The sequence below is a fragment of the Mauremys mutica genome, chromosome 6 (assembly GCF_020497125.1).
Source record: "Mauremys mutica isolate MM-2020 ecotype Southern chromosome 6, ASM2049712v1, whole genome shotgun sequence".
Taxonomy (NCBI): domain Eukaryota; kingdom Metazoa; phylum Chordata; order Testudines; family Geoemydidae; genus Mauremys; species Mauremys mutica.
The window spans coordinates 21,987,415-22,131,593 of NC_059077.1; the positions used below are offsets into that span (position 1 = coordinate 21,987,415).

The 144,179-nt window shown below is 42.4% G+C and overlaps 2 protein-coding genes, 1 long non-coding RNA gene and 1 other non-coding gene across 6 annotated transcripts; 2 read left to right on the forward strand and 2 right to left on the reverse strand.

Moving 5' to 3' along the window:
- Window positions 1-17,638: 17,638 nt before the first annotated feature.
- ZFR (zinc finger RNA binding protein) lies at window positions 17,639-71,622 on the reverse strand. Of its 3 annotated transcripts, none has more exons than XM_045020876.1 (20): window positions 71,496-71,622; window positions 71,236-71,320; window positions 52,123-52,405; window positions 50,689-50,833; window positions 46,747-46,965; window positions 45,121-45,368; window positions 43,905-44,096; window positions 42,423-42,711; window positions 41,238-41,434; window positions 40,560-40,679; window positions 39,787-39,932; window positions 38,507-38,669; window positions 37,068-37,273; window positions 34,608-34,758; window positions 31,836-31,977; window positions 26,718-26,815; window positions 25,808-25,903; window positions 21,115-21,226; window positions 20,880-20,977; window positions 17,639-20,161 (listed from the first exon to the last, which is right to left on the reverse strand). In XM_045020876.1, the coding sequence occupies exons 1-20, from the start codon at window positions 71,530-71,532 to the stop codon at window positions 19,982-19,984; spliced, it is 3,207 nt and encodes a 1,068-aa protein (XP_044876811.1). In that variant the 5' UTR covers window positions 71,533-71,622; the 3' UTR covers window positions 17,639-19,981. The 3 variants fall into 3 exon arrangements, 2 of the variants coding, with proteins under 2 accessions (XP_044876811.1, XP_044876810.1); XM_045020875.1 differs by having other exon boundaries at window positions 42,411-42,711; XR_006580374.1 differs by lacking the exons at window positions 17,639-20,161; window positions 20,880-20,977; window positions 26,718-26,815 and having other exon boundaries at window positions 21,181-21,226; window positions 42,411-42,711.
- LOC123373462 lies at window positions 55,868-56,004 on the reverse strand. Its single transcript, XR_006580743.1, has one exon. It is a non-coding gene; the product is annotated as a small nucleolar RNA SNORA66 (small nucleolar RNA).
- A 7,750-nt stretch (window positions 71,623-79,372) lies between the features above and the next one.
- On the forward strand, window positions 79,373-81,741 carry LOC123372608. The gene is made up of 4 exons (XR_006580369.1): window positions 79,373-79,476; window positions 80,239-80,389; window positions 80,588-80,661; window positions 81,596-81,741. It is a non-coding gene; the product is annotated as an uncharacterized LOC123372608 (long non-coding RNA).
- A 6,209-nt stretch (window positions 81,742-87,950) lies between these two features.
- Window positions 87,951-98,764, forward strand: SUB1 (SUB1 regulator of transcription). The gene is made up of 5 exons (XM_045020820.1): window positions 87,951-88,047; window positions 91,034-91,106; window positions 92,068-92,187; window positions 93,276-93,384; window positions 98,515-98,764. Exons 2-5 carry the CDS (start codon window positions 91,035-91,037, stop codon window positions 98,592-98,594), a joined length of 381 nt encoding a protein of 126 aa, XP_044876755.1. The 5' UTR covers window positions 87,951-88,047; window position 91,034; the 3' UTR covers window positions 98,595-98,764.
- The last annotated feature ends 45,415 nt before the right edge of the window (window positions 98,765-144,179 follow it).

Genomic DNA, 144,179 nt, shown 5'->3' on the forward strand with positions numbered 1-144,179 from the left:
ATGGCAGGACCAAATACTATCTAGACCATCCCTGATAGACATTTATCTAACCTACTCTTAAATATCTCCAGAGATGGAGATTCCACAACCTCCCTAGGCAATTTATTCCAGTGTTAAACCACCCTGACAGTCAGGAAGTTTTTCCTAATGTCCAACCTAAACCTCCCTTGCTGCAGTTTAAGCCCATTGCTTCTTGTTCTATCCTTAGAGGCTAAGGTGAACAAGTTTTCTCCCTCCTCCTGATGACATCCTTTTAGATACCTGAAAACTGCTATCATGTCCCCTCTCAGTCTTCTCTTTTCCAAACTAAACAAACCCAATTCTTTCAGCCTTTCTTCATAGGTCATGTTCTCAAGACCTTTAATCATTCTTCTTGCTCTTCTCTGGACCCTCTCCAATTTCTCCACATCTTTCTTGAAATGCAGTGCCCAGAACTGGACACAATACTCCAGTTGAGGCCTAACCAGTGCAGAGTAGAGTGGAAGAATGACTTCTCGTGTCTTGCTCACAACACACATGTTAATGCATCCCAGAATCACGTTTGCTTTTTTTGCAACAGCATCACACTGTTGACTCATATTTAGCTTGTGGTCCACTATAACCCCTAGATCCCTTTCTGCCATACTCCTTCCTAGACAGTCTCTTCCCATTTTGTATGTGTGAAACTGATTTTTCCTTCCTAAGTGGAGCACTTTGCATTTGTCTTTGTTAAACTTCATCCTGTTTACCTCAGACCATTTCTCCAATTTGTCCAGATCATTTTGAATTATGACCCTGTCCTCCAAAGCAGCTGCAATCCCTCCCAGTTTGGTATCATCTGCAAACTTAATAAGCATACTTTCTATGCCAACATCTAAGTCATTGATGAAGATATTTGAACAGAGCCGGTCCCAAAACAGACCCCTGCAGAATCCCACTTTGTTATACCTTTCCAGCAGGATTGGGAACCATTAATAACTACTCTCTGAGTACGGTTATCCAGCCAGTTATGCACTCACCTTATAGTAGCCCCATCTAAATTGTATTTGCCTAGTTTATCAATAAGAATATCATGCGAGACCGTATCAAATGCCTTACTAAAGTCTAGGTCAGGGGTCGGCAACCTTTCAGAAGTTGTGTGCCGAGTCTTCATTTATTCACTCTAATTTAAGGTTTCGTGTGCCAGTAATACTTTTTAACGTTTTTAAAAGGTCTCTTTCTATAAGTCTATAATATATATATCTAAACTATTGTTGTATGTAAAGTAAATAAGGTTTCAAAATGTTTTAAGAAGCTTCATTTAAAATTAAATTAAAATGCAGAGCCTCCCAGACCGGTGGCCAGGACCTGGGCAGTGTGAGTGCCAGTGAAAATCAGCTCGTATGCCGCCTTCGGCACCTGTGCCATAGCTTGCCCACCCCTGGTCTAGGTATACCACATCCACCGCTTCACCCTTATCCACAAGACTCGTTAGCCTATCAAAGAAAGCTATCAGATTGGTTTGACACGATTTGTTCTTTACAAATCCATGCTGGCTATTCCCTATCACCTTACCACCTTCCAAGTGTTTGCAGATGATTTCCTTAATTACTTGCTCCATTATCTTCCCTGGCACAGAAGTTAAACTAACTGGTCTGTAGTTTCCTGGGTTGTTTTTATTTCCCTTTTTATAGATGAGCACTATATTTGCCCTTTTCCAGTCTTCTGGAATCTCTCCCGTCTCCCATGATTTTCCAAAAATAATAACTAAAAGCTCAGATACCTCCTCTATTAGCTCCTTGAGTATTCTAGGATGTATTTCATCAGGACCTGGTGACTTGCAGGCATCTAACTTTTCTAAGTGATTTTTAACTTGTTCTTTTTTTATTTTATTTTCTAAACCTACCCCCTTCCCATTAGCATTCACTATGTTAGGCATTCCTTCAGACTTCTCAGTGAAGTCCGAAACAAAGTCGTCATTAAGCATCTCTGCCATTTCCAAGTTTCCTGTTACTCTTTCTCCCTCCTCACTGAGCAGTGGGCCAGAAGGATAAAGTTTCAAGAAAGGTAATGAAAGTGAGAGAGGCTGCACAGCATGAGGATAAACTGGCAGCACAGTTTTTGGAGCATGACTGCGGGTACAGGAAGACAGAGTGCAGCAGAAGTAGCCGTTTGAGTGGTTGCTTGCGCTCATGGCCACCAGCCTGCAGGCTCCAGTGCCAGCTCCACTGCTGCCTTCAATTCCTGCTCCAGCCTCACAGCTGAGTTCCCTCCACATTATCACATCCTGCAGACTGTGCAGATTGTACAATTCAGGGGGTGCCTGGACCATGTCACAGGCAATAAACACTAGCACATGGAATGGTCAAATGTGCCCTGTGCAACCACTGACTCCAGTCCAGTTGCAACCCACATGTGCAGATCACCCTAGAAAGACCAGGGAGAACAGGAATGGGGGACACCTAGCAACAGCTGTCCATTTCATTTGCTAACATGCACTGTTCACTGGTTTTGTGCTGTTTGATTATTGTGTCGTATGTTTGGATGGCAGCTGGTCCGCCACTGTGGTTTTTACATTGCCATTTTGTATTTAAATACATTTAAGTGTTGAATTTGCACCTAGGGCTTCCTTAGTTTTATTTTATGTAATGAAGTTGAACTTCATCACAATAAACTTCATACATTAATTCAATGAATGTCATCACAGTAATCCATAAGCTGTGGGTCAAAGTACATGGCCAATTTCTATGAATTGCATAAAAAAATCTCCATGCATGTCAGCATAGTGATCAGTACCCTGTGTCTAGAGGTACATTAAATGTATTTACAAAGTTCATAATACATAAATGTCCCAGAGCTGCCTCACACCCAGAAACAGCACAATTACAAATACCATTGCATTCCCTCATGCTTGGGACTGTGCAAAACACCCATGTGGGTGCACAGAGCATCCCTGATTTCTGTTGTGTATGTGGCTCCTGACCCAGTAATGACAGGTGTATTTTCTAGCTGTGTGTAACAGCTCTGCAATGTTTTGAGTCATTCATAGCAAAAGGGTTCTTCAAAACACTGCAAGCCACAATAATGCAGACGACACAGACATCCAAATGGTTCTGAAGACAGCACCAATACGATTTCAATCTGCCAAAAGCACATTCCATCATCACCCTACAGCTACTGAGCGTACAGTTGAACCATCTTTGGTCAGGGCCTCTGAAATCAGCATTCAGTTTCTTAAGTCCTGGCACAAGGGGGTAAGCAGGGCCTTCTAGAATTACAGTGGAGATAGTAACTACATTTATAACAATATCATTCATTGGGAATAATGTCCCAGCTTGTCCATGAAGGTAAAGTGCCAATCTCTGGCATCAGGTACCTTGCCAGTGCATCCCATTAGTACGTATGGACTATGAAAAGAGTGGCAAAGAACCCCATCCAACTGATCTTTCACCTAAGCTGACAAATGACGTGAGCACTTTGGACATTGCAGGAAATCCTGACCAGAGAGGTTGGTGAGCCATGTTGCTGGAAGGTGGATTGATAAGGAAACTACCTTGAGCAAAGGTCATAGCTTGTTTTGTTAAGTCTTCACTTCTATCTCTTGATAACCATCTCTCTCACTATCCTTTATACTTCACTTGAAATCTTATCTGCTTTTGTTAATAACCTTGTTTTACTTTTAATGTAAACCAGCTCAGTACTATGTTTGATTTAAAGTGAATGTTAATTCCAGTTAATGTAGCAAACTGCTGTGTATTGTACCTTTAAAGGAACAAATGCACCTTAATATCTTTCTGAATGGTCCAGAAGAGGGCTAGACATTGCAGAGTACACAGTTTTGGGAAAATCTGGGACTGAGGGGCAGTGGAGTCATCTTGGCAGGAGTAACCACATGGGAAGTATGTTGCAGGCAGGCTGCTGGGGTCAGAGCATTGAACCAGGGATTAAGCACAGACATTCAGCGCATGCCTATATGCGCCTGGAAGCATCCAGTTGAGAACTACAGCAGCAGAGCATGTTGAGGCTCACATCAGGCAGTGACAACCCCCCACTGGTCTGGACTGCATCCTAGAACGTGACATCACTTCACAAACCTCCACCGAAACCCTCCTCCCCGCCAGTTGACTTGCCAATGCCAAAGTGGTCAGCTACACAGCTGTAGGAGCCAGGTATAGCCAGCTTCCAGATGGCTACTGTGACCTGCTTCATGACTGGCCTGTGTCCTTGTACTAGGGGGCCAGGGCAAGCTGATCACTAACTTCTAGGAACATCTACTGCTTCATGTGAAAATTCTGGCACCACTGCAGGTCCACATGAAGATGTGATCCCACCACTTGATGCTTATGGCTTGCTCCAGAAGCACTGCTCTATATCTGGGGATGGGCATTCATGACATCAGGTGTGGTTGTGGCTGCCATGTCAGTACCCTCCTCCAAAAGGTGCCATTGGCAAGTCCTAGCCTGATGCTGAAATGTCCACCAGCATGACACAGATGCTCTACCTGATTCCTAAAAGAGGAGTGAAAGCATGAGCTGGAGTTCTGCTACTGGCTTGGGATCCACGTTGACAACTTCAGCTGCTGGGAGTGTTTGGACCCAAAAAATGGCTTGGGGGTAGATGTGCTGGGCTCTAACCAATTCTGGTTAAGTGCTGGGGCTGGTTAAGTCCCCCCCTCCCCATCCTCTATGAACCAGGCCCGAGAGTGACTACAGCTGGCAACAGCATTACGAACCCAGGGAACCCTCCCGAAGCAGGAGGTCTGACTCAGGTCTGTGTAGTGCAGCGTGGACTACACTGCATTAGTCAGCATAGTTGCAAGGCCTGGCTTTAAAATGCAGTGTGGATATGTAAGTGCAGGCTTGGAAAAACAGGCTACAGGCATGGGTGCCACAGACCCAGGTTTACTATGCAGTGTAGACATAGCCAGAGAAGGGCTAGTTGGAGCCAGCACTAGCTGAGGTCAGAAGCAGGTGCCTAGATGGCTGATAAGGCAGCACTGCATCAAAGGAAAAAAAAAAAACAGGCAATATTTACTGTATACAACCAAATTATTAACAGTCTATGGAAATCACAGGCCAAATTTAACAAAATTAACACTAATCTTAAACACTCACCAAAGCCAGGTCACCAGCTAATGAAAATCACTGTAGCTGCTTTGAAGTTGATTTACATCAACTGAGGATCTGGCCCCAATTCACAAACACATACACTCTTATGTAGCAAAAGTCTCAGTGGCCAACACCCACCAAATTTTAATACTTCTGAACAAATATGGAAACTAGAGCAGGAACATTTAAAAAGTTGATTCCAACTGTAGTTATTACTGGATACAATGGTATTCTCCATTTTAAGTATAGGAAACACTCTCTGAACCCTGTAACACACTTCTGCAACTGGAGCGAGCTTTTTGAATGCACCCACTGTATTTTTTCTATAGGATCAAGTTTGATGGTTTGTTATAACATTAACAGTTCTTGTTTTCTTATATAATGACTATATTTACAATCTGATATAAGAGTTGCTTGATCTGTTTGTGTCAAGTACACCTTCATTTCTAGTGATAGGGATATAGTAGGGATACATGCAATTATTTTGCTTAGTAAGAGATTACAATTTAGAGATGCTTACACAGAGGTGATCTTGAATTGTTAAAGATTTTTGTTTGTGGAGCTTGTACATGCTTGTGTGGAAGGTCAAACTTTTTACAAGTTTTGGATGATTAAGTTAAAGTATTAAAATTTGTATACACAATTCTGAGAAAAAGATACGAGTTGGTTCATTTAGGATAGGTCTACACTTATGGGAGCACATAGAGTACATATTCTGCATGCTCAGGTATAAATAGCAGTGTAGAGTGAGACCTTCCTTAGGTGAGTAGAGTGCCTGACACACCTGAATCATAAGGTATATACACCTTACATGTCTCTCTATACACCCAAGCAGTGCCTCTCATGTCATCTATACTGCTATTTTAGTATTTAGCAGTATAGTGTCCTGCTGCCTCCTTGCGGCTAGAACCTTTCCCTGCTGCAGTGAAAGACTAGCAGGGAGAGGCTCCAGCAGCTCCCCAGAGACTTTCTCTGCTGCCTCCCCATTGCCAGAGCCTTTCATTGCTGTGTATAGCTACACACTGCAGCGAGCATGGTAACAGTCTGTCTTTCATGGGAGGGTGTAGTTACACATACCCTACGCATTGCTGCAAGCATAGGCAAGGGTGCAGACATCGTAATTAGAGTATTTTGTTACAGAGGCGGAGTTAAGGGTGCTTGAATTCAGCACAAAATTTAGAAATGTTGTTTAATGGAGTAAGTGCACAAACTGTGTTAAAGTTGAATTGTTTATGTAACCATAGCTTGTGATTTCCAGTTTAACGTTTAGGGTTTTTTGGGGGTGGGGTGCAGGGGGCATATAAATGAGTTCAATAGAATATAGTCTCATGTGCTTAAGTGAAATTTACATTTTTTGTTCTGAATTACACTAATTCTATTCAAAGATATGCAGTCCAATTATATCATTGTTTCAGTTAAATTCCTAATGCGTAAGTGTCCACATCACATCACTGTAAACCACAACTGGCACCTTGGATATCAGTGATGAAACAGATCACAGACTGAATACTAAGTCTTGAGACTGAACCACTCAGTTTTAGGAACAGTTCTTCTAGGAGTAAGGAACATTCATGGAAAAGTTAGCGTTGCAGTCTGACAAGTCTTCTGCTGACAGAGCAGGCCTAAGTGCTAACAGCTTTCACAAATATAACATTATTAAATAAAAATGAAAAGGAGAGTTAACCCTGTGCAGTAACTGGAGTTCGAGATGTGTCCCCCTATGGGTGTCCCACTTCAGGTGCTCATGTGCCCCCGTGCCTTTGATGGGACATTTTTAATAGCCGTGCTTGTTCAACCAGGCATGCACCTTTACATCCTCATGCCATACACTAAGGATACTGCACAGATGAACTCCAGTTACTCCCAGAGCAAGTAACTTTTCCTTCTTTGAGTAGCTGTCCCCACACACCCAGACCTCTCCCCCACTGAGCCCGAACCCCCTTCACCTGGACCCAAGCTGCAGCATCCTATTATTGTTGTACCCAGAACCTCCCCCACCCCCCCAAGCCCCTATGCATCCAGAGCTGCCCTCAACCAGACTGCCCCACACAGAACCCCCTCAACCCACACCTAGACCCCCCCCATTAAGCTCCTCCACACATGCATCTTGCCTTGTTGAGCCTGCCTGCCCACACCTGGTGCACCTGGCACAGAGGGGCAGGTCTCTGGAGTGTTTCTAGGACAGGTCCGATCTTTGCGCTGTATCTGGGTTGGGTGCAACCTCACCACTGAGTGTCCTGGGGGGAGCTGTACAGAGATCTCCCACCTCTGGCTTGTGCTCCCCCAATGCCATGCTGGAACCTCCACAATTATTTGACAAATAAAATTAAAGTATTGTGAGCAGAGTTTTTTTTTTTTTTGGGTGCAGAATGCCCTCGGGAGTATGAACAGGAAGTCTCTAGCCATAGAAACATCAGACGGGGGTGAAGTTTCTGACTGGCATACTGAGACAACAGACAGAAGCAGATCGGAAGCAGCCACAGTGGGCAAGAGGCAAATTGGATGAGGTAAGGATACAAAATCTGTCTTGGCCAAGTTAGAGCAATCAAAATCACTCTAGCTCCGTCTTGCTTGATCTTGTTGGAACAGAATTTGCTGCACTTCATAATGGCTGCTCCAGCACCAAGACTGACCTCTTGGAATCCTCAAGCTAAGAATAGTTTGTTGACAACCTAGAAGTCCAGTGCCCATTCATGATTTATGGAGAAGTGGTGGCTGAGGTAGTCTACCAGAGTGGTAAGAACCTGAGATGACTATCTGGTTGTCTAGGCACCAATACCAGACTTTTATTGCTTCAGGGCAGAGAGATAACCAATGTGCATCTCCCTGACAATAGATATAATACATGTAGGCCATGTTGTCTGTCTTTATCATTGACTTGGCTCTGATTAGAGGGAAGAAGTGAAGGCAAGCATTTCTGAACTAAACTCTAGAAGGTTGATGTGAAGGAGCTATTCTTGCAGTGACCATTTGCCTGAACTGTGTGCAGTCCCAGGTGTGCCCTCCATTCCAAGAGTGATGTGTCTGATGTTGTCAAAACACTTGGTGGATTTTGGATAAACGGGACTCCTGAACAGGTATTGGGAGGGTCTTCCTACCAGCTGAGTGACTGCAGAACCTACTGGGGAACAGTTACAAGCTTGTGTTTGTTTAGTCTGTAGACTATATGAAGCCATCCCTAGAGACATTGAAGATGTAGTGTGGTGTGTGCTGAGTTACAAAAATTCAAGCTGCCATGGGCCCCAGCAGTTGAAGACAATCTCTTACTGATGTTTGGGAACGGAACTGAATTCCTGAGATGAGATTCTCTCGGGTAAGAAATCTGTCAGAAGGCAGATAAGCCCCATGTCATAAATAAACAGATCAGGGTTAAGGTCTCTTTTACCTGTAAAGGGTTAACAAGCTCAGTAACCTGAGAAACACCTGACCAGAGGACCAATCAAAGGACAGGATAATTTCAAATCTCTGTGGAGGGAAGCCTTTGTCTGTATTCCTTGTTGGCTCTGGGTGTTCTCTTTTTGGATCTAAGAGAGGCCAGTCATGTCTCCAAGTTCTCCTGGAGTAGTTCCTACTATTCAATAGTGAGTATTAATTAGAAAGGCGGATTAGTCTTATAATTTGATTTCTACATTTGCAATTGTGTGTTTGCTGAAGGAAATTCTTTATTCCTGTTTGCTGTTACTTTGCTTTTACTGAGAAAGAAAGGGGGAGGGGGAATGCTCTCCAGGTTTATAGGTTAGACTCTGTGTATTGTTCCATCTTGGATTACAGAGACAAGTTACTTTCTTTTTATTTTTTAATAAATCTTTTCTGTTAAGAACTTGGTTGATCTTTCTTTGGGTGGATTCTAAGAGAAAGGGGAGGGGGAGGCATCCCTCTGTAGTTAGATCCCGGTATCTCTCCTAGGAAAAGGGAGGAAGCACGGGGGAATGGTTTATTTCTCCTGGGTGTAAGAACTCCATAGATTTGGGGCTCTTGGGATCCCCAAGGATTTTGGGGAAGGACTGTGTCCCAATCCACGTACCTGATTGGGTGGTGGCAGCTTTTACCAGATCTAAACTAGGATTTTTAGTTTAGAGGGAAACCAGTGCAGGTCCCCATTTTGGAACCCAACAACTCTAAGTGGGGGTGAGACCTATGACACCCCATTTGCCACTACAGCCACAAAAATGTCTATAAAATTTAGATGATGAAGTGGTGTGAAAAACAGACTTCTTGAGATGGAGTTGGAGGCCTACCTAGACTGTGGAATAGAGACTGTCACCTGTACTGCCAATAATACTTTCTGATAAGATCTGCCACGATCAACCAGTCGTCTAGATAAGAGAAAATTATGCCTACATAACGAAGATGCTCAGGTATGACTGCCATAATCTTTGAAAATACCCTTGGGGCCAAGGATAGTCTGAAAGTGAGTACCTGCTGCTACTGGTAGTGGTTCATGATTGAATACGAATCAAAGAAACGTTTTATGAGAAGGGTGAACTGCCACATGAAAATATGAGTCTTGAAGGACAAGAGTTGCAAAGCAATCTCTAGAGTCTAGAGAGGGAATTATGGCTACAAGTGTCACCATCTTGAACTTTTGTTGTTTCACATATTTGTTCAGATGTTTGAGGACTAGTGTTGGCCTCCATCCTTTCTGGGAACCAGAAAGTACTTGGGAGTAAAATCCCTTTACCCTGTGCTGCACCTAAATGTAGAATAGAGTAAAATCTCATATCAGGAATTGATCATGACATAGGCCCCTGAAGGTGTAAAAAACAGTTAACCTTTAACTGTTGCTCTTCGAGATGTGTTGCTCATGTCCATTCCACATTAAGTGTGCATATGCCGTGTGCACTATTGCCTGAGATTTTCCCCTCATTAATATCAGTTGTGCCAGCTCTAGTGTCTCTGGTGCCATGTGCTTATGCGCCCATACAAGGGGCACTACTGGCTCCACACACACAGTTCCTTCTTGCCGTCTAACTCCCAACAGAGGAATAGAAGATGGCTTGTGAAATGAACATGAGCAATGCGTCTCAAAGAACAAGTTACAGAAATATTAGTAACCTATTTTTCTTCAAGTGCTTGCTCATGGCCATTCCACATTAGGTGACTCACAAGCAGTACCCAAGGAGATGAGTTCGGAGTTCATGGACATGTGGTCTGCAACACAGCTCTCCTGAACCTGACATCTCAAGTCTGTTGAGTGATGGCATAGTGAGAGAAGTACGTACTTATGACCAGGTTGCAGCCCTGCAGATTGGACTGGGACCTGGGCCAGAAACGCTGCTGAAGCAGCCTGGGCTCTTGTGGAATGAGTGGTCAAGATGGCCAGAGGTGGAACGTTCACCTCTTTGTAGGATGCCCAAATGCAGGGGGTTATCCAGGATGAGATTCTCTAGGCTGAAACCAGGCGGCCTTTCATCCTCACTGCTATTGCCATAAAGAGGTGCATGGATCTACACAACGGTTTAGTTTTCTGATGTAGTAGGTGAGGGCGCACTTAACATCCAACGAGTGAAGCCGCTGCTCTTCCAAATTCTTGTTTGGCTTCGGGAAGAAAACGGTCAGGAAAATGGCTTGGTTGGTATGGAACAGCAAGACCACCTTTGACAGGAAGGCCAGATGAAGGTGTGGCTGAGCCTTGCCGAACACATTGTATGGTGGTTCTGGCGTGCAAGAGCCAGGACAGAAACAGCAGAGGGCACAATGCTAGCAGCTCAAAGGGAGGGCCTGTGAGTTTCAATAGGACAAGGTTTAAATCCCACAGGAGAATTGGTTTGCGAAACCTGAGGGTAAAGCCTCCCTAACCCTTTAAGAAAGCGGATTGTCAGGTCATGAGAGAAAACTGACCTACCGCCCACAGGTGGGTGGAAGGTCGAAATTGCTGCTAGGTGCACCCTGATAGATGCAATGACCAAGCCTTGCTGTTTTAGGTGGAGCAGGTAATCCAGAACAGATTGAAGGGAAGACTGAGTTGGAGAGACCATATCTAGAAATGCTTCCACTTTGCAAGATAAGTAGCCCTTGTAGATGGCTTCCTACTTCCCAGCAAAATCTGGCAGACTTGTTCCCAAATAGGTTTGCTCCTCCGGTTCAGCCATGGAGTTTCCATGCAGTTAGGTAAAAGACGAGGTTCAGGTGGAGAAAATGACTGTGGTCCTGTGAGATCAGGACCAGGCAGAATGGGAATGGTGGCGGGAGTGCTACTGATAAAGTCTAGCAGGGTGCCAAACCAGTGCTGGTGTAGCCACGCTGAGGCTATAACTCTCGCATTGTCCCACTAGATTTTCAGAAGGGCCTTGTAAACCAGAGGTACTGGAGGAAATGCACAGAATAGGAGCTTTGTCCATAAAAGCAGGCAAGTAAAAGGGAGCCTGGGCTGTGCCTGTGCAGCGAGCAAAACTGATGCCATTTCCTGTTATGATTGGTGGCAAAAAGAGAGACAACCCTCCCCCCACAATCTTTCGAAAATGAAATTGGTGACATCTGGGTGAAGGGACCATTCATGGTCAGAGGAGAAAGATCTGCTGAGGTGATCTGCCAGAGTGTTCTGGGTTCCTGGAAGATGGGAAGCCTTGAGGTGGATAGAGTTCTTCATGCAGAAATCTCAGACGGATGGCCTCCTGACACAGGATGGAGAAGTGTGCTCCTCCCTGATTTTTGATGCAACACATGGCCGTGGTGTTGTCCCCATCAGTACTCACACTACTTTGCGTGTAATCTGGGGGAGAAAAACTTGACAAGCTAAGTGGACCACTCTTGAGCTCCCTGATGTTTATGTGGAGGGAGAGCAATCAAGGTGGGTTCCTCAGCCTAAGTCTGAAGTGTCCGACACCAGGAATATTGACTGCTTGGGAGGAACAAAGGGAATGCCTGCCATTGCTGATAGGAAGGTCCTTCCAACCATCAAGGGTGGCAAAGAATAGGGCTGGAACCATAAGCGCTGAATTCAAGTGGTGTCTGTTCAGTGAGTGCACTGAAGCTAACCACATCTGCAGGGGCCTGAGGTGCAGTCTTGCATGAGGTATCACATAAGTGCATGGGGCCATGTGTCCCAGGGGCTTAAGGCAAACCCAGGCTGTTGTGACTGGGTGGGCATGACCCTGGATATCAGGTCCAACGTTGTCTGGAATCGAGCCTCTGGAAAGCAGATTCTGACGTGGGTCAAGTCTAGTACCTCAGTGATGAACTATTCTCTGTACTGGAATGAGAGTCTACTTTTGTTTATCAACAGGCCCAGAGCTCTGAAGGTAGTTTGGACCAGGGTGATGCTGTTTCTTTACTTGAGTGTCTGAGTGGCCCTTGATCAGCCAGTTGTCGAGGTATGGGTAGACTTGGACTCCTCGCCTTCTGGAGGAAGACCACTACCACTGCCATGCATTTTGTAAAGACCCAGGGGGCTGCAGACAGGCCAAAATGGGAGGACAGTGACTTAGTAATGGGTCTGGTTTACTATAAACCTGAGGAATCTTCTGTGGCCTTGAAAGACTGAAATGTGAAAATAAGCGTCCTTCAAGTCAAAAGTGCCGTACCAATCCCGTGGATCCCGGGAGGGAATGATGGAGGCCAGGAAAACTGTGAAACTTATTTCTTGAGATAACTGTTGAGGCGGTGCAGGGCCATGATGGGGCAAAGACCCCCCTCCCCTCCCCATGGCCTTTGAGATTAGGAAATAGAGGGACTAAAACCCCTTCTCTCTCAAGCTTTGAGGCACCTCTTCCACAGCCCCCACCCATAGGAGAGTTTGCACCTCCTGACTTAGGAGTTGCTCATGAGAACAGTCTCTGAAGATGGATGTGGATAGAGGGTGTATGGGAGGGGAAGGCTATAACCATCCACCACTGTATTTAGTACCCAGCAGTCCAATGTAATGAGAAACCATGCTGAGCTGAAGTGGGAAAGTTGGTCCAAAACCAATGGGGATGTGCATCTCAGGATCCGGAACAGGAACTGGTATAGTGCCCTTGGGTGCACCTTCAAAAGACCTGCTTGGGTCCTCCGGAGTACCTATGCGACCCCAGCAGGAAAACTGAGTCTTTAAATTTCAACAGGGAGTCCCACAAGTTTTAAATATATCTCCCCAGAAAGGATTGCTGGTTTGAGATATGCAGCTGTAGTCCACCCGTCGAATAATTTTTTCTCCCAAACAGATCCAGTTTCTTTGCATTGTTTTGTCTGGTCCTATCTATCCCTCTCATGGGCTGCCACTAGAACTAGGGACCCAGGAGGGTGCAAGTACATGTACTCGTACCCTTTGGCTGGTACAAAGGGTTTCTTTTCAGCCCTCTTCCAAGTGGGAAGGAGAGAAGATGGAGTCTGCCACAGGGCGCTGACAGGATGCATTACAGCTTCGTTAATGGGTAGAGCCCACCATAGATGGAGCTGCTGCAGCCAGAATGACCGTGAGGCTGTGGGATGATTGCTGGAGCTCCTCAACCTCTAGACCCACGTTAGTCACAATCTTGTTTAGAAGCTCCTGATGGGCTCTAAAGTCATCTTCCAGCAGCAAGTCACTTGGTCCCGAGACAGCCTCATACGGGAAGGAGGAAGAGCCTGTACTGGAGAATGAGCTTCTTCCTCTTCTTCAGTCTCAATTCTCACCATGGGGCCCAAGGCCTGTGTATTGGTACTGGGTTTGGTATCGGAATCAGGTTCCGGTGCCGAGCAGAGTGGTGTGGGGGCCCACCTCTTGGAAGTAACCAAGTATGATTGGTGGGATGACAGACCCAGTACCTGGGGAACACCCCATGGATTCCAGATCAGCCACTGCATAGGCCACTGACCACCGAGCCAGGTACTGGCAGAGGGGACCCGCACAGGGGTCTGGTGGTATGTAGGATGGGTACTGATGGTGGCCCTTGGGATGAGTGTAGGGCTCCACCTCAGACTCCGATGAAGAGTCCTCCCATGATGACCACATGGGAGCAGTACCCCTCACTTCTGCCATTTGATGCCAAGAGTATGGGGACTGGTGCCATAGATGATCTTGTAGAAGAAAGTAGGGTAGGCTTGTCCCTGGAAGATACCGAGGGACCCAGTGACAGAAAGGAGCTCAGAGCACCGTGCTCTCTCCTGCTCAGGCACACTGGAGCCAGCAGTTGTCCAATCAGAGTCAGTGGTACTGGGAGTGGCAAGTCCCTGGACACTGCAAAGGCCTCCAGGATAGAAGGCACCATGATTCCGCTGGCTTAGCAATGACATCCTGGCATCGGCAGAGGGTCCCACAGAAGACTCAACTACTCTCTGGGTGAAGTCGATGGTGCTGCCAAGGGACCGTGTCTGTGGGGGGTGGGGGAGAAGGGGTGGAGTGGCCCAACACAGGTTGCACTCCACTGCCTTCCCCTTGATTGCCTCTCTTTGGCACTGTAGAGTGCAAAGCGTTGCTTTTTATAGTTCTTCTGGCACTAATGATAGAGAATAGTGCAGGGAAATGCACAGGGTCGGATGGGTGCTTTGCACTGATGCCGAAGTATCTGGTGCTGAATCCAAGTGGCTTGGCTCCGATGCCTGTCTAAGAGCGGCTTCCGTTAGGATAGCTCTCTGTCTAGCCTCTCTCTCTTTCTTCGTACAAGGCTTAAAGTCCCAACAAATCTGACAGCGCCCTCTGACGTGACTCTCCCCCAGACACTTCAGACAACTGGGTGTAGGTCACTCCAAAGGCACAGGCTTGCCACAGGAGGCACAAGGTTTGAAACCTAGGAAATGCCTGGCCTCTCTACAATGAATTAGGGGGACTATCTACCTACACTAATACTATTTACAATATTTACACTACAACTATACTAAGACTAAAACTAAGATACAGAGAAGAAAACCACTGAAAAATGCCTTGCCAAAGCAAGAGGAGAAGTTCCAGCAACTGTCATGGGCGGTAAGAAGAAATTGAGAGGGTGTGGAGCTGGCTGTGCCCCTTACATCGGTGCATAAGCATGCAGCACCAGAGGGTGCTAGAGCCGACCCGACCTACCACTGAGGGAAAAATCTCCAGCAGCAATGCGCGCACACCTAATGTGGAACGGACATGAGCAAGCACTCCAGCAGCTTCTTTGTTGGTTGGTGGCTCGGGTGGCCTACAGAAGTTAGAAAATGGGCTGGACAAAACCTTTGTGCATTCTGAGACCTGCTAAATCTTCTTATGTTAGAGGTATATAGATCCTGAGGTATTTGAGCACGGTCCTCAAGTCTTTAGAGAGTGTGAAGTGAGTCACTGGTAGACTGAGCAAACAGTTTGTTGCCATCAAAAGGTCTTCAACAGTACTTTGTAACTCCCTAGGGAAATCGGAAAGCTGCAGCCAAGATGCTTGTGGCATCACAATTATGGTGGATGTGAATTGTGCTGCAGTACCAACAGCATCTAAGGAGGCCTGTAACATTGTTTTTGCCAAAAACTGACCTTCCTGTAAGATAGCCTTGAATTGCTCCCATGCTTCTCTGAAGGTGTTCATTACAAGAATTAAATTTCTTGTAGTTTAAATAATATTTCAACATAAGTATCTGGTGATTCTTCATTCAAAACTGTAGTGTGGCTGAGTAGAACTTATGATCAAAGAGGTCAAGTTTCTTGCGGTCATTGGAGTAAGGGATAGACTTAAAATTGTGTTGTCTACCACATTCATTGACAGCTCCTACTACCAAAGAGTTCAGTATAGGGTAAGAAAATAAGAACTTGGAATCTCTGCGGGGGGCATAGTACTTTTTATCTGCATGCTTGTAAGTTGAGTCTGTCAGATGGTTTATAGTAGGCTCCAGCAAAGCTTCTTGATGGGGATGGCTACCTGGATAGAGGCCAAGGTGTGTAAAATGTCCAGGAGTTTATGATGGGAATCCTGGACTTCCTGTAATGGAATCTGAAGCATATAGGCAATATGTTTCATCAGCTCTTGAAACATCCTAAGTTGATCTGCCATGGAAGGAGGTTAATGCATAACAGCTTCATCTGGTGATGAAGCACTATTAGTGTCACCTCTCTGTCAGCCCTTGCCTCCTGCACCTCAAAAGTCTCCTTCTCTGGTTGAGAAAAATGTCTCTATCTATGCTCCAAGTGGGTCGATGCCGACCTAAATTGTTGTCAGTAAATGGGCCAAGGATCCCAACAAGGCCACTAGGGCATAGTAGGAGCAGCCTCTACTGATTATACCAAGGGGGTGGAAGCTGAGGTCTGGTATCCTCCACAGTATCAGTACATGTAGGTTAATTATGCCTCCTAGAATATACAGAAGAACCCTATACTAAAATTTGTGAGTCAGAGGCGCTCTCCTCAACATATCCCAGGGGAGGTGATAACTATTTGCCCTGTATGGTTGAAGTCAGTAAGACTGCCTCAATGACAAATGTGGAGCTGGTGACCTAGCACACTGCAATACCACATGAGTGGTACCGGTAAGTAACAGATTTTGGCTCAGTGGAGACCAGGAGGTCTTTAGAGTATCTAAACTCCTGCAATACTGATGGTATATTGGTGGAAATTTGATGTTTTCCTTTGGAGGCCAGTTTCGGTATTGATGGTACAGACAACCCTGATATGAGAAAGATCAGGGCCAAATGCCACTGGTACTGCTGCAATACATGATGATGGTATAGATACTGAAAGGATAACTGAGTCTGACGACACAGCTACTAGCCTAGGTTCGGTTATCTATAGTTGAAGAGGTCCTCAGTACTGAATCCTGTTGCAAGGGACCCTTTGGGACCTGAGGTCTCCAGGACCTTCTTGCAGATGGAGATCAACATTTCATAGTAGAACAGGTGCTCCTACTCTTTTTAGTGGTGGTCAAAGGCTTCGATAATACAGCTCTCTAACCTGAAGGTATGTCACAGAAGCTCCCTCTCCTGAAGCTTTCGGTGAGACATTCCCAGAGGCTGAGGATGACACTTGCATACTTGAATCTCCAGAGATGCTCAGTGAGTGTTGTCTTGAGATAGATGAAGCACTAGTGGTACTGGAAGCTCTGTGTACAGGGAGGTCCTTGTTACATGGGTCAGAAGCTGATCTTAATGCTTGCTCCACCATTAAAAGTCTAAATTTGACCTTTCTGGTCTTTTGAGATCTGGCCTTGAAAGATGAGCAAATCTTGCACTTATTAGGGCTGTGATTATCTCCCAAAGAAAGGCGCACCAAGGATGCCCATCACTTATTGAGATTGGCTCCCAGCCAGAAACATACCTCTTAAAACCCAGGGATGCTGAAATACATCAGAATAATCAATGGTGGAAGGGTGCATGCACCCCTGAAATGGAGCACATATAGGGACACTACTCAAAGAAGGTAAATATTGCTAAGTAGTTAAACTGAATAATATTGATAATATATTGCGTAACAATGATTATTCCACTGGATAGTCAAATGCTGAGTTTATGTATTATTTGTGTGTTTGCAAACCAGATTTAGGTGTTTTTTGTAAATGCATGCATATAAAAAAGGATTTAGTAGATTAAACAGTTTAATGCAAAAGCATTCTACAAGCTTGTTAAAAATAAAAAACTCAAAATTGTCTGATTTTTAACTTCTCTTAATTCTACACAAGCCAGTAATTTTTGTCAAGTTAAAATAATCCATAGATAATGGATAGGAAAAACAAAACTGCAAATCCACTCTTTACTACAAAAATCAAAAATCATGGTCACAGTTTCATGTTTAATGGGGAATCACTTCAAGTATACAATATTTCAAACATCCAGAAACTGGTTAAGAGGTATAAGTCAGTGAAACAAAAATGCAGGAAATCCAAAACTTATCTTTGACCTTTTCATCCTAAAGAATAGGGTCACATGACTAAACTGACAGCATCTCTCATTTGGATAGGAAACTTTTGTAGGGAATTAAAATGGCCAAATGAACAGCAACTGAAATATAAGACATGAAGCAACTTCCAAAATAATAAACGGCAATGACTGATTGGACACCATGGCAGCAAAACTTCTTCCTTTTTAAAGGTAGAGGATCTTGGGCAACTACATACTGCTGAACTGAGTGCCAAGGTAGCAACAAGGACGTTGGTGCAATCCTCTTTTGTTAAAAATAATTTTTGAGCACATGCTAGTTACTCTATTTCCCATATGAAACTATTTTTAAGGAATCTTTTTCTGTACTGGGAAAGCTTTCCATTATTTTGTTTGCTGACCACTAATATCTTTGTATTAATTTTTTTAAGTTGCAGTGTTTGATGCTCACAGGATACTGTATATTTAAACTTACACAAGATCCCACTCCTATATTAATATTGTATTTACATTCCACAGGCCCACTGTGTTAAAATGTTTTTGGAATTTCTCCAGTATATTTTGAAGGACAAGCAAAATAATTAATCACTTAAAAGGTCAAAGATAAGTTCGACCTGATGAATTGGAACAAAAGGCTTTGAAGTAATTTTAAATCAAGAAAACCAGTGTTCTTTGCAATATCTGACATTTTCCTACAGTCATTTGTAAAATAGTTATAGGAATGTTATCATAGTCAATATTAAACCCATGTATTTTTTCAGGTCTTCAGCTAAGCATAGTGCACACCAAACAGAAAGAGCAGAACTTCAGTTTCCAGTGTATAATGAACGTTAAAGTCATTTAATAAACTTTAGTTTTTATTTGCGTATTTCACTGTTGCGTATCCCACTGTAGTGCTGTGACAACAAATCACATCTGGAGCATACATCAACAGTATGATGTAATTTTACTTACACCACTGCTATAATATTTAGCTTTTTGAAGAAGACATAAGCATACACTATGGCCACATCAAATAATTTTCTGGGTTTTTTTCTTTGATAACCTTCACTGTGTCAACAATACTTTATCCACTTTAGTTTTAGTTTTCAAGTTACTGAAAAAAAAATCACAGAAAAATAGCTATACAGGAATAGCTACTAGGAGTTACCTCACAGGCACTGATATGGCAAACATCTATTTTAAGGGCTAATGAAATGGCATTAGTATCACATTGACAAAGCTGTTTGAAAACTGCCGCCAACTTTGTCCCAATGGGAAAATGCCCTCTTTTATTAGCATCTTAAGAAAAAAAAATTCAGAAAGTTATTTTTTTTTGGCCTTGCTATGTCACAAAGTCAGTCATACAAAGACCTATGCATTAAACCTAAAATGATAGTTTTAAAAGCCCTTCTATTAAAACAAAAATGTCATGCATTTTTGATCAATTATGTAGCTGTTTTAAAACTGTTGCAAGACCATACTGTATATATTAGCTTTTATACTGCTAATGCACAACTAACAGCAAACTTGATTAGATTAACACAAATCTGTCTTAATTACACCATTATATCACACTAAAGAGACAAAATGCCACAAGATTGGCAGAAACATTTAATTCTGAGCACTCAAACGGCAGGATAATTGTGTGTTGTAACCCTTCACATTTAGGAAAAAAACCAAAATCCTGCAGTCTCACTTTACAAAAAAAAGTTCTGCTGTAAAATATTAAGTGGGAGGGAAACTATATACCATCTATAACACAGAGTAACTTATACAACTAGTGTCAAAGGCAAACAAAACTTCTAAATAAAATATCAAAATATTCATAGCTACTGAAGCACAAATGCTGCATTAAATACAGTCAGGATTTAAGACAATGCACTAGTGACTAGTTAATAAAAAGGACAAAAAATAGGGAAATTACTACAGTTAGTAACCTATGTCTAAATAAAAAAAATAATGGGGAAAAAAATAAGCTAATATTTTTTTAAATCAGAGCACAATTTCCATTTGTGGTATCTTTACATCCATAATTTGTCTGATACTGCACATCCATTAAAAGTTTACAACTTCACAGAAGAGTTAAGTCCTCTTTCTGCAAAATTGATCTTCCATCTGTTTTTTGGATGTTTTAAAACAGACATTATTATGAATAAAAAAGAGTCAGGCAACAAATGGACTCCTATTATCACTTCCTGTCTTAACACTGATGACAGACATTTTTAAAAGTTATCGTAATCCTTTTTGTCTTTTTTCCCCTCTGCTTCAAACCCATCGACCCCATCACTGCTTCTTCTCCTTTTACGATTGTTATGAATGTTGAAACGTTGGTTCATCTGTGGCAATGGATCCATTCCTAGAACTTTGTGTATTTGACGGAATGCAAGGAGTCTCAGTGCAAACTGGTAACAGAGGGGGGAGGGGGGAAAACAAAACAAAAACCTTTTATCAGAAACAAATGTTAAACCTAAATATGACAGTGGAGGCAGTTAACATTTTTCATAAACCACATTTAAAAAAATAAATCAAAGTTTATGCAAATGTATCTACAGTAATCCTTTTCAATCCAATATAGTTTTAAGTTTAAACAGATACAGTCATTTAGACTGACAAGAGACAGACAAGCGTGAACATCCTTGCAAGTACAAAAGGCTGGAACTGCAGTAATCCTTTTCCTAATCTTGGCAGTAGCAACAGCTAATCTTAAATCCACATCTTAGTTTATGACAAAGTATCCTTTGTGCCATAAAGCTGACTTAAAGCTGCACCAAACGTACAGTTGGAATACTTCCCCCACAAGGGGATCCCTGTCGGGCATAAAGCCATCATAAAGGCTATCCTTATTTAGGAGCTAGTCTGATCCCCAGCGTAAGTGCCCTCAGGATTACGGAACAGCAAGGCATGTTTATTGCCTGTTTCTAATAGGTGCACTGAGCATTATGTGAGAACACTTATATGCTCAGTTTAAGGGCTGAGTACTCATCTGTGCATTTACTCAAACTTTTGTTACATGACTCAATTCCCCCCCCCAAGTTTTACTATTGAAGGAGAAAGATCTTCAATATTTCAGCATACCACCACAACCACCACCCTTGGTTATTTTATTAGAAAGTTCATTACCTGTGCACTCGAAGTAATATCCTCTCGTTGCTGGTCTGTCATTAAAGCAAGTGTATCATAAGGATCTTTTTCACAAGGATCCAAAAGGCCAGGACCACCTATAACAATACGGCTAGTTACCATTACTAGAGTCCACATATACGGATTATATATAGTAACTAAAATATACATTTTAGCTGAACTTATAAATGCCCTTGGCGAAATCTAAAATTTGTATCAAACAAGTGCAACCTGCCTTTAAGGATTATTCCTGAAGATATACACTCAAAAACTCTCCTCAATGCATCCCCAGGGCTTTGTGGTCCAGAAGCACTGCTGATCGCTTTCTCTACTAGTAACTCCATAGCCTAAAATCAAGAATAGAAAAAAAAAGACTATTTTACTAGGCTGCTTTAGAAAAAGAAACCGTCACAATTCAACTCAGATCTTCTGGTATACGCAGCTTAATAAGAAATTACACAAAGAATATTGTGTCCAGTTGAAATGTAAAAAAAAGTTAGACTACCAGATTTTTAGACAGCTGAATAGTGATACAAAATTAGCCTAAGAGTAATAACCCTATATTTAGGTTGTCTAACACTTCCCACTAAAAGATTCTTATGACCTTTTTTGAGATGCTCTAACACCTCCATTGTTTGCAGTTGGCCTTTGAAATTCAGCAGGGAGAACATCCTAGGGTTAGAAAAGTACCTTTTCTTTGACCCATGCAATTCTGTTCAGGCTTAGCTGAGATATAAATGAAACAAGAAAAAAAATCACAATTTCCCTTCTGTCACATCTGTTAGCAGCATGCCAAAACAGTCCCCTGAACACAAACATTCTAATCCAAGTCTGGCCCACATCATTGCCAAAGCAGCATCAGTAATACAGACTTCACTGGGAATCCCAGGAGTGGACACACTCTTCAGAGAAATTCGGTAGGGAATTGGATGGGGGTGGAGAGAGCACAATCTGGGCCTGGTTCCCCCTTCCCTTTACTGTATTGAGACAGGAAGCTGAGAGAAGAGAAACGGAGAACAAGCATGTGCGCACTGGGCCAGACTTCTCTTGATCAACCCCTTCCATCCTGAGGGATAATTTCCTAAGCTCAAATAGTTAGTCCTGTGGCTCAAGCTGTGTGGAACAACTGAAGGTTTAGCAATCAAACCCTACACCAGGTGATGCAGGATAGTGGGGATGATACAGCTGCAGATAAAATAATTTACCTTTTTCTTTTAAAAGACTAGGAAATCCCCCCTCCCCTCCCAAAAAAAGAAACCCATTAAAAGATGATTATTTATTTTACTAAAAAGTGACAAAGAGTCCTGTGGCACCTTATAGACTAACAGACGTATTGGAGCATAAGCTTTCATGGGTGAATATTCCCCTTTGTATTCACCCACGAAAGCTTATGCTCCAATATGTCTGTTAGTCTATAAGGTGCCACAGGACTCTGTCACTTTTTACAGATCCAGACTAACATGGCTACCCTTCTGTTATTTTACTAAGTTGATCATTAGAATATAAGGCATTTGGGTTGCCTGTGCAGCCGTAATTCTGCAGCTTTGCTTACATTCCTTCTGATAGTATGTGATCAGATAATTAAAGACTGTTTTCCAGAGAATCCCAGCTTCATTCAGTGCACAAGATGCACAGCAAGCAGGGAATGAATCATAGTCAAGTAATGAATTAGTCTGTAAGATCCCTGCTTAATTTGTTCTAACAGTTGGATAGTGTATAGAAATCAAGACAGGGGACTGTAAGAAGAGAAAGGATGATCTTGTGGTTAAGGCAGGTGAATGACATACAGGAGAATTCAATTCTATCCCAGCTTCTGCCACAGTCTTTCAATATAATGCTGAACAAATTACTTAAACCAACATTTTGCTGCTAATTGAGTATTCCTCATTCCTGCTCTGCTCAACTTCAGATACCTGGGGCCTGATATGCAGATATGCGGAGCACTCACAGCTACAACAGAAGTCAATGGGAGCTGTGAATATTCAGCAGCTCTAGCAATAAGACAGTATGGTCTGAAAGAATGAGGACAGGGTTGGGAATCAGGAGTGTGTGTTCAAATCCTAGGTTTGCCACTGATTCACTATGTGGCCTCAGGCAAATCTTTGTGTCTCAGTTTCCCTATCTGTAAAATGGATGCTTCCCATCTTGCAGTATAGAAAAATTCATTAATGTTTGTGAGGCACTCACATACTAAGGTGATGAGTGCCCTAGAAAAGACTATGATGAAATAAATAATTCTGAATTCATTGGAGGCTTTGGATGGTACCTGGTAAATAGGGGAGGGAGGGCCACTAACTGAATGGGGAGTACAAAAATATCAAACCGCTGCCTCATTCTCTGAGCACTGTCCATCCTATGAACCAAATCAGGTAGGGATAATGAGGAAAAAAAACAAACAGTGTATGATCATTCAATAAATAATGCATCATAATGCAATGGGGTAGAATTTGCAATACATAAGTAACCTAAATTCTGGCATTTCCTAATTTTTGAAAAAAAAGAATGAGGAGTACTTGTGGCACCTTAGAGACTAATGAATTTATTTGGGCATAAGCTTTTGTGGGCTAAAACCCACTTCATTGGATGCATGCAGTGGAAAATACAGTAGGAAGATATATATATACACACACATACACAGAACATGAAAAAATGGGTGTGGCCATACCAACTCTAACCCAGCAGGAGGGAAAAAAAACTTTTGTAGTGATAATCAGGATGGCCCATTTCAAACAGTTGATAAGAAGGTGTGAGTAACAGTAGGGGGAAAATTAGAATGGGGAAATAGTTTTTACTTTGTGTAATGACCCATCCACTCCCAGTCTTTATTCAAGCCTAATTTAATGGTGTCCAGTTTGCAGATTAATTCAGTTCTGCAGTTTCTCGTTGGAGTCTGTTTTTAAATTTTTTTTGGTTGAAGAATTGCAACTTTTAGGTCTGTAATTGAGTGACCAGAGAGGCTGAAGTGTTCTCCGACTGGTTTTTGAACGTTATAATTATTAACACCTGATTTGTGTCCATTTATTCTGGGCGAGTGTGTGGTTGCTGGTGAGTATTTGCTTCAGGTTGGGGGGCTGTCTGTAAGCGATCCCTCACTCTCACAGATCTTGGGAGACAGGCCAGTCCTTGCTTACAGACAGCCCCCCAACCTGAAGCAAATACTCACCAGCAACCACACACCAAACACACTAACCCAGGAACCTATCCTTGCAACAAAGCCTGTTGCCAACTCTGTCCACATATCTATTCAAGGGACACCATCATAGGACCTAATCACATCAGTCTACCCTCAGAGGCTCGTTCACCTGCACATCTACCAATGTGATATATGCTATCATGTGAAAGCAATGCCCCTCTGCCATGTACATTTGCATAGAGACTGTCTGGTTTGGCCAAAGAATATATATCTCTTCCTACTGTATTTTCCAGTGCATGCATCCGATGAAGTGGGTTTTAGCCCACGAAAGCTTATGCCCAAATAAATTTGTTAGTCTCTAAGGTGCCACAAGTACTCCTCGTTCTTTTTGCTGATACAGACTAACACGGCTACCACTCTGAAACCTAATTTTTGAGTGTTTGATGTTTTGCAACCTAAAATGTTTCGATGTAGTATTTTTTTCCTGTATGCAATGCATTATATAACTTCTTCTGTAGAAAGAGAAGTTTTATCTAAATTCCTCGGGGCCACCAGAAAGTGTGTATTAATGAAGAACGAAGTAGTAAACTTCCTCCTCCCTCTGGCTCTCCACCCCATATTAAATAGTTAAAGCCTCACTTATTTTCCTAGAAGAGGGAGTTCGAACCATAAATAATGAAACTCTAAATACTTTTTCTTTCTGCAGAAATTTGTAACTTTATGTTGAGGACTAAAGAAACTATGAAGCTGATTCTATGCTTGCTCCCACATCACACACAGGGCCAACACAAGTGGCACACGCAAGTTCCAATGTAAGGAGTGGGTTTCTGGAGCACAGTCATAGTACATCACTATGATGACACTTCAGCCCAGAGGGCAGCCCGAGGAAAACAGTCTTAAGTCAGAGCAGCCTCCAAGGCTCTCAACTTCTACTGGGGACTGTATCAGCCTCTCAGCAGTCTGGAATGCTGGTAGTTTACAGAGGGCATCTTTGCCCTCTCTCCCCCTTGAGCTATGCTTTGGGTGCTGGCTCTTTCAAGAGATGCAGCACAGAATCTGGTGCTATGTTTAGTCTGCTCAAATATTATTTTAAAGCCAAATAAGCCTTAATAAAAACATTTAACTCTTATACATTATTTTCAGTTAAGCAGAAGTGACTTGGTAAATTCTTTTATAGCCCTCCTCCTATCTTAGAACTCACTTCTTGTCCAAACAGAAACTAACAATAAAGTGGTTTGGACCATTGCCAACACTCTCCCTGTCAAAGACGGATCATCATATATCAGTACTCTGGTACCATATCTGGCAGCAGCAACAGATATTAAGGAGAATGGTAACAGAAGGGGTCCTTAGCAAGTAACTTTTACTCACAGTTTGCTCTGCAATGGTTATCCAGATACATTTGACAAACTATTTCAAACAAGTCTCAGGAAAGAAAGGCCAAGCAATTCAAAGTAAACTGAGATGAAAAATAATCATTCCTAACTTCTATACAAACTCTTAGAAGAAGAGAAAAAAGAAGTACTGAATTCTTTGGTGATATTTTTGTTCTGTAGGAGAAAATAAATTCTTTGGTAAAGATCTAACTTCAGAAATCATAGGATACCAGAAGTCTGGGTTCTTTTTAAAGATTTAAAAGAAATTGTCTGCTGAGGGAATAAAATAAACCAAAAAACTGATTCTTGATATATGGCTTTATTTAAAAAAAAAAAAAAGGTTGCACCATCATTTTCTGACACTGAACTTGTAGCAACATGCTGCTGTCTTAAAGTGCGTGCAAAAGAGGATTACTCACCCAGCTTGGGAAGTCAGACCAAGTTGGTACTCTCTGACAGAGGTCACGAAGAATACGTATGATAATCACACAGGACTGCAGACCATTAGCTCTAGCCTTGAGAGCAATACAAAATCAAGTTAATAAATCCCAGCACCTACAGAAAACAGGCCACAGGTTGAAAAGCTAAAACACCACTGTTCAATGGAAGCTCAGATATAGAATAGAAACAAGTCACTCTAAAACTGTGTTCATGAGCTGCCATTTACAGCAGTATTTTGTGCCAGGGTTAGTAAACTTAAGGTGGTAGAAGTCAAAGTGCACAGGTTATACAAGAGTAATATTTCTTGATCCCCTGTACACTTTGACCATATTCATCTGTAACAATACATATATCTTTCTATATTAGAAATAAAAAGAATAAAGATCTAAAAAGTATGTACAGAGACTGAAAGGTCAAGGGAATCTGTTTGGTTTCTTTGTTGTGCCTTTGCCAGAGTGCAAAGTCACTAAACCAAACAGTTATTTCTCACCTTTCATTCCCTACACTTAATGCACTTCAAGAAATAGGAAAAAAAGTCTTAAATCTAAACACAAAGCTTTAAACACATATTCCATTATTTAAAGCAAAGTTACTCTGCAGCCTTATGGAATATATTACAAATACACACAGCATATGATCACCCAAAGCGAGTCAAGCTTTCAACATCGCCTTCTCAATGATCAGAAAAAGAGTTTATGTCAGATCAGCAATAACTGCATAAAGCAGTTCTTCCATACTGAGCTTTCTATGATAACATTTTTCTGTTCATTTAATTTAAAGTATTATTACCATGGGCAACCTTGAGTGTTTTCACAGTTAAACATTTATATTGCAACTGAACTAATCTCTCATAAGGCTACAAGAAGAAAGTAAAATGATGTTCCGAACCTGGAACCACTTAGCGTGGCGTAGAGCAGCCAGAGCGTCAAGGCATTTTTGCCTGTCCAAGACGTCCGGTGGGTCTTTCACCATACCCGAGGTTACATCTAAAATGGATTGAATTGGCAAAATGCAGTGAGGAATGGGTGTTTGACCAGGTGAGCAAGACACTTCCTTAAAGTAGCTTCAATGTCACACATGCCATTTAGAGTTTAAACCCCATCCAACATATCAATAAAATCCCTTTAATTGGGATTAGTATATAACCCAGTATAAAGATCAAGAGCATAATACAATTTAGCCCTCAATCTAATTTTAATGGACTGCAGATTATGCAGTAGTCTGCAGTTATTCATACAAACTAACTTGTCAAAACAGATTTCCCCTAAAATTAAATATTGAAGGAAGGATGGTTGGACACAGTGCACCAGCACAGAGAACACAGACAGAAGGAACACAAAAATCCACTTTAATGGAGTAGAATTTACAACAAACTGAGTTTGCTGAACTTAAATGGTCTCATGTTACTCTGGAACTACTCCTAATAAAAAGGGGCAAGTATAACAAATAAGTTCTGGAAGCACACAGAATCTGGTGATATCATCATTAAAATTTAAATTATAGTGCAAATTATTTTGCTTTAATATGACTGAAAGAATGTGAAATACTCTGTAGAATGCCAATCAGTTTAATTACTTTCTACTATAATTTCTCTAATTTCTATAGCTTTTGCATCTCCACGGTGTGCATATGCACACTGTCCAATTTCATCTAAGAAATATTAAACAGCTGAAAAAGGCATATCTTGGTTAAGTCTAAGCAGGAGAAAGAAGAAAGAAGAGTAGTAGAAGCAATATCAGAATGTTTGGAAGATAAACAACAATAGATCTTGTACATTTAAGTGTTCAAGAAACGGGGTTTTGACCAAGTTATGTTGAACATGACTACCTAATAAGTGACCAAAAGGTACAATAAGCTTTTCAAATTGGTTGTCCCAACAAAACAGGCAACACCGAATGATTACAAAAGGTAGCTTCTAACTGGCTAACGGTGTACCAATGGTGTAACTCAATGATTAGTTTTGTAACATCCTTAGCTTATTATATATGAAAATGGCCTTCACAATGAGTAACAAAATATGTTGATATGGCAGAGGATGACTAATTAAACAACATTCCATTTGGCTCATTCAGAAGAGTGGCAATATACTAAAAATAGTCTGGTGTTGGAAAATGTGACATGAGCAAGTTAGAGCACCAAACAAAAAAAGTGATATTCACTATAACACTCATGAAGCATACTGACTTGAAAAAGATTTAAGGGAAAACTGTAAGGCAGCTGCCAACATATAAATGAAGGAAAAAAGTCAACAGGCTATTAGGATGCACCCACAGTTAAAATGCATATAAATCAAAAAGGATACTTTTACTCTCCAATATAATTACTAAAAAATTAATCTAGAATACTGTTTGGATTTGGTCTCCTTTTCATTGGAAAACATATTTTGCTCTGTACCAGGTGAAATATAAGAAGCCACAATGATTCCACATTAAGAATTTTTGTTGGGGAAAATTTAGATACTCAATTTTGAGTATATTTGTGAGACTGTATTTGATAAAGTGAAATGAGGAGCCATTCACACTGATGAAGGGTTCGAAGAGTAAGTGAAGACATTAAAAGTAAAATTATTTCAGTCAAGAATAGTAAACCTACAGACAAAAGTTGTCAAGTAAGGCAATCTAAGAAAGGAGCATAACATGAGTATTAGAGACAATGAATACATTTAGAGAAAAACCCATTGTAGAAAACCAAGGGGAGGTTAAGAAATTAACACAAACTTAGGGGTCAAGTGGCCTACGTGTATCAATTATCTAAATTCTTATAACACGAATGTGCAAATAGGTGACACTGTGCAATCTTTCAGCATAATAATATACTATATAACTTGAAACTGCAATGACTCAGTTTCTAGCACTGAAACACTTTGGAAAATAATTCTATTATGAAATATTTACATTTTAATGCACAGTAGACAATCTTACTTTATGCTGGAAACATGGATCTGAAATATGCCATGTGCCATTAATAATGGAGACTGCATGAATAACCTTGAAACTTAAAGCTATTGTGAAAGTCAGAAGATGCCAAGGCACCTATTGCAACTGAGAATAAATTTTGGCTGAAAATATATTCAAGAAACTCTTGTAAAATGTCATTGTGGATTTTTGCACCTGTTTTACGTTTCAAGTGGATTAACCCCTTAAAGACTGTAGTAATTAGACTTCTAGCCTGCCACCCTGTTAACCTAAAACAAAAGCTATGTTAATTTACAAAAACAAGTACAAATTATTACCCTATGTAACTGTATTCTATAAATAACCTAAACATAAGGGGTTAATCTTTGGTTAGAAGACATGCTGTGTCCACACTATTTCCTCATTAAAAGTTAACAGGTATGTCAATTTCAGTAAATTCCACTATGTGAAATACGTGTTACCCAGTCAACTATTTCAAAACTAGTGTGAACACTGCTTAATTCTAGAAGAGACAAAAGACAAAAAGAAAAAAACACAAAGTAACAGTAAATGCTAGGACTATGCAACCAAAGCCTATCCTTTGTGCAGTATGGCAGGTGTGACACTGAGCTTTAGAAAACCTTGGTCAAAAATCCTTCCGATGTCTTGGCAGCAACCCCTGACAGGATTCAACTCCCTCTGCTAGAAGGCTTTGGACCGGGACTGATAAACTAAGGGTTAAAAACAAACAAACAAAAAAAACAAACCACACACACATATATAATATACTTTGTTTGCTGAGAGAAAGATTCTACAGCCAGGGTTAGAGCATTTTGAACTTATCAGATTCAAAGTCAATTCAGAGAAATGCCGGATAACTGTCAAATGCACAATAATGTATGGCACAATTGCCGTGCGGTTAACAGTTTTATTTTTAAAAATAATTCTTTTTTATCCTTTTGTCATTTAATGGGATTATTATTACACACTAAATATGATTTTACTTCACATGCAAGTCACAGTCTCATCTTTAATCAAACTGTTTCCTCCGGCAAAGCCTTCGTTATCACCTAAACTAGCTCCCACAAAGCCAGCAAAAGACTTAAACCATTTTAAGACACAGAGCATTAGGAGCTGCAGTAAGAGAAAAAACACACACAGTTATTCTGCAGCAAATAAGCAGCAATATTCATAAGACGACCTGGTTTACTGCAATAATCTGTAGTTTAATATTCTGCATTTTCTTCTAGTTGCACATGTGGACTTTTCCGCACATCCATTTTACACTGCTCAGTGTCTTGAAGTGAAATCTATTTACCTCGTTTGATTTTGCTTCTCTAAAGGCAATATCATCAATTCAGCAGGTGACAAACTCAGAATGACAATTCTAGCTCAAGTCTGGGTCAGACAAAAATATAGTTTTGTTTCCTTTGGGGCATAAAGTATCAATGAATTGAAAAACAGCTGGTTTTTTTTTTTTTTTTTTTTTTTTTTTTTAAACACATTTATTACAGTATAAAATTCTAATGGCCACAAACCAATTTTACTGTAGTTTTGAACTGCAGTGTGGACTAATTGTAGTTTTCCACAGTACATTAAGGAATAAGGATAATGGTTAAAATTAATCTAATTTCATAGCATCTATCATCAAACCTATAACGGCAACTGCTTTTTTTTTTTTTTTTAAACCAATTGTTAACAAGGTGAAATGCTTTGCATGATTCAGTCCAGGTGAACCAAGTATCACATTTCCGGCATAATTTCAATTGCCAAAAACGAGACGAAAATGACTGGGCTTGATGTAATAGTATTTGTACAAAGCATGTATAATTGGAGATATACACACAGTTCATTAATTGTGTACAGCACACTACTAAAGATCAAAAATAAAAGTCATCCAATCCAGAGAACACATATTCCAGCTTTGTTTTCTGGCATAGGAAGCAGCTCTGACAACAAAGCTTTATTATAATTCTCTAATTTCAAAAATATCTAACATGATGAGAAGCCTCCAATATTTTAAAGGATTGCTAAAACTACTGAGATGAAATAAAAGAATTCTATGATTTTAAATAACTATATATGTATATACACACGCACACATATACATACATACACACACTTTTTTTTCCCCCCAACCTGCATCATGAAAAAGTGTTAATACAGACAAATTGCCTGCTTGTAGGTTCATATTCAACAACAGACCCTGGTTTGTTATGATCTCTTTGACTACGAAAACACAGGATGAAAGGAAACAAAGTTAATTTTATCTGACCCATAGAACAATAGAACCAACCTATTGCAGACATTAATCATGCTTGTTGGCTAAAAAGCTTTTGGAGCTTTGAAAGTGTTACAGAACAGACCCTAAAGCAACACTGCTGGCATCAGTGGGATTGCACATTCACAAATATAAATCGGTTTTAAGAGCGCCAACCAACTTCTACTTTAACTCAGTGACCAAACCATTTCTTATTATTGTACTACTCTGTGTATGCTATTTGGATAAAATACTCAGATCTTAATACCAGGAGCCTGTATATTTAACAAAAGCACTCCAGTCCAAAGACCAACCTCAGACAGCTGGAAAAATTCACATTCTTCCAGACAAAGCTACAAGCACTATGAACATCAACATAACGTGTGTATATTATACGCAGCAATGCCATGTTAAAGATGTAAGTGGTGGCAAGACAGATCCAGTTTCAAAACCAGAATGTAAAGATATAAAGATTTAGTTTTCTAATATGCTGCAAAATCTCTTAGGGAAGGCTTGTAATCACTTGCTGTAAAACATTTAGTTTTCCAAATAACTGAATTTTGTAAGGGGAGGGAGGAGAAAAGACACAATTTAGTAACTTTTCCAGAAAGCTGAGGCTGGACATTAAGTTAAGGGGAAGAAGATTAATTTTTTGAACTAAATAAATGCATCATATAAGCCTTGAATTTTAATGTTCTCTAGCAAGACTGGTTGTTGAATATGTAGGGTTTCAATCAAATACGTATATTATGCCAGCATGTTGCCTTCCAGGACTTAATGTCATCTTAAACAGACTACATAAATGTACAAAAACTGGTAATATCGAGGTAACATCTTTAACAACTTTCCAACCTCCATCCCTCATGTTCTCCTCCCGAATGATTGGTGATGTCAACGTGATAGTAACTTGCATTTTGGGTTCCACACATGAATTCAAAACTATCGCTGCTTCTGGTACTGCACACTTTATGTCATACTTCTCAGGACTTATTACCTAAATAATGAAAAAAATTGGCAGCAATTGCACGTTTAGCACTTACAAAAAACAGAGGTGGGTGGGGGACACATTCATTCTCAGAGGGTCACAGAACTACAATATAATATTATATTATGCTCAATACATAATTATATGGTTTTAATCATGCACTTTAAAAAAATGGACTGCCATACAGTTTATCAGGGACTGTAACTAAAAACATGTAGCAGTTGCCCCAAAAGCATTTTTAAAAGATGCCACACTGAGGAAATTCGTGCACAAAATATATTAAAATAAGAGGTCAGATTCTCAGTAGTTTTTAAGTTAAAAAAACAGCCTTAAACCTGGTTTAACTAATCAATGGTTTGGAGAAACAATACAGCCCACACAGTAACTTAAAGAGTGGCCATGAGGCTATTCTAAGTCATTCCTTATTATCAGAATTATTGGCTCCTAATGACCCAAGGAAAACCTGTCAACACTGTCCTCCCCTCCTCCACAAGCTGCACAGGCAAATGGCTGGTCTCGAGGACCAGGCCCAAGGTTTGCACATTTTGCTTACAGCAACAAAAGCAAACAAAAAATTCAGTAAAAGCTAGTTTTCGCAATTCATCCATAGTGCCAGCACATTATCTTGCAATATTATCCTCTCCAAGTGACATCAGAACAGAGGACAACATTGCAAACCTATGATTCCATAACATACGTAGGCTTTTGGAGTAGGTGAGAGATAGAACTATGATCTTAAGTATGAATTTTTCATTATTTGGGGATTTATGGCAGATGTTTTACTTCACATTCAGTGCTATGTATGTGTGTGCAATCTTAGAGTGAGTAATGAGGTGGGTGTCTTTTTTTAAAAAGGTATTGGAAAAAGATGCACAAGGTATGTTAAGCTTTAGTAATTTACTGTATATACTCATTCATAAGCTGAATATTTTTGGTAAAAAAAGACGCATCAAAGAGCAGCGGTCGGCTTATAAACGGGTCTACATCAAAATTTGATGATTTTAAACTCTATGGAATCATTGAATTTAATATATAATATACGGTCATTTTGTTTAAAGAGATTAAAGATTAAAGAGGCTAGGACTCTTCAGCTTGGAAAAGAGGCGACTAAGGGGGGATATGATAGAGGTATATAAAATCATGAGTGATGTGGAGAAAGTGGATAAGGAAAAGTTATTTACTTATTCCCATAATACAAGAACTAGAGGTCACCAAATGAAATTAATAGGCAGCAAGTTTAAAACAAATAAAAGGAAGTTCTTCTTCACGCAGCACACAGTCAACTTGTGGAACTCCTTACCTGAGGAGGTTGTGAAGGCTAGGACTATAACAGCATTTAAAAGAGAACTGGATAAATTCATGGTGGTTAAGTCCATAAATGGCTATTAGCCAGGATGGGTAAGGAATGGTGTCCCTAGCCTCTGTTTGTCAGAGGATGGAGATGGATGGCAGGAGAGAGATCACTTGATCATTGCCTGTTAGGTTCACTCCCTCTGGGGCACCTGGCATTGGCCACTGTCGGTAGACAGATACTTGGCTGGATGGACCTTTGGTCTGACCCAGTATGGCCATTCTTATGTTCTTGCATCCTTCATTTTAGCTACTGGTCTCACATTTAGAGTTTGGCGGATTTAGATGTATGGGTACAGCTCTTACATGTAGCATCTTCTCTAGATAAACATACTAGTCTCTTAAGCAATCTAATTATAAGGCAGTAGTTAATTTATTTATATTTAATAAGCTAGTAAACTGTGCTGTATTTGCCACTGTCGGTAGATGGATACTGGGCTAGATGGGACCTTTGGTCTAACCCGGTATGGCCGTTCTTATGTTCACCTGGAGCATCTACACGCATGGAGCCCTTCCCGCAGCTCCCATTGGCTGGGAACAGCAAACCGTGAGCACTGGGAGCTGAGGGGGTCCGTGCCTGTGAGCGCTCCAGGTAAACAAAAATGTCCAGGCCCGCTAGCGGCTCACCCTAACAGGCCAGGAGCCAAAGTTTGCCAACCCCTGAAATAAAGGGTCAGCTTATGAAAGGGTCATACAGTTTTTGCTATTTACCTAACCATCTTGGGGGGTCAGCTTATAAATGAACGGGCTAATGAACGAGTATATGAGATAATTCTGGAACTGTAAATCATTTTCACATACAGATCTTGTTCTGTAACTTAATATAAAAATCTGTAACAAGTGAGGAGTGCATAGTAACTGATAACTGTATTGCTATTTATAATCTCCATTCAAGTAAACCAACCTATAACTGTTACCATGTATTTATATTACTTCTGCCTTTGGCACTGATGGTGGTAGTTTGGGCAAAAGGGGATTCTTACACCAACCTTTGTCTCCACATATAAAGGGACAGAGAGATTACTACATCTATGAACTAGCACTACCTGTGAGGAGCAGAACAAACATTTCCAAGCTCTTGTGAAATGGATCCTGCTTCTTGCTTACCCATACAATGGGTTGGAAAGACACTTTTCATGGGCACTGAATTCAGATACAAATACTGGGAAAATACTACACAACTTTTTAATGTCCCTGCTGTAAAACTGGGGAACAGTCAGCCCTACAAATTATTTGACTCCAGAAAACGTTCTTTATGGCATCTTCTCAAAAATCCAAATCCAACTTACTGCAAGTTGTTTGGGAAGACTTTCTGCAATACGGCTGAGTAATGCCTTTGAAGGCTTCTCAGCACACAGCAAAACAAGGTTGACATTTCGGTCTCCACGGAGAAGTAAGCCTTTAGCCAAAACTCCAACCCGTAAAACTCCTTTCAAAGCTCTGTGGGGAAGTGAAGTTATAGTTACAAGAGGTGCTTCAAATTATATTAATCATTCATAAACAACTTTGAAGATAAAAAAGGATAAAGTAAAACACAGCACTCCACATACTCAGACACCATTGTGATGCATGCTGTCAGAACCTAGGGTATGTCTACGCTACGGGATTATTCCGATTTTACATAAACCGTTTTTTTAAAAAGTCGAGTGCACGCGGCCACACTAAGCACATTATTTCGGCGGTGTGCGTCCATGTACCGAGGCTAGCGTCGATTTCCAGAGCATTGCACTGTGGGTAGCTATCCCGTAGCTATCCCATAGTTCCCGCAGTCTCCCCCGCCCATTGGAATTCTGGGTTGAGATCCCAATGCAAAAACAGTGTCGCGAGTGATTCTGGGTAAATGTCGTCACTCAATCTGTCTGCCATTGCTTTCATGGAGGAAGATCATTTTGCGCCCTTTTTCCCTGGATTGCCCCGGCAGACGCCATAACATGGCAACCATGCAGCCCGTTTAGCCTTTTGTCGCTGTCAACATGTGTGTACTGGATGCTGCTGACAGACGCGGTACTGCAGTGCTACACAGCAGCATTCATTTGCCTTTGTAAGGTAGCAGAGACGGTTACCAGCTATAGCACCGTCTGCAATTGGAAATTGGTGATGATGGTTATCAGTCCTTTTGTACCCTCTGCTGCTGTCATGGGTGCTCCTGGCTGGCCTCACTGAGGTCGGCTGGGGGCTATGGACAAAAATGGGAATGACTTCCCAGGTCATTCCCTTCTTTATGTTTTGTCTAAAAATAGAGTCAGTCCTGCCTAGAACATGGGGCAAGTGTACTAGAGAACCAGAGAGCACAGCCGCTCTGGGTCAGAGCCCCAGAGATCCTGCAGAAATGATGATGCCATTCTAGGAGGTGCCCCTGCAACAACCGCACCCATTGCTTCCCTCCTCCCCCAACCCTCCCGGGCTACCATGGCAGTGTCCCCCCATTTGTGTGATGAAGTAATAAAGAATGCAGGAATGAGAAACACTGACTTTTTAGTGAGATAAAATGAGGGGGAGGCAGCCTCCCGCTGCTATGATAGTCCAGGCAGTACAGAATCTTCATTAGACATGAAAGGGGGGGGGAGCTGATGGAGCTCAGCCTCCAGCTGCTATGATGAGGACGGTTACCAAGCCTTTTGTACCGTCTGCCAGGAATGACCGGGAGTCATTCCCATTTTTGCCCAGGCACCCCCGGCTGACCTCACTGAGGCCAGCCAGGAGCACTCACGGGATGATGATGACGACGACGGATATCAGTCATTTTGCACCGTCTGCCACCAGGGAGGGGAGAGAACGCTGCTGTTCAGCGCTGCAGCACCCCGTCTACCAGCAGCATGCAGTAGACATAGGGTGACAAAAAAGGTGAGCAATTATTTTTTTTTCCCTTTTCTTTCTTTTTTTTGGGGGGGGGGGGAGGGGGCAAATTGACAACATACCATGAACCACCCAGGCAAAATGTTTTTGACCCTTCAGGCACTGGGAGCTCAGCCAAGAATGCAAATGCTTTTCGGAGACTGCAGGGACTGTGGGATAGCTGGAGTCCTCAGTCCCCCCTCCCTCCCTCCACGAGCGCCCATTTGATTCTTTGGCTTTCCGTTACGCTTGTCACGCAGCACTGTGCTGAGTCCCTTCTGTGGCCTCTGTCTATCATAGCCTGGAGATTTTTTCAAATGCTTTGGCATTTTGTCTTCTGTAACGAAGCTCTGATAGAACAGATTTGTCTCCCCATACAGCGATTAGATCTAGTATCTCCCGTATGGTCCATGCTGGAGCTCTTTTTGGGTTTGGGACTGCATCGCCACCCGTGCTGATCAGAGCTCCACGCTGGGCAAACAGGAAATGAAATTCAAAAGTTTGCGGGGCTTTTCCTGTCTACCTGGCCAGTGCATCTGAGTTCAGATTGCTTTCCAGAGCGGTCACAATGGTGCACTGTGGGATACCGCTCGGAGGCCAATACCGTCGAATTGCGGCCACACTAACCCTAACTCGACATGGCAATACCGATTTCAGCACTACTCCCCTCTTCGGGGAGGAGTACAGAAATCAGTTTTAAGAGCCCTTTATATTGATATAAAGGGCTTCGTTGTGTGGACGGGTGCAGGGTTAAATTGGTTTAACGCTGCTAAATTCAGTATAAATGCATAGTGTAGACCAGGTCTTAGAGAGAACAGAATCTGAGATGGCACTAACGATGATGAAGGGGGAGAAACATGGGATGACTCTCTCCACCTCATCACAAAATTTTTTAAAACTGAAGACAGACATACCTATCTTTACTGCCATCTTTCTTATCATCTCCCTCTTTGCCCTTTGTTTTTTCATTGTCAGTCATGTTGTCAGACACAAGTTTCAGAGCACGCTCAGTGATGGAAACTATTTTTTGGACTGCCTGAAGTTCCTCCTCAGTTGGATAAATGGCTGCATGTTTGGTCATTACATAACGGTCATCAGATGAGTCTGGACGACGCAGAGGCTACATTGAGAAAAGTGTTATGGTAACTTTACTTGAATTTTTAAAATACAAGTTCTAGTAAGAATACTTAATTAAAAACAAAAAACACTGAGAGTAGTAAGTGACAGCATCATAATCATATATAAAACCTGACAATTTAAACGTAACAAAAACTAAAAGTTAAGGACATAGTAACTTTAAGACTACTCAAGTAAACACGCATGCAGACGCTCCCCGACTTACGCAAGTGTTCCGTGCTGGAACACCTTCCATAAGTCGAATTTTGCATAAGTCGGGGATGTATACCCGATAATTACGCCGAAAAACCCAAACACACACCACTTACGGAACTTTTTCCGTAAGTGCGGGTTTGCGTAACCCGGGGAGCGTCTGTATAACCAAATATAAGAAAGGTTGGAAGAATTAGATTTTTATTGGTAAATGTAGATAAATGCTGAAAATACACACCCCCCACCCCCCAGGATGAAAAAAAAGCTCCATCCATTCTAAATTTGCAGCTAGGCAAAGAAAGAAAAGTCTGCTTGAGAACTTAGTAGAGTTTTAAGGATATTGACTTTATATATATGGACGTGACAATTTGTGGTTTAACCGCTAAAAAGTTTTAACATTTTGAATTCCAATGCCTACTCTTATTAAATTATTATCGTCTGACTAACCTCGTAATTTCCTGCAACAATTAAAATTTAAATCGATAATTAAAAAATGCTTAAAAATAAACATTGATACTATCCTTCGAAAATATAAAAATCAAATTCTGTCAACTCTGCATATAAGGAAATGCATTCTTTATCAAAATCTAACCTTAACTTTTATCCTTTCTAAATAATGTAATTTTTGTTGTCTTACTCTTAATTGGGAAATAGTTAGATACTTATTAATCAATGAAATTATTTTTTGTAAAGTATTTATTTCTGTTTCTTGAAAATAATATTGCATATGAATATTAACTCATGGTAAATTTATGCAGGTAGACTTGCACGTGAGGCTTTTCAACATGTACCTTTAATGTGCTCTTATATTGACACTTAATCCAGCAGGACTCTCAGACAGATCCTTATACCTGTACAGAGTCCCACTGTGGGTTTTTTTTTTCCCACTTTTCCAAGCACTTTATTAGAGAATAACCTTGAATCAGATTAATGTAGTAATACAGATGACTAAGATCAAATATACTCAAGAACTATGCCTGATTAGAGACTTTAACTTTTAAATTTTCCAATTTAAGAAACTTACAGCTGGTCCCTGGGGCTGAGGAGGCATTCCTGGTCTGACGCCTAGCAAGCCTAGAGGTCCTGGAGGACCATGAGGATATCCTCCATCAGGTATTCGGCGACGGTCATCCCAGTGATGCTGCTCCTCCTCCATCCTCCTCCAGTACATGTCCTCCTCATAGCGTCTGAATTGTATGAATCAAAGTATGTTCTTTACATAGCAAAGAGCAGTTTTCAATTCTTCTAAAAAATTATTTGATACTATTCAATAGCTCATCTTTAGTAGTCATGACCTTGGAGGCTCTAAAGGTTAAGTAAAAAGTGATAGTCGCACTAGAAGCAACCCCTACTCTTAAATACAAACAATTTTAAACAGACCCATATTCCTCAGATGGATCAAATAAAAAATGCTCAGAGTTGTACGATGGCCCGATTGAAGACAAAAGGGTTTAGAGTCCTCAATGTGAGCATTCATCAGGAGGTAATTAAATAGGATGGAACCAGTGTTCCCTCTACTTTTTCCCACCCATGTGCAGAATGAATTTTGCAATGTGCACCAATATGGAAGTGATGCGACACACATTACCTCGCTATTGGTGCACATAACAAAATTCATGTGACGGGGTGGGGCAGAGAGTTTTGGAGTGCGGGAAGGGACTCAGGGCTGGAGCATGGGCTCTGGGGTGGAGCCAGGGATGAGGAGTTTGAAGTGCAGGCTGCCCCGGGGCTATGGCAGGGAGAGAGGACTCCACCAAGCTCTCTCCCCCCCAAGCAGCACCTGGGCTGGGAGGGAGCAGCACCTCTGCCCACTGTGACAGCTCCAGCGGAGTTGGGCCGGGCGAGGGGCTCCTCTCCCCACTGCAGCAGTTCCAGCAGAGCTGGGCTGGTCCGGGGGAGGGGCGCCTGTCCCCAGCCGCGGCAGCTCCAGCGGGGTCAGGGGAGGGGTGCCTGTCCCCAGCCGCGGCAGCTCCAGCGAGTGCATATAACAAAATTCATGTGGTGGGGTGGTGTCGAGGGGTTCAGAGTGCGGAAGGGAACTCAGAGGGTTGGGTTGTGGGGGGATGAGGGCTTTGGCTGGGGGTGGGGCAGAGGGTTGGGTTGAGGGTCTGGGGTAGGCCGGGGCTCCGCTCCCCGGCAGATCCTGAGGGGCTGGGCCAGGCCAGGGGACCTGTGCAGCCCTAAATAAATAGTCTGCTGTGCAGCCATGCAGCTTACAGGGAACCTAGGATGGAACCCTCTTCAGGTGACCTCACTGCAGCTTTTGTTCAACTCATCTGATACTTATAATATTAGACACGTTACCTCATTTCCATCCTCCAACGTTCCTCTTCTTCTCGTCTTCTCCAATATTCTTCTTTCTGCATCTGCTTTCTCATCTTCTCTTCTTGAATTTTTCTTGCTCGGATACTGGGCTTTACTTCTACTTGCAAATCTGGATTTACTTTTTTCTAATGTTTCAGAGATAGAATGAAATGTTGGTTTTACTTTTCATTTCACCCTGGCTTTAGGAAATTTACTCTTTATAGTATTTTTCTACCATGTCGAACATTAGTACTTTAGAACACAAGGTTTTGGTTAAAACATGCCATTTTAATAAATCATGTTTTCAAGACTAGAATAATTGAGCAATGCCCAGAATTAATATAAAATTAAGAAAATACTTCCACAAATAGAAAGTTTCACTCTTCCTATCACCCCAAGTAAATCAATGCAACGAAAAGCGTTCTGTAAAATGTAGCCCAATGCTAATCCTGTACTATTGCTAATTTATAGCAAAAAACATGCAAGGATCTACCGTAGCTTTAATTACTACATACTACATTTTAGTGTTTCCAAACACTCAAATACAGTATTGCTTAACATTTTCATTAAAAAAAAACCAAACCCGCACATATCACTTCTTTAAGCCACCATATATCATCTTAAAATACACACCAAAAAAGATGAATATAATATTTTTCTACCCTTTTACATTCCATTTGGGCATGGTAACCACTAATCTTGAATCTAAGTAACAAGTTACTACAATTAAGGTCTTGTAAACTTTAAATACTGTCAGCAGTATATCAACTAACTTTATATTGAAGCCTGTGCCGCCTTCCTTTTAGATGCATCTCCTTGGCATTAGGATCATTAAAGCTGCACTCACAAAGTTTGCAGTGAAAGCGGATCACCTTCCCTTCATCATTCCGTACCTTGGAAATAAAATAATGTTGTATTAGTTTTTTGGATATTAAAAAACCCCCATAATTTACCTTTTCTACAAATTAACCTAATTTTACAAGAATCTTAATTGTATCCTATTCAAAACATGTTAACATATGTACATACATATATTTTAGTATGCACTTTAAAAGAGGTATTGTCAAGATAAGAACTGTCAATCATGATCAGATCCCCATTGTGTTAGGTACTGCACGAAGAGGAACACATGATTCATACCCAGAAGAGCTTATCGTCTTAAAAATATAGTTGGTTTATTTACTCCTTAGATTCAAACAAATACTTAAAAAAAAAGTGGAAAACCTTTTTTAATATATTCAACTTAAACCCTGGATCCTACAAAACTTATATACATCTGCCTACCAGAACGCATGGTAAACAGTTCCACTGACTTCAAAGGTTCTGCTCACAAAGTGTGAATTTAAGCACATGCATAAGTCTTTTCAGGATCAGGATCTTGCTTTATAATTCTGATTAACACATTTTTTTTTAACCAAACAAGTATATTAAGAGGGCTTTCAGATTAATACCTCCTCCACATAGTCATGGCCCACTGGCTGGACATCACTCTGCAAAGCAGCAAGAGTTGTTGGAGTCACTGGTTCTGATGCCGTATCTGGTTTTACTTCTTGGGTCTGTACAACAGCAACCAAAGGAGTATTCTTAACATTTTCTACTGCTTTCATATCTTCCTGTTTACTTCCTGTTGTCTGTAGCTTATTACCACCTAAAATCAAAAATTTTAAATGAATTGTTAATTTTGGTAGAATAATTATATGCTTACAGAGTATGTACAGATTAAAGAGATTTCATTTGCAAATGGCAAGATTTTGGCCAGAGTACCTTCATTTTTTCAATTATTTTTAATAAATTTAAACACCATAAACATACAATTAAACAGAGAACATTGTAAAAGTTCAGCTATAATCAACATTTTCTAAAATAATTTAATGGCACCCAAACGTTCAAAACTGTTGACCAAAGTTCTCCATTTTTGCAGTAAAGACTTAGTAGGCCTATGCAATTTAGACTTCTATTAAATTCAGCTCAGTGTTCTGCAAGCAGGAGGCAAGATTGAAAGATTGAAACCAAAAACAATGAGGAGAGACCATGGTTTTTGTGGATACAGACTAACACGGCTACCCCTCTGATACTTGCAACCAAAGAAAGGGAGGGGGGGAGGGATAGCTCAGTGATTTGAGCCTTGGCCTGCTAAACCCAGGGTTGTGAACTCAATCTTTGAGGGGGCCATTTAGGGATCTGGGGCAAAAATGGATGGTACTTGGTCCTGCTGTGAAGGCAGGAGACTGGACTTGATGACCTTTCAAGGTCCCTTCCAGTTCTCTGAGATAGGTATATCTCCATATAAAAGGTATTCAGATGAGCAATCTTTTTGCTTTCAGAAGTAACCCATTGTAAAACTGCTTTCGTAAGATACATTTTTTGCTAACAGGATTTAAAAAACCGGAAAGCATACCAGAACTGCATGTTTATATCAAATAAAACACATAACCCTCAATGCTGCCAACACTTATGCACTTGACTTCAAGGGGATTACTTTATGTGGACAAAGTTAACATGGATCACTCACGTGCATAAAGTTATGCATACACAGAAGTGTTTGCAGCATTGAGACCGTAGAGACTAGATACATATAAATTTTAAATCCTTATAATAGGTTAGATTTCAAAATGAAGACTGACTTCTGTACTTGCCAACAAAGTTTATTTTCGGTGTAGATATTTTCTTTACAGGTATATTAGCAGCGACTACGGACACTTTGCTGTTGGATGCTGAGTTAATTGGTGTGCTTGCTGTGGGAGTAAGAATTTTCACTGCAGAAGATGTAATGGAGGAGTTCACAGTGCTGCTGCTAGTTGAAATATTTGAGGCAGAGGCAGTCTGTTTGGAAGCAGATGCAGCTGTTGAGGAAGTAGACTGGGTAACAACGTTTGGTTCAGTTGAAGGAATGGGCTTCCCAAGTTTTGTGTGCAACTTAACCACCTAGAACCAAAAATAAAATAAAATAAATAGGCTCCTCATTAAGAAACATGAACCACTTGGGTTTACATTTTAAAAAAATAATATGGCTAATATCCTTAAAAAGTTGATCTGTACGTGGGGAAAAAAAATCAACTTGTGCCAATTTTTTGTTTCTTTAATGATTTATAAATAAAAGTTTCAGTCCTCTACACTTTTCTCTGCTTGCTTTTTACATTAGAAATATTGGCCTTATCTATCCCAGAAAAACTCCACAATGACTGGACAACTAGTGAAAACATGACATCAGAGTCAAGAGTCAAAAAAAAAAAAAAAGCCAAGAAACCGAGATAGTGGAGGGATTTTTAGTCAAATTGTTTAAGATTTCATGTGCTCTCTCCCGCCTTCCATGGCCCTTGGTGGGGAGCTTACTAAACTATTTTAACTACTATGACTGATGAACACTTTGGAGAACAGAAGTCTTTATTAAAGATTCAATAACTCTGCCCCATCATTTAAAGTGCGAGATTCCACAACACAGACAGAGACTGACATGAGCAATAACAGGTCTTTCAGCAAATGACATTCCTGATATTATGTACAGTAAAAAACAAGCAGGAAAACAAGTATTCAGGTTTCCTTTATATATATCATATAAAGTCCTTTGCAGGACACCGTTAAAATACAATTAAATTTCAGTTCTCTGACAGATAGGATTTAAAAGAAATATTGACAGACTCCAAAAAGAAGAATAATTTAGTGCTCAACAATAAAAAGGTACAATATGGGAAGTGAGGGTGGAGAAGAGGATAAAAACGGTGGATTAATCTTAAAAGTTTGACAACTACAGTAGAACCTCAGAGTTACAAACACCAGAGTTATGAACAGGCTAGTCAACCACACACGTCATTTGGAACAGGAAGTATGCAATCAGTGAGCAGCAAAGCCAAAAAACAAAACAAATGCAGTAAAATACTGTGTTAAACATAAACTAGAAAACGTAAGCTAAAAAAAATAGAGGAAAAGTTTTTTAAAAAATTGACTAGGTAAGAAAACAGTTTCTGTGCTTGTTTCATTTAAATTAAGATGGTTAAAAGCTGCATTTTTCTTCTGCATTGTAAAGTTTCAAAGCTGTGTTAAATCAATGTTCAGTTGTAAACTTATCAAAGAACCATCATAATGGTTTGTTCAGAGTTACGAACAACCTCCATTCCTACCTTCTGATGTTTAGCGCCACGAATATGGGCAGCATATGCATCTGCTCCTGTACAAGACACATCACAGAGCTCACAGCGCAACTGATTCTGAGTTCCACGAGCAGAAGTACTGCTGTTGCTAGTGTTCTGAGATGCTTTTAATGCCGCTTCTTTCTTTTTGTGTTTCTGGCCTTCCAAATGTTCTTTATAAGTCTATTTAAAAATGCAGTGAAAAAGCATACATCCTCAATAAATTATTTTTAGTACATTAATTATGTCAACCATATGATGCTATAAAATATACAATAAGCTATAAGCTAGAAATAATAATCAACACTTAATTTTGCTAGGAAACATATTTCCTATACATAGCACTGCCATTTTATTGTTCACGTGCTTTGAGGCATAAGCCAACTGCTGGCAGGGACCAGGAAATAATTTTCTTTTCATGATATACATAACTCTATAGTTGGCAAAAAGCAGTAAGGACTTTTTTCACCTTCCTACTTCCCAAATCATCAAGTATTGTCAATGCCAAGTGACAGATATTAATAATCAAGTGATCTTATCCAGTAGGCTGTACCCAAGTCCTGAGTGATTTAGAGCACCCCAAAGAACTCAAATAATTCAGAAGGAGAGAGTGCTTAAATACATCCGGGCACAAAGTAAATCGTTTAAAATTGAAAGTGTCCTTGCATGGGAAGGGGCAGTCCAAGTGGGAGAAGTAGTAGAAAACAATGACAGTTTTTTAAACACGACATGCAGAACAACAAATATTCTAACCAAGTGTGTAAAAAACTCATGTTCTTTGCTGTCTCAATCTGAACACCCTGACAAGACAGTACTACACTCAGCCATTTCAAAACTAGACTGGGGTGCTAGAAGGAGAAATAGAATACTACAAAGTAGAATATTTTTCCAAGGAGAAATTTCATAAAAGCTTAAATTCTCAATGGTCTGAGAAGGGAGTTTTCCCCAGGAAGTTTGCTACTGAGCAGAAGAGTGCTTCAAATGGAAAATGTGAACTTTTAGGGTGGGAAGTAGAATTCAGCTGTTCACATAGAGCACAAACATCAGTATTTCCTTTTCATAGTGGTACATATTTTCAAACTGCTTCTAGAGCAAAGTTATTTAAGTAATTTCCTCAATCCACAAAACTGTTCTTAAATAATTCCTGTTCTTAGCTATATGAAATGATGACTAAGAGGTATAGTGGAAAGTCATGTAATACAGGTACCTGTGGTCCAGCACAGCTGATTTTACAAACATCACAATAGTGGATCTGTGGTGGTTTGGGAGGTTGTTTTGGTTTCAGTTGCTTATTTTGGAATGGTGCCTTTTTAGTAAAGGTGGTCCCTGTCCAGGCAGCTGTTGCAGCAGCAGCAGCCGCCGCTGCCGCCGCCTGTTTCTGTTGCTGCTGCTGCTGCTGGTAATAGGACGATGCTGCTGAATATACTGCGGCTTCATAGCCAGAATAAGAGGTACCTCAAAGATCAAAATATGATAATGTTACATTATAATACAATTGTATATCACAGTTACACACAAGCTAGTTCCAGGTATGCTGGATGACATTTAATTTTTTTCCAGAAAGGTACATTTTGTGATCTAAACATTTTGACAAGGTCCTGAGATGCAATGGGTGGGTCAAGTGATCTTATCACTTAATCAGAATTTTACTTGACTTTTTATGATATACAAATTTAAATACCATTTCCCACCTATGTCAGGGGTATGTATTCTCTCAGATGGAGCTCTGTAGCTATACAATTTTAAATATACTGTGGTCCACTATGCTGGCAGCAGTATCAAAGTTGCTATTCAAGAATGTGTCAATACTCCTGGGTACATCTGGGAGGGCTGAGTGTGGCACAGCAAAGATGAGATAAAAGCCACTAGAAATGAATATTTCTTCAAACTCAGGTTTATTAATAAGCAACAATTTATGGTGCAAGATTCAAAATGCAAAGGAAAGGACACACATGGGTGTGAAACAAAAACCAAAACTACAACAGTGCTTAGGAGCCTCTTCTCTTTGGTATTTAACCATCCAGCACCCTCAGAGGCACTTTGGGGCAAACAAACTGTTGGCCTGCTTGGTTCTCTGTAATTTGCCTTATCTATTCACTCCTTAATTTCTAGTACAACAGTTGAATAAATCAAGAAAACTGTGTTTTCATACATTTGAGCCAGTTTTCCCATAAACTCTCCACATCTAGTGGTTCAACTACTTTTAATCCACTGATTAGGCTTTTTCTGTTTCAAGGAACATTTTAAATGTCCCATTTAAAACAGGATACCAAAAGATCCAAGCAGCTGCAATCTTCCAGTTGATTACCATCTGGTTATAAAGCAAAACAGGATTCCTTCCACTTTTAATCAAGCCTTGAATCTCTTACGTTTGGAGCTAAGCTCTTATACCAGCCCCTCCTCCCACATGAGATGAAAATAATCCAAAATCTAAATTTTACTCTGGATTGCCCTGTGTACTCTTCACAATTGTTGTCTGATGGTGGTACACTGCCTCCCAAAATTTTATTTTCTTTGGACAATTATCTCTTGTTTTTTTTCCATTCCATGATCTCTGCTCCCTTCCCATACTTGACCACCACCAAAAACTATCCAAGCAGTGCTGCAATCTCTTTGATTGTGTATAACCAAAGAGGACCACATACAACTATTGTTCTCGTCCAAAATATGTCCAAATATTCTGCCAATATAGTGATCTAACTGGCTGAATATTTCTTGGTGCTTTATAACATAACTAAACACAAACTTAATTACCAAATTTTTGAGCCTACAAAATCTTTTTCCATAACACGACTCTCAAACCTCATAGTAATATAACATGCAAAATTCTTACCAGAGTAAGTAACTGCTGTTGTACTGTATGTAGCACTCTGAGTATAGGATGGAACGACAGTTGCTGCAGCTGCTACTGGCTGCACAGTGGAGGATACTGGATATATGGAGAAAGTAGTTGTAGCTGGACTAGGGGTGGCTGGTTTTATGGCTGTCACTTGTCGAGTTTGCTGGGCTTGAGTATACTGAGTTGCTCCTTGGCTATATCCTGCTTTTGGAGCTTATTAAGACAGAAGAGTAAAGTTGTACAAAGATTTAAAAATTTGAGACTAGGTGAATTTCAAACTACATTAAAATAATTACATTCAATTATATACAAGTAAACTAAGCATATAACAAATGAGGATTTTTGTGTTATAAACATATATGCCAGAGAGGATGACCATGTAATAAAATGAATACAATCCCAAAGTGCATCTGCATAACTCATTTCACTTTTCTTCTCTAAATACAGCCAGGTATTTTTCTTAAGGGTTTTTCAGTAGTATGAAGAGTAGCATGAGCTATGATGATCACTTTTAGTTTGAAGCTCATTAACTGACAAAAATTCAAAGCATATTACACAGACGCTGGTATTATTTGTAGTATTCAAAATACTTTTTGGCTATGCTGAAAATGAAAAACCAAGCCAACACAAGTATATTATGCCTAATCTCTCATCTGCTAGTAGCTGCTCAGCAATTTATAACCTCTCACTGGGGGGGGGGGGGGGGGGGGGGGGGTGGAGGCGGAGGAGATAAAAAAAAAAGCTCTATCATAGAAGAATGGTTTGAAAAAGCATAGAAGGATGCTGTTATGGAAAAATTAGCATACCAATTACATACCCAGCAAAATAGACAGAGGACAAACAGACTCTTAGATATTAGGTTACCTTTTATTCAGTACGCATAAGAATGGCCCTATTGGATCAGACCAAAGGTCCATCCAGTCCAGTATCCTTTCTTCTGACAGTGGCCAGTGCCAGGTGCCCCAGAGTGATTGGACAGAACAAGTAATCATCAAGTGATCCTGTCCCTGTCTCCCATTCCCAGCTTCTGGCAAACAGAAGCTAGGGATACCATTCCTGCCCATCCTGGCTAATAGCCACTGATGGATCTCTCCTCCATGAATTTATCTAGTTTTTTTTTGAACCCTGTTATGGTCTTGGCCTTCACAACATCCTCTGGCAAGGAGTTCCACAGGTTGACTGCACGCTGTGTGAAGAAATACTTCCTTTTGTTTTAAACCTGCTGCAGGTGTCCTTTTTCCCAACTATTAACATTTGATAGACATGCCTGGTCCATTAATTATATATAAATCAGAGATTTCATTCAATTTAATAAAATCACTAGAAATAACGTCATAGGTGTTAACAATGCTCGCTCTTTAATATGGCTAATTCCCTGATGAACAGAGAGAGAGCTGATGACTATATTCATGCATGTCTCTTTAAACAAAAGACTAATTATTATTGTTTTGTTTCTGATATTTGTATGGCAAGGATTTGTAAACATGTTAATACTTCCTTAAAAAAAAAAAAAAAGGATACTATGCCAGGAACATGGTGTTTTCACACAAAGAACACTATTACAGGCTCAGGCCACAAAAAACCCTTCAAGTCCAAACTAGCGACACATAAATATCCTAGAATATTATTTCTTGTCCTTTAGTAACATAGCTGTTCTACTTGTTCCTCAAGAAGGTTACCTTCAAACTAATTAGGAAAAAAAAAACTTTCTAACCTCACTGGAACAGGTTCCCTAGGGAGGCTGTGGAATCGCAGTCACTGGAGGTTTTAAAAACAGGTTAGACAAACATCTGTCAGGGACAGTCTAGATAAACTTAAACCTGCCTCAGCACAGGGGGATAGACTAGATGGCCTCTTGAGGTCCCTCCCAGCCCTACATTTTTATGATTCACTCATTTCTAGCCTGCTGTTCCCATAGCTTTAAGAGTATTTAGTGTCGAGTCCTAGAATTTGTTTCTTGCTTAGACTGCATATCTGCATCTATCTTTACTATTTCCTTTAGAACTCTGAAACCAGAGAATACCAATTTTTCCAGAATGGCATGGAAAATAATCTCCCTTGCTTCTTTTGATCCTTCTAACCTCCTCAGAAACCCTTCTCTAATATGGTACTAACAATTTAGCAAAGCAATCTACAGATGGTCCAACAACTCTCACAGAAGAGTAATTTTTACTTGTGTCCAATTCTCTTTTTGGCTTCTTATTGCTGTATTAGGTTTCTATAACCCATACAGCAGCGATCTGGAATTTCCCAGTTGTACTACTTCCCACTGACTGCATATAGACCTGCCAGGTCATGGGAGCCTCGCAGAATCTTGAAAGCCTTGGCAAGGCATGGTAACAAATATTCAGAGTTAAATCTGAAAGTTTTTCTTTTGTATGTAGATCTCAGGTTACAACTATTTTCTGGACATGAAGACTGAACTGACTCCTTTCAGAGTTCCAGTAAACTAGAGAGATATTGTTAGTGCTCTACCAAATTCACACTCCATTTTGGTCAATTTCAGAGCTAGATGGTTTTTAAATTGGTCAGTTTCACAATTTCAGATGTTTACATCTGAAATTTCTGTGTTGTAACCATAGAGATCCTGACCCAAAGGGGGACTGTGGGGCAGGGGGAGCCCAAAGCTGTTATAAGGTGGTCACAGGATTGCCATACTCGCTTCAGTGCTGCCTTCAGAGAAAAGGGGCGGGGGAGAAAGCCCGGACCCTGGGCAGCCCTGAGCCCGGGCAGGAGCCGCAAGGGGTGGCAGCACAACACCTCGGCTGGAGCTCAGGCACCACCAGCCCCTGTAGGAACTGCGGGGGGGGGGAGAGCAAAAACCTGGAGCCTGGGCACCCCAAACCTCTGCAGGAGCCGAAGGGGGCAGTAGCCCCCTCAACACCAGCCGCAGGGCAGAAACCCGGAGCCCGGCTCTGGGGCTGCTGCAGCACAGAAATAAGGGTATTCCACCCTCACTTCTGCACTGCCTGCGAGGAAGGTCTGATCTCCCCACATAACCACTGTACTGGGGAAGGACAAGTCCTGTCCCTCCCCAGGCCTGCTGAACTAGCAGATTTCAGGGAGATCAGGTTTTACAGGGAAGGTCTTATTTCACTGTCCGTGATACATTTTTCACAGCTGTGAAATTGGTTGGGCCCTAGAGTTAATGACACTTAAGTTCACACTGTATTCCTCTCGAGCAGAGAAGAGTGTCTCCCCTTGCTGGAGAGTGAGAGGCATTAAGTATGAACGCTGAATTTAGGTCTCAAACTGTGCCACCTCTGTTATTAGGGTATAAAGCCCCTCCCAATACCATTTTTTTTTAAACTGCAGCCATATACTGTACAAATGGCATTTTTTAAAAACCACATACACAGTAACTGGTCTCTCTCCCCATAGACTTGTGTCATGTTCTTAAGCAACTTGCTCACCCTACTGCGCTTTCTTTAAGCAAACCTTCTCTCACTCTACAGCTAAAGCTTGCCTTTAATTTCCCATCCACACCAACAATATAAAGCTTTAAAATTTGTTTAAACAGGATTTAAACTTTGTGATGGCCAAAATGGGTTAATACTGACTTATACTATTTAATACAACAAAACTGTGTTCAAAAATCCTTTTCTTGTCCAGGTCTCTTCCTGTTTGCACTGGCCAGCCAAAGTGTATTTGAACTTAGCAGGCACAGCATATTTTAAAACATACTCAAGTATTGTTAAATTCAATTTACATAGAAAAAGGTGTGTGTATTTTTAGGCAAGAAAGCTAGTTGAGGCAATGTCTTCTTATTAAGTGCTGGGTAACAGCATGATTTTTGTCCATATATTTATAAGGTTTACATTATAAAGCTAAGAATAAAAAGCAATTTGTCTGAGGTATCCAAAGAAACATTTTTAAAAAACAAAGCAGCACACTGTTTTGCACTGACCAAAAAGGAATTTCATGCACACCACCCACCTGTCTGGTAGTATGATTCGGCTACAGAAGGCTGAGGCTGGGCAGCAGCAGCCACTGCAGCCGCTGCTGCTGTTGGTTGTTGATAGTACTGCTTGCTGTCATAAGCCACAGCTGGGGCAGTGGATCTAACATATGAGTAGGAGTCCTTAAAAAGCATGCAAAACAGAAAGAAAGGACCTGAGTTTCTGCTTAAATATGTCTGGGGCCTGGGATAATCAAAGGCAGCCAAAGGGAGAGACAGTCTACTGAATTAAGTCAAATACTTCATTTAAAGATATATGATTCTAGAGTTAAATAAGCCTTTTATATTTTAAAATCTTTAATCTTAATTTGAGATTAAGAAAAAGAGACTAAGAACAACAAGTGCTGAACAGTTTTGATGAACATTAACAGACCCAATAAATAACAGCAATTGAACTCTTGCATTTACAAGTATTTTCACATTTTTTCCCTTAGTTATTTCCATTAAGGAACAGAAAGATGCTACTGTCAGACTGTTCCACTATTACATTTATATCAGAGCAGAAATTCTATATAATTTTAAGAAAACTCACAAGCCTGCTCAAAATGTGTATTTTCACAAAATCCAAGTTTTTGTTTTTTTCCTTAAAAAAAAAAGAAAAGCCCACCAACACTTTCTAGGTATTACAAATTTGATTTAACATTTTTCCTGTTTACATATAAATTAACTGTACCTTTTGTAAGCGTTCTGTTTTATATCTCATCAACCATTCTGCAGTTCAGAGAATTTTCTACTTGGATTTACAGCACTTGTTAAGAAGCTTAAAAAGTAACATTTCATTCCCTAGCAATTTTGGCAACCTTGTATTTTTTTTCTCTTTGTTTAAGACTCCTTTTTTCTCTATCTATGCATCAACATCTAGTAGCAGGCATATGCACTGCTCCTGTAATTATTAGGATGTGTTAGCTAATTGCTGCTTCAGACCATTGGAAAGAGCTTGCTTGTTTTTCAGGACTCTAACCAGAAGTGGCTATTAAAAAAAAAAATCTATAGAGGGAAAAATTAAATAATAATTAATATCACGTAGGTCTTCTAAAGTGCTTTTCATCAAAGCAAAGTAAGTATTTTAAAACTAGAAGGCACCCCTAATAGATAATTTTATAACGTGGAAATCCTCTCTCTCTCTACAAAGCAGATGTCGTACTGCCATTCTTGGTGTAACTTTCCTCATAGTCCCTTGGTTATATGCCTCAACCCTGACTTGGAGAAGAGGACATGCCACCTCCCCAATTTTTGGCCTTTGTAGAAGATACCAACAAGCTTGCTAAACTTGACGGTAGTTTTTAATGATCTGGACATTTGCCCAGTGGGAACTAGACAGATTATCAAACTCATTTCACACAGATCACCAAACATCCATCAGATAAATTTTGATCATTACCAACCCAAGATGGATTCAAAGTGGCACTTACCTGGTAGTTTTGTGTAGTGACCGGAGGAGGTGGTGGTGGGGCTTCTTGTTGTCTTTGGGTATAACCATAATCTGTCGCAGTGTGTGCCGTAGGATAACCTCCATAGGCAGCAGCTGTGGCAGCAGCTGCAACAGCTACTGGTGCAGGCCTGGCTACTGCAACTGTAGCTGCCGCTGGGGCATATGCAGCAGTAACCGTGTGTGCAGCTACTGGAGCCTGATGGACAGTGTAGCTAGCAACTGTAGTTGGATGGGAATAGGCTACACCCGAAGCTGGCTGCTGGCTATATTGGGAAAGGACAGTAAGTATTAACCATCGCGTAACAAGTCCATTAGTTCAACAGCTAAACATGTTAGACTGATACCTAAATATTTCATTCAATTTCAAAATACCAGAAAAGTCTTAAAACTAAGCTTTGAATAATCCGGGAGAGGTCTACAGGTTTACATGAAGCACTCATTTATTTTATTTATAGGCTTTTTTATGGCACTCATTATTTAAGTATCACTACACATTGAAGCGCTATGGCTGAAACATTAAACAAAATGGGGACCCATCTGATAAAGGTAAACCTTTTGGCACTGGCAGACAATCTCTTCATTTGAAACAGTAAAGAGATCTCAAATCATCAGATTTTGCATGATATGGAAGTACTGCAATAGTTCTTTGGTTAGCATATTTGACAACCCCCCGCACTGAAAAAAGAACTACTACTTCTGTGAAAGCTATTATTGAACTATGCCATCTTGCATGGTATTTTCAGGGCAAAGTACAGGATTCCTTTTATGCTACTGGAGTTGTAAGACTAATTACTTCACCAAAAAATATACCACCCCATGTAGGCCTGGTGACTGAACAGCTGAATGAAGGAGAGTTACTTTTAAAATGTTTTAATTAAATGTCAGTGCAAAAATCCCTAAACTCAATAGGGAGAGACTTTTGAAACTAATTTCTGATGAGGGAGTCCCCCTCCAAATGTTGAGATTAGATAGATAGTTTTTTCTAGATATAATGGCCTAAGAAAAGATGTACTAACAAAAGGTCTGGCAGCCAAATGAAGTGTACTATACAAATGAGTGTGAAGAGTCTATCCGGATTCTTCCAATCTTCAGAGAATGCTGTAAGACTCATCTGTTTCCCCAACCTTTGCAGCAGGTGCATGCATGAAGCAGTGTACCAGTAAGTATTAACTAACAAGAGGCAGATATTAACAGTCCAGTGAGAGAAGGATGGTCTCAGAAGGTGCAGTGATTATTTGAAGGGTAGAATCTAATAACTGCTATTGCTCTATTTTGATTTGTAATATATGTACAGTGCATTATACAAAATGCCTAAGACTTTAGGTAGGTTAATTTAAAAATATAAATAAATTAGTAAAATAATTATTGCCAAGAAGTCAGTACTTATTAGAACCCGGAAAAGAAATGGGGGTTACAAAACAAAAGCTAGGAACTTTTATTTGATATAAACAGCCCATGCACCAGAATGATTTGTTTCCTGCACTTTCATCCAGTAACACTATTAATTACTCACACCACCTACATAAGGATTCTATTATCTCTATTTTATAAACTGGGAAATCAAAACAGAGACATTAAATGCTTTGGTTAAAACAGCATACTGAGTCAGTGGCCGAGATGATGATTTGTAATTTTGGGTTTGCTTAGATGCCAGAGAGATAACACCTAGCTAAAGTTTCCAAAAATCTGCCAAAAATCATATTACCTCTTGTCTATGGGTATGCTTACTGCTTCTATAACTTGTCAGTATTTATGCTTGGTCAAAATTTATCAGGAGAAAAATGCTGTATGATTCTGTCATTTTAATGTCAAAACTGCATTAAGTCTACATATCAAAATGGCATTCCAATACCAGTGGAAAGATGTAGTGAAATATACTGCCAATTTTGGCAAGTCCAAGTAAATATAGCAGTTATATTTAAAAAAGTCAAGCAGAATGTTTAAAATATTGCTTGTTATGATTATTCAGAAATGTAAAGATGTATTAAGAACTTTAATTTTAATAAAATGTCCTTTAGTTATTCTTTTTTAAAAGCAGTAGTACACATCTTTAAAATTAGTTTGCAATGAACATCCAACTGTATGATCAATTAGTTCAAAATCACACAAATCAAATTAAACTAAGGTAAAAAAAATAAAAAATGCTATCTTTCAAATGAAGGGGATTCTGAACAGGGAAGTGCAGAGTTAACTATGTGGGGATGGTTCTCTACCAGGATAACCTCCTACAGTATTTAGGCACAAGAAAAGTGAGCATTTGGAAAGAACAGAATGAATCTTTTTAGCACAGTGAATAATACCCACACACAAAATTTATAGGAGAAAAAGTGATATGGTAATATAATAAAGGGTGGAATATCACAGAAAAATCCTTTGAAACCACCTGGCTTTGTTCTTGCTGAATACAGCACTAGATTTCTAAGAAGAAATCAATAAATTACAGAAGAAGAAAGCTCCAATTTATCATATTTAATATATTTCTTATTTTGCCAAATGTAATACAGTCCTGAAACTAAAAACACTGAGATAGTATTTTGATGCCAGTAATTGCACAGGACACAAAGGAAGAATTAAATAATTAGATGAAGATCTTTTTTTGTGTTGTAGAAGTTTAAACTTGATGCTCAAAAAAACCTATAATCTTCACTGAAAATCAGATGCTACAGTCCCTTCAGTAACTCCAGCAAGTTTATATTTCTGAAAGACAGTCTAGGTTGGTTGGCACTCCCTACTACTCAAAAATTTAATTTAATCACTAAGAGCCCAATCCTGTTCCATTTAAATCAATGTAGGGATGTGCCACTGACTTAAATGGAAGCATGATCAAGCCCACATTTTCTTTCAAGTCTCCCTCATTGCAATGTTCAGAGTCATGGGGGCAAGAAACAGGTTGGAGACATTGCTACCACTACTTGAGAATGGTTCCTGCTGCTTCTCAGACAAGTCTACGCTACAAAATGAACTCGATTTAAGTTACGTTGACGTACAGCCACCGCAGTAATTAAATCGGTTTTGCACGTCCATGCTAACTCCTTCTGTTGGCAGGGTGTGTCCTCACCAGGAGCACTTGCACTGATTTAACTATCAATGTGGGGCACTGGCAGCCCTGCCGCCTGGAGCTGACAGCCTGAGCTCTATCGTGGCTCCAGGCTGTCAGCACTGGTGTGGCTGGAGTCCAGGCTATCAGATGGAACAGTCTGATGTAAGCAACACAGCATCTACCCTGACACTGTGTTGACCTAACTACATCGAACTAAGCTCTATGCCTCTTGCGGAGCAGGAGCAGATCAGTCTGGGAGTGGTGGCTTTTGGTGGTAAAAGGTGAGAACTGCTACCCAGAGTCATTAGATCAGGCTACAAACAGCTGCCTGTTTATCAGTACAGAATTGTGCATGTAGAAATAACAGAGTTCCTGAATTTGAGAGAAGTTGTTCATGAGATCAGAAGCAGCTACTAAAAATAAGCTAAATCATGAAATGCTCAAAAATGTTGAGAATGGGCAACTCTTGTAGTAAAGCTTCATTATTGTTTAAGTTAAATTACAATACCACTGCTCACATACAAGTTAGCGTCATACCTTTCAAAATACGTTTTTTTTCCAAATGATATCCTTGATTTTTATTAAATCTCATTTGTAACTAGGAACCAATTTTCCAGTCAATAGTGAGAGTTTAGCAAAGTGGATCCTAATCTGAAAAATATTTAGTGTTTGGCAAAAACAGTTGTCTTGTAATGGTAAAGAATTAACAGCCCTAGTCATGTGATTTCTAAGGCTACTAAGGTTCTATTACCATGCTTACTTTAGCAAACCTGTTCCCCTTGCTTCTGCAACATCATGCAGAGCTAGTGATCGAGTTTGCAAGATTATAGGAAAGTATTCTGGATGAAGTGACAGCTTCTTAGTAAGATTCTAAAAATTGCCTGTCAATCATTACCGTTTTAGCATTCTGAAGAACTCACCACACTTCCCTGGAATCTTCAAATCTGGCTCAGTACTCACAAAAATCCCTCTATGGTTCTTTTTTTTGAGTTTCTTTTACTTTATCAAAACTGGCCCCTATCTAACAAGTGTCACACTTCACTGATACTACCTTTCAGAACTCCCTCCCCGTCATAGATTATTTTGTTGTTCATATGGCTATGACCCACAAGATGTGCATTAACAAGGTATGGTGCACACTGTGGGTATATTGTAATCGACCACCCCACAAAACCACCAATAACCTAATGCCACACATCCTGGCATGGGTCATTCATCATTGATATGATTACCCACACTTTCCTGCATGTGAAATACAGATGGACATCTTAAAGTTATTAGAAAGTAAAAAAAAAAAAAAAAAAAAAAAAGGCACTGGGGTAAAGCAAATGGGTAATTCTGCAGAACCTCAAATGGCTTTGATTCTCATCCAATCAGGGGAATCTACAGATGCAATTATCAAAGGAGAACTTCAGTTGTACTCAAAATTGCAGTGTAACTTCTTTTCAACCCACTAATTCCTATCTTTTAATTTCCACCCCACAAATCATTTGATTACTTCTGGATTATCTACCTTCTGCTCTCTTGGTTTGCTTAAACCCTAGAGTCCCGGTCCACAACAATTTGTTTTTCCAAAGGATACTAGATAAATGGATATATTTTGTCTCATTTAATTTTAAAAGGATCTCACTATCTGAGTGTACTTTAGATCAGTGGCTTTCAAACTTTTTTTCTGGGGGCCCAATTTAAGAAAACTGTTGATGCCCGGAACTCAAGGGCGCTGGGGATGAGGGGCTCTGGGGTTTTGGGGGGGCACTGGATTCAGATGCAGGAGAGGGTCAGGGCTCTGGGATGGGGGGTGCAAGAAGGGGTTCCGGGTTTTGGAGGGCTCAGGGCTGGGGCAGGGATTGGGGTGCAGACTTATCTCTGGCAGCTCCCACTTAGTTGTGCAGCTGGGGTACAGAGGCAGGCTTCCCACCTCTCCTGGCACCGCAGACCGCCTCCAGCGGCCAGCAGCAGGTTCGGCTTCTAGGCACGCAGCTCTTGCCCGCAGGCACCGCTCCCTTACCCTCAGCTCCCATTGGCCGCTTTGCGGCCAACGGGATTTTGGAGCCAGTGCTCAGGGTGGGGGCACTGTGCAGAGCTCCGTGGCCCCCAGGCCTAGAAGCCGGACCCACTGCTGACCACTTCCGGAGTATGCTGCGGTGTCAGAACAGGTAGGCACTAGCCTGTCTTAGCTGGCCAGCACTGCTGATGGGACTTTTAAAGTCCCGGTTGGCGATGCTGGCCAGAGAGACCCAGTGCCTTCCATGCCGTGACCCAGTACTGGGTCGCGACCCAAACTTCGAAAAACGCTGCTTTAGATGCTCTCTAGCCATTCCTGTGTCTTGCTCCTTATCCCCAGTGGTCATATAGGCAGAGACCAAGCCTGGGGACATTTTCTTCCTTATGTACATGAGCTATTGCAAAACTTGCCTCCAAAGGCTCTGCAAGCAATGTTTGCATTTGACAGATTATAATGTTCCTCCAGAAAGTCACGTATATGTTTTAGACAATTTTCTTAAGGGCAGGATATCAGGGACTCTCAAAGGGAGACTTTTTTTTCCAGGAACAAAGTACTCAGGAGAAAAGTAGACAGAAGGGTCAAACAAGGATGAAAAAAATCCTTATTTTCAGTGAGCGCTTTTTACATACAAAGACTTATTTCCCATTTAAAAACAAATACTAATTAAAAAACAGCGCCATGTGGAGCCAGATTGGCCCCCGTGTAGGTAATCAGCAGGGTTGGAATCTTTAGACCCACAGCATATACCTCTACTACTTGAGTTAACAAGGTATTTGGTAACAGAAGTAAGTAGGCTGTTATACTCCGTGTTGGACCAGCCGAGAGAGAGAGAGAGAGAGAATATGACATGCACACTGTAATTCTGGGTTCTAGTTCAAGTTTCAGAGGGAAACGTATTCCAGCCATTACAGACCTTTCTGACCCATCTCCTCCAGCCTCCAGGTCCCCCTAGTATGACTATATCTAGCCTCTCTGCTTCTCTCCAAGTCTCCCCACAGAGCTTGTCCCCATCTCCCTCTACTTCCATTGCCCCCACTCAGCCTGCACCCCTTAGCTTGCTTAAGTCCAACCCAGCCAATTCCTAACCCTTCAGCCTATGCTGCCAGCCCGTGCCTGTCCACCTCTATTATCCTCGGCTTCCTCAATCTCCTCCACACTGCCTGCACAATCACACCTGGAGCATTGCAAGCACAGGAGAGATACAACCTCCTTGCTCTCAGTTCTGGTGCTACAGTGACTCCCAGGAGAAACATTAATAGAAAAAGTCATATATAGCAGCGGTTCTCAAACTTTAGCAATCCGAGGACCCCCATTTTGATTTTAAAAAATTTCCGAACCCCCCCATCCCAAGTCCCCTCGCACAGCCCCAGGCCCTGCCCCCATTCCATCCCTTCCCCCAAGGTCCCACCCCACCTCTTCCCAACCCACCCTTCCCCACCTCTTTCCGCCTCATCCCTGCTGTTCCCTGGTGCACAGAAGGCGCTGGGAGGGAGGGGAAGAAGTTGATCAGCAGGGCTCCACAGTCAGCACAAAGAATCTAGGTGGGAATGGAGCATACACAATGCAGATGGAATCTTTGAGGACTAACACTACCAGCCTCTAAAAACCTCTACAATTAGTGTCAGTATGGACAGCGCTATGTTGGCAGGTGACAGTCTCCTGCCAACACAGCTACCACCACTCCTTGGGGGTGGTTTAATTATGCCAGCAGGAACATACAGCAGTGCAGCTGCAAGGTCCATAGTGTAGACATAGCTCAAGTTAATAATTATTTAGAGAAGTTACATGTCTCAAGTCAGCAGGGCCTGATGGGCTATATTCTAAAATACATAAAGAACTGGCTGAAGAGATCTGAGCCATTAGCAATTATCTCCTGAGAACTCATGGAGGACAGGAGAGATCCCAGAGGATGAATAGGGCAAATATAATACCTATCTATAAAAAGGATAAGGAAACCCAGGGAACTGAAGACCAAAGTACCCGGAAAGATAAAGGAGCAAATGATCAATTTGTAAGCACTTACAAAGATAATAAGGTGACAAGCAGCAGTCAACATGGATTTGTCAAGAACAAATCATGTCAAACCAACCCAATATCCTTCACTGACAGGGTAACAAGCCTTGTGGATAGGGGGGAAGCAGTAGATATGATATATCTCAATTTTAGTAAAGCTTTTGATATGGTCTCACATGACTGTCTCATGAATAAACTACAGAAATATAACCTAGAGGAACCTACAATAGGATGGAAAAGCACACTCCGAGTAGTTATCAATGGTTCACAATCAAACTGGAAGGGCATATTGAGTGGGGTCCCACAGAGATCTGTCCTGGATCCAGTTCTATTTAATATCTTCATAAATGATTTGAATAACAGCATAGAGAGTAAGCTTATAAATTTTGCAGACAAAATCAAGCTGGGAGGGTTTACAAGCACTTTGGAGGACAGGATTAGAATTCAAAATGATCTTGACAAACTGGAGAAATGGGTCTGAAATAAACAGGATGAACATCAACAAAGACAAATACAAAGTACTTCATTTGGAAAGAAATAATCAATTGCACAAATGGGAAATGACTGCCTAGGAAGGAGTACTGCAGAAAAGAATCTGGGGGTTATAGTAGATCACAAACCTAATGAGAGTCAATAGTGTAATATTGAAAAAAAAAAGCAAACATTCTCAGATGTATTAGCAGTAGTGTTGTAAGCAAGACACAAGCAGTAATTATTCTTCTCTACTCAGCACTGATTAGGTCTCTACTGTAGTACTGTGTCCAACTCTGGCCACCCCACTTTGGGAAAGATGTGGACAAACTGGAGAAAGTCTAAAGAAAAGCAACAAAAATGATTACAGGTATCAAAAACATGACCCATGAGAAAAGATTAAAAAAACTGGGTAAGTTTAGTCTGGAGAAGAGAAGACCGAGTGGGGCATAACAGTTTTCAAGTATGTAAGAGGTTTTTATAAAGAGGAGGGTGTTAAATTGTTCTCCTTATCCACTGTGGACAGGAAAAGTAGTAATGGGCTTAAATTGAAGCAAGGGAGATTTAGGTTAGACAGTAGGAAAAGCTTCCTAACTGTAAAGTAGTTAAGCACTGGAATTAATTGCCTACAAAGGCCATGGAATCTTAAACTGGAGGAGTTTAAGAACAGGTTAGACAAACATCTGTCAGGGATGGAATAGATAATACTTAATCCTGCCTCAGTGAAGGGGACTGGATTAAATGACCTACTGAGGTCCCTTCTAGTCCTATATTTCTATGATCTCTGACTACTTTGCTGGGTTGGAGCATCTGTGATTTTGCTAACCGTATTAATAAAAATTAGGGCTGTCGATTAATCGCAGTTAACTCACATGATTAACACACACAAAAATAATCATGGTTAATCACACTGTTAAATAATAGAATATCAATTGAAATTTATTAAATATTTTTGGATGTTTTTCTACATTTTCAAATATATCGATTTCAATTACAACATAGAATACAAAGTGTACAGTGCTCACTTGATATCTGTAGTGCTGTAGCGCAATCTCTTTATTATGAAAGTGCAACTTACAAATGTAGGGTTTTTGTTACATAACTGCACTCAAAAACAAAACAATGTAAAAGTTTAGAGCCTACAAATCCACTCAGTCCTATTTCTTGTTCAGCCAACCACTAAAACAAACAAGTTTGTTTACATTTACGGGAGATAATGCTACCCACTTCTTATTTACATCACCAGAAAGTGAGAACAGGCGTTCGTATGGCACTGTTGTAGCTGGCATCGCAAGATATTTACGTGCCACATGGGCTGAAGATTCATAGATCTCTTCATGCGTTGGCCATCCTTAAGAGGACATGCTTCCATGCTGATGATGCTCGTAAAAAAAACAATGTGTTAATTAAATTTGTGACTGAACTCCTTGGGGGAGAATTGTGTCTCCTGCTGTTTTGCCCACATTCTGCCATGTATATGTTATAGCAGTCTCAGATGATGAACCAGCACATGTTGTTCATTTTAAGAACACTTTCACTGCAGATTTGACAAAATGCAGAGAAGATACCAATGTGAAATTTCTAAAGATAGCTACAGCACTCGATCCAAGATTTAAGAATCTGAAGTGCCTTCCAAAATCTGAGAGGGATGAGGTGTGGTGCATGCTTTCAGAAGTCTTAAAAGATCAGCACTCTGATGCCGAAACTAAAGAACCCGAACCATCAAAAAAGAAAATCAACCTTCTGCTGGTGACATCTGACTCAGTGATCCGATTTCAGATGATGAAAATGAACATGCGTTGGTCTGCACTGCTTTGGATTGTTATCGAGCAGAACCCGTCATCAGCATGGATACACATCCTCTGGAATGGTGGCTGAAGCATCAAGGGACATATGAATCTTTAGCACATTTGGCAAGTAAATATCTTGTGACGCCAGCTACAACAATGCCATGTAAACGCCTGTTCTCACTTTCAGGTGACGTTGTAAACAAGAAGCAAGCAGCATTATCTCCTGCAAATGTAAACAAACTTGTTTGTCTGAGCAATAGGCTGAACAAGAAGTAGGACTGAGTGGAGTTGTAGGCGCTAAAGTTTTACATTGTTTTGTTTTTGAATGCAGGTTTGTTTTTTACATAATTCTACATTCGTCAGTTCAACTTTCATGATAAAGAGATTGCACTACATTACTTGTATTAGGTGAATTGAAAAATACTATTTCTTTTGTTTTTTACAGTGCGAATATTTGTAATAAAAATAAATATAAAGTGAGCACTGTACACTTTGTATTCTATGCTGTAATTGAAATTGATATATTTGAAAATGTAGAAAACACCCAAAAATATTTAAATAAATGGTATTCTATTATTGTTTAACAGCGCAATTAATCACAATTATTTTTTTTAATCGCTAATAAAAGCTCTAATAAAAATGTTAGAAAGTCAAGAGGCCTTTCCTAACTAAGAGTGTCTCTGCTGTTGACATCAGAATCCTCATAGTGACTCCAATACTTCTGGCTTTGATCATGAGGCGGGATCCTGCCAAACCACAGAATGGTAAATTGGGGTTTCTGATTAACAACATATAATCAATAGATCAGTCAACAAAATGGGGCTAGAGCAAGGGTTATTTTTATATTTCTATACTGAAATGACTATAGGAAGAATTGTTAGTGGCTTATCAGATAAAGGCCTACTATAACCTTGCCCCGTTTTCTTCCCCGATATTGGCATTACCTGAAAGCAAAAAATGGACTTCCTGCAGCACAAAAGCAGGTCTTTTAGGGTTGGAAAGTACTGTGGTTTATTAACTATTGTTAATGACAATGTTAATGCAACATTTATTGTCTTGCAAAGTCTCTGATCTGATTGGTCAGAAAAACTTTTTGGGAAGCAAGTTCTGAAAAGTCTTTGATGGCTACATTTAAGGCATCTATGAACTAACTGGGCAGAATACACATTAGTAAACTTATTTAAATCTGCAGCAATTTCTGGAAAAGCAGCTCACTTTTCAGAAAGAATATGGTCTATATACTATTTCTGTGAGAGGATACAACAGGAGTCAGCAACCTTTCAGAAGTGGTGTGCCGAGTCTTCATTTAGTCACTCTAATTTAAGGTTTGATGTGCCGGTAATACATTTTAACGTTTTTAGAAGGTCTCTCTCTCTAAATCTATAATATATAACTAAACTATTGTTGTATGTAAAGTAAACAAGGTTTTCAAAATGTTTAAGAAGCTTTATTTAAAATTAAATTAAAATGCAGGGTCCCCCAGACCGGTAGCCAGGACCCAGGCAGTGTGAGTGCCACTGAAAATCAGCTCGAGTGCCACCTTCGGTACGCGTGCCATAGATTGCCTACCCCTGGGATACAATGTGGTAAGAGTTAATCTAATGTGTGCTTGCATGCAATAAACTTTAGTGTTGCTGTTAATCCATTTGTCTACAATTCTGAGCACTGAAAGAGCTCTTATCAAACTAAATGCAATCAAACAATTGAATTATTTTTGCAATTTCAGCCTTATGGAAATATTATTTTGCTTTATAATTAAGGTTGGAACTAAGCAAATTTTGACTCTACCCAAACTCCCTCAGACAACAGGACTTCCAAAATAAGTCTCATATAGGTGTTCTCCTGCCAGGAGGAGGAAATTCCTCTTGGAAACAGTCACTAAATGAGTTATTAATCAACGACTATCAAACGTTAATGTTGATGCATCTTTTTATAAGGATTATAGAAGAAGTGATTGTTTTCTATGCTATAAAAACACCCCCAACATTTGAAAAGGTACTACATTTTGGGAAAAAATGAGAGACCCTTTATTCTACTCTGTGGATGACCAAGTTCAGCTGTATTTCCAAGGGTAGGCCTCAAGAAATATAGGAAGTGTCATACTGGATCAAACCCACCATCCAACTAGTCCAGTAACCTGTCTGCCACACTAACACCAGATGCCTTGGAGGAATGTCCAAGAACTACCTACATAGATGTGGAATAATCTGTCCCCGCATGAAAATATCAACCTAATCCCCAACAGTTAAGAGACCGGTTTAAGCCCCAACATATGAAGTGCTTCTCTCTTCCAAAATGTTATTTATTATAACTACTCCAGATATTCTTATCGTTCATATAAATGCCCAATCCTCCTTTGAATTTTGCTGTATTTTTGGTCTCAATGACATTCTGTAGCAATCAGATCCACAGTCTAATTAGGAATGGAAGGAAAAGGTGTTTCCTTTCATCAGTTTTCCCACCTTTTAACTGAATACCTCGTTCTTGTAGTATGAGAGAGGAAAAATAGAAGCTCCTACTATCTTCTCTTTACCATTCATTATTTTGCATAATTTTATCATGTCCCTTCTTAGTGATCACCTTTCAAATGTAAGCATCCCAATTTTTATGAGCTTTTCCATGCTCTTATTCTTGTTGCCCTTATCTGAATCACATTTAATTCTGTAATTCTTTTTAAGATGGAATGACCACAAATGCACGTTGTACTCCAGATGAAGGCAAACCACTGATTTTAGCACAATATTTTCTCCATCCCATTCTTTATGCATCCCGACAGATTTCCTTTTTGACTGCAGCTGCACACAGTGGAGAACTCAGTGATGATATCTCCTTCCTATACAGTCACTGATTTTATGAAAGAATCTTTTGCCAGTAGTGGTATTTGATACCATACCATAACTGCCCAGGAAAAAGGAAAAACAATGGCTGTGGTACTCTGCCTAGTAGATGCATCACATTTTGTTTTACAATTTTTTTTAAATTAAGAATTTATATGAGCATAATAAAAACATCAACTCTGAAGATACTTCCTGTTTGGCACTGATACTGAAAAATGTAGGCTTACAGTACAGTGCAAGAGGCTCCATCAATATGAAAAATTCCAGTCAATTTGGTAAGACAGTCTATATTTCCCATCCCAAAGTATGGTGTAGTTTTTTTCTGGGCACCATTAAGTTGTTTCACCCTAGAATTTGTTGCATTTAAATACACTGCTACCTTGATATAACGCAACCCGATATAACATGAATTTGGATATAACGTGGTAAAGCAGTGCTCGGGGGGGGGGGGGGCTGCGCAGTCCAGTGGATCAAAGAAAGTTCAATATAAAACGGTTTCACCTATAACGTGGTAAGATTTTTTGGCTCCCAAGGACAGCATTATATCGAGGTACAGGTGTAGCAGGTAAAGTTTTAAACATGGACCACATTGGGGATTGCGGCTGCCAATTCAAAAGTTAAGCTGCGTACAGAAGTCCGTATTAAGCCTTATTTTGACCTTGCCACCTCTAAACTCAAACTTTAATAAGCTGTTTCTATGGAAACAAATTTATTCTAAAGAAAAAAAAGTTTGTGTCCAATCCTCAAAAATAACCCTATTTTTCAAACCTGCAAGTAGCGAGTCATGATTTTTCAATCCCAGTTTGACAAAATGCAAACAAGATATCAATGTGTAATTTCTAAAGATACAGACTATAAACCCACAAACTCACATGCACATAGATGCTTGCAAGCAGCATGGTTTAGAACAAAGCTAGATTTAAATAAAAGTTATACGTAATGATCATTATTAACGGGAACATCATCAGCCAAGACACCATAATGGAGTACACATGGATTTATGCACTGAAAACATGATGCACTAAACTACCTTACTGCCATTACTATTAGACATAGACGTTCTTGCCCCAGAAAAGTACAGAGTAAGAGAGAAGAACTCTTGCACTGAAGTTGCTTGCTCAGCTAAAGTCTAAACTTTGCTAAGCAGGCACTTTCTGTCATGAGACTCCCTCCCTCTAGCTCACTGTCCAGACCCCAACAGAAAACTGACAAAGTTCTCAAATCTCTAGCCCTGAAAGATATCTGTGCATTGATACATGCACCCATGCAAAACTTTAATAGTTAAAGTGCACAAGAAGATTCCAATGAGGTATAACGGTGTGTGTGGATCTGTACGCCAGGGTGATGTAGACTGGAGAGTGGATGACAATGAGCCCTCCAAAAAACACTTCATCTCCTTTATGTCTTCATTGACAAAAAAATTGAGAATTTTTTATTTATTCATTTTTAATTAACCCCAAGGTAACTCATGCAAGATAGCTAACCTCAAGCAAAATCCCAGTAGAGACAAGGCACCTGTAATTTTTAATCACAAGGTAGCTAGGAAAGATCAACACTATAGTTCCTCTGCCCATGTCAAGCCTTCTCCTAGTTCACCTTGCAGTAAATAACTACAGGTGCCTTGTCTCCATAAAGATTTTACAGAAGGACAGCCAATGTGCATTAGTTATTCCACCATAAAAACATACTATTTTTCTTTAGAGCAGTGAAGTCAAAGCCTAAGGGCATTTTTCACTACAGAGCTAACCTAAGTTCTTACTCAAGTGGTGCCCCTAACAATCCCCTCCCGCCTGCCACTTTTGTTCACCCACAAAAACCTCTGACTAACATTTACTGGTACTTTCAACCTGAGCTAGCTGGCCCATTTAGGGCTGTAGGTTAGAGCCCGAAGTGCAGCACTTCACAGCTTTCTCAACGTCTTGTGGCAGAAGCTGAACCCAGACAAGACAGAGGTAATGCTAACGAGAAGAGGGAAATATGGAGGAGACTTCTCCAATACAACAACCCAATCCATCCAAGGCATTTGATGTCAGATTGTTAAATTATTCTATAGCCTTAGGGTCTTGTAGATTCTGCTCTGCACTTGGACACTGAAATAGTCACAGTGTCAAAAGAGCTCTCTTCCATCTGTGGCTCACCAGAAGATCTCACCCAATTCTGGCTACAATTGTTAAGCCCAGCACAGATCACTGCAATTATTTTTTTATCTAAAAATGAGAAAGCTCCAAGAAAGATCAGCTTACCAGTTCACTATTCTCTGCACTGAGAGAATATAGTCCTGTTTAAGGTCACTGAACTAGGTCTAGTTTGAAAAATTGCCTCTCTCTCTGTAGCTATGACCTCTTTTACTGAAACAGTGAAACTGACAACCAACAGTGAGAGATGTAAGATGTTCACAGAAGCCAGGCCAAGACTTTGGAACTTATTGCCACATGAAATAAGGAAGATCACTAACTTCATCATATTTGGAGCCAAATGAAAACCCCACCTCTTTGCCTAAGCTTTCCCTCAATAGTACCCTCTCTCACATACCAACACACACACACACACACACTTCTACAGTCAGTAGTAATTAAAACAAGAATCTAACATTGCCTCTTGTTAGTAGGGAAGTGATTATGCTATTGTCATTTATACTCAAACACACTCAGATACAATGGTGATAGGTGCCAATATAAGAACCTGGGCAAATAGTGGATCAGGGAGCTCAGGGCCACAAAAGGGAAGGATTACTTCACAAGGTACCATATGTACTTATTAACTCCCAACATATCCCATCATAGTTTGTTAATATTTCTTTAAATGTTGAAAGTTTTATGTTGCAAATCAAAGTCTGTAAAGTGAATTTTTGTGTGTGTCAATACCATTAACAGAATGTACAAACTATAAAGGTAATGGAGTATCTATAGCAGTTTACATTATTGAAATGACCAATTAAGGTATGTTTTTCCCTTGTAACATTACAGTTTACAACTATATGGTCTGCGTAAATGGTTTTGAATGAAGCCTATATAGAAGTGACTAATGGGCAGTAGGAAATTATAAGTAGTGGTGTAAGGGCTGGTCTACACTAAGGGGAAAAATCGATATAAGATACACAACTTCAGCTACGTGAATAACGTAGCTGAAGTCGAAGTATCTTATATCGATAACTTACCCGTCCTCACGGCGCGGGATCGATCTCCGGGGCTCTCCATATCGATGCCGCCACCGCCGTTCGCGGTGGTGGAGTTCCGGAATCGATATAAGCGCGTTCGGGGATCGATATATCGCGTCTAGATGAGACGCGATATATCGATCCCTGAAAAATCGATCGCTACCCGCCGATACGGCGGGTAGTGTAGACGTAGCCTAAGAGTGAAGGAAATAAGAACACTTCTACTCCATTATTTGTGTAGAAATGTGGGCACTTTGCCCGTTTCCTTGTCTGCCTTCAGTTTACAAATGTATACTTGCAGCTGGTTTACATATTACATGTTCAAAATATTACCTCATCTCCTACTTATCAACATAAGGGACTTCTATGCTTCTTTAATCACCTAATCAGTTCAGGGAGGTACACTGCGCTTCCATAGTTTTATGTGTAAGTGATGTTATGAACAGATGCACAACACAGTAATCTTGAATTACCTGAACTCAGGCCCTCACTCCTAAAAAGACTTTTACTTCACCTTCTACATTTGTATTTTTTTAAAAATAAGTATGCATTAATTTTAGATTTTTTAAAATACTTTTGATTCACCTGTCATACAAAGAATGTTAATATTTAGTTATGAAATGAAGGTAGATTAGGCAATAAACTAGGTTCACAGCAATACTAATAGCACACAAACAATTTCTATTCCAGTTACATTTTCATCTTCCTCTTTTTGTCATCAATTTTAATAAACTGAGGAATTACCTAGTTTATTTATACTTTGACACAGTAGTTCTTATGTAATATATCCATCATTTTTCTGTTGAAAAACTATATATTTAATCAGTGTACTTGGGGTGCTAACAGGGTTGGTACTTGGTCTCATTTTAAAAATCTGTTCTGAATTAAAGGGAAAGATATCCCCCCCACCCCCCCAGCACCTGACAAATTTAGAACTATTTAGTCTCTCTCGGGATGAAAAATTATTTTGCTTTGGATGTTTTCAGTGAGGGATTTTAAGTTTTAATATGTATTTTGAGATATTCAAAAATATAATTATGGCTCAGATCCAGGAAGGAAATTCATGTAAAGAGACCCTTGTAACTTCATCCATGTCCAGTGAAGTCAATGGGACTAAACATAATCATAAAGTATAGCCCATGTGGATCTTTTTCCAGGATCTAGCCTTAATGTTGTCCCAACTGGCCAGAGTTTTGAGCGTATATTTTTAAAGAGTTGGAAGGGTCTGACTTATGCCTGCATGAAAGATTATGTAATTATGTGTTTGACGTATATTTATTAGTGGGATGGGCATTTTGGTACTTAGTACAAAAATTAGCTATATTAGTGCACCTTTAATATGGGATGGGCCACTTTTTAAATGTCCAAATAGACTAGCAATGATGCAAAGCAGGTAACAAAGCATTTAGTCATAACTGCTACAGGTGCAATCAGTTGAAGTCTTACATTTCAAATCTGCGAGTTAGTCTTCAACAATTCATGATTTTGTCCATCTTTATTTAAGACCTGCTGATATGTCCTCTGCCCGGGTATTAAATCCTGTACCTTCACAGCAACAGATTAACAAATAGTAAGTAGATTTATTCTCTCTGTAATTTCTGTAACCCTAGTTTTTGAAGTATTATCCTCCACTGATGCAAACTTTATTTTTATTCTTTGTGTGTTTCAGAGATATACTTAAGATAAATTGGAACATTTTGAATGAGGGTAATCAGCCATGTAGGGTTATTTTTTATTTTAGTATAAAGGGCATGTTAGTACTTTTGCTGAATTGCCCTTCACCACCTTGTCTTTTTCAAATATTGCACAGTGACATGTACAGTTCTATAAATAAATTACTATGGACCTGCTGAGTCTTACTCACTTGGGAAGTAAAGTCCCTTGTAAGAGATTCATTTTTAGGCAAGTTTTTTTGGAATCTCTTCCTCTTGTGATGGATTTTTGGTTTTGGCTGTTTTTTTCCAACAAAACATTTAAAGTCTTTTTGTCTTAATCTGTCTTGTATACAAAGGGTATGTTGAATACTGCTTACTTTATCTCATTTCACATCCATATTTGTGAAATCTAACTCATTTAGCAGAAGGAGATTCCTGCACTAATGTATCTATGAAACAATATCTTGCATTTGCAAGGGGAACACAATAATCAAATAGGACTGTTCCATCACTAACGCCTACGATTCTATTTAGAATTAATTACAGAATCAATTTTTAAAGTCTCATCCTCTTGCAATGAAGGACTTTTACTGTGTGCTTCAATGGGAAATTCCAAACCTCACTCTTTCGAGTTCTCATCTTGTCAACTCTAAATTCCCTCCAACCCAATATAAAGAGAATATTAATTATTTTGTGTTAGTCTACAGTTCAAAACTGTAGAACTGCAAGATTCAGTAATTTGGGATTCATTTAAAAAAAACAATTTTGTTTTGTGTTAGAACAGTGTTTGTTATTCAGAGTTAAGAGAACTGTTTACAGTTTTTTTTTCCAGGGTGAAGGATTTTTGCTGTTCTCTCAGGAAGTCATTTACAAATATGACTGTAGTTGTTAAATGACATGTATGCTTACTGTGCATATATAACAACTGGCAAATCTATCAAGAGCTGATATCTCACATTTTACTTGTACTTCCAAGAGAGAATGGAAGCAATCATCTCTAATTTCCAATATCCATTATTCTATTTTGAGTTATTTTAGGAGTACTTTTCAGTGTCTCTCCATGTGATAAATTTTGGTAAACAAGCACCATAGATTTTGAATGATCTCAAGGTTCCTTTTAAAAATAAACCTTCCCCAAATCATCGGTTAGGCAAATAGTTATATTATGCATACAGCTAACCTATATGAACACAATTGTATTAGCATCAGATAGCTGAGAGGGGTTGAGATTATTAGTTAGCAACAAGACATAGGTGAATAAAACAGACTCCTAAAGGGAATGCCTGCACAGCTCTTAGTAAAAATTGGTTTTGTCCCCTGATTAGGTCCAGTAGATGCTGCTGTAATACAAACAATCCCAACCCCTCAGATCACATACCAAATTCTGCCACTATCAGCAGACAGTGCTGACAAAGAAGTCTTAGCTAAAAGATCAGTCCACATAATTATAACTATGGACATGTTAATGCTTTATCCAAGTGCTTTCTCCGCCTTATCTGTAAGCGATATGTACAGTTATACACTAAACTCCACTACAGGAACTTCAAGTCTCTCATATTTGAGTAGAGACCTTCAGTGGGAATAGATGTTAATGGCCTTTCCTCTCTACCCCTTCTGCAAAGGAGGATTTTGTTTGTATCTTTGTGGAAAACTAACCCCCCCTCCACCGCATGTTCCTGGTGCTTTAAACTCTCCTTCATTCACCCACTCACTCCGAGGGGCTTCTGCAGCGTAACAAAGACTCTCCCACCATGTGTGGGGCGGGGGGAGGGGAAATAAACCCCCCCTCTATCGAGGAGGGTGTGAAAGGAGGAGGCAGCTCTGTTTCCCTGGCGTCGCAGACTAAGTGGCCATTTTAATTTAAGGGCCTAGAGAGCTGCTGCTCCTCCTCCGCACGGAGCCCCGCTCCGCCCCGCCCACCACCGGATCGGGGAGGCCCCGGCCCTGCCGCACGCGGCGGAGGAATCCCAGGCACATGGGGGCCGCGGGGAGAGGCCCCACACGGGGTGCGGGAGTGGGCGAGGGGCCCCGGCTGGGCGCACGCACGCGAGGGCCGGGCGCCAGGGGCCAAGCACGGACCCGCACGAGCCGGCAGAGGGAGGCGAAGGGCGGGGCGCTCGGTTACCTATACTGGGCAGCAGCCCCGCTATGGGTGAATCCAAAGTAGTTGCCGGTGGCCATTTTGGCATCTTCCCCCAGCCGGCTGGGCACTGCGGCGGCGAAGCGGCAGCGGCGACGGTCGGGGCCATGGCGGGAGGCCCGGCAGGGAGGGGAGGGGGGAGAAAGAGAGAGCGAGCGAGATCAGAGACGGCGCCTCAGGCAGCCCCCGCGCGCGGCCCGCAGCCGCTGTCCCCTCCCCCGCCCCACCCGAGCGGTGTTACTCACCATAGGTGAAGGAAACTACCGGGCATATGGGAATCATGAGTCCGGGCTGGCAGCAGTGGCGGCGGCCGCTGAACTCTCAACTCTCACCCCCTCCCTCCTCACCGCCGCGCGCTGGCTGGCTCGCTCTCTCTCCCTTCCCCCCACCCACCTACGGCCTCAACAACGACGAAGTGTTGTGCGAGCAGGCCTAAGTGCTGCGCATGCGCCGGATGAGCACCAGGGGCTGATGGGAGATGTAGTCCCCGTCCGTCCTGCCATCGCGCGCGATGTCGCAGCTGGCTCGCTGGCGTTGGGGAAGGGTGCCGCAATGAGAATGTGCATGCGCGGGATGGGCAGCGGCTGATGGGAAATGTAGTTTCTCCCCTTGCGCCACTGTCCCAGAGCCGGAAGAGGTAAAGAAGCCAGTCACGTATTGCCTATAATCTTGCACATGCACCTTCTGCCCTTTCTTCTGGGGGAAACACGTTCATTTGTTTTGCACCGAAAGTATTGTATACGTCATTGCATGTATCAGTAGTTCCATTACAACTATCTTTGTACAGGTGCACATTATATACAGTATTAAAATATAGTGAGCGTAGCATGTGACTCGAGGTACAGGTAAAAAGCAACAAAGAGTCCTGTGGCCCTTTAAAGATTAACAGACGTATTGGAGCATAAGCCTTCCTGGGTGAATACCCACTCCGTCAGATGTGTGATACAGGTAGTCAGTCAGTGGCAGTCACTAGATTTTCACTCCTTTCTATACACACCCTCAGCTTTTGCAGGTCCCTCCCTCTGAACAGATTGTATTTCCACATGTGGGAGATCAGAGCAAATGAATAGTCACACCCTGATCCTGCAGTGAGTTTCTTATAGCTGCATAGAGTACCCTTAAAATCAGTGGGGTCCTGTTGGGCACATGCAGGGGTCTGCCCATCAGGCCTTGATCCTGCAAAATCTTAAATGGTAGATCCCTTATTATAATATCCATGTGGGGGCCTACTGCATCTACCAACACAACATGGCATGAAAGAAAGAGCCCACATAGGTGGATCCCTTTGCAAAGTTGAGGCACAAAGTCCACAAACTACCCATTCCACTCACACAAATAGATGTGTAGAGGGTTCCTTTGAAAATACAGTCCTTTAGTGTTGACCCAGTATGAACAGTTTAGAGACAGTGAACATGATCACCTTTGTTAGGAAACCTGTCATCCTAAGATTCCTCAAAAAAACCCTAAAAGAATCTCCAAATATATGGGACCAAGTTCACCATTTGTGTAACTATAGTCAAAGTTATGCTCGGTAGACTAGATGCATTTACTTCTCACCTATTGAGTTCCATTCTGTTCCACCTTTAAGCAATTTCCTTAATTAGGGAGCTGATAGTTGCAAATCCCTTGAAATGGAATGACTAAACACGAGTTGATTTTTCCCCCCTTCAGTGGGCAATATTGACCTTAAGACCCAATATCTGCAGCAGCTTCAATAAACTAAAAAAGGTCTGTCATGTTGCACTCTTTTTAAATTTAATTTTAAATTAATCATTGAGAAGAATTTCACTCCTTGAAGAAGGATTTTGCTCTGTTTCAAAGTGATTTTTTAAAAAAGGTGTTTAAGTCATCTCCTTTTTAAATTATCACAGCTTGAGAGTATCTATTATCATTAAAAAAAACACAGTGACTGCCAAAATGTATTAGCAGACTTCTTAGTGATAATTTTTACCTTTTATTTCAATATGGACATATTTATAAAATAGGCATAACAAAAAGGAGACATCTGATGTCATCTGCATAACAAAAGGGAGGCATCTGTGGTTTTGATTATGCATCTGCAATAGTTTAATCACATAACTTTCCCCACAATTATTAGCATACCAGTAGTACCAAATCACTCCACCTAGCTTCATAAGCCAATGGAGTAACTTCACAAGAGGAAATAAAGATATGTACTCCTCTTGTTATCTTTGTTCCCACTCAGGCAGAGTAAGGAAAGAAACTTGCACTGGTAAGAGAATGAACAAGGTGAACATAGATGTTTTAGTTTACATCTCAGACTACCAAAATTACTAATCTCCTGTAACAGACAGTGTGCCATGGGTGAAAGTGCTCTCTTGGATCCTCTCTCTGAGAAGAAAGCAGCTAGTAATTAGAGCCATTTTAATTGCTTTTGCTTTCATGGCAGCTAAAGATCTTATCCTGCAAGATGTTCTACACAAGCTGACACCTACACAGAAAAATGCACAGAACTGGGAATTAAGTCATTAGAGCCTCGATTGGAGTCAGGACACTTAAAAAAAAAAGAGTAATTTTGCTCCTAAGAAACTGTTGACTTACTTAATTTTCCATAACTGGACTTCAGGTTTACAGTGTTTGTGATTTTCTTTTTCACTTCATCCTTGAAATTTTTCTTCCTCTGACAAATGACCTCTGGGTGTTTAGTTTTGTTTTTAAATGACATTGCTAAACAAGTCGTCTGCAGGAGATGTGCAGACCTTGTGATTCCACCTTATCTCCAAGATTCAACAAATAGATTTGCAACATTTGTCTCTTCTCAGACTTTTGGAGCTAAAAATCTGGGAGGAGCATTCTCTTGTCTTATCTACAGTACTGATTTCTATTTCATATTTTATACTCATTCTGCACAAGCAGAATCTATGTAGATCACAAGGAGTTTGTTATACAAACTGAGTGCAGAATATTTAAGAGTTCAGCACTATCGAGCTGCACTCACTCCAGATGTAGACTTGGGTTTTCCACTTTGCTGCCTGATGTAGCTACACAGAAGTTGCTTTTCCACATAGTTTAATTTTGACTGATTCTTCATGCTTAGCTTGTTTTAAAGAGACAGTAGTATAATCACTTCATTTAGATATGGAACTATAACAACTTGTTGTAAGAGTATTTTTAAAATATCCCTGTGGTGGTGGGGTGAGGAACTACTTTTAGAAAATTCTCTAGAGTTTTCCTCAAAATATCAACACTATTTTACTAAACATTCCTCAGCAATTTCCTACTGATTAGAGTGCTCACAGTTCATATAGTCACCAGAAATCATTACATGAACTATACTTCACTACTCACGTGAGTAGTAGCTTGCAGGATCTAGTGCGCAGGATGAACTGCAGCATTAAGCACAAATAATACCTAGAAGAAAAACATCCCACATCTTAATGATGGGAGTTGTAATCTGAAGCAAATTGGATACACCATTACTTTTGGATAAACTCTCCCCATGGCAGTTTGAGATGCAGCTGTTTCTGCATCCTTAAATGGGAGAAAAGGAAAGTGGTGAAAAAAGTGAAGAAGTAGGTGGGAAAGGGAGTAGGCAAAGAAAAAAATTATTCAAACAGGTTAACATGTATCTGAAAATATTTCTTAAATAAGGAAAGAGTCCTCTCCCATCTCTTCACCCGTTGAGATACCACAAAAATAGTCAAACTATTTTAACAAGTGATGGAAAAATGTTGTTGGGGGGGAAATAATAAACATGATACATTTTAGCCCAAAGGGTGGGTTCCCTCCTTCACCCAAACTTAGATGCACCTAAAAACAGATAGGAACACAAATGGAAAGTGAATCTTTAATCTTGAGCCTGGTCTACACTAGGCGTTTAAATCGGTTTTAGGAGCGTAAAACCGATTTAACGCCACAACCGTCCACACTAGGAGGCACCATATAATCGATTTTAATGGCTCTTTAAACCGGTTTCTGTACTCCTCCCTAACGAGAGGAGTAGCTCTAGTATCGGTATTACCATATCAGATTAGGGTTAGTGTGGCCGCAGATCGACGGTATTGGCCTCCGGGCGGTATCCCACAGTGCACCACTGACCGCTCTGGACAGCAATCTGAACTCGGATGCAGTGGCCAGGTAGACAGGAAAAGCCCCGCGAACTTTTGAATATTTCCTGTTTGCCCAGCATGGAGCTCCGATCAGCACGTGTGGCGATGCAGTTAAAAATCAAAATAAAGAAAGAGCTCCCGCATGGACCATGCGGACGTGATCGCTGTAAGGGCAGGCAAATCTGTTCTATCAGCGCTCCGTTACAGAAGACGAAATTCAAAATCATTTTTTTAAAATCTCCAGACAGACGCCATAGCAGGGGCTCAGCGCACTGCTGCGTGACAAGCGTAACGGAAAGCCAAAGAATCAAATGGACGCTCATGGACTGGAGGACTCAAGCTATCCCACAGTTCCTGCAGTCTCCGAAAAGCATTTGCATTCTTGGCTGAGCTCCAAATGCTTCTAGGGTCAAACACTGTGTCCGCGGTGGGTCAGGGCATAGCTCGGCAATTTACGCACCCCCCCACCCACCCCCAGAAGTGAAAGGGAAAACAATCCTCTCTTGACTCTTTTACATGTCACCCTATCTTTACTGAATGCTGCAGATAGACGCGATGCTGCAGCCGTCAACACTAACATCCTCACTCCCCCCCCCCGCCATGGGTGGCTGATGGTGCAATACGACTGATACCCGTCCTCGTCATCAGTCTATTGGCACATGGGGCAGTGCAAAAGGGTTGGTAACCATGCCGACTAGCATCAGTGAGGTCAATCAAGGGCGCCTGGCCCTAATTTTTCCTTGTAGATGGTGCAGTATGGCTGGTAACCATCCTCATAATAGCAACAGGGGGCTGAGCTCTATCAGCCCCCACCCTTCATGTGTAAAGAAAAGATTCAATTGCCCCTGGACTAGCAGAGGGATGCTGGGCTCCTCTTCTCCACACTCCTTACTGTCCTGTCTGGACTATCATAGCAGCTGGAAGCTGCCTTCCACTCATTTCTCACTAACAAGTCACTGTGTCTTATTCCTGCATTCTTTATTAATTCATCACACAAGTGGGGGTGCAATGCTATGGTAGCCCAGGAAGGCTGGGGGAAGAACGGAATCAACAGGTGGGGCTGTTGCAGGAGCACCCCCTGTGAATAGCATACAGCTCATAATTTCTGTGGGATCTGACACAGAGCAGCTGTGCTCTCTGGCTCTATGATACAGTGGTTCTCTAGTACACTTGCCCATATTCTAGGCAGGACTGATTCTATTTTTAGATACCAAAAAGGAGGGATTGACTCAGGGAGTCATTCCCAATTTTGGCTTTTGCGCCCCTGGCTGATTGGCCAGGGGCACTTATGACAGCAGCAAATGGCACAGTGCAAAAGGACTGGTAACCATGACCATCTTATTACCAATTTATGGTATGGTAGATGGTGCAGTATGGCTAGTAACCATCTCTGCTATCATGCAAAAGCAAAAGCATGCTTCTGTGTAGCGCTGCTGAATCGCCTCTGTGAGCGGCATCTATTACACATACGGTGACAGTCACAAAAGGCAAAACAGGCTCAATGATTGCCATGCTATGGCATCTGCCAGGGCAATCCAGGGAAAAAAAGCCGCGAAATGCTTGTCTGCCGTTGCTTTCCCAGAGGAAGGAGTGACTAATGACATTTACCCAGAACCACCCGTGACAATGATTTTTGCCCCATCAGGCACTGGGATCTCAACCCGGAAGTTCCAAGGGGCGGGGGAGGCTGCGGGAACTATGGGATAGCTACGGAATAGCTACCCACAGTGCAACGCTCCAGAAATCGACACTAGCCTCGAACCGTGGACGCACACCACCGATTTAATGTGTTTAGTGTGGCCGCGCGCACTCGATTTTATAAAATCTGTTTTACAAAACCGGTTTATGCAAATTCGGAATAGTCCCGTAGTGTAGACGTACCCTTGGTTTCTTCAACTTTGGAGTAGGAGGAACAGGAGCAGATCTCCACTTCATGGTGAAATAGAAAAAGAAGCAGTTTAGCATTTTGCCATCCATTCTGACCGTTTAATTTGAGTATCATGATGCCTATACAGGATGCAAATATCTGCTATTGTATCACAGCATTGCATGATGTAGGTTTCCCTTCATCCCTTCTCTCCCCACAAAACTAGCCTCTTTGGAAGCTCTCAATCATAGACAGAGCCAGCCTTGAGTAGTCCTGGAAGTTTTTGTCCAGGAGTGGAAAAGGTTTCTTTAAAAGATATTCCTGCAGGCTATTAAAAACCTCAAATTTAAAATGGCCCCTGTTTGGCCACCAGAGGGCAGGGCAGAATTTTCTACAAAAGAAGATGAATTTACATTTTTTCCACACACAGGATAGGACATCCAGACTAAGTCGGTCTTCACTTCCCCAAAATGTGTCCTTTTACAGAGAGTTAGTTATCTTTTTGTAAAAGAACCCTGCGCCTCTACACACCCCTTTTTAAGCAGTGAAGAAAAAGCCTAAGTTGAGCAGTGCTAACACTCTTGTCACAGAGACTGGTGATTAAAGAAAATGTGTTACCTCTTGGCAACAGGCTTAGGTGGTGGATGTTCCAGGCTAAGATGCAAGTAAATAAAATGAATTAAACCATTCATTAAACCAATGATGATAGGTTACCAACATTTACAAAGCCTCAGTGCAACAAGTATCAGAGGGTAGCTATGTTAGTCTGTATCTCCAACAACAACAGGGAATCCGGTGGCACCTTAAAGACTAATAGATTTATTTGGGTATAAGCTTTTGTGGGTAAAACACCCACTTCTTTAGATAGTTTATGCCCTAAGGTGCCACTGGACTCCCTGTTGTTTCAGTGCAACAAGAGTCATGAAAAAAGAAAAAAAACCCATCCAATAATCTTGAGTTTTATACAATTCATAATAAAATTATAAAGCTAGTTAATTAGAATTCATAATGCATGTGCAACACACAGAGAACCAATCATGGCACACAAGTAACTGCATAGCCTAATTGTATCCTTCACACTTTCTCCCCTCAGCCCAGTTTGTTCTCATCACACATTGCATAGGTCTAGAACCTATTTTGGGGTGTGGTGGGGTAGAAGAATAAAATTAGAGCGTTCATTTGTAACTGACAATTTTTTTTTCACATCCATTAAAATGTATTGAAGCTCAAAATTACTGAAAAATATAAGTGCTATAGACAAAATAATAAAAATATACCTTGTCAAATATTAATTGTACAATTTATAGCATTAGGAGTCAAGAACCATGCAGTTAATTAGTGCTATATGGCTAAAGCAGATTTTATTGGAAAAGTGGCAGTGTCATATTTTTCCTCATTCTCATCCAACTACCTAAGCATGCTGGCTAAAATTTCTCCCTCTGAATGAAGAGCAAAGATCCAGCACTGCAATATTATTTCCAGCCAAACTTGTATGTGAAATTAAATTGAAGTTTTCATGCAATTATTGAATTAGGAGAAGGATTTACATCCTTTTAAGGAAATTCATGAGGAAGAGAGTTTAGACAGAGAATACACCCAATATGGAAGGTATTTTAAGGGTTCTGAAAGTAGAACTGAACCACCTGAGTCAGCATGTGTCAGCAAGTGGAAGAAGGGTTTACCTTGGGAGAGTAAGTCGTCTTAACTTTTTTCCTAAAATGGCCAGAATCTGTTTCTGCCTTTTGAAACAGGCTTAAGTAGCAAAACACTACTCAAAGGAACCCCTCATCATAGGGAAGTTTAACATTAGATCTCTCACTTTAACCAAACATTTCCTTCCTGAGGTTACTCTGCTGCTTGGAACTATGGATATTAGAACAGATTTGGTGCCTTCTTAGGAAAATAGGCCAGATGGGATGGATTAACTAATTAAGAACCATAAGGGAAAATCCTAGTATCCTTTATTTATTTTGATTTCTTTTAGGGCCCAAGTCCTTGATTTAAAATATAAAAATAACTTAGAATGTGTTTGTCATTCTCTATTTTGATTTGTGTTTAATGTCCATAAAAGTTTTTTGTATTAGGACTAAGGAATAAAAGCTGTTAGCCCTTTAAGAGAGCAAAGTGCGTGGGAATACTTGCAAATTATAAAAGACTGTGCAGGTATTTTTATTCTAGTATGAGGGTTTGTTCATTAGATAAGGGTCTGAAAAAAGAACACCTTCTATATTTAAGTATTTAGGAATGTTTTTAATATTCCTAAAGAAACTCTCACCTCTTGAAACCCAGGTCTGTTCTATATGTATGGAGTCTTCCCTATTGTAATTTATAGTAATCAAAAAATGCCTGCTGAATGTATTTGTGGCTATGCTAAACATTACCTTCATTTCTTCCTCTTCCTCCTAATCTAGAGTGTTTTTTTTTCTCCTTCACCATTCTAATTTAGAACCTGATCAGCTGTGTGTGACTCTAATTTCAGGTATATACTGACACAGTATTACTAACTTTAAGCATTCAAATATCATGAGTTAGGCCCTTAAAAGTCATGAGACTGGCTCAAAAATTGTGTGTATGTTTGTTTTAAAATAATGCTGGGCTATTTTCATTTTTCTTCTAGTATCTGAGCCTTGGGATGGATTCACTTTGTTTTCTCTACAACTAGTGTGTGTGTGTGTGTGTATATATATAATACACGTGCAACTGATGGGAAAAGTCTTGAGTTAAATTTGAGAATAGGCTATTTACCTAGCTCTAGTGATAATTGAACTAAAACTTTTTATTCTTTCAAATAAGAGGGGTTTCTTTTCCCTGCATGAGACAGAACAGTGTAATAACCCATTCCATACTTAACAGTTATCTGTAAAAATGAACTAACTTTTTTCTGGGTGGTGGTCTTTTTCTATTTGTTCCTTCTACCATAATTATTCTATGAACATTAAAGAGGTTTTTAAAAGGTTGTGGGAGGGGGCAGGAGGAGTAGAAGAGCGGGTTTACCTCATATTTTGTGACTTTCATTTGTATGGAATGTGTTCTTTATATGTGGTGGATTAGGGATGAACAAAGAAATATGATGACTGACTGCGTTCATGTTAAACAAAATGGAGAAGACTTTCGATGTATTGCTGGCTTTTAGTACAGAATGAGTTTATCTACAGAAAATGCCTGTCTCCCTAAGAAAACCGTTTCCTTTTCATCCCTATAAGTAAGTATTTTTTCCCAAGAATGCTATTAGGGGTTTGTTGATATTTACTCTGATTCTTTGGAGGTTATCCTTGCTTTGACATGTAGTTGATAATACATCTTGCTGGCCTACCTAGCTGATAAGTTTGTGAAATTTTGGGGAGTGGAGACATTTGTAACCCTGCTTTCTAATACATTATTGTATGTGTTTGTCCTTTAGAATAAACTGCTGAGGCTGATGACCCAACATCTCATCAGTTGTATCTCTCCTCAACAAACAACTTTATTTGGATGGTAATATTGAGACTATTCCCACTCCCCTTTCCTATACCTTGTCTGTGCTGAGTGTATTATGGAAAATCTCCTCTTGTTGGTGTAACACTAGTGCAGCTGTGCTAGTAATAACCATGGTGGGAGAACTAGTGTAGAGTGACCCTGGGCATTTTAACCTCTGAGTCACCTAGCCTTGCTTGTGTAAGACTTCCCAGAATAATTCATAGAACATATCTTTTAGAAAAACATCCAATCTTCATGTAAAAATTCTCAGTGATGGGGAATCCACGCTTGGTAAATTGTTCAATGGTTAATTACTCACTGATTTAAAAAAAAAAAAAAAGTTATATCCCGTCTGAATTTAGCTAGCTTCAACTTTGCATTATACCTCTGCTCAATTGAAGAGCCCTGTGATACTGCACCCCATATTCTTCATAGTGATATTATGATTATAGCATCATTATAATGTATTTTATGCAAGATGGGTCATGTAAGAGGTCATTGGAAAAGTTAGGATTTGCTGAATACGATTATCCTATTTATATGCATTTATCACTTTTGTATCTGAAATTATGAATATTGACTGTATCTGTACTTCAAATGTAGTTACACCTGGGTGATGCCCACTAGGCAAGATGCTTTCAGTCTAGATTGTGGGTGGGGAAGGGCTTATTCAGATTAATAATCCATTAGGGAAAACAGTAGGCCTTAGGACAAGCCTGGTGAGCCTTCCTGAGAATGCTCCAGACAGCCTGTAAGTAATGGCTTCTGTGACAAGGTATGCAAGGGCCTGTGACCAGGCCACATGACTCTGGACTCCATCTTGGGATGTAAGTGTTTTTCCCACAAACTGAGTTTGGGACAAAGGGTTTCCACCATATGCTAAAGTTATATAAGGCAGGGAGAGACATCATCAGTGGTTCTCCATTCCCCACACAAGAAGGTTGTTCTTCAGGTGTCCCCAGAAAAGACTGAACTGGGGGAAGTGCTGGATCCAAGCTAAAAGGATTTCTAGCCTTTGTATGAAAGACCTGGGGGATTCCAAGCTGCAAAGCAGGTGCAGCTTGTCCCTTAAGAACCTACAGCTTGCTTGTATCATCAGCCAGGGTGAGAATTTGTTAATTCATATCCTATTTGTTTAGTATCTTAGACTTAGTTTGCATTTTTGTTTATTTACTAGGTAATCTGCTTTGATCTGTTTGCTATCACTTAAAATCTATCTTTTTGTAATGAATAAACTTGTTTATGTTTTAATCTAGACCAACAAGTTGGAATGAAGTGCATGGAAAATCATAGGTCAAGGGACAAAGACTGTTGCATATTTCTTTCCACATTGTGGGGGGCGGGGCACCTGGATAATAAATTCATAGTAGTTGTGGTTTGGAGCAGGGCAGGACGGTACAGCTCTGGGCCATAGGCTGGGAACCTGGTGGTTACATTGGCTGTAGCCTCTCTATTGTTGTTTCATGCAGGGGCTGGTCAGAGAGCCTGCAGGTAACTGCAGCTAGGTGTGTCCCTACCTGTATGAATGCTGGTGGACATTTAGGACTGGGAGTGGGTCTGCAACTTGTCACAGCAGCTCAGTGAGAGAGGGAGCCTAGGCTGTTGGGTCAGAGGGCTCAGTGGTATCCCAGTTCCAAGTGGCATTCTGAGGGAAACCCATTACAAGACCACTGTTCAATATTTGTTCCCTTCATAGGTATTTATAGACCGTAATCAATTCACTCCTTAACCTTCTTTTTGTTGAACTAAATCAAACTCCTTAAATCTGTCACTATAAGCCATATTTTCTAATCCTTTAATAATTCTCATGGCTCTTCTCTGAACCCTCTCCAATGTACCAACAATCTTCTTGAAGTGAGGACACCAGAACTGGACACAGTATTCCAGCAATGGTTGCTCTACTGCCAAATACAGAGGTAAAACAGTCTCTCTCCCTCTCACCCCTACTCAAGATACTTTTGTTTATGCACCAAGGATTGCACTTGCCCTTTTGGCCACAGCATTGCATGTTCAGATGATTATTCACCAAAACCCTCAGTCTTTTTCAGACTCACAATGCAGGACTATCCTGAGAAGCAGTAAGTATGGCCTACGTTCTTGGTGCCTAGATATATACATTTAGCCATAACAAAATGCATACTGTTTGCTTGAGCCCAGGTTTCCAAGTGGTCCAGGTCGCTCTGGATCAGTTACCTGTCCTTTTCATTATTTACTCCTCCCCCACTTTTTGTGTCATTAGCAAACTTGATCAGAGATGATTTTATATTTTCTTCCAGGTCATTAATAAAAAATGTTAAATAGCATAGGGTCAATCCTGCAGGACTCCAGGTACCCATTCCCTGTTTACAGCCTTTAATTCATTTGATGCATTCCATGTTAATTTTAGATCTTTCTAATTTTTTAATCAAAATGTCATGTACCAAGTCAAAAGCCTTACAGAAGTTCAGGTTATTACATCAAGACTATTACCGTAATCAATTAAACTTAGAATCTCCTAAAAATATATCAACTTAGTTTGACAGGCTCTACTTTAATGCCCATCAACATGGGTTTACAGAATTATATTCCTTCTCCTTTAATTATTTAATAACTGGGTCCTGAATCAGCTGTTCCATTTTCTTGCCTGCAATCCATGTCAGACTGACAGGCTTATTATCTGGGTCCTCCCATTTACTTTTTTTTTTTTTTTAAATACTGGTGCAACATTAGCTTTCTTCCAATCTTCTGGAATTTTCCTGGTGTTCCAAGACTTATTGAAAATAAACATTAATGGTCCAGTTAGCCCTTTAACTTTCATCCAAGACTTTAAAAGGGCTGGCTATCTGGATCTCCTGACTTAAGAGTGACTACTTTTAGTAGCTGCTGTTTAACATCCTTCTGAGAGGGTGGAATGGAAAGAGTGTAGACCAGGGATGGGCAAACTATGGCCCGCGGGCCGGATCCGGCCCTTCAGGGCTTTGGATCCGGCCCGCGGGATTACCCCTGGTGGTGCTGCGGGCCTGGCGCTGCTCTCAGAAGCAGCCCCCGGGCCGGGAGGCAAAGGGCTCCATGTGCGCACGCAGAGCCCTCTGCCCTCCCCCCTCCCCCGGGGCCGCAGTACTTCCTGGAGTGGCGTGGGGACAGGGCAGGCATGCAGGGAGCCTGCCCTGGCCCTGGTGTGCGCCACTGCCACCCCGGAGCCACTTTAGGTAAGCGGCACCGGGCTGGAGCTCAAACCCCTCCTGCCCCCCGCCCCCCAACTTCCTGCCCTAAGCCCTCTGCCTGTACCTCGCACCCCTCCTGCACCCAACTCCCTGCCCTGAGCCCCTTTCTGCACTCCTGTGCATTCCAACCACCTGCCCTGAGCTCCCTGCTGCACCCTGCACCCTAACTCCCTGCCCTGAGCCCCATCCTGCACTCCGTACCCCTCCTGTACCCCAACCCCCTTCCCTGAGCCCCCTCTTACACTCTGCACCCCTTCTCTGCCCCAATCCCTTGTCCTGAGCCCCTTCCTCCACATCCCGCACTCCACCCCCCCCCCCGCCCCGGCCCTGCATACAATTTCCTCACCCAGATGTGGCCCTCGCCCCAAAAAGTTTGCCCACCCCTGGTGTAGATGATGTACTCATATCTGATGATTCTTCTCCAAATAAATAACAGAAATATGTAACTTTTCTGCATTATTATTAATTCTATCATTTCCCTCTATTAATGGACAATAACAGTTAGTTAGAATTCTTTTAGTTCCTAATATGCATAAACTCCTTCCTATTGTGTTTAACTCTGCTCGCCATAGATTTCGCCATGTCTTTGTTTCCCCATATCAATTTTCTAGAATTCCTAGCTTCTAATTTAAATTAATGACTATCAACTTCCCACTTCTTCCATATAATAATATTCCTCTCTAAACCAGCTTTTAAAAAAACAACAACAATGCAGCTTTTTTCCTTGATTGTGTCTTTTTGGGCATCTAGTAAAATGTTCTTAAACAATTCCCAATTATCATACATATTTTTCTGAGAAAATTCTTCCTCTGAACTGATTTAGCTCAATTGTTTCCAGCTTTGTGAAATTGGCCCCTTTAAAGCCCCATTTGAAAATGGTAGCCCCCTTCTCCCCACACAGAAAGGTAGGGACACTGGGGCCCTCTATCCCCCTGGGAGAGTTGCCAGGAGCTTTGTTTATCTCAGCAGCTGGAGTGCATCTGCTTGGATGGGTGCTACACAGGGCCGCCCAGAGGGGGGGCAAAGGGGGCAATTTGCCCCAGGCCCCGGGCTCCGCAGGGGCCCCCAAGAGAACAGCGGAGGCTCCCGCCTCCGCCCCTCTACTGGAGCCTCAGCGCATCAAGCGCCGAGTCTCCGCTGGGGCCCCTGAGCCCCGCCCCGCTCAGAGCCGCGTGGTCAGGGGGCGGGGCAGGGAGCTCTGGGCTGAGCTCAGCTCCCTCCGCTCGGCGTGGAGCTCCCAGCCCCGCCCCCTCACCATGCGGCTCTGAGCGGGACGGAGCTCAGGCCCCGCCGGACACATGCTGCGGCTGTTCCAGCGAGGCGCTGAGACTCCGGGTGAGGAGGGAGCCGGGGGTAAGAGGCTGGGGCCGGGGCGGGGGGGAAGCGGGACCCGCCGCCGAAGCGCCGCCCGGTCTTCGGCGGCGGGGGGCCCCTTCCATTCCGGGACCTGCCGCCGAAGTGCCCCGAAGACCCACAGTGGGGGCCCCCCCCGCTGAATTACCGCTGAAGACCGGGCTGCACTTCAGCGGCGGGTCCCGCTTCGGCGGTAATTCGGCAGCGGGGGGGCCCCCGCCGCGGGTCTTCGGGGCACTTCGGCGGCGGGTCCCGGAACGGAAGGGCCTCCCGCTGCTGAAGACCCTGGGCCCCGGAATCCTCTGGGCGGCCCTGGTGCTACATTCTTGCTCTCCTGCTACCGAGAGTTCTTTGCTGGACTGGTGTTGGCATGGCACTCCAAAGCAGTGAATCTTGGTGTTAATACCTCATTGAGATACATGGGGTAGTACATCCATCTTAGAGCTGTTGTCTTAGGCTCTAGACTCTGTAGACCTATTCAGACATCAGTGCATTGGGTACACTCAGGTCATCTTTTCAACCTATTCTTTCCAACTAGAAGGGCTAGAAACTTCTCTTAAAAAATAGATGATGTAATAACATGACTCCTAGGGCTCTAGGCATGGGCTCTAGTGCCTACACCTTAATCTGGCCCCAGCTATTAATGAAGATATGGAACCTTCTAGCTAATACAAATGACAAGGTGCATGTATTCCACACAGAGTCTTGCAGCAAGGAATTAAACTCCTTCACTAGAGTTAAGAGAAGAGAACTAGCTCTTTCAGGTACAGTATCTTGTATGACAGGCATGGGACACCAAATGAAGTGGATTGTCCAGCAGTGCCAAAGACCCTTATGTGCAACATGTACTAAAAACTTGGGAGGCAGGTCAGTGGAAGAACTCAGAATGAGATTCTTCAGGTTTCTGGAAAATGCTTTCTTCATACTGAGCATTCTCTGACATTTAACAAATACATAGCAAAGTCACTGCTGTACTAGCGTTACATCATCTCATTTGCATGGTTACCATCTATTAGCAGGGAGTATGTCTACACTGCAGCTGGAAGCAAATGTCCCAGGCCCAGCTGGGTAAGCCTGCTCACACTAGCTTGGCATGAGCTAGCATGCTTAAAAATAGTAGTGTGGATGTTACCACTTCTGAGGAGATTCAGACCCTTGAGAGCCTGAACTGCAATGACCACACCATACTGCTATTTTTAGTGTGCTAGCTTAAGTGAAGCTCCCCTGAGTCTGTCTGCTGAGGCTGGGTACCTTGCTCCCAGCTGCCATGTAGACATACCCATAATGATGTGCATGCTGTATTATTGTACAGAGGAGGTTCTAAGTTAGTGGTTCTCAATCAGGTGTCTGAGGTCCCCTGGGGGGCTGTGAGCAGGGTTCAGGGGGGCTGCCAAGCAGGGCCAGCAATAAGACTTGCTGGGGCCCAGGGCAGAAAGCCAAAGCCCTGCCACATGGGGTTGAAGCCTGGGCCCTGAGCCCTGCCACCCAAGAATAGGGTGACCAGATTTCCTGATTTTTATAGGGACAGTCCTGATTTTTTGGGCTTTTACTTATATAGGCACCTATACCCCCCCCTCCCGCACCCAATCCCAATTTTTTCACACTTGCTATCTGATCACCCTACCCAAGACTGAGGCTGAAGCTTCATAAAGAAATAGTGTGAATGTAGTGCTTGTGGAAGGTGACAGTCTTGGAACATTGTCTACTATCTGTAGGGCAGTTGGTATAACTCTGCAACTGATAATACTATATGTTCCCCTGAAACTCAGCACAGCTCTATTTCATCACTAAACTAGCACTTAATTCTGAATGCTAGTTACAATTTAACACCCATTGGGATGAATGAGGGAATCTTTTAGAACTACTGCATGTTTAGATGTTGACTGCAGGGTGGGACTGCAGCTGTTCACCTTTGGAAGATTCTATTTGCAACTCTAAGACCTAGAGACTTCTTGGACAAGGACAAAGTCTCAAGGGTAAGTGATAGGGCCCCCAGAACCATGCAGCTGCAAGCTACTGCTCTGTGCAGGGGTGGCTTTAGGTATTTTGTGGCCCTAAGCACGGCAGGCAGGCTGCGTTCGGCGGCTTGCCTGTGGGAGGTCCCCGGTCCCGCGGATTCGGCGGCACGCCTGCGGGAGGTCCGCCGAAGCTGCGGGACCAGCGGACCCTCCGCAGGCAAGCCGCTGAAGGCAGCCTGCCTGCCGCCCTTGCGGTGACTGGCAGAGCGCCCCCTGTGGCTTGCCACCCCAGGCACGCGCTTGGCGTGGTGGTGCCTGGAGCCGCCCCTGGCTCTGTGATAGCTGTGACACAGGTTGGAAAGGCCAGTGCTGAAGGCTGTGAAACTAGTTTACTCCCCAAATCTGTGCTGAGCTTATCAGCAGGGTGGCCTGGTGTTAGTAGTCCTCAAGCTGCCATGGGGGCTGAGATGCACCTGCTGTGCAAGGGGATCGGGCCCCAGTGTCCCTGCTCTTGACCTGTCCCGTCTCCCTTCAATTTAGGGTGCAGGAGAGACCAAGAGACAGGCCCTGCACAAAGGGGCTGTTACGCTTCGCCCCCCCCGCTCAAGGGAGTAAATAGGTGGAGGGCGGGGGGACGATGCCGGTTCTCTGGGCTTGTTCCCTTCTAGGCCGGGGAAGGAAGCACGAGGCCGCCCATGGCGCCTCGTGGCTTGGAGTAAAGAGACGCTTCCTTCCTCTTTAAACACCCCCGCCTCCGGAGCACCCTACGTGACGCGCTGCGGGACGTAATGACGCGGGCAGGTGGGTGGGGCTTGCCGGTTGCGACATTTCCGTTTCTCTTAGTGGTGGTGTGCTTCGGAGAAGAGAGCAGCACGCAGAGCCAGCAGGACGTGAGTATCGTATCGCTCTCGCGCCCCCCATGGGGGGGGGGCCGCTGCGCGCCTGGCACCCGCCGCCATCTTATAGCTCCTTCCCCCAGCTCAGGGCCTGTCGGAGCCGGGGGAGGGGTGGTCGGGCAGCTCCGCGCTCGGACCAGGCGGGAGGCTGAGCCGCCGCGTCTCGAACGCTGGGGAAGGCTCGGCCCGCGGGATTCCCGCCGCGCTCCTGCTCTGCCCAGTGCCGTGGGGTAGGAAGACCACCTCCCGCTCACCGTTTGGGGGCGGGCGGGGGGCGCTGCGTCAGGAGATGCTGCCATGTTTGGGGGGCAAAGAAAGCTCATCCGAATGAGGGAGAAAATGGCGGCGGGGAACCGCCTACCCCCATCCCCCACTGCGCGACCCACTCCCATTCTCCATGACATGACGGCCGCCCCCCACGCCGTGAGCCGCCCCCCAGTCACCCACCCCGTCCGCCCTCCGTGATTCGGTGTCGTGTGTCCCTTTCTTAACTCGTCCCGGCTTTGCCCCATTCTCTCTCCATTAGGGGGAGGGGAGCGTCTGAACGAGGGAGAAAATGGCGGCTGGGAACCGCCTCCCCCTTCTTCTCCTGTGTTTGTAGGCTGTCCCCCATTCTCTACGCAGTGACCTGTCCAGTCTCCTCTTCCTCCATTCCCCTTTCAGTGACCCCTCTCCACCTCATTTTCCTCTGGGCGCCCCATATCCACGCCCACCTCGTGACCCGTATCCCTCTGCGTGGTGCACTGTCTTCCTAACCCTATATACTAGATAACCTTGCCCCTGAGTGACCCATTCGATCCCCATTGCCCTGTTCCTCCATGATGTCTTTCCCTAATTTCCCCTATATTATTCCTCATTGGTTCTCTATTCCCTGACCCCATTCTCATTCTTGGTTCCCATTCCTCCTTATTCCTTTCATGCACTTCTTGCTGTTCGTTCTCTCTCTCCTTCTTTTTTAAAATTCTGTATTGTTGCCTGCAGGCTGTATCAGACTCACTGGCCTACCTTCTTTCATCCTGTTCTCCACCCACGTAGTGGGTCCTGCCCCTCTTCAGCACATTAACAACCTTGTAACATGGCAGACTGTTTGGTTTTTTTCCCCTCGCATCCCTTTTGTAACCCTCAGCACATTCCAATTTCCTATTCTCCCTCCTCCTCTCCTGTGTTCCATTTCCCCTCACCTTGGCTGCTTTTTCACCTGACGCTGTTCTTTTCCCCACATGTATTCATTCCATATGTCAGGGGTGGCCAAACTTATTGACCCTCTGAGCCACAGAAGACAATCTTCAGAAGTTCGAAAGCTAGGACAGGCCTGCCCCATGGGCTTGATGCCCTGAGGCCACCTCCCCATTGGATAGAAGCCCCTACCCCACCCCACCCTGCAGAGGTCCTGAACCTCCTCACTCTCCACCAAGTCTGGTAGGTGGTGGTGGGGGGGCTCCATGAGCCACTTTAACTGTAAAAGAGCCACATGCAGCTCATGAGCCAGTTTGGCTACCCATGCCATATATTATTGTGCCTTTCATCCTAACACACTACCTTGCACTATGTTATTGCCCTGATAGTCATCCTCCCCCTTACTTGACATAAACCAGTAGTCCACATACTCCCCAATCTCTCACTATAGTTCCTTCCTTACAAACTATTCCCTTTTATAACCTACTTTTCTGCTTTGTTCTTTCAAAAGCTGAAAGGTATTAAAAGCAATTAATTAGAATCCTTCCTGTGCCTCTTCTCTACATGGAATACTAGATGTTCATATACTATATTGATAGGTTTGCAGAGTAGACACATCTGGCAGTATGCCTTCAAAAGATATGGATTTCCATGCATGCCTAACTAATGAAAATTGGGCCATAAGTGGTTTGCCTGAGATCACCTAGGACAGTGGTTCTCAGACTTTTGAACTGGTGACCCCTTTCATATAGCAAGCCTCTGAGTGCGACCCCCACCCCACGTATACATTAAAAATACTTTTGTATATATTTAACACCATTGCTGAAGGGAAAGTGGGGTTTGGGATGGAGGCTGACAGCTCGTGACCCCCCCCATGTAATAACCTCATGACCCCCTGAGGGGTCCCAACCCCCAGTTTGAGAACCCCTGACCTAGGAAATATGTGGCAGAACTGAGAATACAATTTTAGATATCTCACCTCAATGTGGCTTAACCACACACCATATTTTCTTTTAATTTCTTGAAACATAGGTAGACAAGTTCATGATGATGGGTCTATATCTCTTAACCAGTACTTGTCATTCTGTCACATGGAAATCAAAGTAGACAAAATAACAATACATAAGAGTGAAGGGAGTCATTTGCTAGATAATGTTGTACCCATATGTTTTGTGACATTCATTGAAAACTTCTATTGAAATGTATGTAGAAATGTTTAATTAGTTTGTTTTGATAATAAATTAAATCCATAGTAACTTAGACTGAGCTGTTTATTACTATTTTGTGCACCCCAAAATGTGTTAAATGTATCACAAATCAAGTAAAAACGGAGGCCAGGTCTACACTATAAACGTACATCAGTATAACTACGTCTCTCAAGGGTCTGAACAATCCACACCCCTGAGCAACATAGTTATACCGACCTAATCTCTGGTGTAGCCAGCACTATGTCAATGGGAGGGCTTCTTCCATTGACATAGCTACTGCCTCTTGCAGAATTGGATTAACTACACTGACTTCACCTGCCCTGAGTCCTTGTCCTGAAGAGGTTTCAAAATAAGTGAGACACTACACAAATGAAGGGAATGGATCAAAGGAAAGGGAGATAAAGGACTAGGATGATAATGACATGTTGCTCAGATAGACACATATTGAAGTTTCCTGCCACTTCATGTTGGCTTCAAATATGAGATATTTGAATAAGATGAGAGAAGAGGCTTAGCAAAGCTGTTTGGGGAGTGCATTCCAGTCATAAAGGGCAATGTTTCCTATATGATATGTTCACTATCTTTCTTCTCTCCAGAATGCCTAAATCAAAGGAACTTGTGTCTTCAAGCTCATCTGCCAGTGATTCAGATAGTGAAGTTGACAAAAAGGTGAATATTGGACAACTGTTTACTGCATTTTAGTCTAGTAATTTATAAACGAAACACCAAACAAACTTCTTCTGGCTTGGATTAGGAGGCAATTCAATTCTGATGGAATGTGTACGCCATGCTATTTGTGTTGCCTAGCCTTTTGTTAAAACTGGGATCAGTGGTCAGAAGGTGAGATCCTTCTAAAAATGGAATGAAACTTCTTTTTTTAAGATTGATTGGCTTTGTATCATTTGTTATTTCACTTGTGGCATCTAACCACAAGGTTCTTGGAGTTCTGTGGATCTCTGTGGTGAGAGCAAAAATACTAAATCATTTTAGTTCCCTTGCTCTGTTAACATTTCTTTTCCTCCTAAACAGCTGTGAAAGCTGATGTTGAGAAACATGATTGTTTAGCTTCTCAAGCGCATCAAGAGTTGATATACATGCTGGGCTACAATGATTGTAGTGAGCATTGTGTATTTGAAGTGCTGGCTGAGTTTTCTGTGGATAGGACAAAACAGTATTATTTTGTTATGTATATTCTGTAGTTCACTGCAGATAAGGTGTGGAAGCATGAAGATCTTGGAGTGCTGTATGTAAATTAGTAACAAAATGGTAAAGTCAGAATGTTCCTATATCTCCTTTATTCTTTCTCTCCTTCCCTCTTCCTTGAATTGGGGAGATGTAAAAAGTGCAAGGTGAGTGTGTATAAAAAGAAAATTTAATGTCCACCTCAATTTTATTTAGATCTTCTTTGGGTTACAAAAGTGCTTATTCTCCTAAATCTGTTCCTCTTGGAGTCCAATGAGAGTTTTACCATTGACTTCAGTAGGAGCAGAATTAGGACATCTTAGTGCACTTTTGAAAATCCCACCCAAAATTTACTGTATTAATAGTTCTCTAATTTCTTCTTTTAATAACTAATAAAATGGGATGTGCTTTGTATTTTTGTTTATATTTTTTAATTTTTTGGTTAAAGGCAAAGAGGAAAAAGCAAGTAGCTCCAGAAAAGCCTGTAAAGAAACAAAAGACTGGTGAAAGTTCTAAAGGTGCAGCTTCCTCTAAGCAAAGCAGCAACAGAGATGAGAATATGTTCCAGGTAATATTGATGATGCTACTTCTAGAGGCTGTTGGTTGAAGGGTTCGTGAGGAAGCATGTTATAGTTTGTATTCTGTAATCTTTATGAAGAGAACTTTAAACGCTTTGAATGCTATGCTATACCTGGATAATAAAACCAATCTCTTGTCATCTTTTGGCTAAATAAGGTTACAGTGTTAGAAAGTGAGATACCCAGAAAAAAACAATGATGAGATTTGGTAGAGTAAAATAATCCATGCTATGCCATTCAATTCTAACTTTGGTTCATTGATTGTATCACTTGTTCCCAGTATTTTGTCTTGGTTTATAGTTTCATTTTGGAAGTTCTAATGATGCTGTCAGGTGCAGTTAATCTGAGAAAACCAGACAGTTGCTTGCCATATATAGATGTGAAATCTGCTTTCTTCTGCCACCTAGGATTTAATTTGGTTGTGATATCCAATTCTCTAATTCTGTGAGGATTTAGCCTTGAGCTAAGCATCAGACAATCTGTGTGTGTTTGGAGCTTGTGGCCTCCACCACAAATTTTTCCAGTAAATTCAGAACTTCAAGGATTTCTGTTTGTTTAACCTATGCAGATCTCTTTTGTTTCTGGAAACATTGAAATGAACTCCGATTTAGAGCAGGAGAAGGTGATAGTTCTTCTATCATCTTCATTAGTCTCAGAGCTTGAAAACAAATTTGAATGGATTGTTTTCTCTTAGCATTTTCTAGTTTCATTAACAAATTTTGCACAAGGAAGCAGGAGCTTTTTCTGAAATAATCAGTAATTTAAGTTGGCAGTATTTATTAGGAATTCATCTTTTAGGTACACATGAAGTTTCTTTTGAGGACACCCATTTTTCCAGGAAATAATGCTGAATTCTCCTAATGTGTTAAGTCCTTCATCCATTAATGCTGTCACCACTTATTTAGTCCCAATATACTTCTTCAGGAAAATACTTAATCCAATCATTTCTACTTAAATCTAAAATAAGCAGTAGCAGTATGCAGTGCCTCATGTCAAAGTATTTAATGCTGATTAGAAAAATGAATAATCCTGTATGTGTAAAATGTATTAAATTCTGATGATTTGTTTTTATTGGCAGATTGGCAAAATGAGGTATGTCAGTGTTCGTGACTTTAAAGGGAAAGTCCTAATTGATATTAGAGAATACTGGATGGATCAAGAAGGTGAAATGAAACCTGGCAGAAAAGGTGAACTTCTATTTTGTGTCATTGGTTGCATAGTATTAAAGTATATTTAGCTTAGCTTTATTGAGGAAAGTGGAAAATCGTCTAACTTCAAGAATTCTGTAAGTACCAGATTCATATGGTTCACAGCTAAATAATGAGGCCATTCTTGATTCTAATGCAAAATTTTAATGTGCCTTGATACTTACTCAATAAAATATTTTAGTTACTTAGAAGATGGCTTAATGGGAAAGCATTAATACTGGGGGGCAGGAGGAGGGAAATCTAGGCACATGCCGCAGTTCTTTCCTTCTCTTCTCCCACTCCTAAAAGTATTTTGGTTCCTTGGCAATGAGGATATGGTCCACAGTTTTAGAACAGGGTATAAAACCCCGTAACTTAAAGATAAAAAGACCATTTTTAAACAAAGCAAATTTAAATCGGAATTTACAACTATCTGCCTGAAAGTTGTGCTTTAAATTTTCATAATTTAAAATGAAAAAAGTTTGTGTTGCAGTGGATTGAAGTTAGGCACCATATCTAAATAGGATTAATCAAAACAAGTCTGGATTTTATCTCTGTAGAAACTATAGATGGGAAAAGTATTAAATTCTGTAACCTGGACTACTGAATAACTGTTGTGTTTTCTCTAATATCTTAGCACTTCTTATTTCCCCCAGATAGTTTTAAGTTACCATTGCATGAGATAATAAACTGCATGATAACCTATTACTAGTTTTGGAGCTGAACAGGGTTCAGTTGAGAACACTAAAGTGGAAACACAACTGCTTTAATACAAATTTTGCAGAAAAATTTTGTTTAATTTTTACAGTGTTATACCAGTAAGTTATAGTACTAAACATTTTTGGGGAAACCTACCGTGTCTCCAAGATGCAAAAGTCCCATATGGGAATATTTTTTTGAAGAGATTCCTGTATCATTTGGAAGTATTAAGAAAGGATCACATGCTGTATAAGCGTAACAAAGACAATGCAGGGCTTGGTAGCAGGAATGAAACAACATTTTGAAAAGTGTGCTACCCATGCCAAGGATGACATTGAAGATACTGTTTCTCTGTCAGTCTGAATATTCTGGATCTTTTGGTGAGTAATGTTAGTGTTTTTATTACATTTTAGAAAAATATTTAAAAACAAAGTTAAATATTGCTGGGTTATTTTCCTGTGGGGTTTATAACAAGAAGCAGAGAAATTTAGTTTAATCTGAATGAGAATTTTAAGCGTTTGAAGGTTAGAAGTTTGTCATTAAAGGCTCCATTCAGTGCCTGTTCATGTTTAGGGAAAGGCTCCCATTGTTTACAGTGGGCATGGGACTGGACCATGAAAGTATATCAAAGGTGGCAGTGCAGTGGGGCCTCATAATATAATGGCGATGTCCAGGTAGCCATATTGATTTGACAGCCTTGTACTGCTGAGTTTTGAACTTGACCCAGACATGCTGTCTGAACTAGTTTAGGCAATGGATTAAAAACTAACCACAAGCAGGTTGAACTACTATACTGCTGGTATAAACATCGTGTGCGCAAAACACCGTACATAATTTTTTCATTTTTTTAACTAAATTTCTTGAAATGTCCAATTATTAATCCTCAATTCAAACTAAATCCATTGAAAGTTTGAAGTTTTAAAAGCTAACTGTTTTTGAATTATCTGAGTACAGATAAACTATCAACTTCTGTTAACCCTCTTAGGTTGGGAGTGTCTAGGCATGAGAAATTTAATTCCAAAATTTTAGTTGAGGTGAAAATAGGAGTTTGGAATGCAATGGCTATTCCAATTTATATTTTATAGTGGTGGTGCAATTCAGATCTGGAACACAACACAAACAATGGCACTTTCTCATAGTCCTTCCTCATGTCGTCTTATGGCACCATTTTTACTGAGCTGTTCCTAGTGTCTGTTGCCAGCTGGAGAGGGACAGAGTTAAGGTACACACCATCCCTGCAACACAACCTTAACTTTGTATTTCCTGGTTTTCAGAGGTTTAAGTTTAGCCACTCTCCACATTCTGGAAGGGCACGAGGCAGAACTGGGCAACTTTATCTGTGTGTCAACGAAGTTTTCAGGCAGTTAATTTTAGAATTATACAGGTGAGATGAATGACCACTTTCTGCATTGTTGTTAGCTTCATCATTATCACTATCTGATGCATCCGGCAGCAGCAGTACAACTAAACGTGTTAGAATGCTTGTTTGGTGCTCAGTCAAAGAAATATCCATTTTCATCATCCAAAACAACCATGGACTACTTTGTAGTCAATATTGCTATTCTCAATGAAGAGTTCATAGTTGAAGATTGCTTGGTTCATATAAGCAGCTAATTTTTCTTACAACTTTTTCTGAAGAGTTTGAGATGGCTCAGGCTTTAACAAGGATCAGGAAAAATGTCAACGGTACCCAAAATTAAATTGTAGATATGTAAAGCACTTCCTTGATTCAACTTCCTTTCCTGCATTCTCAATCTAAAGAACCAGTACAGATGTTAAAAGTAAAAATGAAATTAATGCTGCTATGACATGTACATTATAATAAATTTTCAGAGCTGGAAGAGAACCACCCAAAAATGTGTTTGCTACTGAACTCAGTGAAGTTAAACCCGTGGACTGGTGGAAATGTCTGGCCAGTCTCTCAGATGTAGAACTCAGTAAAATTTTTTTTTCTCCTGGGGTTGAAGCTACTGCAGGTGTACAAACGACATTATCTAAATCTTGACTAGTTTGTTCTAATTTCAGAAACTGATAGTGTGTAAAGGAAGTAGGTAACCATCTTGAACAATTAATCCAGGTGGCAGATGAAGACACTGTATTCTAGAAAATGTCTCAGTGCAGTTTCTCTCATTTATTTAGTCACAGTTTACTAAAACTGAAAAAAACAAACTTTTTTTGTCATTACCTACTGTTGATTTAGTACATATCACACTAGAGCTTGGTTTCAGTTGAAGTTTTGTTACTTCAGCAATTGGGAAAGCTGAGCCCAAGCAGTAACGTTCTAACATGTTGGTTCTGGTGTAATCCCAACAAAATTTACTTGTACTGTAGTTTCAGGCTAGGATTTTCAGTGGAGCCTAATGACTTAAACATGCAAATCCCATTTAAATTCGGTGGGAATTAAATGGCTAACTCCATAAGCCCTTTTGTAAATCCAGCATGACTAAACAAATGTTGACTAAATCAGAAATGTTACATCACTAAATTTGACTACCACAAACTCTCTGAAGAAGTTTGTTTGGTAAAGTAAGTTGCTGCTGGAACAAGCCATGCATGTTACTAAGGCCATGTCTATATGTGCAGCAGCAACGCAGCTGTATCAACACAGCTGCAATGCATCTGATGAAGATGCTCTGTGCCAAAGGGGGAGAGCTTTCCTGTCACCATAAAAAACCCACCTCCATGAGTGGCATAAGCTATGTCGGTGGGAGAAGCTCTTCTGCCGACATAGCGCTGTCCACATGAATGCTTATGTTGGTGTAATTTGCTTTGCTCAGGGGTGGAATATTCATACCCCTGGGTGGCATAAGTTTTGCCAATATAGGATGTAGTGTAGACATAGCCTAAATATCACTTAATTTTTTTAGTTATGTAGCTAACACTAATATTACATCAATAGATGACTGTTTTCTCTGTTATAAACTGTGATGCTTCCTTTCGGAAACTAAACTAAAATCTCATCTTAAAATCAGTATTGATTTAAATTGCTTTGAAATCAGCACACTTTGAAAACCTATGCTAGATTAGAATACTTGATACTTTGTTGGTCTGTTCATCTAGAAATGAAGTTGGTGACTATGGTAAGAATTTTGAGATTTGTATATTTTCTGACTGAAAGGGCTTAATGCTGTTTGATATTTTCCAGTGCAAAATTAAATATTCAGTTACAGTCAAGTGTTCAAGATTTCTTTAAAAAAAAAAACCTGTCTTCTCTGAAAACTTGATAAAACTGTGTGACAGCATGTTCAGACTAGCTGGTGCCCAAAACATGGGAGAATGTAGGAAAAGTTTTTTTCCCCTCTAGACTAAAGTTCACAGATGGCTGACATCAGCAGTACTTATGTTTAATATTCTCAAATAAAAAACATATTCGTTACCAAAAAAGTCCTGATCCTGTTTCCCTTGGGCCCTATCACAGGTTTTCTCAAAGTGCGTCTAGACTGCTCCTTGAATGAATGGAGACAAAATTGAATAAATCCTTAAATAAACAATGGGTTAAAAGTATAAGAAACGTGTAGAGGCATGAGTAAGATTGGTGCATGAGAAAATATAGATAAATGTCATACTATTCTGTGTGGTGGGAGAGAAGAATGGGGTGCAGCACAGTGCTGCTTCAAAAATGTTTACATGCTTAATGTACAGAATTTAGTTTTAACAAAGAAGATTAAGAGGTGACTTTGAGGAGCCAGTTATTAAATACTTGTTCCCCATTCCTTAGTCTAGCCGAGAAGGGTGTAACACAATCCAAAGACTAGAAGTTGAAGCTAGCCAAATTCAGACTGGAAATAAGTCTTAAATTTTTAACAGCGGAGGTAATTAACCATTGGAACAGTTTATCAATGGTCATAGTGGATTCTCCATCACTGACCATTTTGAAATCAAGATTATCTTTTTAGAAAACATCTAAAACATTTTGCAAAAGTTCACTGGGTCAAATTGTACAGGAGGTCAGGCTAGTTGATCATTATAGTCCTGCCTGGCCATGAAATCTATGAATCTAAGAACATGTGTGTGCAAACTCAATCCACAAACATGGCTTTTATCACACCAAAGAAAGAAGCCTGGGCCTCTCCAGCTCATCCAGAGTTTTAGTGCAGCCTGCCATTTGTAGCTTCTTGTGATTCACATAACACCTGTGGATGGGTTTCTACAAAGATGCTGCACTACAGTTTGTATCTTCTCACATTCAAACAGAATCCATAAACAGACTAACCTCTTGTTTAGCCAGAAGTTAAATGTAAATATTCCAGTGAATAGTCATAGATATTTTAGTTAATGTAATTAATTATTCATTTAACACTCACTACAGCTAACATTGTTAGTTACAAAAATATTGATGACATAGTAAGATTGTTTTGGGTTCAACTATTGTTAAAGTTGTACAAAATCTTGATCTTGCTGCACTGAGGATTTGTGTTTAATGCATTTCAGGTATTTCTTTAAATCCAGAACAGTGGAGCCAGCTGAAGGAACAGATTTCCGATATTGATGATGCAGTAAGAAAACTGTAAAGACAGCCATACAGAAACTTACTGTTTTAGTTGTTTTAAGCAGTCTTTTTACACATTGGCTTTTGTTTTCTAAAATACTTGTTTTCCAAGCTATTGTATATTTGGATTGCAAAACAATTTGTAAGATGAATACTTTTTTTTATGTGCATTAAAAGTGTATTCTAAGTGAGGCTATTTGTGTATACTTTATTAAAAAGGAATGATTTGCTTTCAACACAGTGTAAAATACAAACCAATCCAGTAATACTATATAACGCATAGCTGTTTGTGGCCTTCCAGCCAACAGTTTTTAGTCTCCTTTTAATTTTGGTTTCAGTTCAGTTAAAACATGTTCATATTAACTGTTAATCAGGAGACATTAAAAAAACAAACCTTGCCCTTATTGCAAATGTTCATAACTTTTATATTTGTGATTTCAACTCAGTCCAAATAATGAATAATTAAAATAGTTTTTGTAGATAATCTTAAATACTGTCTTTGAAAATTCACCACATTATTCTTATGTACTTATCTACATAGGTATTTGGCATTGCTTGCATGAAGTATTACACTAAACAAGCGTATGTGATTATCCCACAATAACACTTGGACACAAGCCACATTCTTACTTTTCATTCTTCTGCAGATCATTTGACTTAAATTAGCCTTTATTCTTAGACACTAGATTTTTAGTATGGTATACATACAGAGATATTATGGTAAGATTTTTACCTCAGAATAGGATTTATTAAGATTGTATTTCAAAGGTCCCAGCTTAAACAGATGAACTAATAACCTTACTTATCTACTTTTGTCAAGCTTTGCATTAGATTAAAATAGTCTTTGAACATGCTATCTGATTCTAATGGGCAAGAACCCTTACCCTGCCTTGATGGAGCTTTTAGTCATGCTCAACAATCCTGCTTTAGCATGGTTAAAACTACCAGTAGGCTATAATACAGTTGGTGTAGATTGAACCAAGCAGGATTAAAACTGGCTTAGCCAAAGTTTGTGTGGGCTAAAACAGTTCTGCTCTGTCCATATTGCTTGATCAAGACACATGTTTTGTGTGGCTTACATGTGCACAGTTGTTTAGCCTTTTAGGAAGGGCGCATGTTTGGTGCTGGCATACAGCAGATCATGATTTTAGTGAACTTCACTTGGCTATCTGCATCCTGATCTGTAGCAGAGTGATGATCCTTTTCAGTAGGAGGTAATGTAGTGTAGATGCAACATAACTGAAGAGAATTTTGATAGATGACTTAAGATACTTCTATGCTTTCCCTTTCAATATTCTTATTACAGTTGGGTGTGAGCTTATAAAGGGCACTCCTATATTAAAAGTTAACAACAAAAATAAGGTGTGAGATCAGTTAGTGGGTGAATTAACACTATATTGAAGAAATTTATGTTGGGGGCAGTGTGTGTGTGTGTCTGATTTTCAAATTGCTTTAATCCAAGGAAGAAGATAGCGACTTCATGAAAATTGCAGTTTTGGGAAAGTATATCACTGAATGTACAAGTACTGAATCTACTGTATTTTTCCCATTTAATGTTAAACTATTGTATTTTTCAACTTGTTTAGATAACTGGTTTTTTGCTATTCATTTAATTTCAGAATATCTTAATATTGTTTGCTGTCTAGGGCATGAGGAATTTATTGATATTGCAGAGGCCCTGTTTTGTTAAGTGTCATACACTGACTATCCCTGCCCTGAAGAATTTATAATCTAGTACACATGATACATGAAGCCTGAGGAAAAAGGGATCTAATTAAACATACTGTTTAATTTACATATGCAGTATCATATTTTCCTCATTTTTCCCCTTAACCCAGTCAGCAATGAATGATTTCAAATGCGACTAATCAAAGAGGTGATTTAGTCCCTTGTCACTTTGAGTTCTTAAAGTGCTCTTTGTGGAGGGGGGGGGGGGGCGAGGCATGTCTGAGGGCAGCAATCTCATCTTTAGCTCTGCTGTCCTTTTTGAATAATTTCTTGTTGCTTGCAATGTATCTGCACCAGAAAGAATAGTAAATAAGTAGCTGCCAAAATTCCACAGAGAAATGAATGAAAATAATTGCTTACAGACTTCTATTGTTCTTGTTAACATAATGTATTCTCTTTGGAAGAGTTTTTTGCCTGCTTTTGCAATATTTATATCATAGATTTTATGGTATGCAAAATCTAACTAGAAATCTCACCATTAAATCAGAAACTTTGTAACTTCAGACTTCACCTGCCTTACCTGAGTTGTTTCATCTGGTTGTTTTTGAAGAACATAATTGTAACAACGGAGGGAGCAATGTAATTTCTCCTTAGACGGATTAGTGGTTGTCACAGCACTGGGCCTTGATGTTCTTCCATGGTAACTGTGGATTAGGGTGCAATATAACAAATGTGTGTGGGTTAAGGGGAGATCGGAAGTTGAGTTCTCTGGTGTTGGGAATGAATGAGAAGGCTTAATATGGTTGGTGTTAGTTTTATTGTGGGGGAAAAATGCTGGCAGATTTATAGAAACAGCTATTTTTAACTAAGGAGTATTGGCTCTTTTTACAGACAAATTACAGTTTTAGCAGGGATAATTTGAATTCACTGAAGCTGCTTGATTGTACTTAATCATTGGTTTTGTTGGCATTTTTTACTTTAAAAGTTTGGTGCAGATTCATTTTACTTAAAACTTACTACATTACAAAACAATTTTTTTAACCTGCCAGCCATATTTCCTTCTGAAATATTTTCATAAAGCTTTGTATATTCAGAGCCTTCCATTCCCCAACCCATCTACAGCAATAAAATGCTCCTCCAAAAATAAGAAGTAATTCTCTCATCAGCCAGTTAATTTCATGATTTAACTCAACATGCTCTGCGAAATAGAATGTTTCGGAACATGAAGAAAGTTGGAGTGCTGAAGGGCTGATGTGGAGGTATTTATTTAACAGTGGTGAATAAGTGTTCCATTTTAAGAATTCTGCATCAAGAATTACAAGAAATATTTAAACTGCATCAATTTACATCATATGACTATTACCCAGTGCTATATCATTCTGGTTTTAAAAACATTGTTTGGAAGGATTGTATGTCACATCTAAAATTTGGATAATTGACTTGCGAATTAAATAAAAATTGGTGGTTTATAAGTGTACTTGTGAAATTAAAGTGCACAAGAGAGAAAGGTGTTACATAGTATTGACTTCATATATTCCAGTTAAATATGAACCAGTAAGAAATGTACAAAAGTTTGTACAAGTTTGATCACTATTTATATAGTGCATAACTGCTAATATTAAATCTCTTCCAGTTCATAAGATCTCAGTGTATTGAAAGTTTTGCCAAAATATAGTCTCAGTGCTAAATGAATACCTCATAATGTACATTATCCTTATGTACAGGTATTCATTTCATTCCTATTAAAATTAAACAGATGTAGTAGTAATCTGATATTGACTGTTAACAGAAATACTCCAGCAACAATACTTTGTGTTATCTGTAAGCAAAAAAAATGTACAAAACAATAGTTGTAATTCTAGTAACTAAAATGTCATTTTGTTAACCGTGTGGAATGTATGTATGTTTTGGTGGTATCTACCATGGAGATACCACTGGAAATATGAACCATCCAATTGTAATTATCGTAAATGTTCAAATAAAAATGAGATTATATGCATGATATCAGTTTCAAGATCTGAAAATGAATGAATGTGATTCAAAAGATAGGAAATCTTTATACTTTGATTTGCACCATTATTAAGGTGGGCTGCCTGAGCAGCTGACCCTCCCCCCTCCCCCCCCAAAAGCAGGGGCCACCCAGAGTAGCAGGGCCCCAGAAGTAGAGATTTAGTTGGGTACTTTTGGTAAAAGTCATGGGCTGTGAATATTTACCCAGTAATATCTATGACTCAATCTTAGCCTTAACCGTTATGAATAGAACAGTTGCTATCTCTTGCAACTATTGGTTTAGTTTGCAGTCTCAGGCAGAGAATGCTGCATTCTTTTACCCTTGGTTCATGTTTGGAAGGTTTTCCTCACAACCAAAATTATAAGACTATAATGTGAAATACAATTTTGCAGCAAGCTGTGGATGCAAAATCACAAGATATGCAGGCCCCTGCCTTTAAGTACTTGGAGTGTTGCTTCCAGGTTTGAAAAATCCACTTATGCGTGGTGAGTAGAAAACTTCCCTATGAATTATTTTGTCTGACAAAATCTAATCTTTTTTTCTTAAGTGTCTATTCTTGAGGTGATTCCTTTTTTAATTACCTTGTTCTTTCCCCATGACTCCCCCTCCCCTGAAAAAGCACCAAAAAACCCAAACAAAAATCCCAATCCCCAGTCCTTCTAACCTTTTTTTATGGTCAGGAGTAGTTAGTTCAGTATAGGGCTCTTTTTAGAAAGAAGACTTCCGTTTTTCTCATGCTTGCTGGAGTGGTCTGTAGAGAATGGATTTTCTGGTGGCGTTGTCCTTCCTTGAATTAGCTTTCTTGTAGAGCAATCCTTGCTATGTCTCTTGTTTCAATACAAGCAGCACTGAAAGGGCAGAGATGCACTTTGGTCTCATACCAGGGGACCTCTATTTCTCTCCATCAATGGAGAATATTTTCTGCAGTAAATTGTCCTTTGTGGAAAGAGTCTGTTCTACAAAAAAGTAAGAACTACCCATGCTTGTGTTCCTTGAGTGAGTGGAGGGTCATAGCACTGTTCTAGGTGACTTTTGTAGACTTAGATGACTTGGTGGCTCTTCCTCTGTATAGTGATATGCTTTGAACAAGAATTTTGTAGCTGTTAAAAACAAACCCCTCTTCTCTCCCCCTCCTCCCCAGCCAAATATTTTGATTAAATGGAAACTCAGGACTTCCCTTTGTCCCAAAAAAGTTCCTAGGGCACTGGGAAACCATGTGAAAAACTGGTAAACCAAGAACATGTGGTCGGTTTACCTATCACAGTATCCTTCTATAAGCTTTCATATGAAAGCTTAAGTTTTATTCACTACACTTAGAAGGGTTGCCATGCTTTTATTTGAAAAAGACAAACGCTGAGTCACTAGCTAAATCTCTCCGCATCCCCATGTATTGTCTGATTTATATTGATTATGTACAGATTCTGCCACCTTTACTCTCAGTGGATGTTCCTGTTCAAATCAGTGGGACTAATTATGAAGTCAGGCACTACCCAGCTTAAGCAACAATGACAGAATCTGACCTTAGATTGTGAACTCTGAAGGAGGGAGAGACTTTTTCCTTTTGTTTTTGTGTATTCAGTGCAGTATCTATTGTGCCATATACACTACAAATAATTTTACAGTTTTCCCATGGGAATAGGAATCATCGAACTCTGGAAAATGTTTGTCTAACTAGCTGCTAAGATAGTGGAAATTGCTTGGGTTTTGGGAAGAGACTTTCTAACTTTTTTACCCTCTCAGCTCACCTTGGTGCATTGACACTTTCACCCTGTTATACTGTTTCAGTGAGAAAACATTGGTGAAAAAATGAATTATTTTCTGGGATCACTAGAGGGCATCATTTGCAAATTTATACCAAACTTATCTAGTGTACTTAAGTGTGCAATTATAGAGAGTGGCAATAGACACTAGTCAGAAATATATGCAGCCTAGATTCATACTTATTTCATAAGAAATGTCGGATTCCTAGTCTTTAAGTCCAGAAGGGACCATTATGATCAATATAGTCGGAGCTGCGTAACAGGCTATTGAACCTTACCTTGTAATTCTTGCATGAAGCCTATCAAATGGACAGTTTGGTAAACCTTTTTTTTAAATGTAGCTGCAAATAAGATTTTTGCTTCTGTGTGTGAAACATCTCCCAAAAATATTGCTTCTCTTACATTTTGAACCCAAACTCTGATGATGCTTAGACAAAATTCTAATTTGGAACAAATTTTTATTTAAATAATTTCCTGTTAAACATACACAAGACAAAAATCTGTTCACTTTACAAATTTAATTTGCGCTATTACAATATCTGAGTAGTTTTTTAATAGGTGAAAATTGTTGCCTTATTTTATCTTTAGTTACACTAAGTGTTTCTGCTAGTTGATTTCTATAAATATTCATTTAAAGTTTTTTTTCTTTTGATGTGCTATATTACCATTTGTACTGTTTGGAGCACTGAATGTGTCATTTCGTTAAAAGATGTATTACATGAGGTGATATTTCCTGAAGCTCTCCGATCTCGTCTGAGCAGGTAAGACTAGACAATCGTTTGTGGTGAAGTTTTGTGTCTGCCACAGCCAGACCACTTTGATCAATGAAGCAGGGTCAGGCTTGGTAACAACTTGAATGAAAGGTTTTAGGCAAAAGCTTGTGCTGCATGACATGATGTTGGTGTTTGGTTTGAGTCAGTGTTGCACCAATGCCCCACAGTTGTCATCGGGGAACTGTCACTGGAGGTGGTGCTGTTCAGGTGAGAGATACAATCAAGGTTCTGACTATTTGTAATCATTAAAGATTCCATGACACTTCTAAATGTGAATCTAGGGCATTTTTCACAAGGTAGGGGTGTTATGTCTATTTGGAGTCAAATTGAGGGAGAATTTAGGTTACATCCAGAATTTTTAATTGTGTACGCTATTTTCCTATCCTAAAGTAAATAAAGACTATCATATACAATTAACAACTGTGTATTTGTACAGTTTCCTGTTGGATATGCTGCTTAGGCAGCTTCCTAATTCTACCTCAGTACTGGTTGTATTTCAGTGATTGGCAAAGCGATTCCTATAGGTGTGCATATATATGTAGGGTTTGTACAGCATTTGGGGCTGAAGTTACTATGTAATGTAAGGTGATATTACTTAGTAAAACATCTTATTTCACATAACATTCATATGTAAGATGAAACAGCCCTATGAATTTTACTGGCTTTGGGATAGTCTGACGCTGAATAAAGCAAGGTATCAAATTGTATTCTTGCATTTGAAAAAGTTTTCCTTTTCTGAACTGAAAGGCAGAAAAAGCTCATTTTGGATCAAATATTTTGACTGCTTAGTCAAAGTGGGTAAATCTTCAGTAGGATATCTCTGAACACTTCTTCTGAAAGATTAAATGTTTTTCTGGATACATCAGTTAATTACTTTTGAGTTATTTTTGGCATGTGATGGCAGTTTTCCCAGATAACCACTTAAAATGATTTCTCTGTGGATTAGACTACATCAGAGTTTCCCACTCTGTGAGTGGTGACTTCCAATAGAATTGGACACCATTTTGCAGGGGGAGGAGAGGTCTTCTGTAAAAAAATAAAATAAAATAAAATAAAAAAAATGCATAAAAATAACTATAAATGAGAGAGAAAATGGATCTGCAATATAAGCCCTGTAATGGTGGTATAACTAGAAACCTAGGTAGTGCTGCAACCAATAGTGTCCTCGACTAAAGCAGTACTAAACCAGAATCTCTGTGTACTTGGATTTACTTGACACTAAACTGTGTTTATATATAAAACTAAAAAAAAAAAACACAACCCCCCCTCCATTATGAACATTTATTATAGATGACATAAAATGAAAGTATCCATGCATACAGGCCACGAAAACATTGAGTCACTGAACTGGAATGCTGGATATGCCAGCTATAATTAATAGAGCCTGAAGGTACTTACAAGCATCATGACAACATTGTATATCTTGTTAGGTCTTTGCTGAAGCTCACTCTGGCTAAGGCAAGATTCAGAAAGATATGTCATGAAAAGGAGGGTGGCAAGTTGTTCCACAGACAGCTGAGAAAGGAAAAAAAAATTAGAACTATGAAGGCAAATATTTGATGGATGGGCTTATATTAACTAATTTGAAGCCACAATGTTTTCTGAGATGCTGATTGCCAAGAGTGGAGCCTTTGAAGCAGTTGCAACATTTAGAAACTCTTTGACAGATGTTCCATCTGGAGGATTATTCTTAGCAAAATTTGAACCATCAAATCAATATCTTGATTACCCAAACTGATGCCCTCCAGGCATTTTGTATGATATTTCTATAAATCACAGCAGCGTAAGGCATTTCCCACTGTAGAAAACCTTAACTTTCTCTCTTTATAGCGACATGTTTTGAAATCCAGATTGAAGTCAATGGCAAAACTTCTGTTGACTTGAATGGGTTCAGGATTTGACCCATGATTTCAAAAGTTGCAGGACCTGACAGCAGTTTCATCAGATAACACTGTCCTGCTGTGTTAGTGACATGACTGGGGATGACAAAGAGCAATTGCTTTCAAATCTCAGGAAAAGTGATCATGTAGCAATTCTGTTTTAATGAGTCAAATGTCTCTCTGGTGCTGCACATATACATTTTGTGAAATATCTTTGGGTCTGTTGTAAAATCTGCTCTGTTGTAAAACTGCGAGAATGCGCAACAGAAGAATGCTTATTCAAGAAATTTTGGAAAGCAGGCAAGGATTTGTACAGTCATTAAAAACAATTGCGTACAATCTGCATGGATGATTCCAAGGCAGTGATAGGTAAGAAAAATGGTTTGATCACACAGATCCAAAATAGGGCTGTCAAGCAGTTCACCATTAATTGTGATTAATCTTTCTGTTAATAGAATACAATTTATTTTCATATTTTTGGATGTTTTCTACATTTTCAAATATTTCAATTACAACATAGAATACAAAGTTTACAGTTCTCACTTATACTTGTAATCAAAAATAAATATTTGCACTGTAAAAAAAATAACCTACAAAAGAAATAGATGAACTGAAAAATACTAATACAAGTACTGTAATGCAGTCTCTTTAACGTGAAAGTTGAACTTACAAATGTAGAATTATCTAAACACCCTGAATTCAAAAATAAAACAATGTAAAATTTTAAAGCCTGCAAGTCTACTCAGTCCTACTTCTTGTTCAGCCAATTGCTGAGACAAACGTTTGTTTACATTTGCAGGAGATAATGCTGCCTGCTTCTTGTTTACAATATCACCTGAAAGTGAGAACAAGCGTTCTCATGGCACGGTTGTGGCCAACATCACAAGATATTTATGTGCCAGATGCGCTAAAGATTCATATGTCCCTTCATGCTTCAACCACCGTTCAGGGGACATGCGTCCATGCTGATGATGGGTTCTACTCAATAACAATCCAAAGCAGTGTGGACCAATGCATGTTCATTTTCATCATCTGAGTCAGATGCTACCAGCAGAATGATTTTTTTTTTTTTTTTTTGGTGGTTCAGGTTCTGTAGTTTCTGCATTGGAGTGTCGCTCTTTTAAGACTTCTGAAAGCATGCTCCACACCTCATCCCTCTCAGATTTTGGAAGGCACTTCAGATTTTTAAACCTTGGGTTGAGTGCTGTATCTATCTTTAGAAATCTCACATTGATACCTTCTTTGTGTTTTTGTCAAATCTGCAGTGAAAGTGTTCTTAAAATGAACATGTGCTGGGTCATCATCTGAGACTGCTATAACATGGAATATATGGCAGAATGCAGGGAAAAATGAGTTGGAGACCTAGATTAGGTTTGGAAGAGACCTCAGGAGGTCATCTAGTCCAACTCCTTGCTCAAAGCAGGACCAACCCCAACTAAACTATCCTGGCAAGGGCTTTGCAAGCTGGGCCTTAAAACCCACTTAGGAGATTCCACCACCTCCCTAGGTAACCCATTCCAGTGCTTCACCTATTTCCTAGTAAAATAGTTTTTCCTAATATCCAGCCTAGACCTCCCACACTGCAACTTGAGACCATTACTCCTTGTTCTATCATATGCCACTACTGAAAATAGCCTACCTCCATCCTCTTTGGAATCACCCTTCAGGTAGTTGAAGGCTATCAAATTCCCCCTCACTCTTTTCTCTTCTGTGACTAAATAAGCCCAGTTCCCTTAGCCTCTCCTCCTAAGTCATGTGCCCGAGCTCCCTAATCATTTTCATTGCCCTCCAGTGGACTCTCTCCAATTTGTCTACATCCTTTCTGTACTGGGGGCCCAAAACTGGATGCAGTACTCCAGATGTGGCCTCACTAGTGCTGAGCAGAGGGGAATAATCACTTCCCTCAATCTGCTGGCAATACTCCTACTAATGCAGCCCAATATGCCATTGTCCTTTTTGGCAAAAGGGGACACTGACTCATATCCAGCTTCTCGTCCACTGTAATCCCCAGGTCCTTTTCTGCAGAACTGCTGCTTAGCCAGTCCGTCCCCAGTCTGTAGCAGTGCATGGGATTCTTCCAACCCAAGTGCAGGACTCTGCACTTGTCCTTGTTGAACCTCATCAGATTTCTTTGAGCCCAATCCTCCAATTTGTCTAGGTCACTCTGGACCCTAAATCTACCCTCCAGTGTATCTATCCGGCACCAACCCCTGAGGCATTCCACTTGATACTGGCTGCCAACTAGACATCGAGCTGTTGAGCCCGACTGTCTAGCCAGCTTTCTATCCATTCATCCAATCTGTACTACTTTAACTTGCTGGCAAGAATACTGTGGGAGACCGTATGAAAAGCTTTGCTAAAGTCGGGTATACAATTCTCCCCCCAAAGAGTTCAGTCACAAATTTAAGTAATGCATTTTTTTAATGAGTCGCCAGCATGGAAGCATATTCTCTGGAATGGTGGCCAAAGCACGAAGGGGCATATGAATATTTTAGCAAATTGGCACGTAAATGCAGTGCAGTCTACAAAAGTCCCACGTGAATGCCTGTTCTCGCTTTCTGGTGACATTTTAAATAAGTGGGCAACATTATCTCCCGTAAATGTAAACAAACTTGTCTAAGGGTATGTCTTTACTAGCTGCAGGATCGGCAGGCAGCGATTGATCCAGTGGGGATTGATTTATCCCGTCTAGTCTAGATGCGATAAATTGACCCCCGAGTGCTCTCCCGTCGACTCCTGTACTCCAGCTCGACAAGAGGCGCAGGCAGAGTTGATAGGGAAGTGGCAGCAGTCGACTCACCGTGGTGAAGACACCATGGTAAGTCGATCTAAGTATGGCGGCTTCAGCTACATTATTCACGTAGCTGAAGTTGCGTAACTTAGATCGATATCTCTCCTCCTCTCCCCCCTGCCCCCACCATGTAGACCAGGGCTTAGTGTTGACTGAACGAGAAGTAGGACTGAGTGGACTTGTAGGTGCTAAAGTTTTTTGCATTTTGTTTTTGAGAGCAGTTACGCAAGAAAAATCTACATTTGTAAGTTGCACTTTCACAATAAAGAGATTGCTTTATGGTACTTGTATGAGGTGAATTGAAAAACAGTTTCTTTCGTTTATCATTTTTACAGTGCAAATATTTGCAATATACACTTTGATTTCAATTACCACAGAATACAATATATGAAAACGTAGAAAAATATCCAAAATATTTAATTTCAATTGGTATTCTGTTTAATTGCGATTAATTTTTTGTTAATCGCACGAGTTAATTGCAATTAATTGACAGCCTAATCAAAGATATTGCATATAATGCCTCATACCTTCACTTTTTCATAAACCACCAAGCACTTGTTGGTAAGATCACACTTTTGAAAAATCTGAAACCGGTCTTTCATGAAGCTGAGGAAGTAGAGAGCTGCTTCAGATGACTTCTTACATTGTGCTCTGATTACATGAATTCTCATCACCAGCAACTTTTTGCACTGAAATGAGGTGGCTTTCTGGGATAAAGTGCTCATCAGCTCTTTGAACCAAAAGTACAGGTTTTCCTGAATGATCAGCAGTCTTCTCTTGAAGGTGTCTTCCATAATTCATCTTGAGTAGCACACTAAGTCTACCTTGCATCAAGTGGACCATTTCTCTTCACCAAGGAATTTGTTCATGCACAACAGGATAGAAGCTTTCATCAGAATACTTGTATTGGTCTTCCTGGAGTGAAGAGGAAACTGTCATTCCCTTGTTTCAGATTGTCTGGAGGGAACTGAGGAGATGGTCAGGGCCCAACAGGAACTCATAAGCACCAGGTAAGGAATGTTTGAATATAGCTGCAGTTTTCTGCACAGAGGGGAACAAGGTGGACTACCAACTCTGTCATTCAGGATACTGTTGATTTGGCAGCACTGATTGGGCTGTTGCAAGCAAAACTGACAGACCTCTTATGTGACAAGACCATGCAACTGACTTCCTTTAGAACTCAGCAGATCTTGGCCACTTCGAAAGGAGCACCATTCCGCTTGATTAGCAGAACCCGTGACAGCTCCATTCCCATATCTCTAAGTCAGATTTCTCAACAATTTTTGGCATGTAGAAATCAAGTATGGTAATCGCCTGTTGATCACAAGTGGCTTAGGATTGTTCAATCTTGTGTGGAACATATTTTGTCACCATGACAGGCTCTTCCACCAGATTGGGTTGTGATTGTTTAAAATGTATCTTTTAATGGGGTTAAATTTTTGAAGCTTCATGCTTAGCTGTTACAGTTACTCTGAGCAGGCAAAACATTTTGCCAAGGCTTACAGGGATTGAAGGAGGGAACAAAACATTTCTTACAATGGAAAGGGATTACTGGCTCTGAATTTTTTTGAAAACCCTGGACTAGACTATACTTTTACCAGTTTCCCAACAGAAAGTCCATTGCTCACAGTGAAAGCATGAAAACTACGGTCCTTAAACTAATCTCAACAGTAGACAGCAATTAAAGAACATAGGTAGCAAACAGACATGCATCTTGGGGGAAACACCTGGGATGTAGTTTTGGTTTCTAAAAGTCAAAGGTACCATGGACACAATAAACTGATTAACAAAAGTCTGTCTTTATTCCTAATTACAGGTTTTCTTGTGTCTTCAGCAGCAGGGACTGTTGATTTTAATTTCTTCTTGGTATTCTTTTATAATGGAAGTGGTTATATTTGCCTGCTTTTCATTTGGATAGGAAGGATAGTCTTGTGATTAAGGCACTAGCTTGGGACAAAGGAGAACTGTATTCAATTTCCAGCTTTGCCACAGAATTCCTGTGTGATTTTTGACCAAGTCTTGAACTCTCTGCTTCAGTTCCCCATTTGTAAAATGGGGGTGACAATACTACCTTTCTCCCTTATCTGTCTTATTTAATTGTAAATGCTACTGGAGAGGACAGTCTCCAAGTTTGTACTGTATCTAGCACAATGGGTTCTCAGTCTTAGCTGGGGTCGCTAGGCATTATTACAATAGAAATTCAGAATAGTAAGTGATAAATATCCATTTTTATAGTTTTAAGGACTACATAGCTGTAAGTAACAGTCAGCCAGTAGATGTCAGCATTATTCTAAATATTCTCAACTCAAGGAGCACTGGTACAATAGTTCTTGGAGAGAATAGTTTGATGTGAAATTGACATTTTGTCTGTGGAGGTATTGAGAGAGTCACTGCATTTCTAAGCTAAAAGTACCTTGGTAAAATGTAGTTTTTGGTTTTTTTGTGGGTAATCATCATGTTATAGTACCAGACACAATTCTTCAGAGACTCACTTCAGTACTGAAATTATAATTATAATAAAATCAGCCATATTAAGGACTTTTGTATTAAAGAAATATGCAATGAAGCCAAGATAACCATGGTGAATTCTCCTAATGACCAGTGAAATCTCAGTTCCTATGAAAGTTAAGCAGCCACCTGTTAAAATGGCCAGAAACAAAGTAGTCTTCAGTAATGTGACCTTAGACAAGTTTTGCTTGATGGAATTATTTACAAATGAATACAAATATTACAACAGTCAAATGTCACACACTTCTAGTCGACCTTCATGCCTCTTGAGAATTCTTCAATCTACCTCTCTGATCCTGTTGTTTTTCACCTCCACTTCTGCCTCATCGGTAATGCCATCCTTACTGCTCTCTTTGTATTTTCTCTCACTCCCCTCTCTGTACCATTTTTCATGCCATCATTAGGGATGGAATGCCCTCCCTATCCTGATTCACTAAATCATCTCTCCACATTCATGTCTCTTCTAAAAGCTCACTTTTCTACAGTGCCTGCAAGGAGTGATTTTTAAACAAATGTTCAAAATTAACCCTTTCACTGGGCTTCCCATTGCATCACACCTCAGTTAGAACTTCTAGATTTTGCAATTGGATGCATGTTGGCAGAGTTTTGCATCCATTGGGAGGTCCACGAACAACAAAAGAACTTTGAGTTGGCATAAGGGTTGGCCTGTGCAAATCTGATTGCAGGATTAGGGCCTGTGATTGTAAATTCTCTGGGGCAGGGGCCATCTTTATTTTGTTTGTCCTACAGGGCCGAACACACAGTCAGTGCTTACAACTAATAAAGAATGAAGTGATAATAGCTGATATGAGAGAGTCCTTGATGTCCATATTGAGTATATGAAACAATCTGTTAACTTCAGGGTTATATAGTCTTGTATACTATTCTTCCCATGCTGTATAGTGATTAGTTTGTCAATTAAAACGTTTTATCACTTTTTGTGTGGGTCTTCTATCATTTGCCTCCAGTTATCAGTCCTTTTTGTTGAACTCATATTTTACCTGTTGTGATGGACTCAGGTGGGTTGGGAACAGCAGAGTAATAGAAGGGAGATATACTGGCAACTGGATAAGCAGTTTTCTGTTCCCTGAGTGACCAGAGCAGGGGCTGCTCCAGGCTAATGAGAACACCTGACTCCAATTAACCTGCTAAGAGTAATGTGAGGCTGTTAAGCACCTGACTCTAATTAAGGCCCCTTTGGTGCTATAAAAGGGCTCACTGCAGTCAGGCCAAAGGGAGCCAGGGGCAAGGAAGTGCATGTGAGGAAGTGGGAGCAAGAGGCGTGCAAGAAGCTGAGAGTGAGTAGGCATAGTGCTGGAGGACTGAGAAGTACAAGTGTTATCAGACATCAGGAGGAAAGTCTGGGGGTGAAGACAAAGAAGGTGTTAGGAGGAGGCCATTGGGAAGTAGCCCAGGGAGTTGTAGCTGTTGCGCAACTGTACCAGGAGGTACTCTAGACAGCTGCAGTCCACAGGGCCCTGGGCTGGAACCCAGAGTAGAGGGTGGGCCGAGGTTCCCCCCCAAACCTCCCAACTCCTGATCAAACACAGGAGGAATTGACCTGGACTATGGCTTCTACCAGAGGGGAAGGTCTCTGGGCTGTTTCCTGACCCACAGGGTGAATCTGTGAGGTGAGCAAATCTGTCAATAAGTGCAGGATCCACTAAGGTAGAGGAGGAACTTTGTCGCACTGTCAATGTTTCTCATTTCAGAATGATTCCTTTTTGGCTTTAGGGAAGAAGAGAAGTTGGCCATCACAGATTGTGAATCTTTGTCTCAAATGTGATGAAGAGTGGTGTTTATTCAATAATGATTGAATTCTATATTCCCTCAAGCCCCCTTTCATGTTTTGCAAAATTGTTTGGTAAAATCCAGTAAATACCAGCAAATAGCCTTTATTTTGAGTTGGGAATTTCATATTCTCTTGTCCATTACTGGAACAAAATACTTTTTCCCACATGTTTTGACTACACTATAGTGGCGCCTTTCACATTGCTATAGTTAAGGTTGTGTCAGCATTCTCATTATAAACTCTGTTTTTCAGGCATTTGTAACTTGGCTGTAAAAATTTACTTCAAATTGGAAACTTGGTCTCAGCCCAGGAGCAATTAAGAAAAACAAATACGGATTTTATATAAAATTCATGTGGCCAATTTGGAGGGTGGAGGAAATTTAAAACTTGAGATGTTGAATACTTTAAAGTGGCAACTGTACATATGCAGTAGCTACTTTTAATTAGTGATGGGAAACTCAAGAACATGTCAGTCACAATCCTTTAAAACTTTATTTGGGTTCTCATATTTAATATCAGGCAGAGAGAAAGATAATGTTTTAACCCCACAGATTCAGATTTTTGTTCATTTACTATTTGTTAGGTGCCGGCAGTGTGTCTGTCACAGCATGAAACAGAGGAGGAGGTATGTGCTGTCCCTTCCTGAAGGAGGTTGCAAGAGAAATAAATCTTTAGAAGTTTTCAAAAAGTTCCAGAGGTTTATAAAACCCCCACATCCAAGAGCCACCCAACCAAGGAGACCATGTATCTATCTATCAAAGTTACAGATGTGGCCCCTGTTACTATAGTATCTATGACTGTGTCACAATCTTCAATGTATTTCTCCTCACACCACCCTGTGGGCTAGGGCTGAACTATTATCCTCATTTTACAGATGTAGAACTAAGGGACAAAGTACCTAGATGACTTGCCCAAGGTCCACAAAGGAAGCCTGTGGCTGAGCAAGCACTTGAAACCAGCTATCTCAAGTCCATGAGTAGACTTAACCACTAGACCAATGGCTTTCAAACGTTTTTTCTAGGGACCCAGTTGGAGAAAATTGCTGATGCCCATGACACAACAGAGCTGGGGCTGAGGGACGGGAGGGACTCAGGGTTTGGGTGTGAGGATGAGGGCTGCATGTTGGGGCCAGGAATGAGGGGTTCAGGGTGTAGGCAGGGGGTTGGGGTGGGACTGTGGATAAGGGGCTCTGGGTTGGAGGGGTGGCTCAGAGCTCAGGCAGGGGATGGGGGTGAGGGCTTACTTTGGGCAGCTCCCGGTGCTAAGGTAGGCTTTCTGCCTGTCCTGGCACTGTGGACCATGCCGCACCTGAAGCGGGCAGCAGCAGGTCCAACTCCTAGGTGGAGGGGTGTGTGTGGCTTTGCAGGCACCACCAGCCCCAGCTCTCATTGGTCAGTTCCCAGCCAATGGGAGTGTGGAGCTGGTGCTGGGGCCACTGTGTGCGGATCCCCGTAGCCCTGTTGCTTAGAAGCCAGACCTGCTGCTGGCTGCTTCCGGGGCCCAGCACAGTGTCGGAACAGGTAGGCACTAGCCTGACTTAGCTGGGCAGCACCTCCAATGGGATTTTTAGTGTCCTGGTCAGTGGTACTGATCAAAGCGACCCAGTGCCTTACATGTTGCAACAAAGTACTGCATCGTGACCTGAACTTTGAAAAACACTGCACTAGACTATCTCTCAGCTTGTGTGATTGGTATTATACTCTTTTGCCAGGGGTGCATCCAATGAAAGTTTAGCAGCCCATGGGCTGGACTTTCCATCTTGAGCAGCAGGGAGGGAAGGGAACAGTTTACCACCAAACTTCCTTCCATCTGCCAGCAGGACTCGGGGGGAGGGGACTCTTGGGCTGATTTCCCCCACATTCAGCCCCCTCTCAGGTAACTAGGGTCACTCTCTTATAGTCTCATATCAGCACTTATAACCCTATCCAGATCAAGTGCTCTCCTTCACTGCAGAGCCTACAGGTGATTTGTAATTCTCTTGGGCTCTGCAGCTTTGGGGAGTTACAGGGTGTTTAGTGGGATCCTTTCCCCCCCCCCCATGCATCTGTGTAAACCCTCATACAGCTACAAAAAAGGTTCCCAGCTAGTGTTTGAGAAAGTGCCTTCCCATGATCCCAAGCAGACAGGGAGCACTTGATGTGGCTCAGAGACTGTTGACTAGCAGATCCTTTATGAGGCTCTAGATCTCAGGCAGAAAAAGAAGAGAGAGGGTCTGTCCCATACGTAGTCCATAGAATATCAGGGTTGGAAGGGACCTCAGGAGGTCATCTAGTCCAACCCCTTGCTCAAGTTGTGATGCTTTATACCAATCTCTGGGTGCCACCCTGGAAGACAATGACTTGGCTTTGGTAATACACGTCACAGCTGGATTATAGCAACAGTCCATATGGAAATGAAACTGTCTGCCATAGAAAACTACAAAATGTACAAGAGTACACAATGCAGCAGAGTACCTTCTCAGCAAGCAATTCAAAACAGTTCTCCACTCACTACACTGGCAACCTGTAAAATAAGAACTGCTCTACAACATCAGCCCAATGGTCCATCTAGCCCAGTATCCTGTTTCTGACAGTAGACATTACCAGGGCTCCAGGTAGCGGGGGAAAGGAAGCTGAGGTTTACCACCAGGCGTTTGAAATTTTTGCCACCCCTTCGTGGAGTGGGAGGGCCACCCTGCCCGGTATCGAGGCCGATAGGACATTGAAGAGGGAGTCCAAGGGTAGTTCCACCTCCTCGGCCTGAAGGTTGAGGCTTGATGCCATCCTTTTCAATAGTTCCTGGTGGACTGTAGAGTCCTCATCAGGGGAGGATGAGAATGTGGACATGGTACTCTGAGTACCCACTGGTACTGGAGGTCCCACACTTGGTTGCCTTCCGGGAGTGGAACCAAAGATGCATGCCCCACCAAAAGGGAGGCGGACAGTCTTTCCGAGGCTCCGCCCACCAAGCGAGCCCCCACAGGGGGCTGAATCGGGGGCCACAGGACCCATTGGTACCACGGTGCCGGGCACCCTGGGCCTGTTGGTGAACAACACCAAGTCCATGTTAGTCCCAATACAGCACATAGAGTTTATCGGGACAGTCCTGGACACGACATCAGCCAGGGCCTCCCTCCCACTGGACAGATTCGAGACCCTGAAAGGGCTCAATGACACAGTCACAAGGTTCCCTGTGATGACAGCCAGAGCGTGTCTCCAGCTCCTGGGTCATATGTTGGCATGCACCTATATGATTCACCATGCCAGACTCAGGATGAGGCCCCTCCAGCTCTGGTTGGCTTTGGAGTTCTCCCAGGCCAGAGACAGGATGGACAAGGTCCTCACTGTGCCCAAGCCGGTGATCGCCTCCCTACAATGGTGGTCTTCCCTGAGAAACATTCTCAGCAGGGTCCCATTCAGGGGCAGGCCCCTGTCAGTGGAGCAGGTGTACGATGCATCAGACCTGGAGTGGGGAGTCCATGTGGGGGACATTCAGACCCAACATCTGTGGTCCGCGCAGGACCTTGCCCTATATAGAAACGTCAAGGAACTCAGGCCGGTGGCCTTCCGCTTTCACCTGGAAGGCAGGGTGGTCAGGGTTCTCATGGATAACACGACCTTGATGTTTTACATCAACAGGCAAGGCAGGGACTGCTCCTCTGCCAGGAAGCTCTCAGGCTGTGGGATTTCTGTATAGCCCATGACATTTGCCTACAGGGCTACCACCTACTGTGTGCCCAGAACTCATGGGTGGATTGCATGAGCCGAGACCTCTCAGCATGAGTGGTCTCTACACCCAGAGGTGGTGCTCAGACTTTTCCAAGAGTGGGGAACTCCACAGGTGGACCTGTTCGCTACTCGGCAGAACCGCCGGTGTCCCCGGTTCTGCTCCGGTGGAGTTGGGAGGGGGTGCTATCTCTGATGCCTTCTTCCTAGCCTGGTCAGGCCAGCTTCTCTATGCCTTCCCCCCGATCCCACTGATCAGCAAGGTCTTGGAAAAGATAAAGACAGGTCCTCCTGATTGCCCTGGCGTGGCCCAGGCAACCTTGGTACGGGACCCTCATGAGCCTGACAGTCACCCCGCTGTGGCCATTGCCATCCCGCCTGGACCTTCTCTCCCTCCCCCCAACCTAGCGGCACTCCACCTCATGGCTTGGCTGCTCAATGGTTCTTCGAGTGATTGCTCCTATGCATTCCAGCCCCCTCGCCATGGACACTGTCTCCGGCGTGGAGGGAATAGTGAGCTCGACCATAGCTGGCACCCCGGATGCAGCTTCCTAGCGAGCTCGACCACGGTCCGTACCGGGGAGTGTTCCAGCACCGGACTCGACGGCTTTTGCCTGGCCGGAGTTAATGGTGCGGGCGTTGTCGGTGCCGCGGTAGACATCGGTGCCGGGCGATCCGACGGAGCATAGCGCTCGGCTGCGGAGCAGGCGGCTCGGACGCAGCTTCAGGGCGAGCTCAACCACGGTCCGTACCGGGGAGCTTTCCGGCACCGGACTCGACGGCTCTTGCCTGGCCGGAGCTAACGGTGTGGATACTGTCGGTGCCGCGGCAGACATCGGTGCCGGGCGATCCGACTGAACATCGCGCTCGACTGCGGAGCAGGCGGCTCGGACGCAGCTTCCGGGCGAGCTCGACCACGGTGCGTACCGGGGAGCTTTCCGGCACCTGACTCGACGGCTCTTGCCTGGCCGGAGTTAACGGTGCGGATATTGTCGGTGTCGCGGCCGACATCGGTGCCGGGCGATCCGACGGAGCATAGCGCTCGGCTTTGGAGCAGGCGGCTCGGACGCAGCTTCATAGCGAGCTCGACCACGGCCCATACCGGGGAGCTTTCCAGCACCGGACTCGACGGCTCTTGCCTGGCCGGAGTGAAAGGTGTGGATATTGGTGCCATGGCAGACATCGGTGCCGGGCGATCCGACGGAGCATAGCGCTCGGCTGCGGAGCAGGCGGCTCGGACGCAGCTTCAGAGCGAGCTCGACCACGGTGCGTACCAGGGAGCTTTCCAGCACCGGACTCGACGGCTCTTGCCTGGCCGGAGTGAAAGGTGCGGATACTGTCGGTGCCGCGGCAGACGTCGGTGCCGGGCGATCCGACTGAGCATAGCGCTCGGCTGCGGAGCAGGCGGCTCGGACGCAGCTTCCGGGCGAGCTCGACCACGGTGCGTACCGGGGAGCTTTCCAGCACCGGACTCGACAGCTCTTGCCTGGCCGGAGTAACTCTTCATCCTCCAGGAGAGAGGTCCATGCCGAGGGTACGTCGGAGTCAGCGGCGGTGGTGCCAGGAGGCCTTGGCGGCACCGGCAGTCCGGTGCCGAGGGAGCGCGCCGTGAAAACTAACTAGCACTCGGCGCCGAGAGCGGAGGAGCAAGAGCTGCCTCCCTCAGGAGCTGTTTAAAACGAAAGCCCCGCTCCCCTTTGTTCACGGATTAAGGGCCTCACAAATGCGGCACTTATCTGTGAGGTAAGATCCCTCGAGGCACTTAGGAGATCTCTTGTCGGCAGCGGCTTGTGGCCGGCCGAGCATTAGAAACCCTGTGGACCGGGCATCGGACCCGGCCCCGGGTGAGGGGAAGGGGATAAACCCCAACCCCTGTAAAATAAATACACTATACTATTCTACAAACAAACAGAGTTAACTACAACTATAAACAGAACGAGAGAAAACTATGAGTAGCTAGGGAAGTGGAGGTCAGCTGAGCTGTGCTCCACTGTTCCAACGGCCGTCACGGGCGGAAAGAAGGAACTGAGGAGCGGACGGGCTGGCTGGGGTATATATCCTGCGCTATAGCGGCGCCACTCCAGGGGGCGCCCAGCCAGCCCGCCGGAGTTGCTAGGGTAAAAATCTTCCGAAGAGCCGTGCACGCGCGGCGCGCACACCTAACTGGAATGGATAGGAGCAACACATCTCGAAGAACAACAGTTACTACGGTGAGTAACCGTCTTTTAGGCTGGGAAGAAAGGACATGCTCGGAAGGGGTTCAGCGTGTCCTCTTGGAAAGCAGGTGGCCTTCCACGCGTGGAGCCTACTTGGCAAAGTGGTCTTGGTTTTCCCAGTGGGTGGCTGAGTGGGGCGTTTCCCCCATGGCTGCCCTGATCCAGCTCATTTTAGACTACCTCCTTCACCATAGAGCCCAAGACCTGGTGCCCTCATCTGTCAAGGTGCACTTGGTGGCCATATCCGCCTTCCAGCCACCAGTGCAGGGGCACACAGTATTCTCCCATGGTATGGCTGGCCAGTTCCTTAAGGCATTGGATCGTTTCTTCCCATACATTAGCTCCCCAGTGGGACCTGAACTTGGTGCTGGCCTGGTTGATGGGTCCCCCCTTTGAGCCGTTAGTACATGCTCCTGGTTGCACCACTTGTGGAAGGTAGCCTTCCTGGTAGCAATCACATCAGCTAGATGGGTCTCGGAACTCATGGTCCTGACCTCCGAGCCCCTGTAGATGGTTTTCCATAAGGATAAGGTCCAGCTCCGCCCACATCCTTCATTCCTCCCGAAGGTGGTCTCCGCCTACCACATGTGTCAGGACATTTTCCTGCCTGTCCTCTGCCCCAAGCCCTATGTGTCCAGTGAGGAGTGCCACCTCCACACACTGGATGTGAGTCTTTGCAGCTGTTCATTGCCTCAGCCGAACGCATAAGGGGTCGGCCAATGTCCACTCAGAGGCTCTCCAACTGGATCACCTCGTGACCTGGTGGGAATCCCGCCGCCGTCAATTGTGAGGGCGCACTCGACTAGGGCGCAAGCCCCATTGGCTGCCTTTTTAGCCCATGTCCCCATTCAGGACATTTGCAGGGCTGCCACATGTTCTTCAGTTCACACGTTCACCTCGCATTATGCGATCATCTCCCAGACCAAGGAAGACGCTGGGTTCGGCAGGGCTGTGCTCCGTCTCGAGAGTTTGTGTACCCCAACAGATATAGCTTGGAATCACCTATTGTGGAATACACATGAGGAATCACTTGAAGAAGAAAAGACAGTTTTCTTTTCCGTAACTGGTGTTCTTCGAGATATGTTGCTCATGTCTATTCCACATCCCACCCGCCTTCCCCTCTGTCAGAGTTGTCTGGCAAGAAGGAACTGAGGGTGCGGGGAGCATGCAGTGCCCCTTATACCGCACCATAGAGGCACCACTCCAGGGATCACTAGGGGTGCTCCCCTATGGGTACTGCTGGGGGAAAAACTTCCGGCACCAGTGCATGTGACGAGCATGCACACCTACTGTGGAATAGATCTGAACATTATCCAGTTCCACTATATCTTTTTTGAGATGGGTTCACAAGAACTGGACACAGTATTCAAGGTGTGGGTGCACCATGGATTTATACAGTGGCATTATGATATTTTTTGTTATTTTCTGTCCTTTTCCTAATAGTTCCTAACGTTCCGTCTTTTTGACCACTGCTGCTTATTGAGGTGAAGTTTTCAGGGAGCTATCCACAGTGACTCCAGGATCTCTTTCCTGTGTAGTAACAGCTAATTCATATCCCATAATTTTGTATATATAGTTGGGATTATGTTTTCCAATGTATATTACTTTGCATTTATCAGCACTAAATTTCATCTGACATTTTGTTGCCCTGTCACCCAGTTTTGTGAGATCCCTCTAGAACTCTTCACTGTCAGCTTTGAATTTACCTCTCTTGAATAGTTTTTTATCATCAGCAAACTTAGTCACTTCCAGATCATTAATGAATATGTTGAACAGCACAGTTCACAGTGCAGATCCTTAGGGGATCCTGCTCTCCATTATGAAAGCTGACCATTTATTCCTACTCTTTGTTTCCTATTTTTTAATTACATTAAGTTCAAGGTCTCAGTCTTTATCTTCAAGATGCTTAATCATCGGGAACCAGAATGCCTAAAGCATCTTCTGATCTTTGAGACAAGGACCACAGCTGATAACTCTGCTCCTCTGGCATGATAGAACTGTTAACAGCAAGTGTAAAGCTCATCTGGCCAGGAGACAGCTTTCTTGAGGGCTGGTCCAAGTTTGCAAACCCAGTTTCCACAGGTTCTAAGAACTACCACAAACCTCACCACCTTCCATTCTAAATGCAAACCACATTTCTTTAACCTGCCTTCACCAATAAAAACAGAGCACAGTAGCCAGAAATAAAACCATCCTCTTTACTGCAAGCAGTGACTGGGAAAGGACAATAAAGAGCTTTCCCTATCCCATCACCAGCTCCCAGTTTCTCCTGTAGATAGGGGAGGGTCTGTACCCCAAAACAGTATTTTTGTGGGCCTTCTGAGTGTGATTTTGAGTACAAAAAGCACAAAGAAATCAGCCTTGGTTCCCTTCTCTTCTTCCCCCTGGATACAATAGAGGGTTATTGTAGCTCTAGTGACTTATGGGCTCAGTGGGATGAAAGACAGCTGAGAGAGAACAAAAATGATTTAAAAAAAAAAAGACCCTCCAAAATAATCAAAACAGAGCAAAACTCTATTATAAAGGCTTGGAGATTGAACATACTCTAAATTATACGTACCTGAGTTGAGCCTCATAATAAACATAACAGGAAGTTCCAACTGGCTATCAAAGTATTATGGTAAAAGCTCTATGGGTCTTTATGCTATAAAGAAACCACGAAATAGGTACAACCTCCCAATGAGTCTACAGCTAAAACTATTCAATAGCACAGTCCAATCCTTTCTACTATCTGGGAGTGAAATCTGTGGTCATCTCTTTACAAGCAATTATGCTAACTGGGCTCAAACCCCAATAGAAACCCTACATTTCAGAAAACCTACATCTGCAATTCTGCAAACAACTATAATACTTTGTGTGCACAGGAACTGCACCATAATCAGTTGCCAAACAGAACTGTCCCAGTGCCCCATGCTAAACATCAGCTTTTGCTGCCATTTCTTCCAAAACGATGGCTCCCTCCATAACATTCAAAACCAATCTACTCCTATCAGGCTTAACAACTCCAACCCCCTGACCAGTGGCGCAAACAGCCAAACATGAAAGATGATTAATAAGTGCTTTAGAAAATCCTCGACCAGCATCTAAATGCCAATACATATATCCCCGGGAGGAACAAATCAAAACCAGCAACAAGCTGGAATGCCATCAACCCCTGCACAGAACGATCAAATTAGCAGGTTTGCTCACCACAGTAAAATTAAGGCAGATTCTCACCAAATACAGAATCAGTGGTCACAAACTAGAAATGGAAATTTGGAGGCACAAAGCAGTTTAAACCTAGAGAGGGGCAGCTCTACACCCAATGTAACAGAGGAGAGACTGAGACAGAGGGCATATCTACACGGTGCAGTAATGTACCCTACTTGGGTATGTTTTCTAAAGTGCACTAACTGGTCCATGTAGTCCTTGCTGGTGTACACTAAAAGTTCCCTAGTGTGCTTTAATGTGATGATGTAGTACTATGTTAAGTGCATTAGGGAACTTCTAGTGCATGTCAGCCAGGTCTACATGGACTAGTTAGTGCACAATCACCCCCTCCATACCCTGTGGTATCAGGGGCGGCTCTAGCAATTTCGCCGCCCCAAGCACGCGCTTGGTGTGCTGGGGTCTGGAGCCGCCCCTGTGTGGTATGCATTACCAGTGTGTAGACAAGCCCAGAGTCACTTTCTATTCCAATGTCCCAAATATGAGAATATTTCTTAAAATTATCAAGAACCATGGAAGAGGTCTCATCAAGTAGTGTCAAGGATAAATTGTTCCTGATCTGGGGAAGAGGAAAGAGATGGCTACATAGCAACCAGCTAACCACTCAGGAATGGAAACTAATGGTAAATAGGCACAGGAACCAAACACAAGGTGTAACACTATCATGAGCAGATTGTACCTTACTGATTCCTGAAGGGTCTGCATTTCTCTTGTGCCTTGGCAACACTTGTATAGTTTGTCATGCCAGTGAAGTCTCACTGAACTGAATTGAGAATTGGGGTTAGCATCACATGAGTGGCAGAGAGTTCATACAGGCCCTGATCCAGCCTTGAACTCAGAGGGACTATTCACATGCATCAATGTTTGCAGAATCAGGGCCTTGAGGAAGGAAGGAGGACCAATGTGACAAGGGAGGGGCAGAATTATGTAGCGATTTTAAGCTGGTGGCAAGATGCTTACTTTTGATGTGATGGCAGATGTGGTCTGGATAGTCCATTTAGTAAGGATTTTACAAGTCTGAGGGTATGTCTACACTACGGGATTATTCCTATTTTACAGAAACCGTTTTTTAAAAACAGATTGTATAAAGTCGAGTGCACGCGGCCACACTAATCACATTAATTCGGCGGTGTGCGTCCATGTACCGAGGCTAGCGTCAATTTCCAAAGCGTTGCACTGTGTGTAGCTATCCCATAGCTATCCCATAGTTCCCACAATCTCCCCGGCCCATTGGAATTCTGGGTTGAGATCCCAGTGCCTGATGGGGCAAAAAACATTGTCACTGGTGGTTCTGGGTACAGCCTCACCCCTCCCTCTGTGAAAGCAGCAGCAGACAACCGTTTTGCGCCTTTTTTCCTGGGTGAACTGTGCAGACGCCATACCATGGCAAGCATGGAGCCTGCTCAGCTCAAGACAGCAATCATGGATGTTGTAAACACCTCGCGCATTCTCGTGCAGTCTATGCTGAACCAGGACCTGCAAAACCAGGCAAGGAGGAGGCGGCTACGGCAGAGTGGCGAAGAGAATGATGAGGACATGGACACAGAATTCTCTCAAACCGTGGGCCCCGGCGTGTTGGAGATCATGCTGGTAATGGGGCAGGTTCTAGCCATTGAACGCCGATTTTGGGCCCGGGAAACAAGCACAGACTGGTGGGACCGCATAGTGTTGCAGGTTTGGGACAATTCCCAGTGGCTGCGAAACTTTCGCATGCGTAAGGGCACTTTCATGGAACTTTGTGACTTGTTTTCCCCTGCCCTGAAGCACCAGAATACCAAGATGAGAGCAACCCTCACAGTTGAGAAGCGAGTGGCGATAGCCCTCTGGAAGCTTGCAACGCCAGACAGCTACTGGTCAGTCGGGAATCAATTTGGAGTGGGCAAATCTACTGTGGGGGCTGCTGTGATGCAAGTAGCCAAAGCAATCACTAAGCTGCTACTACGAAAGGTAGTGACTCTGGGAAATGTGCAGGTCATAGTGGATGGCTTTGCTGCAATGGGATTCCCTAACTGTGGTGGGGCGGTAGATGGAACCCATATCCCTATATTGGCACCGGAGCACCAGGGCACCCAGTACGTAAACCGCAAGGGGTACTTTTCCATGGTGCTGCAAGCACTGGTGGATCACAAGGGACATTTCACCAACATCCACGTGGGATGGCCGGGAAGGGTTCATGACGCTCACGTCTTCAGGAACACTACTCTATTTAAATGGCTGCAGCAAGGGAATTACTTCCCAGACCAGAAAATAACAGTTGGGGATGTTGAAATGCCTGTAGTTATCCTGGGGGACCCAGCCTACCCCTTGATGCCATGGCTCATGAAGCCATACACAGGCAGCCTGGACAGTAGTCAGGAGCTGTTCAACTACAGGCTGAGCAAGTGCAGAATGGTGGTAGAATGTGAATTTGGCCATTTAAAGGGACACTGGTGCACATTACTGACTTGCTCAGACCTCAGCCAACCCAATATCCCCATTGTTATTGCTGCTTGCTGTGTGCGCCACAATCTCTGTGAGAGTAGGGGGGAGACCTTTATGGTGGGGTGGGAGGCTGAGGCAAATCACCTGACCGCTGATTACGTGCAGCCAGACACCAGGGCGATTAGAAGAGCACACCAGGAAGCGGTACACATCACAGTTTCATCACTGGCCAGGATACAGTGTGACTGTTGTGTTTGTTTCTCCTTGATGAAAACCCGCCCCCTTGATTGACTCATTCCCTGTAAGCAACCCACCCTCCCCCTTCGATCACAGCTTGCTTTCTAAGGAAATAAAGTCACTATCATTTAAAAAACATGTATTCTTTATTAATTGATTATAAAAAGAGGGAGAGAACTGACAAGGTAGCCGGGTGGGGTTTGGGAGGAGGATAGGAGGGAAGGAAAAGGCCACTAAAAAAATTTCAAAATAATGACAGCCTTTTAGTTGGGCTGTCCACTGGGGTGGAGTGGGTGGGTGCATGGAGCCTCCCCGCACATGTTCTTACACGTCTGGCGGGTGAGGAGGCTAAGGAACATGGTGAGGGGGGATGGTGGTTATACAGGGGCTGCAGCAGTACTCTGTGATCCTGCTGCCGTTCCTGAAGCTCCACCAGACGCCGGAGCATGTCGGTTTGATCACGCAGCAGCCCCAGCGTTGCATCATGCCTCCTCTGATCTTCCTGCCGCCACCTCTCATCTCGAGCGTCTCTCCTCTCCTCCCGTTCGTTTCTCCTCTCCTCCCGTTCATCCCTCCTGTCCTCACGGTCACTGGCATCTTTCCTGTACTTTGATACCACGTCCTTCCACTCATTCAGATGAGCTCTTTCATTGTGGGTCACTTCCATGATTTCCGAGAACATTTTGTCTCGCGTTTTTTTTTTCCGCCGCCTTATCTGAGATAGCCTTCGGGACGGAGTAGGGAGGCTTGAAAAATTTGCAGCTGCAGGAGGGAGGGAAAAAAGGGAGAGAAGTATTTAAAAAGATACATTTTACAGAACAATGGTTACACTCACGGTGAACAACACTATTCACATTACATTGCACATGTGATTTCAGTACAAGGTCGCATTTTGCATCTTTTTAATATTGAGTGCCTGTGGCTTTGGTGTTACAGATCACAGATGCAGGTCTGGGCAACAGTATTCGGCTTTCATGTGGCCATGGTAAGCCATTATCTTTCGGTTTCTGCAGCCTTCATATATCCAGTGCCCTCCTTTCCCAAATACCAAGCAAAGCCCATTGAGTGTTGCGTCTTTCCTGTTAACGTGCAGCAGCAGAAACCAAACTCTCCCTCCACCCCACATCCAATTCTCTGGGATGATCGCTTTACCCCTCCTCCCACAGCGTGGCTGGTATCATGGAAGATCCCTGCTAGCCACCCCCCACCCCCCACGTGGCTGGTATTAGGGAAGATCCCTGCTAGCCAAATGCAAAAACGCTCAGTGCCAATCACCCCCCCCCCCCCACCGCCTGCTTGGCTAATCGCAGGGAAGGATTTTTTTTCAGCCACGGGCAAACAGCCCAGTAGGAATGGCCACCTCTGTCCCCTTAATTAAATTCCCGTATTTCAACCAGGTTACCATGAACGATATCACCTTCCTGAGGATAACACAGCGAGATAAAGAACGGATGTTGCTTGAATGCCAGCAAACACCGGGACCATACGCTGCTAGGCTTTGTCATGCAGTGATACCAGATTACTTGCTACATGCATGGCATGGTCAAGTGTCCTACCATGGAGGACGAAATAAGGCTGCACTGCCCAGAAACCTTCTGCAAAGGCTTTTGGAGTACCTCCAGGAGAGCTTCATAGAGATGTTCCTGGAGGATTTCCACTCCATCCCCAGACATGTTAACAGACTTTTCCAGTAACTGTACTGGCCGCGAATGCATCCCAAGTCCTCAGGGCAAATTAATCATTAAAAAACGCTTGCTTTTAAACCATGTTTTATATTTACAAAAGTACACTCACCAGAGGTCCCTTCCATGGCTTCATTGTCTGGGATAGTGGCTTGGGAGGCTAATTCTGTCAGGCTGAGAAAAAGGTCCTGGCTGTTGGGGAGAACGGAGTGCTGTGTGCTATCTGCAAGCTTGTCCTCCTCTTCCTCCTCCTCATCTTCCCCGTCCGCAGAATCCTCAGGCATGGCTGAGGTTACCCCCACCTGGGAATCCACAGTCAGGGGTGGGGTAGTGGTGGCGGACCCCCCTAAAATTGCATGCAGCTCAGCGTAGAAGCGGCATGTTTTTGGCCCTGCCCCGGACCTTCCGTTTGCTTCTTTGGTTTTCTGGTAGGCTTGTCTGAGCTCCTTAACTTTCACATGGCACTGTACTGAGTCCCTGGTGTGGCCTCTCTCCATCATGGCCTTGGAGATTTTTTCAAATGTTTTTTCATTTCGTCTTTTGGAACGGAGTTCTGTTAGCACGCAATCATCTCTCCATATAGCGATCAGATCCAGTACCTCCCATACGGTCCATGCTGGAGCTCTTTTTCGATTCTCAGACTGCATGCTTACCTGTGCTGATGAGCTCTGCGTGGTCACCTGTGCTGATCAGCTCTCCACGCTGGGCAAACAGGAAATGAAATTCAAAAGTTCGTGGGGCTTTTCCTGTCTACCTGGCCAGTGCATCTGAGTTCAGATTGCTGTCCAGAGTGGTCACAATGGTGCACTGTGGGATAGCGCCCGGAGGCCAATACCATCAAATTGCGGCCACACTAACCCTAATCTGACATGGCAATACTGATTTCAGCGCTACTCCCCTCGTTGGGGAGGATTACAGATATCGGTATTAAGAACCCTTTATATCAATATTAAGGGCTTAGTTGTGTGGATGGGTGCAGGGTTAATTTGGTTTAACGCTGCTAAATTTGGTATAAACGCGTAGTATAGACCAGGCCTCAGTCTACTAAATATTTACCCTGGTTCCAACAACAGCATCAAGAAGGAAAATAACAAAGCAGTCTGAGCCCTACCATTAAAACAACAAAGGAAGTAGAAAGCTATGCTCATTGATGGCAAGTTCTTTGTAGTGCAAACAGATGTAGCTCCCTGACTTCAGTGGAATTTCACCTATTTACACCAGCAGAATATTGGGCCCTGAGACAAGATGTTCAAAATGAAGGTTGAAATGGCAGAATTAAGGGAAACTGTCAAATTGTTTGACCCAAACTTTAGAGTTTCTTTAAAACTCTGTTTTACAAAACTTAATATGAAGAGATATGTTTCCACTTAAAAAATAAATCCAAGCAAGCAGGTTTATTTTTAATGTAAACATTACCCTGTTGTTTTGAAAACAGATTTGTACTTGTATATGAAAACCAGAGTTATAATCCAGTCCCTGCTCCTTTGTCAGGCTGAGAACAAGTGGCTATCCAGGAGCCACAAGAATCCAGACAGAGCCCCTTGTGAGTGCCATAACTCATGCTGGTACCTAGGGGGAGAAGGGCTGGGTGGATGAGGCTTCCTGCCTGCTGAGTAGAAAGAGATGGTCTGCTGGTGCTTGGAACTCAGCATAGAGTGTATTCGGTGTGAGGGCTTTGACTGCTTGAATGGAGGCAGAGGGCACTACTAGGTCAGGAGAGGTAGCCAAGGACAGCTGCAGGGAGAGGGGAAGAGGAGAGAATTGAGAATGTACTTAACTTTAGTCTCTTAGACGCTGATCCTGAAAACTGATCTGCTCAGGCAAACTCTATCACCCATACAAAGCCCTGTTGATGGTAATATGACTGTGCAGCAGCCCACACACATCAGCTTCCAGGATTAAGGCCTTGGAATCCTAGGAAGAGTCTACACTTAGTATGAGGATATAAGTCATGTTTAGGAAATGCAACGTATCAGCACGTCCTGACTGAAATAAGAAGCAAACTAGTAATCAGGAAATAGTTTCTGTTGTACCTGGAACGTAAGTTGTGTTTATAATGCTATAATTACAGTCTTGTCAGAATTTCCATTATAGACCTCAACAGTATTTACATTTGGTGTAACTTGTCCCCAAAAAATTACTTTCAGACTGAAATTTGGCATTCAGGTTCTCTACCTGGGAGAAAAATGTTTTCTGAAATGTTAATACAATTGGTTTAGGCACTTGGCTTTATGGAGAACCTCAGAAAGAAAGATATTTACTGGTTTCTCTTTGTTTTTGCAAAATAACATTTTACATCTGAAAACAACATTTTGGATCTAGAGCAACTTTGAGTTTCATGGTTAAGCTAGTTTTTAACTAGACTTCTTAATTCTCATGGACACAGCCAAGACATTAATGATGAGTGCTTTAGAAATGCTGATCAGTTCCTTAAAAATGGCTATGTAATCACAACAGTTTATTTTGTAATATTAGATCAAACTGAGAAGTTCTAGCTAGTAATTTCAATAAGGAACTGTAATGGGGTGTACCAGACACTGAGGCCCCCTGCTGAAGGACTTGTGGTCCTACCACACCCCATCCTAGGGAAGTGCAGGAACGGTGAGTCCACCAGGCTGCGTAGAGTGGCCAATCAGAGAGGCTGTAGGGAGCAGCCAATCCGGGCCCAGCAAGCTAGTTAAAAGGAGCTGCAGGGCTAGAAAGGTTCAGTTGCTGGCTGGAGCCAGGGGAGCTAGGACAGTGCTCTTCTTCGCTGACTGCCAGGTTGGACAGGGCAGTTGCTGGCAGGGATTGAGGAGTAAGGAAGGAGCTCCTGGCTAGCTGCTGGAATTTAGTACAAGATCTTCAGCCCTGAGGTAAGGGTGAAGGGGCTGTGTGGAAATTGGCCCATGGAAATGCAGTAGATTAGTACATGGGATGCAGCAGGAGGCTACTATTTGTAGGGTCCTTGGGTCAGGACCCAATGTAGTGGGTGGGCCCAGGTGTTCCCCCCGCTTCCCCTCTGGCCAAAGGCAGTGTGGCTAAAGCCCTGAGAAGGGACTGCATTCATGGAACATTGATACCCCGGAAGGGGAATGAACTGAGCTAAAGGACTGCCCCAGCTGGAGAGCTGGGGCAGTAGTCAAAGGGTTTCCAGGGAGGAAGCCATTCTAGAGCAGGGACAATAGCAATGCTAGCTCAGAGAAGAGGGCTGAGAATTGAGCCCAGGGAGGCTACAGAAGAGGATACCAAAGAGGGTACTGGGATCGGCCCTGTTGGATAGATTGACTGAGGACTGACCCCAGGGACAGCACTGAAGACTGAGACATTGAGGGCACTGTGCTAGATCCTGTTCGACTTGTACTCCAGAAGGGTCTGTTTGTTGCACATATGGACTCTGTGTGACTTGGCTGGAGGGCCGAGTCACTAAAAACCTACTAGAATCTGAGAAAAGTTCAGGCACATGCAAACTCAATTGGGGCACTCAAAAGAGGTGAGTGGCACCCATCACAGGAACTTTTCTGCATAGTCTTCTCTTGTGATTGGATTGCCTGGGGGAGTCTGAATGCCTGTTTAGGTTCCTCCACGATGAAGATAGATCAAATATCAAGATTTCTCATTGATTTTTTTTGTTTGAATAGAGTATTTCCTGGAGAATCAATATAACGGAAGGAACTGTAGCATATTGGGCTACCTCACAGGTCTCCCTGGAGACGATATTGGTTTGCTTCTGGGAGGCAATCTTAGCTCAAGGAAAGACATGTAGCAGATCAAGGATTCCTTCCGACTTTTTAGATTACAACAGCCTTTTCAAAGTTAATGCAGATTCAGTCGAAGACCCTCAAATGTGTCCTCTTAACTACAAGATCTCTAGCCAAACCACACTCATCAAAGACAACTATGTCTCTTTCCAAAATCAATAAATTCACACACAGACCCATGATTAAGAGAAAAGATGTTTTGTGGCTGTTGAGAATATTCAGAAAAGAATATTGCAAAGTGAGATGTTCTGGATATAGAGACTCAACCACTGAGGTGCTGAGATACTACAGTAATGGGTATGGTGCAGCTACATGGGATCTGATACCCATTTTATCCTAAGGCCACTTTGGGAATGAATTTCACCTGCTTTCAGACCCCTTTACACTGCCAGCGTGGCTTAGGGTAAATGAGAATCAGGCCCACTGGTGCTGAAGAATTCAATTTCAATACTGCACAACTAAGGCTATGTCTATACTAGAGAGCTTACAGTGGCACAGCTCTAACACTGTAAGATCTCTTGTGTAGCCACTCTATGCTGACAGGAGAGAGCTCTCCCGTCGATATAATTAATCTACCCCCAATGAGTGGCGGTAGCAATGTCAGCCAGAGAAGTTCTCCTGCAGACACAGAGCTGTGCATACTAACAATTGTGCGGGCATAAATTATGTCACTCGGGGTGGAATAGTTACACAAATTTTGCTGACATAACTGGTAGTGTAAACATAGCCTAAAGAATGTTTCTTTTGGAAAAGACTGGATAACTCCAGGGGATGAGTAATGGGATACAAAAGCCCCTTCTTTAGGTCCTCTGTTCATATCCATCCACACTACAATCTGATAGCTGTGTGTAGGCCTGTGCACAGCTGCCGGCTTACTCCTTTCTCTGGGGTTGCTCAACCTCTGCTCAGGTCCCTGCCCCCACTCCACCCCTTCCCTCATAGCTGCACCCCTGACCCACCTCTTCCTGCCCAGTTCTGCCCCCTCTTCTGAGTGCGTTCCATTCCCGCTCCCACCCACTGTCTCCTGCACACCGTTGAACAGCTAATGGTGGTAGAGTGACCAGATGAGAGGAAGAAAATATCGGGAGACATGGCGGGGGTGGGGGGGCCTGCCGGCAGAGCAAAAAAACCCTCAAAACCCAGTGCTGCCAACGGAGTGAAATATGGGGATGAATTGTGTCCCGACCAAAGATTGGTCGGGATGTGGGACAAACACCTAAATATTGGGACGGTCCTGATTTTATCGGGACATCTGGTCACCCTAAATGGTGGTGGGTGCGAGGCGCTGGGAGGGAGAGGTAGGAGTTGATTGGCAGGGCCGCTGGTGGCTGGGAGGCACTCTGGGAGTGGGGGTGGGGGGAAGGAGCTGGCTGCCGGTGGGTGCTAAGCACCCACTAATTTTTTTTCCATGGGTACTCTAGCCCTGGAGCACCCACACAGTCAGCACCTATGGGCCTGTGTGAAATGAGCTGACAATCTCAGTCTAAAATTAGATTTTTGAAAGGAGCCTAAAATACAGTAACTCCTCACTTAAAGTCATCCCGGTTAATGTTGTTTCGTTATTAGGTTGCTGATCAATTAGGGAACATGCTTGTTTAAAGTTGTGCAATGCTCCCTTCTAATGTTGTTTGGCAGCCGCCTGCTTTGTCCACTGCTTGCAGGAAGAGCAGCCCATTGCAGCTAGCTGGCAGGGGCTTGGAACCAAGGTGGGCCGGCAGCCCCCCATCAGCTCCCCACTCCCCTAAGTTCCCTGTGCAGCAGCTGCCCAGCAGGCTAGTAATTGCAGCTGTCTCCCCGACCATGTGCTGCTCCTGCCCTCTGCTTGGAACTGCTCCCCGAGACTCCTGCTTGCTGTGCGGGTGGGGGGTAGGGGGGAAGAAAGAGGGGGGGCTGTCAGGGTGTCCCCCTCCCCCCTGCTCCTGCACCCCACTTACCCCATCTTCCATAGAGCAGGGGGGACACACGACAGGGCTCAGGACAGAGGGAGCTTGCTGGCAGCAGCTGCGGTCTCAGCAAGCTGATCTAATTAACAAGGCAGTGTACTTAAAGGGGAAATGCACATGTCTCTCTCACACACACCCTGTCAGGGTTCCTTTCCCACTCTGAACTTTAGGGTACAGATGTGGGGACCTGCATGGACACTTCTAAACTTAATTACCAGCATAGATCTGGTAACACTGCCACCATCCAGAAATTTCAGTGTCTGGATCACTTTCTGTCCCCCCAAAACCTTCCCCTCCCTGGGCAGCCTTGAGAGGCTTTTTTACCAAGTTCCTGGTGAACACCGATCCAACCCTTTGGATCTTAACACAAGGAGAATTTAACCATCCCCCCTCCCTTCCCCCACCAATTCCTGGTGAGTCCAGAACCAATCCCCTTGGATCTTAACACAAGGAAAAAATTAATCAGGTTATTAAAAAGAAAGCTCTTAATTAAAGAAAGAAAGGTAAAAATTATCTCTGTAAAATCAGGATGGAAAATACTTTACAGGGTAATCAGATTTATATAGCCCAGAGGAACCCCCTCTAGCCTTAGGTTCAAAGTTACAGCAAACAGAGGTAAAATCCTCTCAGCAAAAAGGAACATTTACAAGTTGAGAAAACAAAAATAAGACTAACACGCCTTGCCGGCCTATTACTTACAAGTTTGAAACATGAGAGACTGATTCAGAAAAATGTGGAGAGCCTGGATTGATGTCTGGTCCCTCTTAGTCCCAAGAGCGAACAACCCCAAAACAAAGAGCACAAACAAAAGACTTCCCTCCACCAATATTTGAAAGTATCTTGTCCCCTTATTGGTCCTCTGGTCAGGTGTCAGCCAGGTTTACTGAGCTTCTTAACCCTTTACAGGTAAAAGAGACATTAACCCTTAACTATCTGTTTATGACACACCCTGTGTGTCTTTGTCTGCGATGCTGTCTCCCCTCCCTCCATTCCTGCTGCCTTGTAGAGTGTGAGAGTTAACCCTTGAGGGCTCAGCCAATTGCTAGTTTATTATTTAGCAGTAAGGCATTCCCTAGGAAATATCCCACCCTCTGACTTCACCACCTCAACCAAGCTTCACAATCATCATCGCTGTGTACCAGTATTAAATTGTTTGTTTAAAACGTATACTGTGTGTGTGTGTATCTATATCTATTGTGATACAGCATGGCCAGAGGGCAGCAGAAGAGGGTTAGAAGGGAGCCTTATTCCCTGTTGTCAGGAGTCTACCCTCACTTGAAACTGGGCGGTTTCAAAGTGAGGACCTGCATGTCTTCCCCCCACCCCAAAATCCTAGGGTAGGTCTCCCCTTCGGCTGCCACCACCCGGTCAATTCCGTGGGCCGGGACACCCCTGTTTCCCCCCTTGGGAACACAGATCAATTCACAGAGGAGGAACCTCCCCCCCCTCTTCCCTCTCTCCAGCCTGCTCTGGAGACAGAGTTGCCTGGATTCAAACGCCTTGAATCTCTACACACAGGGAAGCAGCCCACTTCCCCCTCCCCTTCCCCTGAATTTCCCCAAGGGAAGGAATTAACCAAGTCCAAAGAAAAGAACAGAATTTATTAAGAGAACAAAAGAAAATACAGAATCTCTATGAATCCAAGCTGGGCACTCATAGGGTATAACCTTATCAATCTCTGGAGAGAATCCCCTCTTCCCCTTTTCTCAGTAAAAGCAATATCAGCAAACAGGAATAAAGCATTTCCTTTAGCAAACACACAATTGCAAATATAGAAATCAAATCATAATACTAATTCGCCTTTCTAATTAATACTCACTATTAATTAGTGGAAACTACTCCAGGAGAACTTGGAGACATGACTGTCTTCTGTTAGATCCAAAAACAGTTCTCACCCAGACAAAGGCTTCCCTCCACAGAGATTTGAAAAAATCTTATCTCTGATTGGTCCTCTGGTCAGGTGGTCACCAGGTACTACATGCTAACCCTTTACAGGTAAAAGAGACCTTAACCCTTAACTATCCGTTTATGACACGCCCCCCAAATCGCCAACAGTGGGAACTACTGGTGGTGATTTCCTCCTAGCACTGTAACATAAACAGATAAACAAAACACATGGACTATTACATATACTACTAAGTATGTAAACAACAAGATATTTGACACTGAAGAACACTTTGTATGCATTTGAGCGGACATACTTGGCATCGTCCTTGCCCATCCCCTCCCAGTGGAAGGAATGTTTTTAACCTGTTTTTGCTTTGTTGACCCCAGAATGCCCCCTGGGATGTCAGGGCCCAAGCTTAAGAGCTTGTCCCAGTACTTAGTTGGAACTACCAACTGTCTTTGAGGATGCTGGCCTTCCTGGTGTCCACCAGAAAGAATGTTGTTATATAAAAGTCCTTGTTTTACAACAATGTGGAATTGGGTAGAAGAGCTGAGAGGCGGTGGGTTGCTTCGTGCCGCCGCCCAAAGCTTTTTTAAGGCTGTTATCGGCTTCCTGCTATGTCTGGAACTGTTCCCTTGAGGCGGGAGACACCAGTTCCTCTGGGAGCGATGTAGGTGATGAGGTTGTTTTCATTGACTGTGGACCGCTCTCCGCTGGTGCACAAGGTGATATTTCAGGCTCTGGCTGAGCCTCTTGGGTAGAGTTGTCTGCTGCTTATGCCAGTTTAGGCCCGTTGGCGCCCCCTGGCGGTGGAGTTGCAAGCGCTGGCGTCAGTGCTGGCGCTGGTTCTGCCGCTGGTTGCTTTTTCAGTTCCGGTCCTGGGACTGGATGTACTATGGCTGCTGTAGTTGTTGGCATGAGATCCGGTTCCACCACCTCTGTCTGGGTCTTTGGTAACACAGACAGGGTCCTGGTGGATGGCTCAGGAACAGGGATGGGAGTGCCTGCTTGTTTGGCCTGGCCGCAGGTGACCACTTCCCCACTCTTGGCCAGCTGCACATGGTTGGCCAAGTCTTTCCCCAGTAGCATGGGGATGGAATAATTGTTATAGACAGCAAAAGTCCACTTTCCTGACCAGTCCTTGTACTGGTCTTCAGGGATGCTGTACCCATGGCAGGTCCTTTTAACCTTTTTGAAGAAGGCCTTAGTGTTCTCACCTGCCATGTAGGTGGGAAATTTCTTGGGATGGGGAACAGTGCCTTCTGGTGCTGGCCACACCCCTCTGCAGTCAGTGAATTTTATGTGTGGCTTGCTGGTGTTGCTCTTTGGTGCTGGCCACACCCCTTTGCAGTCAGGGAATTGGTTTCCCCAATTCCTAACCCTTTCTATTCCCGAGAGACTGAATAGAAAAGAAACAAAACCTTTTCATTTGCAAATGTGTAGTTGCTGTTTGCTGATATACTGAGAAGACCCAAAAAAACTGGTTTGTGCTGTTTCTAGCACTTGCTAAGTACCTCACAGTGGGGGTCCTTTTTAACAAGCCTCCTAGAAAAACTTGCACCTCTTAGTACCTGCAGAAAAGTGTAGTAAATCCTCTCAGAGATTTGTATTCCCTGGCTTCAGAGGATTTCAAAAGACACAGGAAAAAAAATCTGGCTGGAGGGTTTGTCTCTTCCCCCCCCAAACCTGTTTTTCCTGTTGGATGGGAATGTACTTTGGCGAGCACTTCCCCCCACCTTAGGAATCCTGAGTGATACCTGATATCACAAAGGAAGGACACACCTCTAGGGAAGAGTTTTTCCTCAGCATAGCCAGCAGAGAAAAAAAAAACTCCTCCCTGAAAACTGCTTCAAGAAAGAAAATCTGTTTTCCAACAAAGCCTGCTGGAAACTTAATTCCCTCCAGCCAACCTGGCTGAAACTGTAAACTCCCTCTTCTGTCAGGTTGCTTTCCTGCTCTAGAAGAAGAGAATAGCTCCCTTCAGCGTAGCCCAGCTGAAAAAAACTGCTTGTAACAATGGGTTCGAAACTCCGCTGCCACCATGTCAGGAGTCTACCCTCACTTGAAACTGGGCGGTTTCAAAGTGAGGACCCGCATGTCTTCCCCCCACCCCAAAATCCTAGGGTAGGTCTCCCCTTCGGCTGCCACCACCCGGTCAATTCCGTGGGCCGGGACACCCCTGTTTCCCCCCTTGGGAACACAGATCAATTCACAGAGGAGGAACCTCCCCCCCCTCTTCCCTCTCTCCAGCCTGCTCTGGAGACAGAGTTGCCTGGATTCAAACGCCTTGAATCTCTACACACAGGGAAGCAGCCCACTTCCCCCTCCCCTTCCCCTGAATTTCCCCAAGGGAAGGAATTAACCAAGTCCAAAGAAAAGAAAAGAATTTATTAAGAGAACAAAAGAAAATACAGAATCTCTATGAATCCAAGCTGGGCACTCATAGGGTATAACCTTATCAATCTCTGGAGAGAATCCCCTCTCCCCCTTTTCTCAGTAAAAGCAATATCAGCAAACAGGAATAAAGCATTTCCTTTAGCAAACACACAATTGCAAATATAGAAATCAAATCATAAGACTAATTCGCCTTTCTAATTAATACTCACTATTAATTAGTAGAAACTACTCCAGGAGAACTTGGAGACATGACTGTCTTCTGTTAGATCCAAAAACAGTTCTCACCCAGACAAAGGCTTCCCTCCACAGAGATTTGAAAAAATCTTATCTCTGATTGGTCCTCTGGTCAGGTGGTCACCAGGTACTACATGTTAACCCTTTACAGGTAAAAGAGACCTTAACCCTTAACTATCTGTTTATGACACCTGTAGAGGGAATAAGGCTTTCTATAGATTAATTAGAGCACCTGAAGCCAATTAGAGCACCTGAAGCCAATTAGAGCACCTGCAGTCAGTCACCTGATAAAAACCCCTGCTTCAATCAGACAGGGGAGGAGTTGGAGCAGAAAGGATTGGTGTTGGAGCAGAGAACAGTTTTGAAGGGAAGCAGAGGAAAGTTTGGAGAAGTGCTGTGGTGGGCTAAGAAGTCCAAGACCCTAGGTAAAGGGGCACCTGGCTTGTGCAGAGGGAGGGCAGGAAGCCCCCCCACAAGCTGAAGGGCAGGAGAGGGAAGTAGCTCAGGGGAAGGAACTGTCAGTTCAAGTGGTTTACCACTATCCTCAGGGCCCCTGGGCTGGGACCTGGAGTAGAGGGTAGGTCCAGGTCCCTCCCTTTCCACTCCCCTCCTCTAGGACACTAGTGGGGCAGTTAACATTCCAATTCAGGGGCAAGAAATGGCGCCCTGAACCCCCCTCAAAGAAGAGAGAGCGCGAGACCCATCATAATAGTGCCGGCAATTTGCCACACGATCTATATATATATAAATAGTCTTTTGTCTGATGAAAAATTTTTCCCTGGAATCTAACACCGCCTATTTACATTAATTCTGATGGGGAAATTGGATTTGCTTAACATCGTTTCGCTTAAAGTCACAATTTTCAGGAACAAAAGAACTACAGCATTAAGCGAGGAGTTACTGTACTTGGAACAGGATATTGTGCCAAACCACAATTGAGACCAGAAATTTAAAGTCAGTGATCTGGTTTGCCAGTCTTTGGTCCTCATGTCAGATTCCAGCCTCGACTTTACTCGACTGCACCAGTTCCATCAGTGCATTATAACATTCATCAGTTGATTTCAAGTAAACTAGCCAATGCCGATTCAGTTTCTCACTGTTCTTGAGCACTCTTTTGCAGTGTGACTTTTTTTTTTTTTTGAGAAATGTTGCTGCTGCTCTTTTACTGGAAATGTCATATCCTCAATTGTGCCCGGCCTGTTAAAAATTGTACGATCAATATCAGCAGAGTTTAGGACCACTGGCCATAAAGCAGGATCTGATATATCGATTTGTGGTATGCAATTTTTCTCACTGCTGTTTGTCATCATGTGAGGCTGATTCTTCTTTATCGTTTTCTCTGTTTCATGTAAACCAGATTTTTCTTTGTCATTACTCTCCTTTTCATGTGAGCTACATTCTTCTTTATCATCACTCTTCTTTACCCCTTCAGGAAAACTGGACGAGTCTCCATCATTTTCCTCACAGTTCCATTCCTTAGGTTCAGGTAAATCTGCTAATTCCTTAGTAATAGGACTTCCATCATTTATGCTTTGGTCCTCAATTTCTTCTGTACTGGGATGATTGCTGCTGCCTAAAGCTCCAGCCTATGTTGTTCTGTTTCAGATATTTTCCCATCAAATTTCCCCTTGCTGTGAACTAGATTGCAACTGAGCATTTTGCTTCCTATACTGAGCTTCTGAAGGCTTCTTCAGGGGCATCTTTTATTTTCTATGGGGGAAAACAGACAGTATTAGGGAGAGTAAAAGTCTGTTCTGCAGTCTTAGAAAGTCATCAAACATTATGTGTTAAGCATGGCAAAAGAAGCAACAGTATTTCTTTTATATTGTTGTGTAGATGGGGCTTGATAAATATCTCTGACATCTTGTTTAATATGTCCTTCATTAATCACTACTTACACTCTTCAAGTCTTAAAACACAAATACAGTTTCACAATTACACAATAAACCAAGGTTCACAATATTGTAGCTGGGCTATCACTTCATTCTTGTATCTTAGGCCTGGGCTACATTAGCAGGGGGGTTCGAACTAAGATACGCAACTTCAGCTATGCTATTCACGTAGCTGAAGTCGAAGTATCTTAGTTCGACTTGCATGGCCATCCTCACAGCGGCAAGTCAACCACCACAGCTCCCCCGTCGACTTCGCTTAGTACTCCTGCCAAGGTGGAGTATGGGTGTCGATTAGCGGATCAATTTATCGCATCCAGATAAGACGCAATAAATCGATCCCCAGTACATCAAACACTACCTGCCGATCTGACAGGTAGTATAGAAGTACCCTCACTAACTGACTGGCGATGCTCCACCTCTTTATATACCCACAAAGCCATGGTTGGCATTCTAGGAGGTTCAAGGAAAATGTAGTTCTCAAAGTCTGGAAGATTCCATGAGATTCTACAAAGGTCTAGAACATTCTAGGAGGTTAGTGAAAAAAATCCACATATGGAATACCTGGAACATTTTACTTCAAACATTCTATTTTCTCTTTTGTCGCTAACAACAAAAACAGCTCCCTGAGCCTGGCACCCTCCAAGCCCAGCATTGCCTGGATCACAGGCTTGCACCTTCCTCTAAAGTGGCTGGTGTTGGCTAGTGTTTGATGCATGCTGTTGGATTATATGAACCACTAAGCTGATCCAGTCTAGCAATTCCTATGTTCCTATAACCAGAAATAACAAGAAATTGACCCATCAGTTTTTATTGTCCAAACTGAATGAAATGCAAAGATTAATAAGTGGCTGAAATGATCAGAAGAAAGTTAGACATTTAATAGTACTTCATTTTCAATGAAAAAGTCTTATTAATAAAAGAGGTAAGGAGAATTTTAAAAATAGTACCTAATCGCATAGGCACCAACTTCTCCTGGTGCCGGTGGCTGCTCGATTTTTCCTCACCCATCCCCGGACCCGCCCCCATTCCAACCCCTTCCCCAAAGCCCCTGCCCCAACTCTGCCCCCTCCCGGCCCCTGTTGGACTCCTTCCCTAAATCCCCACCCCAGCACTGCCTCTTCCACGCCTCCTCCCCTGAGCACGCCGCATTCCCCCTTTTCTCCCCTCCCTCCTACAGCTTGTTACGCCACGAAACAGCTGTTTCGTGGCGGCAAGTGCTGGGAGGAGAAGCGGGGATGTGGCGTGCTCCGGGGAGGAGGCAGAGGTGAGGTGAGGTGGGGAGGGGAGCTTGGCTGCCAGTGGGTGCAGAGCACCCACCAATTTTTCCCCATGGGTGCTCCAGTCCCAGAGTACCCACAGAGTCAGTGCCTATGCCTGAGCGTATCTTTTAAAAATATTTGTCTCTCTTTCTTGGGAATGCAAAATTAATACCACTATGGTATATTTAACTCTTCCATCTCATGTAGGGTTTCCACCTTTGAAATGCAAATAAACTGGCACCTCCACAAGGCAAGCCCGCCCCAACCCCAACCACAAAGCAACTCCGCAATCTCCCCCTTTCAACAGCCACTTATCTACATGTGTGTTCTCTCTAGATAATTATAAGATTGAGGAGACATGCAATGTTCTCACTGTCTCGCACGACTCAAACCCTCTCCCACACAAGCACAGTGCGCTTGTGTGTTGGTGGGCAGACAGTGGCTGTATTTTCAACAGTTTTGATCTATTATCGCTTAAACTGTGGAAGTGGGAATGCTACAGCATCTTTAGCGGGACACAAACTTTTAACATGAGCTATCCCAGTGTATTGTGGTGATAATGCAAATCTTTAGACCCATGTTAAAAAAAAACCCCAGTAGATTAAATTATTTTTCTGGCAACTGGCAAACCCTAGTCTCATGTATTTACTACAAAGCATATAGTATGTAAGCTGGGAGTGAATGAGTTCTTCCCTGACAGCTAGCTGGGAGGGGGAGAGACTTCAGGAGCAAACTGTATTTACATGAACACACCTACTCTGCCAAGATATCCAGCAAATAGCGCTGTGTTGCTCAAAGTGATCAACTTTGGCTAGTGTTGGGGAAGTATTTTCTCTCAGAGGCGCCCGTGGTGATGTGTAATTTTACTGAGTGGGGACTCGAGTTGGTTCTGTGTTCTATTGTTGAAAAGAAACCCACCCCTAGATATTGAACCTGGCCCTGGTTGCTGCTGGCTCCACCTGGCAGAAAGGTTATAAGTATGTGGCTTTTCATCGCAGTATCACGTAACACTAGAAAATTGAACATGCCTGAGAGAGTCCAGATGAGGCTGCACAGGACACACAGGAACTAAATTATTTTATAAACTTTTCTTCCAAGTCACATTCAGGGTCTCTTCTTGAGCTTTTGATCCCTTCTAACAACCATTCTGCTGCCTCTGCTTCCCACAGGAGGTACATTTTGCCAGCATGCTTTATTAGCAGTTTTGCTGGGAAAAGAACTGCTTTTTCTGGTAATGGAGTTATAATTGGGTGCTTTGCCTGAATGCTAAAGTTCAAGTGAGGAAAGAAAGGGAAATTACTGGGTTTAAACAATAATATTCTACCTACCCTTCACCAGCTTGCAGGGATTTTTTTCTTTAAAATCAGATAATCTGAAGGCAACAGTACTTCTCACATCATTGTTATTCATTCCTCTAATTAATACACTGATAACCATCCTTCTTTAAATGCAAAGGATCAAATCCTGGACCAATGTATTTAAAGAGAAAATGCCTGTTGATTTCAGTAGGACCAGGATTTGGTCAGACCATGGTCTTTAACAGCTAGTAATATATGAGGAATGACATCTTCACTTCTTTGGACAAACCTGAAATCTAAGGGCTAAATTCTGCCTTTGAGTATGCATGGTACTCCTTGCACAAATTTATGGTGCAGGGTAAGGAAGCCAAAGTTATAGCAGAGCGCTACCTATATATATGTGAACAGTTAATAGAAAAGGTACCAGTAGATCATGCTTGAGAATATGAAGCATCATTCCTGGGCTTTGTAGGAACAATACAATTTGGGCTCTGCATATAGCTTCCTCTGGCTGCTTTCTCTACATCAGCTCTTAACAGTCTCCTTAGTTGATTTCTGTGTGTGTAGTATGTGTGTGTGTATAGTATATTACAGGGGTAGGCAACCTATGGCACGTGTGCCGAAGGCGGCACGCGAGCTGATTTTCAGTGGCACTCACATTGCCCGGTTCCTGGCCACCAGTCCGGGGTGCTCTGCATTTTAATTTAATTTTAAATGAAGCTTCTTAAACATTTTAAAAACCTTATTTACTTTACATACAACAATAGTTTACTTATATATTATAGACTTATAGAAAGAGACCTTCTAAAAATGTTAAAATGTATTACTGGCATGCAAAACCTTAAATTAGAGTGAATAAATGAAGACTCGGCACACCACTTCTGAAAGGTTGCTGACCCCTGGTATATTAAATAAACTGCAACTCTGGATTATGTTTACTCTCTGTATTCCCTGAGTCTCCCTACTTCTGGATGATTTTCCTACCTCCATCAAGTTCTTCTCCTGTTCCCCCTGTTTCTCCATTACCCTCTCTTGTTTTCTTTTTTTAATCTTGATCTCTAATCTTCTTCCACTCCTGACTCATTACACTGAGTCTGATTACTTCCCCCTCAACCACACATCCTTTCCCGGTTTACTTCCTCTTTCTTTCCCATCACACCCCTTCCTAATTCTCTGATCATGCCCCTGCCTTGCTGTTCAGAAGTGCTGCTCCCATAGCACTGTCTGCCTATTAGAGACTGTTAAACAATATGCTTCTCCAAAGGTCAATAAGATTTCCTAGGAGTGGGACAAGAAACTCTGTGAGTAGCTGCTTGGGGGATAGAAGAGGAGGATGCTTTGGAGTAAGGAAGCTTCCATATAGGGTTGCCAACTGTCTAATCACACAAACCCAAATACCCTTGCCCTGCCCTCTTCCCCACCCACCCTTTCTCCGAGGCCCTGCCCCCCCGCTCACTCCAGCCCCTCTCCCTCCATCACTCACTCTCCCCCACCCTCATTAACTTGCCCTAGACTGGGACAGGGGGTTAAGGTGCAGGAGGGGGTGTGGGCTCTGGTCTGGGGGTGGGGCCGAGGGGTTCGGTGTGTAGGAGGTGGCTCGGCTGAGCCTGGGGCAGGGGCTTGGGGTGCAGGAGGGGGTGTTGGAGGGCGTGTGGGGTCTGGGAGGGAGTTTGGGTGCAGGAGGAGGCTCTGGGCTGAGCCTGGGGCTGAGGGTTGGGGTGCAGGCTTGGAGGGAGCTTGGATGCAGGAGGGGATAAAGGGTACAGGCTCTGGGAGGGAATTTGGGTGGGGGCTCTGGGCTGGGGCAGGGGGTTGAGGTGTGGGAGGGGGTGAGAAGGGCACTGCTTACCTCGGGCGGCTCCCGAAAGCAATGGCACATCCCTCTGGCAGTGGCTACTAGGCGGGGGCAGGGGGGGGGCAGGAGATCTCAACACGCTGCCCCTGCTCACAGGCACCATCTCAATGGGACCTGCAGACTCGGTGCTTGGGGTGCAGGCAGTGCGCGGAGACCCCCTGGTCTCCCCCACCCCCAGGGATTTCAAGGATGTGCCAGCCACTTCTGAGAGTGGTGCGGAGCCGGGGCAGGCAGGGAGCCTATCTTAGCCCCACTGCGCCACCAGACTTCTAGTGCCTCATATCTCCTGGTTTGGCTGCAGTAGCCTCTGGGAGATAGATCCTGATTCTGGGAGACTCCCGGTGAAAGTGGGAGGGTTGGCAATCCTACTTCCATACCTTGTTGTTATAGGTCTGATGCAATAGTCCATTTGGGGGTTTTCCTGCCTGGGGTTTCTGGTGATGTAAGACTA

What these genes read in the sequence shown, in the direction of transcription:
- SUB1 (XM_045020820.1), top strand. Translation starts at nt 91,035, where the DNA reads ATGCCTAAATCAAAGGAACTTGTGTCTTCAAGCTCATCTGCCAGTGAT. An exon ending in GAGATGAGAATATGTTCCAG is followed by an intron (nt 92,188 to 93,275) that starts GTAATATTGATG and finishes TTTTATTGGCAG; the next exon opens with ATTGGCAAAATGAGGTATGT. An exon ending in AATGAAACCTGGCAGAAAAG is followed by an intron (nt 93,385 to 98,514) that starts GTGAACTTCTAT and finishes AATGCATTTCAG; the next exon opens with GTATTTCTTTAAATCCAGAA.
- ZFR (XM_045020875.1), bottom strand. Translation starts at nt 71,532, where the DNA reads ATGATTCCCATATGCCCGGTAGTTTCCTTCACCTATG. An exon ending in CGTTGGAGGATGGAAATGAG is followed by an intron (nt 38,670 to 39,786) that starts GTAACGTGTCTA and finishes CATACAATTCAG; the next exon opens with ACGCTATGAGGAGGACATGT. An exon ending in ATATTACTTCGAGTGCACAG is followed by an intron (nt 20,162 to 20,879) that starts GTAATGAACTTT and finishes CTCTGTTACCAG; the next exon opens with TTTGCACTGAGACTCCTTGC.